This window comes from Bos indicus x Bos taurus, chromosome X (genome assembly GCF_003369695.1).
Source record: "Bos indicus x Bos taurus breed Angus x Brahman F1 hybrid chromosome X, Bos_hybrid_MaternalHap_v2.0, whole genome shotgun sequence".
Taxonomy (NCBI): domain Eukaryota; kingdom Metazoa; phylum Chordata; class Mammalia; order Artiodactyla; family Bovidae; genus Bos; species Bos indicus x Bos taurus.
Window position 1 is genome coordinate 599,620 of NC_040105.1, and position 121,397 is coordinate 721,016.

At 53.7% G+C, this 121,397-nt stretch overlaps 5 protein-coding genes and 1 long non-coding RNA gene across 14 annotated transcripts in view; 3 read left to right on the top strand and 3 right to left on the bottom strand.

The window, feature by feature from the left end:
• Window positions 1-3,901, bottom strand: part of CRLF2 (cytokine receptor like factor 2) — an 18,637-nt gene extending 14,736 nt beyond the window's left edge. Inside the window, exon 1 of the mRNA XM_027535058.1 lies at window positions 3,784-3,901. Within this exon, the coding sequence (XP_027390859.1) occupies window positions 3,784-3,865 (82 nt within the window). The 5' untranslated portion in view covers window positions 3,866-3,901. The remainder of the gene's footprint in view (window positions 1-3,783) is intronic.
• A 27,371-nt stretch (window positions 3,902-31,272) lies between these two features.
• LOC113887933 (granulocyte-macrophage colony-stimulating factor receptor subunit alpha-like) lies at window positions 31,273-68,531 on the top strand. Of its 7 annotated transcripts, none has more exons than XM_027535246.1 (12): window positions 31,280-31,516; window positions 37,095-37,196; window positions 38,259-38,401; window positions 39,698-39,821; window positions 40,922-41,048; window positions 41,142-41,314; window positions 41,712-41,845; window positions 42,550-42,579; window positions 43,737-43,872; window positions 46,046-46,142; window positions 51,754-51,835; window positions 68,448-68,531. In XM_027535246.1, exons 1-12 carry the CDS (start codon window positions 31,306-31,308, stop codon window positions 68,469-68,471), a joined length of 1,383 nt encoding a protein of 460 aa, XP_027391047.1. In that variant the 5' UTR covers window positions 31,280-31,305; the 3' UTR covers window positions 68,472-68,531. The 7 variants fall into 7 exon arrangements, with proteins under 7 accessions (XP_027391053.1, XP_027391051.1, XP_027391052.1 ...); XM_027535248.1 differs by lacking the exon at window positions 68,448-68,531 and adding an exon at window positions 59,646-59,687 and having other exon boundaries at window positions 31,281-31,516; XM_027535245.1 differs by lacking the exon at window positions 68,448-68,531 and adding an exon at window positions 52,946-54,718 and having other exon boundaries at window positions 31,291-31,516.
• Window positions 59,792-86,214, top strand: LOC113887932 (granulocyte-macrophage colony-stimulating factor receptor subunit alpha-like). 2 transcript variants are annotated; one of them, XM_027535243.1, is made up of 13 exons: window positions 59,792-60,696; window positions 63,769-63,856; window positions 68,445-68,587; window positions 70,354-70,477; window positions 70,594-70,723; window positions 71,997-72,181; window positions 74,111-74,244; window positions 75,787-75,810; window positions 77,732-77,867; window positions 78,403-78,498; window positions 78,745-78,838; window positions 80,775-80,856; window positions 84,328-86,214. In XM_027535243.1, the coding sequence occupies exons 1-13, from the start codon at window positions 60,370-60,372 to the stop codon at window positions 84,499-84,501; spliced, it is 1,737 nt and encodes a 578-aa protein (XP_027391044.1). In that variant the 5' UTR covers window positions 59,792-60,369; the 3' UTR covers window positions 84,502-86,214. The 2 variants fall into 2 exon arrangements, with proteins under 2 accessions (XP_027391044.1, XP_027391045.1); XM_027535244.1 differs by having other exon boundaries at window positions 60,611-60,696; window positions 63,763-63,856.
• Window positions 86,215-90,858: 4,644 nt separating this feature from the next.
• Window positions 90,859-110,917, top strand: IL3RA (interleukin 3 receptor subunit alpha). Of its 2 annotated transcripts, none has more exons than XM_027534333.1 (13): window positions 90,859-91,140; window positions 91,960-92,081; window positions 95,979-96,077; window positions 101,447-101,574; window positions 102,111-102,225; window positions 102,936-103,065; window positions 103,447-103,625; window positions 104,365-104,483; window positions 106,221-106,247; window positions 106,835-106,955; window positions 108,515-108,614; window positions 110,181-110,262; window positions 110,575-110,917. In XM_027534333.1, the coding sequence occupies exons 3-13, from the start codon at window positions 96,014-96,016 to the stop codon at window positions 110,647-110,649; spliced, it is 1,140 nt and encodes a 379-aa protein (XP_027390134.1). In that variant the 5' UTR covers window positions 90,859-91,140; window positions 91,960-92,081; window positions 95,979-96,013; the 3' UTR covers window positions 110,650-110,917. The 2 variants fall into 2 exon arrangements, with proteins under 2 accessions (XP_027390134.1, XP_027390133.1); XM_027534332.1 differs by lacking the exon at window positions 90,859-91,140 and adding an exon at window positions 91,283-91,422.
• On the bottom strand, window positions 91,338-92,324 carry LOC113887281. Its single transcript, XR_003509693.1, has 2 exons — window positions 92,108-92,324; window positions 91,338-91,668 (listed from the first exon to the last, which is right to left on the bottom strand). It is a non-coding gene; the product is annotated as an uncharacterized LOC113887281 (long non-coding RNA).
• Window positions 110,918-113,043: 2,126 nt separating the features above from the next.
• Window positions 113,044-117,609, bottom strand: SLC25A6 (solute carrier family 25 member 6). Its single transcript, XM_027533777.1, has 4 exons — window positions 117,357-117,609; window positions 115,179-115,665; window positions 114,064-114,204; window positions 113,044-113,592 (listed from the first exon to the last, which is right to left on the bottom strand). The coding sequence occupies exons 1-4, from the start codon at window positions 117,465-117,467 to the stop codon at window positions 113,435-113,437; spliced, it is 897 nt and encodes a 298-aa protein (XP_027389578.1). The 5' UTR covers window positions 117,468-117,609; the 3' UTR covers window positions 113,044-113,434.
• Between the last annotated feature and the right edge of the window lie 3,788 nt (window positions 117,610-121,397).

Below are 121,397 nucleotides of genomic sequence, written 5' to 3' on the forward strand. Positions count from 1 at the left end.
TCCACCTTTTTTGCCTAATTTCATTTCCCCCAGATCCTCCTCACGTCTGACACAGACTTTGTCATCTAACACTGGTGAGCAGGGAGGCCCAGGAAGAGGGTCTTGAAAACGGGGGCCTCCTATCTCATAGATCCAGACGCTTCTGAAAGTTCTGGGGGCTTTTGTAAACATGACTTTGGTTCTGTAACTTCTTTTTTTTTTCAACGTTTTCTCAGAAAACCAGCAAGGTCGCGAGCAATCTGGACGTGAACAAACGTACCAGCTGCGGGTCTCCGATAGGCAGACACGTCGTGTAACTACCAAGAACTCACCGCACCCACCCGCCTCCCCAGAGGTAGAACCCGCTTCCCGATTTGGAGAGCGTATAGAAAAACATGCAGATGAATCAGAGGCATTTGTTCCTGCGAGATAGGGCGTTCAGAGGGACTTGGAGCCCGGCCTTGCTGAGTATTTCCAAGGGGGTGTGAGTAAGGTCATCCAGGGCGGCAGGTCATGGGGGCAATCAGCACGTCATCTGTTACATTGTTTGTTAACATTGGTTACATCGTTTGACATAGAGTCCTGCGGTCTTTTTCCATCCTGGAAGGTTGGGGCAGTTCAAGCAGGTTTGGCTATTACAGATACAAAAAGGGTTTTACATGTATACACGCTGCTGCTGCTGCTGCTGCTGTTATGCTTCAATCGGGTCCGACTCTGTGCAACCCCATAGACGGCAGCCCACCATGCTCCCCTGTCCCTGGGATTCTCCAGGCAAGAATACTGGAGTGGGTTGCCATTTCCTTCTCCCAGTCATGAAAATGAAAAGTGAAAGTGAAGTCGCTCAGTTGTGTCCAACCCTCAGTGACCCAATGGACTGCAGCCTTCCAGGCTCCTCCGTCCATGGGATTTTCCAGGCAAGAGTACTGGAGTGGGGTGCCATTGCCTTCTCCGACATTTGTCTGTATCTACATATATATGTAATCTCATCTCCCTAGCTTCCCAGGTGGCGCTAGTGGTAAAGAATCCACCTGCCAATACCAGAGACGTAAGAGATATGGATTCGATCTCTGGGTGGGGAAGATCCCCTGGAGGAGGGCATGGCAACCCCTTCCAGTGTTCTCGCCTGGAGAATCTCATGGACAGAGGAGCCCGGCGGGCTACAGTCCACGGGGTCGCAGAGAGTCGGACACGACTGAGTGACTGAGCACTCATGCACACACGTGCTTGCTCACACACACTCCGTCTCTTGCCCACACCACCTTCTTACTTCTAGAGCAGCTCGTGAACTCAAGGGCACAGCAGCGAAGACCCAGCAACGGCCGAAAGTAAAAACACAGATAAGATAAAACACAGCATCTCGAGAGCCGTTCCTTTGTCCTGCGTCTCTGCCACAGACTCAGACTGGCCACCGGGTCATCTGCTTCAACGACCTCCCTCCCCTTACGACGACAGCAAGACCTGTCAAAGCAGAAAAGGACCCCCATCTCTCTCAAATGCTAGCATCCCCTGAATAGATCCTGTAGGGCTTGGACTGTGGCTCTGCAAATGGCCTGCCTACGTGCTAACCCCAGAACCTGGGAACAGGACCTCATTAAGAGATGGCGTCTTTGCAGGTGTGCTGAAGGGAAGGGTCTGAGATGAGGTCCTCCTGGATGGGGGTGGCCCTGAACCCCATGACAGGGTCCTTATAAAACACAGAAGAGGGGAGACACGGATACAGAGGAGAAGCCATGTGGAGACGGAGGCAGAGACGGGAGGGAGGTGGCCCAGGAATGGATGCCTGGAGCCCCCAGAAGCTGGAAGAGGCAGGAAGGACCCTCCCCTGGAGCCTCTGCAGGGAGCTCAATTCTGGGACACCTTGAGCCCAGACATCTGGTCCCCAGGGCTGGGGGTGCGTGCGTTTTCCTTGTAAGTTCAAGGGCATTTCTGAGAGGGGCAAAGGGGCCCCATCAGTAGCCTAGTAGCCCTGCCACCAACGCATGATGGCCTCGGATGGAAATACTGACAGTTCACTGCAGCCACGAAGTTGGACTCTGTTCATTAAAAATGGATCGACTGAGTGGAAACGGCCCCTGAGGGGTCTCTCGACACAACTCTGGGACCTTGGGTGGGAAGAGGGGCTGCTTTATTAAGACCATGCCTGGTGGGTTCTTAGGGTCTCACACCCGTAATGACCTCAGGCAAACAAAGGCCATTCATAAAGTGAGCCCTGCGTTTTCCAGGAAGTTCCTACGAAGGTTCTGACCGAGCCCAGCTTCACAGGGGGATGAGCCCTCCGCCCTTCCAAGCCCTCTCCCGTGTCCTTGAAAGAAAAGCTACGACAAACCTAGACAGCGTATTAAAAAGCAGAGACATCACTTTGCCAACAAAGGTCTGTCTAGTCAAGGCTATGGTTTTCCCAGTAGTCAGGTATGGATGGGAGAGTTGGACCATAAAGAAAGCTGAGCACCGAAGAATGGATGCTTTTGAACTGTGGTGTTGGAGAAGACTCTTGGGAGTCCCTTGGACGGCAAGGAGATCCAACCAGTCCATCCTAAAGGAAATCAGTCCTGAGTGTTCATTGGAAGGACTGAGGCTGAAGCTGAAGCTCCAATCCTTTGGCCACCTGATGCAAAGAACTGACTCATTTGAAAAGACCTTGATGCTGGGAAAGATTGAAGGCAGGAGGAGAAGGGGGACGACAGAGGATGAGATGGTTGGATGGCATCACCGACTTGATGGACATGAGTTTGAGAAAACTCCAGGAGTTGGTGATGGACAGGGAAGCCTGGCGTGCTGCAGTCCATGGGGTCGCAGAGTCGGACACGACTGATCAACTGAACGACAACAAAATCTTACTATTGTATTTGTGCTTCAAGTGGTTCAGATTCCAGAGCTGGTCTAAACTGCACTTTTCCACCCAAACTCCAAGTGTAGGAGTACCCCCCCTCCACCGATCCCCGCCAGGGCTTCAGCCCGGAAGGTCCCCGAGGACCCATCCAAACCAGCTGGGCAAGAAGCCATCTCAGACAGCGAAGGTCTAGTGTAGGGTGATGCCCGAGGACAGTTCAGAAAAAGAACATCAGGAACGTGCCATCGCCAGCTCCCACCTGGGCCACCCTCAGCGTGAAAGTATTAGTCACTCAGTTGTGTCCAACTCTTTGCAACCCCACGGGCTGTAGCCCACCAGGCTTCCTCTGTCCATGGGGATTCTCCAGGCCAGAATCCTGGAGTGGGTAGCCATTCCCTTCTCCAGGGCATCTTCCCAACCCAGAGATCGAATCTGGGTCTCCTGCATTGGCAGGTGGGTTCTTTACTGTCTGAACCGTCAGGGAAGCCCCACCACAGAAAGGTAAGTATTAATTTAAGCAAAAGGCTTGCAACCTCTTTGCAGGCAGGCAGCACAGTGAAACCACCCAGATTCTCAGTTTTCTAGACACAGGCTCTTACATTTTTCTTTTTCCCATCTGGACCTAATCCTGAAGGCAATGAAGAAGAGGGTCCTTTACAACAGGCAGACCCAGGTTTGTAGAGACTTCAGTCGTAACCTATTCTTTGCGACCCCCATGGACTGTAGCCCTTCAGGCTCCTCTGTCCATGGGGATTCTCCAGGCTAGAAGACTGAAGTGGATTGCTGTGTCCTCCTCCAGGGGATCTTCCCAACTCAGGGAGGGGAACCTGTGAAAGCTCTTCTCAGTTTCACAAAGAAAACCGTGAGTTTGCAAAAGACATCGTAAAAAGAAAAATGAAAAAAAAAAAAGCAGAGATGTTGAAAGCAAGGGCATTTCAGGCAGACAGGCGGCTACAGCTGTAAGCAGGACTTACCCGGTTTGGTTTTCCCTGAAGCGTTCGCGCGTCCCAGCAAGAGGACAGCGGCGGCCGCCCAGGGCAGAAAGACATGCCTCATGGTGGAGGTGGAGGCGTCGAGCCGCAGGTCGACTCCTCCAAGAGGACTCCGGCTCATGACTAACGTATGAAGGTCACCCCTTTTTTTAAAAGGCGGAAAGGAAACTGGGGAAATGACTACAGGAAACATTCATGCTTTTATTTTAAAAGATGACTGGTCAGAAAGGGAAAAAAAAAAAATGCAGAATCATTTTTTCAGCCTCGGCGATCATGTGTGCAGCCCCACCGGATACAACTGTCTAGAGAGGCTATTCAGATAGTGGATGTTGTCCAGATAAGGTTCCCAGCCTCCGGTGGGTCGTGATAGTCCTGTGTTTGGAGACGGAGGCCCAGACAGGTCTCATCTAGCTGATGTTTTCTGGCTGCTCATCCAGGGCCAGGGAGATTTGGTCCAGCTCCCGATGGCATCAAAGGAAGCAGGGGACAGTATGATGTCTCTGTTGGCTGGACTGCCAGGGTCTCAATGGAGAATCACTTCCCAGAGGTTATCAGGGAGATTTGTCAATGGGCTTTGTCCAGTCAGTGGGCTTTGTCCTGCAGAATAAAGCCTGGGTTGACCATCAGGAGACAACTTACTCCCACCCCTTCAGGTCACAAAAGCAGTCCATCCTAAAGAAAATCAAACCTGAATATTCATTAGAAAGACTGATGCTGCAGCTCCAATACTCTGGCCACCTGATGCAAAGAGCCGACTCATTGGAAAAGACCCTGATGCTGGGAAAGACTGAAGGCAGGAGGAGAAGGGGACGACAGAGGATGAGATGGTTGGATGGCATCACCGACTCGATGGACATGAGTCTGAGCAAGCTCTGGGAGTTGGTGAAGGACAGGGAAGCCTGGTGTGCTGCGGTCCATGGGGTCACAGAGTCAGACACGACTGAGCGATTGAACAACTCACACCTGCGTGCAAAACCACTCCTGGGAGTCAGTGTTGCTATTCAGTCCACAGGTCGTGTCTGACTCCCTTTGACTCTTACTAAATAACACCCAGCGTGATAAACGTCCTTGCAAAATCATGTTTGAAAAGCTACGAAGCTCTAGGAACTCCCTGGCAGTCCACGGGTTAAGAATCCACCTTGCTCCCAATGCAGGGGACGTGGGTTCAATCCCTGGTTGGGGAACAAAGCTCCCACGTGCCTCGGGGCAACTAAACCAATGTACCAGATAAAAACAGCGTCGGCCACAGTGAAAGACCCAGCATGTTGAAACAGACCAGACACAGCCAAAGAAATGAATTTAAGAGAAGTTAAAACACACACACACACACACACACACACAAAACGACCAACCGTTTTCACAGATATTCACTGATGGAATCTGTGAACCATGGACAAAGTGAGCATAAATTGCTCCATTTTAGAGTTAGAACCTGAGTTTTCCCAGAAGCTGACAGTGGTTGCATGCGTGCTAAATCACTCCAGTAGTGTCCGACTCTTTTGCAGCCCCATAGACTGTAGCCCACCAGGCTCCTCTGTCCATGGGATTCTCCAGGCAAGAAGACTGCAGTGGGTTGCCATGCCCTCCTCTAGGGGGTCTTCCCGACCCAGGGATCGATCCCTGGCTGATGGACCTCAAATCGTTCGTTGTGGTACAGGGTGAGATTCAGGTCTTCCTGGCCCCAGACCAGGGGTGCTTCGGCCATGACCATCCTTCTGGAGGTCTGAGGCTCAACGCTGTGGTCTCTGGGCTAAAATCCAGGTGTAGAGTAAGTAGATAGATAGATAAATAGAATAAGTATTTGGATAAATAGAGTAAGTAAGTAGATAGAACAAGTAGATAGACTAAGTAGACGGAATAAGTAGGTAGATAGATAGAATAAGTAGCTAGATAGAGTAAGTTCAGTTCAGTTCAGTTGCTCAGTCGTATCCGACTCTTTGCGACCCCATGGACTGCAGCACGCCAGACCTCCCTGTCCATCACCAACTCCTGGAGTTTACTCAAACTCATGTCCGTTGAATCAGTGATGCCATCCAACCATCTCATCCTCTGTCATCCCCTTCTCCTCCAGCCTTCAATCTTTCCCAGCATCAGAGTCTTTTCCAATGAATCAGCTCTTCGCATCAGGTGGCCAAACCATTGGAGTTTCAGCTTCAACATCCGTCCTTCCAGTGAACATTCAGGACTGATCTCCTTTAGGATGGACTGGTTGGATCTCCTCGCAGTCCAGGGGACTCTCAAGAATAAGTAGATAGAGTAAATGGATACATAGAATAAGTAGACGAACAGACAAAGTAGACAGATGGATGGGCAGAGAGGATAAATGTGTGATTAGACAGTGACGCTGGTTCAGGGTTTCTCAGCCTCGGCACTGCCGACGCCTGGGTCTGGACGGCTCTCTGAGGCGGGGCGTCCCGGGTCCCGGGCCCTGCAGGGTGTGGAGCAGCGTCCCTGGGGTCCCCCCACCGCATGCCGGGAGTTAGCCCTCCGCCACCAGCCGCGACGCTGAAACGTGCGGGATGCCTCTGCCCATCGCCCCATGCCCCACCTCCCTCCTCCCTGCCTCATGCCTCCTGCAGAGAAGCTGGAGCTTCGAGCCCTTGTTTGTCCTTTGAGGGAACTCAAGGGGCATCAAAGGAAGGTCAGAGCTCACCATGTCCTCCAGCGTCTCTTGGGAAACCATGAGAGACAGCATCCTGGACATGTTAACAGCTCCGAGAAGGAGTACCCGCTGGGCTTCTGTGGTCTTGGGGGACTACACAGGAACCTCTTAGGTTCCCCGGTCTTGCCCTTCAAGGGAACAGACACCTGGAGGAGACGGGGCCAGAAAATAAGCAAACCTCCCCAGTCCCAGCCCCGAACTTCCCCAGCTCCCTTCCAGACTCCAGCATGGAAACATTGACTGCACGCGAATTCCGAGGACCAGTGGCGTCACCTCTCCTGTGGATGACACACCGCCCCTCCCGGGAACCTCCTTCCCCACGCCCCCAGCGTGCACGCAAAACCACAAACCGAGTGCCCAGCGTGTGTTTCTTCCACCCCGTCAGGCGCAGGCACTGAGTCAGCAAGCCAAGAAAGGCAACGGGGCGGAGGTGGGAAGACGTGCTTGTCCCAGCGGAGATAGAAGCGTCAGCTGTTCTCTCTCGTGGGCATGGCTGCCCTTCTGCATGCGGGGGAATGACTTGGGTGGGCTACGGCTGCGTCTTGTGATGCCACGACGCTTGGAGGCATCCGTGAGCAGCGGCGGGTCATGTGTCCTGATTGACAGCGTGGGTGCGCCTGGGAAGCTCTGCTCAGGCTCGGGTGGGGCCACTCTCAACAGGAGGCTTGAGTGCGGGGGAATGTTTGAGCACCTTTACACACACACACGCACACACAGGGCCGCTGGGCTTGAAAAGTAACCTAACAGCTTGAGCGGTCTCTTTCCTGGCCGGGAGACTTGATTTGATGGTCAGCCTTCCCGAGGATCTGGTCACTTCGGCTATTGTCCGCTGGCCAGAGCCAGTCATGAGCCAGCCCAGACTCGAGACACACCGAGCGTCCTTGGGAGGAGCTCTGACGAATTCACAGCTGGGCTTGGTGGTCCAGTGGTTAAGAATCTGCCTTCTTGGAGGAGGCAGTGGCAACCCACTCTGGTATTCTTGCCTGCAGAATCCCATGGACAGAGGAGCCTGGTGGGGCTGCTGTCCATGGGGGTCCCAAAGAGTCGGATGCGACTGAGCGACTTTCACTTTCTTTCCCCAGTGGCACAGTGGTTAAAATAAATCCCCCTGCCAATGCAGGGGACACGGGTTCGATCCGTTCTCTGGGGGAGACTCCACCCACAGCGACTGAGCCCACGTTCCACAGCGACTGAAGCCCACACGCCCTACAGCCTGTGTTTGGAAACAAGAGAAGCTACTGCCGTGAGAAGCCCTCTCTCGCCACAGCTACAGAGTAGCCCCCCCACCCCATTCACTGCAACTAGAGAAACCCCACAAGCAGCAATGAAGGCTCAGTGCAGTCAAAAAAAAAAAAAAAGAAGAAGAAGCACATTTTAAAAAAAAGAATCCACACCTGTACGGATGTCTGTTTGATAAGACTCAGCATGCCTTCCAAAAAAAGACACTCGAGTCTTGCATAAATTCAAGATAAGACGGGCTCACGGGGACGACGCTGACGGCAAGGACAGTTCCCCCGCCTTACATGTCACAGGCTCCAGCCCGCACGTAGGTTTGTAGGAACGAGCGGCGGGCGTGACACGACCTCTTATCTCTCCTCCGGCCGGCCAGGTTGCCACGGCCAACTGTCACAGAACAGCCCCAGGCCCGCGAACCCCCCCGCGCGGTTTTGCTATCAGATCCATCTGTCGGGTTTGACACCCTGTTGAGAGCTGTTACATAAGAGAAGGGTTTCCCCTCCCCAGCAGCAAGCGGAGGACCATCTGCGGGGCGCAGAGACTGTGGGAAGCTCTCTGCTGTTTCACCTGTTTGGAGAGAGATTTGAAGACGGGCAGAGGTGATGATCAAGGACCTTGGAAAAGGAGGGATTGGCTTCAGGCGGCGCGAGAGAAGGGTCACGGGGGGTCCGTACCACGTAGACCATGGTGGTCCTTGCTTTTCAGTGGCCGAGCTGTGTCTGACTCTGTGCGACCCCGCGGACGGCAGCACACCAGGCCTCCCTGTCCATCACCAACTCCCGGAGTTCACTCAAACTCATGTCCATTGAGTCAGTGATGCCATCCAACCATCTCATCCTCTGTCGTCCCCTTCTCCTCCTGCCCCCAATCCCTCCCAGCATCAGGGTCTTTTCCAATGAGTCAGCTCTTTGCATCAGGTGGCCAGAGTATTGGAGTTTCAGCTTCAGCATCAGTCCTTCCGATGAGTATTCAGAGTTGATTTCTTCTAGGACTGACGGGTAGACCATGGCGTGTGTTACTCTCTCATTCGTGTCAAACTCTTTTGCGACCCCCTGGACTGTAGCCCACCAGGCTCCTCTGTTCATGGGATTCTCCAGGCAAGAATACTGGAGTGGGTCACCTTGCCCTTCTCCAGGGGATCTTCCCGACCCAGGGTTCGAACCTGAACCGGCGCAGAATGCCTATATCTCAAGGCAGAGAAAAGACAACCTCTTGACTGTCTCGGCCAGACAGTTGCAACGATGAGCATTGGGGCCTCCCTCCTCCGAGTACACAACCTCTTAAATGCATGGAACCCACCCTGCTGACGCTTTGATTTTGGACTCCTGGCTCCCAGAACTGCCAGATGATACATTTCTGCTGTTTTCAGCCACCCCGCCCGTGGTGCTGTGTTACGACCAAGCCCGGAAACTCACATGGGTGTCACCTAAGTCTTGTAGGGGCGGTAAGCTTGGACCTTCCGTCTGGTGTCCAAACGGCTGCAGTGGACAAAAAGTCCACCCGTTACCCCCAACCTGGCCTGTCCTCCGACCACACGGAAAAACCCATCTCCGTGGGAGCCCTGTTCAGATGGCTGAGGATGGCAAGTGCTACCTCGATTTCCACGTCAAACGAGCCTCCTTCTCTGATGAGCTCCAAGACTCTTCAGTAGCCTGATACCGTGTCAGATTCAAGATGCTGAGCGACCTTCCATCGACTTCCTTCAGGTGCCCAAACAGTAATGATGGAAAGGGTTCAAATGAGTTGGTTTCAGAGATGGAAACATCCAAGAAGGGGAAGGAAGGAAAAAAGAGAAACAAGCAAAAAAAAGTCTTTTCCGTCTATACTCTTAGGTTCTTTCCCTGTGCCCCTGCAAATTAAATTCACAGAAGATCGGTTTGTAGGAAAGAAGAAAGCAGAGTTTACATGTTCAGCATGCATACACGGGGGAGAAACTCAGTGATGAGGAATTGCAAGGAATGCTTAGAGTTTGGGGTTTATACATCTAACTTGGGCTTCCCAGGCGGCTCGGTGGCGAAGAATCCGCCTGTCAATGCAGGACATGCAGGTTTGATCCGTGTGCTGGGAAGATCCCCTGGAGAAGGAAATGGCAACCCACTCCAGTATTCTTGGCTGAGAAATCCCACGGACAGAGGAGCCTGGTGGGCTGCAGTCCATCGGGGTCGCAAAAGAGTCAGACACCACTGAGCAAATTAACAGCAACATGCCTAACTCAGTAGGTGACGGGGAGGTGGATAAAACACACTGAGGGGAAAGCAAACGGCTTTGAGACACATACGTGGGTTTTTCAGGAGAACAAACAGGAGATGAGAGAGTGGGACAGTGTTTATACAGATAAGAGTGAATTTTCCACCCCCTTCAGGGCTGCAAAATTGCCTTGGAGATGGAATTTGCGGGGTGGGGGTGGGGGTTTTTACTGTCTTCTCCCACCTGGGAGAACATACACCCCGGAGGAGTGGTATTTATGGAGCCCTATTTCTCAGAAATTGCTGCTTTTGATCAGATAGGGAAGCTCCAAAAAGACTTTTTTTTTCCCCTCCTGAATCGGTTGCAGTTCAAAGGTCTTCAGCTTAAAATAATCTTGACACAAAAACATGTCATCTTTTGCTTCTGGTGTATTCAAATCCCACAGCTGAGGAGTAGTCTGCGGAGCCCCTTTTGCCTGGGGGAAGCCGAGTACTTCATGAGGCTTCGAAGAAGCAGGTGGAAGGTGAGCGATGGATACCCAGCAAGGCATAAGGATGCACCAACCCAGTGAGCAGCCCTCAAGAGGGCTTGGCCGGCCAGCACTTTTCAATGAGAACACCCTGAAAGGGGATCTGTTATTTTCCGCCGCCCCCGCCCCAAGAAATCTGTATACTGGAATTTCCCTGGTGGTCTGGTGGTTAAGAACCCACTTTGCAATGCCAGGGATGCAGCTCACTTTCCCTGTCCCCGGCTTCCCCTTCGTGGCAGGCGTGTCTCAGGACCGGCCGTGGGGAGCTGGGCGGGGTTGCAGCTGCGGGTGTGAGTGACTGCGTCACCCGCTTTGCAGTCAGAGCGCACGTCTCACTCCAGGCTAACTCCATCCCTGGGCAGGGAACTCGGATCCCATGTGCTGGAGCAAGACAGCATGCACACCATGACGACCGAACTCCACTCGCACCGGAGTGACGAGCGTCAGTGCCGAAACTGAGCTCCAACGCAGACAAGTAAATATAAGCCCATGTTTGTTTTTTAAGACTTATTTTTTTAATTGAAGATTAACTGCTTTGGGCTTCCCTGGTGGCTCAGCTGGTAAAGAATCCGCCTGCAATGCTGGAGACCTGGGTTCCATCCCTGGGTTGGGAAGATTCCCCTGGAGAAGGGAACGGCCACCCACTCCAGTATTCTGGCCTGGAGAATTCCGTGGACTGTATAGAGTCAGACACGACTGAGTGAATTTCACTTCAGTTTTAACTGCTTTACACAATTTTGTTGCTTTCTGTCAAACATCAACAGTAAAAAAAATACTAAAAAAAAAAAAAAAAAATCAAGCCGTATTAAGCATGATCTTTAGAGTCTGGGCTTCCCTGGTGGCTCAGATGGTAAAGCGTCTGCCTGCCATGTGAGAGACCCAGGTTCAATCCCCTGGAGGAGCAGATGGCAACCCACTCCAGTATTCTTACCTGGAGAATCCCACGGACGGAGGAGCCTGCTGGGCTGCAGTCCATGGGGTCACAAAGAGTCGGACACGAGTGAGCAACTTCACTCACTTTTAGAGTTCTGGGTTAAGCAAGAGGAGAACTGGCAAAGAGAAAGAGGGGTTCCAGGTGTGGAGGGGTGGCTGACAAGATGCAGGGTCTGTTTTTTTCTGTGATGCTATCTGGATGTGGCATCCTAAGTCACCTCACGCCACCTCAATGTTGGGGTCTTTCACGTGGGCTGCAAGGAGGTCCAACCCCTCCATCCTAAAGGAGATCAGTCCTGGGTGTTCACTGGAAGAACTGATGCTGAAGCTGAAACTCCAGTACTTCGGCCACCTGATGTGAAGAACTGACTCATTAGAAAAGACCCTGATGCTGGGAAAGATGGAAGGCAGGAGGAGAAGGGGACGACAGAGGATGAGATGGCTGGATGGCATCACCGACTCGATGGACACGAGTTTGAGTGAACTCCGGGAGTTGGTGATGGACAGGGAGGCCTGGCGTGCTGCAGTCCATGGGGTTGCAGAGAATGAGATGGGAATTGGGGACTCAACAGCAAAAACAACAAACGTTCTTCCTCTGGAAGGAACCGGGCTCGCGGTTCTGCCGTCTCTCCCCGCGCCCCCGCCCCGTGCGGTAACGCGGAGGAGGAACTCTTCTGTATTCTCTGGCCACGCTGCAGACAGCCGCACCCCGGATTCACGGTCACAAGGGGAAGGGGGTGGAGGGAACCCCCAGAGGTGGCGACTTTCTCTTCAGTAGAGACTTTATTTTTAGAGCACTTTTACGTTTGCAACCAACCTGAGAGGGAAGTACAGGGAGGGTTTTCCCATATGCGTCCTTTCCCCCACACGGAGAGTTCCCCTGGTATCAACAGCTACCCTCAGCCGGGTGTGTTTTGCACAAATCATCAGCTGGAGTGCTTTGTCTGTTAGATCGGTATCAATACATGGTCATTGACACGTTGATTGCTATCAGTGTGTTATGAGAGCGATGCTGTGAGTACATGGGTGCATTTGAGCCTGGCGTGATTAATCTTGTTTAGACTCTAAGTCGTGTCCGACTCTGGGCAATCCCCTGGGCTGTAGCCCGCCAGGCTCCTCTGTCCGTGGGATGCTCCAGGCAAGGATACTGGAGTGGGTTGCCTCCCCACCCAGGGACGGACCCCACATCTCCCGCATTGGCAGGCGGGCGTCTTTACTGCTGAGCCACCTGGTAAGTCCCTGTTTCAGGCAAAGGACTCAAAAGCGGAAGGGAAGGACCAAGAGCAGGAAAAGCCAGCAAATCTAACATCTGCATAGTTTACAAAACAGCAGAAGGGTGGCCTTACATGGCGTGCTGTGGCCAAAGCTGGTCCTTTTTTTTTTTGGCATCGAGCTTACGTGGGCTTCCCAGGAGGGGCTCATGGTAAAGAACCCACCTGCTGATACAGGAGACACAGGAGATGCAGGTTCGATTCTTGGGTTGGGAAGACCCTCTGGAGGAGGAAATGGCAACCCACTCCAGTATCCTTGCGTGGAGCATCTCATGGACAAAGGAGCCTGGCGGGCTGCAGTCCACAGGGTCACAGAGAGTCGGACACGCCTGAAGTGACTCAGCACACACACGTCCTGCATCAGCCATGGGGTCTTTCCAGCTCACTGTCCGTGACCCCTGCTTCCCCTTTGCGGCAGATACGCCTCTGAGTACTGGCCGTGGGGCGTCAGGAGGGGGTGCAGCTGTGCAAATCTGTGGGTGTGTCACCTGCTCTGGAGTCATGGCCACGTGTAACTCCGTGGTCACTGACCATCCCCAGCGGTGTGTTTGGTACAAATATCCCCTGCCACCCACGGTCCTCACTCATGGGCACATGACCCAGGGCTGGGGGGGCGGGGCATTGCACCAGGAACCTTCGTGAGGTTGCAGAGACAGGAGCCCAAAGCTGGTCAGTCGGGAGGAAGATACAGCAGAGTCAAACGCAGCAGCCTGTCTGTCGGAGCTTCAGACCGCGTTCCCGGGCAGTGGGATATCTGGGAGCCCATAGGCTTTTCGAAAGGTGTCCCCGGCTGCTGCTCTGCTTCAAGCTCATGTTCACTTTTCCTGCACGATGTCCACTACTTTCCTGAAAGATACCACCTCCTTGGAAGACAGGAGAGGAAAGTGTTGACAGTTTGGGGTTGGCAGCTGCAAACCTAGGCTTCCCTGGTGGCTCAGGTGGTAAAGAATCCACCTGCAGTGCGGGAGACCTGCGTTCCATCCCTGCATCGTGAAGACGCCCTGGAGAAGGGGACGGCTCAGAATATTATATAAATATATGCCTGACCTGCCTCCTGAGAAACCTGTATGCAGGTCGGGAAGCAACAGTTAGAACTGGACATGGAACAACAGACTGGTTCCAAATAGGAAAAGGAAGACGTCAAGGCTGTATATTGTCAGCCTGCTTATTTAACTTCTATGCAGAGTACATCATGAGAAACGCTGGGCTGGAGGGAGCACAAGCTGGGATCAAGTTTGCCAGGAGAAATATCAATAACCTCAGATATGCAGATGACACCACCCTTATGGCAGAAAGTGAAGAGGAACTAAAAAGCTTGTTGACAAAAGTGAAAGTGGAGAGTGAAAAAGTTGGCTTAAACCTCAACATTCAGAAAATGAAGATAATGGCATCCGGCCCCATCACTTCATGGGAAATAGATGGGGAAACAGTGGAAACAGTGTCAGACTTTATTTTGGGTGGCTCCAAATCACTGCAGATGGTGACTGCAGCCATGAAATTAAAAGACACTTACTCCTTGGAAGGAAAGTTATGACCAACCTAGATAGCATACTGAAAAGCAGAGACATTACTTTGTCAACAAAGGTCCGTCTAGTCAAGGCTATGGTTTTTCCTGTGGTCATGTATGGATGTGAGAGTTGGACTGTGAAGAAGGCTGAGCCCCGAAGAATTGATGCTTTTGAACTGTGGTGTTGGAGAAGACTCTTGAGAGTCCCTTGGACTGCAAGGACATCCAACCAGTCCATTCTGAAGGAGATCAGCCCTGGGATTTCTTTGGAAGGAATGATGCTAAAGCTGAAACTCCAGTCTTTGGCCACCTCATGCAAAGAGTTGACTCATTGGACAAGACTCTGATGCTGGGAGGGATTGGGGGCAGGAGGAGAAGGGGACGACAGAGGATGAGATGGCTGGATGGCATCGCTGACTCGATGGACGTGAGTCTGAGTGAACTCTGGGAGTTGGTGATGGACAGGGAGGCCTGGCATGCTGTGATTCATGGGGTCGCAAAGAGTCGGACATGACTGAGCGACTGAACTGAACTGATATATATATATGGTGGAGAAAGAACAAGCTCTTACTGTAGAGCTCAGGGACCTATATTTGATATCCTATGATAAACCACAAAGCAAAAGAATATGAAACAGTATATATATGTATATATGAAGCCCTTTGTTATCCAGCAGCCATTAACACAACATTGTAAATCTAGTACATTCTCGTTGTTCAGTCGCTCAGTCGTGTCCGACTCTCTGCGACCCCATGGACCGCAGCACGCCAGGCCTCCCTGTCCATCACCCACTCCCGGAGCTTGCTCAAACTCATGTCCATCGAGTCGGTGATGCCATCCAGCCATCTCATCCTCTGTGGTCCCCTTCTCCTCCCGCCTTCAATCTTTCCCAGCATCAGGGTCTTTTCTAAGGACTCAGTTCTTCCCATCATGTGGCCAGAGTATTGGAGTTTCAGCTTCAGCATCAGTCCTTCCAATGAATATTTCTTCAGCACTACAGTCCTTCCAATGAATATTCAGGGTTGATTTCCTTCAGCACTACATGGTCTGATCTCTTTGCAGTCCAAAGGGACTCTCGACTATAATTTAAAGAAAAAAAAAAGACACCCGTCACCAAATTGTTGACATGAAGTCGGGCCTGCCGCCACAAGTGAAAAGTTTGATGGTCTAAACTGCCTGAATCTTTCACGCTCCTTTTCCCAGAAAGTCACCCTTTTTTTCCTTTGCTGTTGCTGTGATCGTGATGTATGTCTTTCCTTTTCCCTGAGCTGGCGGCTGGGACCCCCACAATATTCCTCCAACAGCAGGAAGCACGTTCCTAGCAGCTCCAGAGCCCAGTTACCTCTGCCTTCCTGCCTGCTTCATTAGCATTATAAGCACAGACCAAAAAAAAAACAAACAAACAAACAAACATAAGCCCTTCTTCACGAGATTTATACTGTGGAATACATTTCCATTTTCTTGTGTATCAGTGATTGAAATTCCAGCCCGCTGTGCGGGAACTATAAAATAAGCACCCGCCTCCTAACCCTGAATTTTATTTTTTACCCTGAAAGTGGTATTTTACCCCAGGAAATAGCCCTCCAGGGAATCGCCCCTGACTGAGGCTGACTTTTAGGGAAACCGGCTTTTGTGATCTTTAAAAGCACTCAGAGAGGGGGTTTTCAGGAATTCCCTGGGCAGCCCTTGGAACTCCAGGCTTGAAAAAAAAATTGGGTGACTGTGTCCTTCCCTTCGCCCCAAAACTCCATCATCTGCTCCCCACACTGCGGCCCCCACCCCACCTCCAACCTACACACAGCTCTGTCTGGCTTGGTCCTGGGACCCTGCAGGGCTAGTGCGCTGACAGCCCCTTTCAAGCTCCCTGCAGACGATGGTAGAAATGAAGCGGTAAGTGCTTTGGTTATTCACCGGAGTGAAGTACCTAAAACAGGGGCTTCCCTGGTGACTCAGACGGTAAAGAATCTGCCTGCAATGCAAGAAACCCGGGCTCGATTCCTGGGTTGGGAAGATGCCCTGGAGGAGGGCGTGGCAACCCACTTCTGTATCCTTGCCTGCAGAATCCCATGGACGGAGGAGCCGGGCGGGGCTACCGTCCACGGGGTCGCACAAGAGTTAGACACGTCTTAGCTACTAAACAGCAACAAAAGCCTTAGAAAGGTGTCCAAATTCACTTACGGATCAAGAGATTCCGTCACGCAGGCCCTCTACGACCTGTGTGTGTGTGTGTGTGTGTGTGTGTGGTTACACGCTCAGTCGTGTCCAACTCCTTGCATCCCCGTGGACGGTAGCGCAGCAGGCTCCTCTACAAACCCCGGGGGTGTTTAATGAAGCCCTGAGGTGGAGGCAGGTTGCTCCAGCAGACGCTGAGTTGCTGACACAGACCCCCTCCCCGTGAGGGACCCTGTCTCTCCTGCCTGGGACTCGTCATCGAGGCTCGGGGACTGTGTCTGAAGGGTGCAAAATTCGGGGGTGATTCTGGGGTCTCTGGGTGGTTGATAGAAATTGGAGATGGTCTTTCTTCCATCTTTGGACAGAGTGGGGAAAAATCTGGGGTTATCTTATGGGTCTTCAGGAATGAGGGATGGAAATTTGGGGTGACTGAGGGAGGGTCTCTGGGGGTGATGGATGGAAATTTAGGGCAAATGGGGAAGGGGTGAGTCTCTGCAATGAATGATGGACATTTGGAGTGAGTACAGGGTGTCTGGATGAAGGAATGGAGAAGGGCATGGCAATCCACTCCAGTATCCTTGCCTGGAGAATCGCATGGACACAGGAGCCTGGTTGGGCTACAGTCCATGGGGTCGCAGAGAGTCAGACACGACTTAGCAACTACACCACAGAAAGGAATTTGGAGTGAGTGGGGTGAGTGAGATTGGTATCCATCACATACCAATGCAGGGTGAATGGGGGTTTTTAGGGTGAGTGGTGGAAAATCCCACGGACGGAGGAGCCTGGTAGGCTGCAGTCCATGGGGTCGAAAAGAGTCGGACACGACTGAGCGACTTCACTTTCACTTTTCACTTTCATGCATTGGAGGAGGAAATGGCAACCCACTCCAGTGTTCTTGTCTGGAGAACGCCCAGGGACGGTGGGGCCTGGTGGGCTGCCGTCTACGGGGTCGGGACACGACTGAAGCGACTTAGCAGCGGCAGCAGGTGGAAAGCTGGGGTGAGTGGTAGGGGTGTATGTCTGGAGTGAGCCTGGGTGTCGTCAGAAATTCCGTAACCTTAAACCTGCCAGGGCACAACAGATCTGAGCAGAAAGTGCCAGAACACTGAACACGTCTCTCTTCTCCCCATCCTTGAGAGAGAGAGACACACACAGTCCAGTCACTAAGGCGTATCCGATCCCGTGGACTCTGCGACCCCATGGACCGCAGCACGCTGGGCCTCCCTGTCCATCACCAGCTCCCGGAGCTTGCTCAGACTCGTGTCCTAATCCCTGGACAAGATGCACCAACGGGAAACACACATCAAAGCCTGGAGAGATCAAGCCGGGGCCACGGGGGTCACACAGACCCCAGGCACAGCCAGGCGCTTCCAGATGCCCTCTCACCTCCTGGTGGCAGAGAGCAGTGCCCCCTCCCGCAGGCCCCTGTCTCAATCTCTCCTGCATCTAACCTCTCCGCACCAATTACCTTTTTAAAAAATTTTTTTCCAGGAACAGAAGCTCCCCTCCGAGTACAGCCCGGGGGCTGGGAGGGGGTTTCCGAAACTGCAGCAACAATAGAGATAAGCCCGGCAGATAAGCACGCTAATCTCCTGTTTAAATTAAAAAAAAAAAAAATGTGAGCGAGCTGGTTCTGCAACCACCTGGGGAAAAAGAAAAAAAAATGTGAATAGAAGCAGGAAGGGACACAGGTACACCTACGGTTGATTTCTGTTGATGTTTGACAGAAAACAGCAAAATTCTGTAAAGCCATTATCCTTCAATTAAAAAAAAATAAATATATATTCCATCCCTGGGTCGGGAAGATCCGCTGGAGGAGGGCATGGCAACCCACTCCAGTGTTCTTGCCTGAAGAATCCCGTGGACAGAGGAGCCTGGGGGTGGCTACAGTCCGTGGGGTCGCAGACAGTCAGACACGACGGCCGTACTAACACTTTCACTATCTGGTGGTCTCACACCGGTCCCTGGGGGCTGGGGGTGGTCTCTGGCTGACGTTGGAAACCCTAGGACCCAACAGCCAATGGTTTGGCTCCTGAAGTACATCCCTATTTGGGAAGAACCATTCAGTGGCTCCGACTATTTGCAACCGTGTGGACTGCAGCACACCAGGCCTCCCTGTCCATCACCAACTCTCGGAGCTTTCTCAAAGCAGGGAAGAATAACTTTTGCATTTAAAGGAGAATTTGGGGTGGGCGCTTTTGAGAACCAGCCCCCCCCCCCATTCCAGCATGACCCCTGTGCCCATGGATACCTCTCACACAAAAGCGGGAGGTGGTGATATTGCTGATTCATGTCTGACTCTTTGAGACCCCATGGACTGTAGCCCACCAGGCTCCTCTGTCCATGGGATTCTCCAGGCAAGAATGCTGGAGTAGGTTGCCATGTCCTCCTCCAGGGGATCTTCCCAACCCAGGGATCGAACCCGGGTCTCCTGCATTGACAGGCGGGTTCTTTACCTTCTGAGCTGGGTGAGTGGGCTCATAGAAACCCCACGCTCTTTCCGCCCAGCCTTAACAACACTCCTGCTTGGCCAAGGATGAGTTCCTGATACTCAATGCGGATGGGAGGCCCCTTTCAAGGGCAGCGAAACTCCTTGGACGCCAGCTGGTCTGGATCGGGCTTGCAGAGAGCGCTAGTGACCCCTACTGACGAAAACTTCCAAACCGCGCCAAGACCACCCCCCCTTCGAACCACCCCCCATCCCCCGCTCACCCAGCAGCTTAAAGAACAGACCCTGCCCAGCTCCACCCGGCGGGACCTGAGGGCACAGGCTTTCGGGGCAGCTCAGGGCTTGCTAAGTCAGAAGGTGGAGGGTGGTTTAGTCGGTGTGGGTAGAAATGTTTCTGTTCAGCCGCTCAGTCGTGTCCCACTCTTTGTGACCCCATGGACGGCAGCACGCCAGGCCTCCTGTCCATCACCATCTCCCGGAGCTTGCTCAAACTCATGTCCATCGAGTCGGTGATGCCATCCAGCCATCTCACCCTCTGTTGTCCCCTTCTCCTCCTGCCCTCAATCTTTACCAGCATCAGGGTCTCTTCCAATGAGTCAGCTCTTCGCATCAGGTGGCCAGGGTACTGGAGCTGCAGCTTCAGCATCAGTCCTTCCAATGAAGGCTGTTGCCAGGACGGAATCTGGAAGTTTCGGCCACTAGGGGTCAGAAGCGCTCCTCGCAAACCCCGCGCCGGCGCGCATGCGTGCTCCGTCGCGTCCCGCTCTTTGTGACCGCCCCCCCACCCCGGTGGACTGGGCCCGCCGGGCTCCTCTGGCCGTGGTGGGGGTTCCAGGCGGGCATACTGGGGCTTGGGGCCATTTCTTCCTCCAGGACAGCTGGACTCCACAAAGAGAAACTGAAAGTGGAGCTGGGCAGCGGGGGTGCGGGGCGCTGGGGAGACAGAGGACGCAGAGATGTGAGCCTGGGCGGCGGGGGCCCGGGACCGCGGTCTAACACCCGGGAGACCCCGGGGTGACGAGATGATGGGCCAGGACTGTCTCCCCGGGGGGGCAGCTCAGAGGTGGCCGTGCCCACGAGGAGGCTCCCGGGGAGTGATCCTCCAGCACGAGACTAAGGCCTGGCCTCTGCGTCTGCAGGAGCTGCGGGTAAGGAGGTCGCATTGTGCATTTAATCCTTTTATTTCTGTGTGTATGTTTGGCTAAGGCTGGGTCTTCCCTGCTGCACGCTGGCTTTTCTCTAGTTGAGGCGAGCAGGGTGGGGTGGTGGGGGGGGGGGTGCAGCCTCTTTGTTGGGGTGCGCGGGCTTCGCTGGGGTTCATGGAATGAGGGTTTTTTTCTTTTTGTTTCCTGAATCGGTGTCTCCTGCATCGGCAGGCGGATTCGTTACCACTGAGCCACCAGGGAAGCCCCAAGGAGGTCACGTTTTCCATTGGTTATCACTGAAGGTGCAGGTCCCAGGGGGGTTTTGTTTGGCGATTGCTTTTTCTCTCTTTTTTTTTTTTTTTTTTGGCCACTTTGCAGCCTGTGGGATCTTAGTTCCCCGACCATGGACTGAACCTGTGCCCCTCACTGCGGTGGAAGCACAAGAGTCGTAACCCCTGGACCGCCTGGGACCTGCCATTGTTTGGGGGTTTCTGACTATGTGTCCAGAGGGTTCTCAGCACAAGCTAGGCAGTGGCCCCTGTCCTGGGCATCCTTCCCCATCTTCCTTCTGCCCAGCGTTTTACTCCAGGTGATCTCTGACTCTGTCTTCTCCTGGGGGTGGCTCGCTGCGTTTTCTGTAATGTTTTTATGTCATCTTTAATGTCTGTGTAGGCTCTTCTGTTCTTCCTGCAAACTAGGGCAGAAGGTGAGGAAGCAAGACTCTTACCTATTTTTTATTTTTGCGGTATGTATTCATTTGGCTGTGCCAAGCCTTAGCTGTGGCAGGCAGGCTCTTTGCTCTTTAGTTGCCACATGTGGGGTCTAGTCCCCTGAACCATGGATGGAACCCAGGCCCCCTGCACTGGGAGCTCAGCGTTTAAGCCTCTGGACCAGCGGGGAAGTCCCCACTCTTCCCTTTCCAAGAATGGTTCTTACTTATGTCTACTGAGCTTCAACTTTCTATCGATAATGTATTTTTTTTCAAATTGTTTTCCATCATACGTTATGACAAGATGTGAACGCATTTCCCTGTATTATAAGGGTAAATCCTTCAGTCGGTAAGGAATCTGCCTGCAATGCAGGAGACCTGGTTCGATCCCTGAGTGGGGAAGATCCCCTGGAAAAGGGAGAAGCTGCCCACTCCAGTATTCTTGCCTGAAGAATCCCAGAGGAGCCTGGCGGGCTACAGTCCATGGGGTCACAAAGAGTCAGACACTCCTGAGAGACTAGACCACCACCACCACAGGAGATATTGAATAGAAGTCCCCGTACTGTGCTTGTTGGTTATCTATTTTAGGTATGGTACTGTGTACACGTCCATCCCAATCTCATCATTTACCCCATCCCCCGCCCCACACTTGCATCTGCAAATCTGCACGTCTGTGAGTCTGTTTCAGAGATAATTTTGTGTCATCGTTTAGATTTCACATCCAAGTGATATCACGTGATGGTTTTCTTTGTCTGACTCACTTCCTTTCGCGTGATCCGCTCTAGGTCCACCTCTGTAGCTACAAAGGGCATTATTTCATTCTTTTTCACGGCTGAGTAATATTCCATTGTGTGTATGGACTGCATCTTCTTTAATCCATTCCTCCGTTGATGAACACTGAGGTTGCTTCCGAGGATGGGTTGTTTTTTTTTTTTAATGCATTAGTTTAATTTTTTGACCGCGCTGGGTCTGTGTTGCAGTGTGCAGCTTCTCTCTGGGTGCAGCCCCCAGGCTCTAGAGAGCACATTCAGTACTTGGGGCATGTGTGTTTACTTGCTCTGGGGCATGTAGGATCTTCCCTGACCAGGGATTGAACCCATGTCCCCTGCTTTGGCAGGCGGTTTCTTTACCACTGAGCCACCAGGGAAGGCCTGAGTGTTAATTTTTTAAGAGTAGGTCTTACTTATGTCTTCTGACTTTAAACATTATATATATGCACATATATATATATGTATCAGAGAAGGCAATGGCACCCCACTCCTATACTCTTGCCTGGAAAATCCCATGGACGGAGGAGCCTGGTGGGCTGCAGTCCATGGGGTTTCGAAGAGTTGGACACGACTGAGCGACTTCACTTTCACTTTTCACTTTCATGCATTGGAGAAGGAAATGGCAACCCACTGCAGTGTTCTTGCCTGGAGAGTCCCAGGGTTGGGGGAGCCTGGTGGGCTGCCGTCTATGGGGTCGCACAGAGTCGGACACGACTGAAGCGACTCAGCAGCAGCAGCAGCATATATATGTATATATAAATATTCCAGATTATTTTCCATCATAGGCTTCCTTGGTGGCTCACACAGTAAAGAGTCGGCCTGCCGGGGTCCAGCCCCGGTGGATCCAGGGAATTCGCAGCGGGGATGGCGTCGGTGACCAGGAAACAATAGATCAATTAAGCGGTAATTAAAGATGTAAAGAGTGGTTAAATAAGGATAGCTCAGTAGGAAAATTCAGTGAAGAAAAGAGGCTGAATAACTTGGTTTACATGGAAAGCCAATAAAATTTCAAGACCAGAAATTTGCGTCACCTACGTATGCCGCAGGCATCCTCCCATTCTCCTGAAGGAGAGGAGACACTAAGGCCTCCCCGGTCAGATCTTAGAAGCCCAGGCATAATTAGTAGCCTTGACAAGCCTCCAGGCTCCAGATGTGAATTCACCCAGAAGGTGAGAGAAAGAACGACATAAGGAGACCAGTCTTTCCAGGAACCGATCCCATTCTTTATTTTCCAGGGTCCGCTTTTATACACAGAGATGTAATACAAAAGTCACGCGGGGTCAGCAGTCCTGACTTTTATCAAAATCAGGTGCTTCATACAAATGTATACAGAGGTCTTAGGGGTGTTACATCATCTTCTGGCCAGGGGGCCTGCTGACAGTTTATGACCCTCGGCTTGTGACAGCGGTCAGTCAACCAGAACACTTATTTCTCCAGGGGTGATTATTCTTAAAACAGACGCCACCTTCCGAAGGCGCCAGATAAAGTTACATTCTTATAGGGTGAGAGTGTAGTGGGTTTTAATTAAGGAAAGAATTTGCTTAGCCTAAGGTCTAACGTGATTAATATCAAAGGTTAATACTTATTTCTCCTATATGTAGTTATATTCATTAACGTGTATAAGGGCAGGGGATGTGGAGACTTAGCAGCAAACATTGGCTCAACAAATGAAAAAACCCTTCACCAGTACAATTTCTAATCAGCCCACTATACTATACTAATAGTTTTCTAACTTCCCTGAAGAACCTGTTTTTAGAAGGTTTAAAGCATCTCGTGCCTCTCACGGTTGGGAGGCTGTGAACAATCACATGTGGCTAGACAAACCTGTCAGGCAGGCTAGAGAACCTTCAGAGGAGTTTGTAGGTTGATACACTCCTGTCACGCCCAGGAATTATTATTAACTGGAGCTGTAAGTTAACTCTTTTTCAGAGAGAGGTGGTGGGGGACAGCCCCCCGTAAAGTCAGAGGTGTAGGTGAGAGCACAAAGCAGTAAAGTCGGCAGACTCTGGTTTTGGGGGTAGATGCTCGAGAATTTCCAGGGGGACTCCTGAGGCTCGATCCTGCCTTTACGTATGTCGAGCCTCCTTCCTCATGACCTTTGCCACGGGCGGAGTTCCTCACGCTGGCTCCCGGAATCTGCCTGCAACGTAGGAGACCCAGGTTCGATCCCTGGGTTGGGAAGATCCCCTGGAAAAGGAAATGGCAACCCACTCCAGTACTCTTGCCTAGAGAATCCCATGGATGGAGGAGCCTGGTGGGCTACATTCCATGGGGTTGCAAAGAGTCAGACACGACTGAGTGACTTCTCTTAAACGTTGTTACAAGATTTTAATATTGTTCCCTGTGCTATATAGTAAATCACTGCTTCTATATATTTTATATAAGGTATTGAGTATGGCGGAGAAGGCAATGGCACCCCACTCCAGTACTCTTGCCTGGAAAATCCCATGGACGGAGGAGCCTGGTGGGCTGCAGTCCGTGGGGTCGCTAAGAGTCGGACACGACTGAGTGACTTGCCTTTGACTTTTCACTTTCATGCATTGGAGAAGAAAATGGCAGCCCACTCCAGTGTTCTTGCCTGGAGAATCCCAGGGACGGGGGAGCCTGTTGGGCTGCCGTCTATGGGGTCGCACAGAGTCGGACACGACTGAAGCGACTTAGCAGCAGCAGCAGCAGCAGCATTGAGTATGGCTTCCTGTGCTGCACAGTAGGTCCTTCTGTTGTATCTATTTTGCATATAGCAGTGCGTATCTGTTAACTCCAGACTCCCAGTTTATCAACCCTTGGCCGACCACAAGTCTGTTCTGTATGTCTGAGTCTCTTTCTGCTTTGGAGATGAGTTCGTTTGTCTCTCACCCTCTTTTTTTATTCCGCATATAAGCTATATCATACGACATTGGTCTTCTTCTGTCTGACTTAGTCCACTACTTTCATCATGTCTGGTTACATCCGTATTGCTGCCAGTGGCATCGTTTCGTTCTTTTTCACGGCTGAGTTAATACTCCATTGTATATATGGACCACGTCTTCTGCATCTACCCATCAGTCGATGGACTCCAAGGTTGCTTCCGAGTGGTTGTCGTTCTTGTTCAGTAGCTCGGTCGTGTCCGACTCTGCAACCCCAAGGACTGCAGCCCTCCAGGCTCCTCCGTCCATGGGATTCTCCAGGCAAGAATCCTGGAGTGGGTTGCCAGTCCCTTCTCCAGGGGGGATCTTCCCAACCCAGGGATCAAACTTGGGTCTGCCACATTGGCAGGCAGATTCTTTACCGCTGAGCCACCTGGGAATACTCCTCAACCATAAAAAAGAATGGAATAGGGCCATTTTCAGCATGAGGGATGGACCTAGAGGTTATCATACCAAGTGAAGTAAGTCAAAGACAGATATCATATGCTGTTGCTTATATGTGGCATCTAAAAAAAATGATACAAATAAATTTATTTATGAAACGGAAACAGGCTCACAGACTTAAAAAAAAAACCTTATGCTTGCCAACTTAGGGCTTCCTTGGTGGCTCAGATGGTAAAGAATCTGCCTGCAATATGGGAGACCTGGGTTCCATCCCTGGGTCGGGAAGATCCCCTGGAGGAGTGCATGGCAACCCAGTCCAGGATTCTGGCCAGGAGAATCCCATGGACAGAGGAGCCCGGTGAGCTACAGTCCATGGGGTCGCAAAGGGTCAGATATGACTGAGTGGCTAACACCTTCATTTCCTGTGGTTGCCAAAAGAGAATGAAGGGAAGGGATAGATTCAGTTCAGTTGCTCAGTCGTGTCTGACTGTTTGCGACCCCATGAATCACAGCACGCCAGGCCTCCCTGTCCATCACCAACTCCCGGAGTTCACTCAGACTCACGTCCATCGAGTCAGTGATGCCATCCAGCCATCTCATCCTGTTGTCCCCTTCTCCTCCTGCCCCCAATCCCTCCCAGCATCAGAGTCTTTTCCAATGAGTCAACTCTTCGTATGAGGTGGCCAAAGTACTGGAGTTTCAGCTTCAGCATCATTCCTTCCAAAGAAATCCCAGGACTGGTCTCCTTTAGGATGGACTGGTTGAGTCTCCTTGCAGTCCAAGGGACTCGCTAGAGTCTTCTCCAACACCACAGTTCAAAAGCATCAATTCTTCGGCACTTAGCCTTCTTCACAGTCCAACTCTCACATCCATACATGACCACTGGAAAAACCATAGCCTTGACTAGACGGACCTTTGTTGGCAAAGTAATGTCTCTGCTTTTGAATATGCTATCTAGGTTGGTCATAACTTTCCTTCCAAGGAGTAAGTGTCTTTTAATTACATGGCTGCAGTCACCATCTGCAGTGATAGATTAGGAGTTGGATATTCACAGATTCACACCACTATGTATGAAATAAATAAACTATAAGGGCCTACTCTATAGCACAGGGAACTCTATTCACCATCATGTAATAACCTATAGTGGAAATGAATCTGAAAAAAATACATGTGTGTGTATATATATATGTTACTGAATCACTTTGCTGTACAGCTAAAACTAATACAGTATCAGTAGTCAACTATACTTCAGTTGGGCTTCCCTGGTAGCTCAGATGGTAAATAGTCTGCCTCCGATGCGGGAAACCCAGGTTGGATCGCTGAATCGGGAAGATCCCCTGGAGAAGGAAATGGCCACCCACTCCAGTGGACAGAGGGGCCTGGTGGGCTACAGGGCATGGGGTCGCAAAGGGTCAAACACGACTGAGTGGCTAACACCTTCACTTCCTGTGGTTGCCAAAAGAGAATGAAGGGGAAGGGATAGATTAGGAGTTGGATATTCACAGAGTCACACTGCTGCTACTGCTGCTTGGACAGAGGAGCCTGGCAGGGGCCTACAGTCCACGAGGTTGCAGAGAGTTGGACGCGACTGATATTTTCACTTCACTTTGACACTCCAATTAAAAAACACTAAAATGGGGACTTCCCTGGCGATCCACTGGTTAAGCCTACAAGCTTCCACTTTAGGGGGTGGGGGGTTACAGGTTCCATTCCTGGTCGGGGGACTAAGATCTCGCAGTCCTCCTGTATGGCCAATAATAATAATAGATAAAATGAAACTTAAAGAAAAGAAAACAATACCAGCGTGGCCTTCCTGCTGCCTGAAGATCTTTGTCCTGGAGTCTGGGAGGAAGTGAAGGCGCTCTTGCCGAACCCCGCCCGCCCCCGCCTTGAGCGTGAGGCCCGGCTCAGCCCATCAGGAAGTTGAGAAACTGTGAGTTTGTTAGGAAATGTGTCTCCTCGTATCTGGTTTCCTTTCTGGGAAAATCGATGTTTTAACTTAGTGGGCTCCACCCTCCCCCCAAACGCTGGCTCACTGAGATCCTGCGGCCCACACCTCTGTTTTTCTCTGGAAGAGGCAATGATGACCCCTCTTGCCCATGACTCCTTTTCCTCTCTGACCCGGAGGAGAGTCTGGGAAGGGCGGAAATGTGGGATTCTGGCGGGTGAGGGGGTGGGGAGGAGCCTGTGTCAGCAGAAGGGGCACAGAGATGCTGTCAGCAAGTGCCTGCACGAGCTGGTCAGCCTCAGCCGCCAGGCGTCCGGGGCTGGACGAGTCTCTGATGGGGGGCGTCCTGGGCCCTGTGTGGGGTGTGGAGGAGTGTCCCTGGGCTCCCCCCACCGCACGCCAGGGGGACCCCCTGACCCCATCACTGTTACAGCCACAATGTCTCCAGACGTTGTTATATTTCCCCTAGGAGGGTAAAGTCCTCCCAGTCCGTGAACCACAGCCAGAGGTGCATACGTGGATGGATGGGTGGATGGATGGATAGATGGATGGACGGACAGATGGATGGATAGGTGGATGGATAGATAGATGTATCAGTGGATAGATAGATGGATGGGTGGATGGATGGATAGATGGATGGATAGATGGATGGATGGATAGATGGATGGATGAGTGGGTTGATGGATGGATGGATGAGATAGATGATGATGGACGGATGGATGATGGATAGATGATGGGTGGATGGATGATGGGTGGATGGATAGATGGTTGGATGGATGGACATATGGATGATGGATGGATGGATGCATTGATGGATGGATGATGGATGGATGGATGATGGATGGATAGATGGATGGATAGATGAGACGGATGATGGATAGATGGATGGATGGGTAGATGGATCATGGATAGAGATACATGGGTGGATCGGTAGATAGATGGATGAATGAATAGATAGATGGATGGATAGTTGGATAGATGGATGGATAGATAGAAGTATGGATAGATACATGGATGGATGGATACATGTATGTATGTATGGATGGATGGATAGATTTATCAGTGGATGGATAGATGGATGGGTGGATGGATGATAGACAGATGGATGGAGGGATAGAGGGCTGGCTGGATGGGTGGATGGATGGATGGATGGGTGGATGGATTGGTAGATAGATGGATGAATGAATGGACAGATAGATACTTGTATATATGTATGGATGGATGGATGGATGGGTACATGGATGAATGGATGAGTGGATGGATGGATGGATCGGTAGGTAGATGGATGGATGGATGAATGGATACGTACATATACATGATGCATAATAGGTAGATGATAGCATAATTATGCTAATCATGGAGAATGGAGATGGATAGAAAAACAGACGGAGAAATCGTTAGACAACAGACTGTCGTGCCTGCTCAGGGATCCTCAGCCTCAGCACTGCTGACACGCAGGGCTGGACGAGTCTCTGACGTGAGGAGTCCTGTGCACTACGGGGTGTGGAGCAGAAGCCAAGGCCAGTTAGACAAAAGATGTATTACAATGTAAGCAAATTTAAAAATATAAATGGATTAAAATTTTATCGTTTTAAAAAATATGCAATAACCAACAAGGATCTACTGTGTAATACAGGGTACTGTACTTTCGTTCGGATTCACATATATATATTCTTTTTTAGATTCTTTTCCATTATAGGTCATTACAAAGTTTTGCGTGTAGTACCCAGTGCTTCCCAGGTACTTTAGTGGAAAAAAACCCACCTGCTGATACAGGAGACATAAGAGACTCGGGTTCGATCCCTGGGTGGGGAAGACCCCCTGGAGGAGGGCGTGGCAACCCACTCCAGTGTTCCTGCCTGGAGAATCCCAGGGACAGAGGAGCCTGGCAGGCTACAGTCCAGGGGGTCGCAAAGAGTCAGACACGACTGAGAAAGTTAGCGTGCTTTCACGCACACACACACACGTGTATAAGTGAATCACTTTGCCGTACACCTTAAACTAACCCAACCCTGTATATGAACTCTACTTCAATGAAAAAAAAATTTTTTTTAACATGCAGATCAGAAAAGAGAAGTAAAACCATATCCCATCTGCAGACGGCTGTTACGGAAGGAAAATCTTGATGAGAATCCACTAAAAAAAAAATCTTAGAACTAGTACCCAGATTTGGCCTGGCGGCAGGGTATAAGATTCAGGCACAAAGACCCAAGTGCGGGGAACCGTCCAAAAAAAGAAATTCAGAAAACAATTCTATCTGCAGTAGCATCTGAAAGATGGAAATATGTCCATTTTTGTTGTTGCTCTGTTACTAAGTCTTTTATTTTTTTAAATTGGAGGCTAATTACAATATTGTATTGGTTTTGCCATATATCAAAATGAATCTGCCACAGGTATACATGTGTTCCCCATCCTGAACCCTCCTCCCTCCTCCCTCCCCATACCATCCCTCTGGTCATCCCAGTGCACTAGCCCCAAGCATCCAGTATCGTGCATCGAACCTGGACTAGCAACTCGTTTCACATATGATATTATACATATTTCAATGCCATTCTCCCAAATCATCCCACCCTCTCCCTCTCCCACAGAGTCCAAAAGACTGTTCTATACATCAGTGTCTCTTTTGCTGTCTCATATACAGGGTTATTGTTACCATCTTTCTAAATTCCATATATATGCATTAGTATACTGTATTGGTGTTTTTCTTTCTGGCTTACTTCACTCTGTATAATAGGCTCCAGTTTCATCCACCTCATTAGAACTGATTCAAATGTATTCTTTTTAATGTCTGGGTAATGTTCCATTGTGTATATGTACCACTGCTTTCTTATCCATTCGTCTGCCGATGGACATCTAGGTTGCTTCCATGTCCTGGCTATTGTAAACAGTGCTGGGATGAACATTGGGGTACACGTGTCTCTTTCAATTCTGGTTTCCTCGGTGTGTATGCCGAGCAGTGGGCATGATTGCTGGGTCATATGGCAGTTCTATTTCCAGTTTTTACGGAATCTCACAGTTAACCTTTAATAAAGGGTAAAAGGTATTCTGTGTGGTGGGGAGGGAAAGAAAAAAAACCCAAGCCTCAAATAGAGACAGTGAAGATGGGAACACGCGTGGGCTGTGTTAAAGGGACCGTCCACTGGCCACCTGTAAGTCGGTGGTCCCTGTGGAGGACTCTGTCCCCCAGGCCCTCTGCCCCGCCTTGCAAGCTCTCTGCACACTGTCCTGAAGGACTCTTGGCGCCACCCAGGACCAGGCGCCATCTCCTTTACTCTTGTTCGCCTTGTCTGCACACCCTGCTGGGAGGTCTGAGCTGGTCTGGGAACACGCCAGGGCGATGAAGATGAGAAAAATCACAGAAGGTGAAAACTGGACCTAGAGGGCAGGTCTCTGTGGGACCTTCAGTCACACAGACTGAAGGAGGGAGTCAGGACGAGAAACACAACTGTCGCGTCTTGACAGGTTTATGAGGAATCTAGAAAAATGGCAGAGATGCCCGTACTTGCGAAGCAGAAATAGACGCACGGACTCTGAGCAGGGAAGGAGGGGGTGGGACGAGTTGGGAAATTGAGATTGGCACGTATACACAGTTGAGGCATGCCTGCTAAGTCGCTGCAGTCGTATCTGACTCTGTGTGACTCCACGGACTGTAGCCCGCCAGGCTCCTCTGTCCGTGGGATTCTCCCAGGCAAGAATACTGGAGTGGGTTGCCATGCCCTCCTCCAGGGCATGTTCCTGACACAGAGATCAAGCTTGTGTCTCTTAACTTCTCCTGCGTTGGCAGGCAGATTTTTTACCACTAGCGCCACCCGGGAAGCCCATCTTGATACTGATACTATGTAGCTAACAGATCCTTATACATGTTTACATATACAATAAATCGAGAGTATGCGTATTGATACTATGTGTATAGTAGATAATGAGTCAGAACCTGCTTTACAGCACAGGGGACTCTACTCAGGGCTCTGTGATAACCTAAATGGGAAGGAAATCCAATAACGAGGGGATACACGCATACTTATGCTGAAGCTCCAATCCTTTGGCCACCTGATGTGAAGTGCTGACTCGTTTGAAAAGACCCTGATGCTGGGAAAGATCGAAGGCGGGAGGAGAAGGGGACGACAGAGGATGAGATGGCTGCATGGCATCACCAACTCGATGGACGTGCGTTTGAGCAAACTCCGGGAGTTGGTGATGGACAGGGAGGCCTGGCGTGCTGCGGTCCATGGGGTCGCAAACATGACAACGACTGAACTGAACTGAGATAAGGGTACCAAGCTGGTACCGGATGTGAGTAGACTTGGGGAACCTTCTGGTCCAGTTCCTGGGAAGATGACCCTCTCCACATCTGTGATGAAAATGGTTGCTGAGGTGGGTTCAGTGGTAAAGAACCCTCCCACCAGTGCAGCAGACAGGGGTTTGATACCCCATCGGGGAAAAAAAATTCCACGTTCCATGGAGCAACTGAGCCCGTGCGTCACAGCTGCTGAAACCTGGGGGCCCTGGAGCCCACGCTGCGCAAGAGAAGCCACTGCAGTGAGAATCTTGTGTCCCACAGCTACGGAAAACAACCGCATGGTCAAAACATCAAAAAAAAGAAAAGGTCAGTGAGAACAGGCCACCTGGTCCCTGACCTGAGAAGATGTGGTGAAGCGTTTGGTCCAACTCTAAGAAGACGACCTTCTCCACGCGAGTGATGGGCGGGGGTGTGGAGACCAGAGGACCCGCCTATCCCAGTTCCTCCTCGTGGCAGGCGTGGCAAGGGGAGGGAATCGAGGAGAAGAAAACAGGAACCCAGCTGACGGCGTCTGGTCGTGCCGTCCACGGGCCATCACTGTCGGGTGAGAAAGAGAGGCGTCGGGGCGGTCAGACGTGGAAGCCTGGCAGGAGAGCGATGGGGAACGCAGGTTGGCAGACCGGAGCGTGGGGCGTGTGTGTCGGAGGGGAGGGGTGTAACCCGGTCCCCCCTGACCCCCGGGGTCCTTGAAAGTGCCACTTCTCTGCTTCTGTTGCTGCCGTTGACGGTGGGTGCTCCAGGTGGGTCAGAACAAACGTGCTACTCTATCTGCTAAGTTACTTGAGTCGTGTGTCCGACTCTGCGACCCCGTGGACTGTAGCTCCCTCCCAAGCTTCTCCAGGATTCTCCAGGGGATTCTCTGGAGTGGGTGGCCATGCCATCCTCCAGGGCATCTTCCTGACCCAGGCGTCAACCTGGGTCTCCTGCACGGGCAGGCGGAGTCTGTAATGTTTGCACCGCCTGGGAAGCCTTTCGGATGCAGGGCGCCCAGGCAGACAGGGTGATGGATGAGGGGTGGCGTGTGGGCGCAGCGTTCTCAGGTCCGAATGCGCCCCCGGGGACTTGGCCAGGTTGGGGGGAAAGATTTCGGAGTTCCCCGGGCCAGCCTGTGCCTGTCGGGATTGGAACGAGACTTGGGTTTGCGAGCTGTGTGTGCTGCAGTGATGGGGGCCCGTCGCGGTTACGGGTGCTGCCTGGGACGCTGGCATGGCGTTTTGTGTGGCTCAGTTTGTAAAGAACCTGCCTGCAATGCAGGAGACCCTGGTTCAAGTCCTGGGTCGGGACGATCCGCTGGAGAAGGGATAGGCTACCCACTCCAGTATTCTGGCCTGGAGAATCCCATGGGCTGTATATGTATAGTCCACGGGGTCGCAGAGTCAGACACGACTGAGCGACTTTCACTCACGCTCTCCCTGGCTCGCCCAAAAGCAGGGTGAGCTCCACGCGCAAGGTCGTGCAAGGGTCCCCCTTGGACTGGCCTCCCGGTTACCCAGCCCCCTCCAGGGCGTGTCCTGAATCTGAAAGACGGTGTCGGGCCCTCCTACAGGGTTGTAAAACTGAAATCTTTAAATGGGGAAAGAAAGCGCGGCCTGGTGGTTACCAAAACAAGAAGAGAAAGCGGGCATAAAAAAGCAAGGGGTGACTCGATTCCATGTACAGGAAGCAAAGCCGCACAGGCGAGTCCACGGAGGCAGAAAGTGGGTTCGTGCTTGGGGGGGCTGGGGGACCAGAGGTGGAGGCTGTCGGCTCAGGGGGACAGGTCTCCCTTGGGGAGACGGGAAGGTTCTGCAGCCAGGCTTTGTGGATGTGCTGAGTGTCTCTGAGTTGTACAAGGGGGCTTCCCTGGTGGCTCAGTGGTAAAGAATCCTTCTGCCGACGGAGGAGACACGGGTTCCCTCCCCGGTTCCGGAAGATCCCCTGGAGAAGGAAGTGGCAACCCATTCCAGTGTTCTTGCCCGGAGAATCCCCATGGACCAAGGAGCCTGTCGGGCTACAGTCCACAGGGTTGCAGAGAGTTGGACACGACTTAGCGACTGAGCGCAGAGGGTTGCACCCCGTGTGAATTTAGCCTGAATTTTTTTTTTTTTAAAAAAGGGCAAAATTAAGTGAAACAGCGATGAGATTTCTGTGGATTTCAGTCTTCTGACCACTTCTGTGAGGCTCCTGGAAGTGCCTCGTAAGATGGAAGTGACAATTAAATCAGGGATTGGCTGAATAAGATACATCATGTTGTTATTCAGTCGCTTAGTCATGTCTGACTCTTTCCGACCCCATGGACTGCAGCATGCCAGGCCTCTCTGTCCATCACCAACTCCCGCAGCTTGCTGAAACTCATGTCCACTGAGTCGGTGAGGCCATCCAACCATCTCATCCTCTCTTGCCCCCTTCCCCCTCTGCCTTCAATCTTTCCCAGCATCAGGGTCTTTTCCAATGAGTCAGTTCTTCGCATCAGGTGGCCAAAGGATTGGAGCTCCAGCTTCAGCATCAGTCCGTCCAGTGAACAGTCAGGACTGATTTCCTTTAGGATGGACTGGTTGGATCTCCTTGCAGTCCAAGGGACTCTCAAGAGCCTTTTCCAGTGCTACGATACATCACGCCCATTGCAGAGTCTCCTTTGGAGATTTTCTCACAGTCCTTGACCAAGAGCCGGGGTCTCCGACGCACTGATGATTTAAAGCGAGCAACTTTTGGGGATGGGTTTCTGTGTCCCTTTGTGGTATATGAGAACTCTTTTTTCGGTCAAGGTTACAGCAGTTTCTGGTTTTTGCTCCATCACGATGAGCAGGAAGCCGGCGGGAGTTCAGCGCACAAGTTAGTGGGGAAGTTGGGGTGAAGGGTGTTGATGAGTCTGGTGGGTTGGGGGGCACTTTGCTACCCCCTCTGCATGTCTACCCCGCACCACCACCCGGAGGCCGGCACGACGGTATGCCCCGTGGAGGAGAAAGCTGGACTCAGGGAGCTTGGTAAGACAGGTGCTGCCCTCACCGAGGAGGTGGGGAGACGGGTCAGGCTGCGGTTCCTCCCCCACCCCGCCCTGCACCCACGGCCTATCCCCCTCGTCTCCCGTTAAGCAAAGCTCAGACCGCAGACATTTCGCAAATTGCAGATGTGAAAATCCAGGCAAGGCCCCAAGAGCCGTGGGGGTGTGTGGATTGAGGAAGGTCCTCTCGGAGAGGTTCCGGGGTGCCGTGGGCAGGCAAGCACACCCCCTCCCCGCTGCAGGAAGCAGCCTCCCCCACAGGTGGGGATCAGACAGCAGGCCCCCGAGAAAGACAAAGTCTGCATGGGGCAGGGTCTCGGGGGGACGGTCCCTGGAGCAGTGGAACAGGAGATGACAGTCAGATGGGAAAGTTGGAACCGGTCTGGTGGGTTGTTTGGTTTTGGTTCCCCTCTGTGATGGCAAGTGAGGTTCCCTGAGGGGACGAGGTTGAACGTGGGTGGGCAGGAATCTGAGGCTGGGTGCTTGTCCCCGGGTGTGCTGACGGACAGGTGTCCCTGTCCTTAAGGAGGGAGGGTGTTTGTGGTCCTCCATGCTTGGCATCCGGCCAGGAGGACCTGGTGAAAATGCAGACCGTCTGAGTGAGTCTGAGAAGAGAAGGCGGAAGAGGATTAAATGTAGGAGGACCAGAGTGAGGAACGGAAGATGGAAGGAGACAGGAACGATGCAGGGATGCAGGAAGGGGAGAGAAAGAAGGGAGAGATGGAGGGAAACAGGCGAGGAGGAAAAACAAAAAACCTTGTCATTTGTCACGGCAACCGCCAGGAAAGGAACTCCCCAAGAGACAGAAGCCAGCTTGAGACCGGTAGACTCCATAAACCCAAGGACATGATGGAAAATACGACCATGCCCAGTAAAATGGAGACAGAGAGGGGGAGCCCTTGGGGAAAAGATACAGAGGTCAAAGGATGGGATTCCTGGGAGCACAAAAAGGTGAGGAGGGGGTCTGCAAGAACTCGGCTCGAGACAAATGGAGATTTGCAAAGGATGGGATTCCCGGGAGCCCAAAAAGGTGAGGAGGGAGTCTGCAAGAACTCAGCTCGAGACAAATGGAGATTTGCACTGTAGACGAATGGAAAGGCACATTACAAGTGAGAGCAATACTGGAAAGGAATCAGCACGACCCAAAGCAGCCAGGTATGATTCCTGGTGGCCCCGTGGACCGGAGCCCTGCCAGACTCCTCTGGGGTGGGTTGCCGCGCCCTCCTGCAGGGGGATCTTCGCGGCCCAGGAATCGAAATTGAGTCTTCTGCGTTGGCAGGCGGGTTGTTCACCACCTGAGCCACCAGCAAAGCACAGCCTAAAACCACTGCTGGGGAAACAGTGGGCACATCCACAGCTGCCACCCCAAACCCAGCTGGGCGATGAGGTGTTTTCCAGAGTGTGGCTTTGTGGGGGATAGAGGACGGTACCTTGGTAGTTTTTTTTGTTTTTTTTTTTTTACTTTAGTTTTTAAATTTTTATATTTTTGCCCAAATTGTGTGGCATGTGAGATCTTAGTTCCCCAACCAGCGACGGAACCCGAGCCCGCTGTGTGGGAAGCTCGCCGTCTTAACCCCTGGACTACGAGGGAAGTCCCTAAATTTTTTTGTTTAATGTTAGTCGAGTTTATTTGCTTAGGGCGTGTGTAGGTTTGTAGAAACATGAGGTTCGGAAAGTGTTGGGAATTCCTGCATACCCACTTCCTCCTACACTTAGTTCCCCAATGATGGACACGAAGCATCAGTCTGGACCGTCTCTTACAATTGATGGAGCAAGTTTGACGCAATATTCTTGACTCAAAGTCATAATTTGCATTAGGGGTCACTGTTGCTGTTGTCCAGTAGTTTGGCCACCAGATGGGAAGACCTGACTCATTGGAAAAGACTGATGCTGGGAAAGATTGAGGGCAGGAGGAGAAGGGGACGATAGAGGGTGAGATGGTTGGATGGCAGCACCGACTCGATGGACATGAGTTTGAGTAAACTCTGGGAGTTGGTGATGGACAGGGAGGCCTGGCGTGCTGCAGTGCATGGGGTCGCAAAGAGTCGGACACGACTGACCGACTGAGCTGAATTGGGCTTGCTGCTGGGTCTTCTGTGGGTTTGGACAAATGTGTAATGGCAGGTATCCATCATTAGAGCAGAATATTTCCACTGCCCTAAAATCTCCTGTCCTCCACCCACCTGTTCATCCCTCCTGTTCTCACAACCCCTGACAAGCACTGATGCTTTCTCTCTCTCCATTGCTGTTGTTCAGTCGCTCAGTCATGTCCGACTCTTTGGGACCCCATGGACTGCAGCACGCCAGGCCTCCCTGTCCTTCACCAACTCCCGGAGTTTACCCAAACCCATGTCCATGGAGTCGGTGATGCCATCCAACCATCTCATCCTCTGTCATCCCCTTCTCCTCCCGCCTTCAATCTTTCCCAGCATCAGGGTCTTTTCCAACGAGTCAGTTCTTCCCATCAGGTGGCCAAAGTATCGGAGCTTCAGCTTCAGTCCTTCCAATAAATATTCAGGATTGATTTCCTTCAGGATGGACTGGTTGGATCTCCTTGCAGTGCAACGGACTCTCAAGAGTCTTCTCTAGCACCACAGTTTGAAAGCATCATCAATCCTTTTCCACTCTGCTATAGTTTTACCTTTTCCAGAAAGTGATAGAACTGGAATCATGCACTCTGTGTGCATGCTAAGTCGCTCAGTCATGTCCGACTCTTTGGGACCCCGAGGGCTGTAGCCCGCCAGACTCCTCCGTCCATGGGATTCTCCGGGCAAGAATACTGGAGTGGGTGGCCATTCCCTCCTCCAGGGGATCTTCCCAACCCAGGGATCAAACCAGAATCTCTTAAGTCTCCTGTGTTGGCAGGCAGATTCTTTACCATTAGCGCCACTTGGGAAGCCCATGCACTTTGAACTCTTTTTCAAATTGTCTTTTTAGTTAATTAATTTATTTTTTAGCTGTACTGTGTACCATGGGGGATCTTAGTACACCGACCAGGGATTGAAACTGTGGCCCCCTGCGTTGGGAGGACAGAGTCTTAACCACTATAAGCAAGTGACCCAAGCTGCTGGCCAGGTCAGCATGCCGATGCTGACCATCACCCTGGAGAGAGTCCTGTGTTGTTGGGTTTTTTCCCCCATCTCCCTGGGGAAACATCACTGGTGTCCACATCAAGACTCCCACGCAGGCTGGTTTTTCTCATCTGCAGCGCTTCTGCGTTGTCTGGGCAGCCCTGGAAGTCTCCTGGCGACGGTGGTCCTCCTCTCTATGGTGCTTGACTCTGCATGGCTCCTCACCCAGGAGCAGCAGGGTGAGTATGTGAATGTGCCTGACCTCTTTCTGCTTCCCCCCATTCCCCTGACCCCAGCTTCTGGGATGCATTCCTATCACTTCAGTTCAGTTGCTCAGTCACATCCGACTCTTTGCGACCCTGTGGACTGCAGCACGCCAGGCCTGCCTGTCCATCACCAACTCGTAGAGCTTGCTCAGACTCATGTCCATCGAGTCGGTGATGCCATCCAACCATCTCATCCTCTGTCGTCCCCTTCTCCTCACACCTTCTGTCTTTCCCACATCAGGGTCCTTTCCAATGAGTCTATTCTGTGCATCAGGTGGCTAAAGGATTGGAGCTTCAGGTTCAGCATCAGTCCTTCCAATGAATGTTCAGGACTGATCTCCTTTAGAATGGACTGGTTGGCTCTCCTTGCAGTTCAAGGGACTCTAAGAGTCTTCTGCAACACCTCCGTTCAAAAACATCAGTTCTTCGGCGGTCAGCTTTCTTTATACTCCAGCTCTCACATCCATACATGACTCCTGGAAAAACCGTAGCTTTAACTAGACAGACCTTTGTTGGCGAGCCTATCGGCATAGCCACGCCTGATGGTGCCTGACTCTCTGCCTGTGACGAGATGGGATTAACTATCCTCTGCTCCTTGCTCGGTTGATATTCATTTATTTTCACAGTAGACGTCTCCACTGGGCCCGCCCTGGTGGCTCAGTGGTAAAGAATCCGCCTGCAGTGCAGGAGACATGGGTTCCATCCTTGGGTCAGGAAGGAGGGCATGGCAACCCACTCCAGTCTTCTTGCCTGGAGAATCCCACGGACAGAGGAGCCTGGCGGGCTACAGTCCAGAGGGTCACAAAGACTCAGACGTGGCTTAGTGACTGTATAACAACAGAGGCATCTCCGCTTGGAGAAAGGGGCAGGAGGGAGAGACGGGACAGAGGGTAGGGGACACAGAGGATTTGACAGGGGTGGTTGGCAGTGATCCCTAACGCTGATCTTTCCTTGCAAGACCTGAGGCGAATTGCTTGAGTGGGCATGGAGTTGGGAAAAGGGGCGTTTCTTGATTCCTGAGGTCACGTCTTGCAGATCTTCCAACCGTGAAGCCAAATGCCAGCCTAAATGTGAAGTTTGACCCACAGACGACGAAGCTGACTTGGGACTGCAGGGAAAACGCTAGCTCTGGGGAATGTGTGCTGATTCACAAGGAGAAGGGGCCGATTAAGAAAAAGGTAAGGTGGTTTGGGCACGCGTTTGAGCAAACTCCGGGAGATGGTGCAGGACAAGGGAAGCCCGGCGTGGCTGCAGTCCACGGGGTCACAAAGAGTTGGGCGTGACTGAGCCACTGAGCAGCAACGACAAGGTAGATTGCACAGGCCCCGTTGCGATCCTTTATCGAGCTCTCATCAAGCATGAGACAAAAACACAAGAGTGACCTGGGGATACGTCTAGGAAGTCATGGTGCGTGGTGCACCGGGGAAGTGACCCTCCTGTCCGGGATGTGTTCAGTAGGCTGACTCCCTGGGGGGGCCACGTTCTTTTCGCTCAATTGGCTCACGTGCTAGACTTGATCCTGAGCAAGAAAGAAACATTCGCTCGGCCTGTTACATGGAGCCAAACTAAACGGACTGACTTGGATACAGTGTAACCATGACACTGCTGAGACAATGATGCCTGTGGCATAAGACAAGAAAAGTCAGTCCCCTAGAAGAGGGTGTGGGGACTTCCCTGCTGGCTCAGACTTTGAGCTTCTGGCAGACGGGGGTTGTGGGTTCAGTCCCTGTCCCACGGGCTGCGTGGCGTGGCCAAAAACACAAGGTTGGGGGGAGTGTGAGGTTCCAAAAAATGGAAAGCGATGAGGGTGTAAAGAACAGTCCAAGCTGCATCCCTTGGGAGTTTGTGAGACCTAGAGGCTCCCAGACTTCAACTGGGAATCATGTAACCAGACTGTACATTTTCACAAGATCCCCGGTGAGCTCTAGGCGGGTTCGGAGGGAGGTTCAAGAGGCAGGGGACATATGTATACTTCCAGCCGATTCACATTGTTGCAGCAGAAACTAACAGACCATTGTAAAGCAATTATGTGCACATCCCTTGAGTCAAGTCTGACTCTCTGCAATCCTATGGACTGCAGCCCACCAGGCTCCTCTGTCCATGGGGTTCTCCAGGCAAGAATACTGAAGTGGGTTGCCATGCCCTCCTGCAGAGGATCTTTCTGACCCAGGGATGAAACCCATGTCTCTGGCGTCACGTGCATTGCAGGTAAATTCTTTACCCACTGAGCCACCTGGGAAGCCCAAAGCGATTATACTCCAATTAAAAATATATATATATACTTCATTCTTAAAAAGGTGAGCTCTGAACACTGACTTTCTGAACCTTGCTAGCGGGCCTCTTCTCAAAGAAGGTTACCTGGGTGAGATTTCACATAGGGAGGTGGATGTCATGACCAGTGCAGGAGCAAACGGCATGAGGATGAGAGGAAAGAAGACAGGTTCTTAACCCACGGGCCGGTTGCGTCTCTTCAGGTCAAAGACAGTGAGTGTCAGTGCACGTTTCAGGACTATTCTCTCCACGGGGGAGTCACGCTTACCGTTGAAGTACATGTCAACCAGAGACGGCTTTCAGAAATGCTGGTCTACACTAACCCAGGTAGGGAACACACGGGCGGTGACCCTTCTGCTCCCCACGAGCGTCTCGACACACAGGAATTGTGTAGATGTGAGGATTTCTTGGCTTTGTTTTGTCACTTGGGTGCTTTTGTCTTGGGCCGTTCCTTTGCGGCTTCTGGAATCGGACTTCCCTGACTGGGGAGGGAATGCGGGCCCACAGCAGTGAAAGTGTGGAGCCCTAACCAGTGGCCCGCCAGGGAGTTCCCACATTTGCTGTTTCAGTCTTCGCACGCCTTCCGAAACGATGACCACAGTCGAGCTGTTCACGTCTCTATTCTGCTGCGTGTGTTTTTTTTTTGTGGTGAGAACCCTTCAGGGATCTTCTCTCTTCAGTTCAGTTCATTCACTTAGTCGTGTCCGACTCTTTGCGACCCCATGGACTGCAGCACGCCAAGCTTCCCTGTTCATCACCAACTCCCGGAGCTTTCTCAAACTCTTGTCCATTGACTCAGTGATGCCATCCAGCCATCTCATCCTCTGCTGTCCCCTTCTCCTCCCGCCTTCGATCTTTCCCAGCATCAGGGTCTTTTCCAGTGAGTCGGCTCTTTGCATCAGGTGGCCAAAGGGTTGGAGTTTCAGCTTCAGCATCAGTCCTTCCAGTGAATATTTAGGACAGATTTCCTTTAGGATGGACTGGTTGGCTCTCCTTGCAGTCCAAGGGACTCTCAAGAGTCTTTTCCAACACCGCAGTTCATAAAGCATCAATTCTTTAGCGCTCAGCTTTCTTTATAGTCCAGCTCTCACATGCATACATGACCACTGGGAAAACCATAGCTTTGACTAGACGGACCTTTGTCGCCAAACTAATGTCTCTGCGTTTTAGTATGCTGTCTAGGTTGGTCATAGCTTTTCTTCCAAGGAGCAAGTGTCTTTTAATTTCATTTCTTTTCTCTTAGGGAATTTCAAGTGGACAATACAGTATTGTCAACTGTATCCGCCACGGTGTATGTTAGATCCCTGGAATGTATTCTTCTATTTTTTGGGAAGAGTCTGAGAAGGACTGATACTGATTCTTCTTTGAACCACGAAGCCATCGGGTCCATCCCTCTTTAAACATCGTTTTTTTCCGTACCTTCCCAGGTAGGGAGGGCACGGCTGCCCAAAACTTCTCCTGTGTTATCTACGACGCGGATTTCATGAACTGCAGCTGGGCCAAGGGCCGAGCGGCTCCCGACGACGTCCAGTACTTTCTGTACATCCGATCAAAGTAAGTGTTGACCTCACGTAGACAACCCTGACGAATGCTGCGAAGAAGTGAAAACTGCCCTGACGGTTCTCTGAACGTTTGGGGATCCGACAGGAAAAGAATCGAGAGGGAATGTCCTCGTTACCTGAAGGACTCGGGGACCCACGTGGGATGTCACCTCCAAGACCTCTCGGGATTAACGTCGTACAATTACTTCCTGGTTAACGGTACCAGCCAAGAAACCGGAATCCAGTTCTTCGACTCGGTTTTGCTGTTAAAGGAAATAGGTGAGAACGACCATCCGGAATTTAAAACCACTGCTTAGATAGATGTGACAGAATTTGTGTGGGCATTTGCATTGAGATCCCCGGAGATGCTGTAACACGTGAGCACATACTGGGAGACTTAAAACAGTGGAAATGTATTCTCCCAGCGTTTTGGAGGCCGCAAATCTTGGTCCCTTTCGGAGTATCTGAAAGAACCCGCACTCCCACATCTGTCTGTCTGCTCCTGCTGACAGCCAGCAGCCCTTGGCTTATAGATAATGATTCCAATCTCTGAAGCTGCTCCCTCCCTGGAGAACTCGGGAGCTCCTGTTTCTGTCGGGATAGCAGAAAGGGGTCTCCCGTCCGTGGAGTAGCGGAGGCATCCCGCATCACAGGTGTCTCCGGGGTCTCGTTACAGAGCAGTACAACCCACCTGACAACATCACCGTCCAGTGCAACGAGTCCCACTGCCTCATCAGGTGGGAAAAGCCCAGGACCCGACAGCCATGGCCCAACAGGGAGTTCCAGTACCAGCTGGACATCCAGAGACGGGTAAGTGGACTCGGCTCCGAGCAGGGCAGTGAGGCTCGGGGAGCCTGGCAGCCAGCCCCGCATGGAGACTGGACGACCTGGGGCACGAGAGTGGGGCGTGGAACGGGCGGGCATCCGGGGGATGCAGGGCCTAGCAGAGCAGAACGGGTGGGCGTCGGGGACAGTCCATGCTGTGCGCCAAGGCCCCTGGACCCGGAGCAGACACGGACACGCCCTCTCCTCACGTCCCCTGGACCAAGTGTAGACATAAAGACACCCTCTCCTCACGTCCCCTGGACCAAGTGTAGACACGAAGAGACCTCTCCTCACATCCCCCTGAACCCAGTGTAGACATGAAGACACCCTCTCCTCAGGTCCCCCTGGACACAGTGTAGACACCAAAGACCCTCTCCTCACGTCTCCTGGACCCGGTGCAGACACGGACGCACCCTCTCCTCCAAGCCCATGTGCATTCTTAATAGGACCCACCGACTGCTGCGTTTCTGGATGGAGCCATGAACCAGCGGCACTCTCTGTCGTGTGCATAGGTTTCCTCCTCCATGTGGAGCCAACTCCAGCTTAGGAGGAATGTAAGGAGCTCAGCTGTTTGTTGGGCACTGACTGTTTTGTCTTGACTTCATGGAAAGGGGAGATGGGATGAGATCTATTAAAAATTTCAAAATGGAGAAAAGTAAATACTCTCTTTTCGTTTTTTTTTTTTCTAGCGCGATACCAGCAGCGGTAGAAGTCAACTGGTGAGTGCCAACCCTGACCCTAAATATCACCCTCGTAGTTCAATCCTACATGTGTGTGGGCATGCCCAGTCGCTTCAGTCATGTCCGACTCTTTGTGACCCCGTGGACTGTAGCCCACCAGGCTCCTCTGTCCCTGGGATTCTCCAGGCAAGAACACTGGAGGTGGTTGCCCTGCCCTCCTCCAGGGGAATCTTCCCAACCTGGGCATCGAACTTGTAACTGCCTGTGTCTCTCTCACTTCAGGTGGATTCTTTATTCACACAGCCACCAGGGAAGCTCCAGTTTAATCATACAATATCCATCAATGGACACACACCAATTGGAATTGATCCAGCAGTGGCCAGTATGGAGATGAGATAAAAGTCAGATGATGGGGTTTCCATAGAGCAGTGATCTCCAACGGTTTTGGTACCGAGGACCAGTGTGTGGGAGACAAATTTTGCATGGACAGAGAGGGATGGTTTAAGATGATTTAATAATAATAAGATGGTTTAAGGGTGATTTAAGAGTGTTGCATTTATTGTCTACTTTATTTCTATTGTTACATCAGCTGTACCTCAGGTCATCAGGCCTTAGGTCCCAGAGGTTGAGGACCCCTGCCTTCGCATATCATCTAGGCAGTGATACACCCCTAGTTACCACTGGGGTGGGGTCTCCCTCTTCTATGCATGTTGCTCCAGGAAATACTTGAAGTGTCACAGAGATGATTGCGTCCCTCAAAACTCCTCTCGAGGGTGATCATCAAAGTACTTTTTGTTGATTTTTTCCAAGCTTCACCACCACTGTGACCTCGGTATCGTCCTCTATCCGATGAGGAACTTGAACTTGGTCCTCTGCACATCCTTCGCGGGGCCATGATCCGTCTATGGGTCTGTCCACATCCTCTGCAGTTCCTGAACCTTTGCTGCATCTGTACTGAACCGTCCCGGAAGCCCCAGGAGTAGTCACTCAGAAAATGCAGGACAATCACCCATTCGCTTTATTTATCTAAGCATCTCTCTGGAGTACTCAGGACGCAAATTACAACATTCATGCCCAGGCTGGGAGGGTGTGGGCTTAAATTTTTCACTTCGGTTGGGCAGACACACACACACACACACCCCCCCACTCTTTTTCTCAATACGGGGGACAGCTCTAACTTCCTGCTTTCCCCAAAGATTGTAGTATTTGGTGATTCCGGGAATAGATACAACTTTCCGAAACCGGGATCCAAAGTGAAACATACTGTGAAGATCAGGACAGCGGACGCCCGGAAAGCCCACTGGGGAGCCTGGAGCCAGCCCGTTGAGTTCGGTAGGTGTCCCGAGACCATCCCCGGACAGGTCCTGGCATTCCGAGGCCTTCTCTGAGCCATTCTGGGAAGCGTTCCCGTCCACGAGCCCCTGGTGACACTGTCCCCCTGGCAACGCCTGGTGAGTGAATGTGAGTTACCCAGGCGTGTCTGACTCTCGGCGACCCCGTGGACTGTAGCCCACCAGGCTCCTCTGTCCATGGGGTTCCCCAGGCAAGAATGCTGGAGTGGGTTGCCATGCCCACCTTCAGGGGATCTTCCCGACCTAGGGATGGAACCCGGGTCTTCTGCATTGCAGGCAGATTCTTTACTGTCTGAGCCACCAGGGAAAGATTAATTTAAACTATGGGCGGGGAAAAAAAAAAAAAAGTTGACTTTTCCCAGAATACGACTTTTCCTAGAATACAGTTCTAAACAGACTTGGCTCACCTCCACACGGCCTTTTTTTTTGTTTTGTTTCGCCTGCCATCCGGAACATGCAGTTTTGACAATTGACGTATCGCTTAAAAGATAACTGCTGTGTTGAACAGGTCACATTTTATCTGTGTATACTGAGAAATGTTGCAACCGTCCCATCGGGATATAATCACTATGATAGACTGAGAGTTTGTCATTGTATTTTTGACTATTCACAGATGAAAAATGTGCCCTTGATAGGAAAAAATAATTTTGCAGAAGGAAATGACAACCCACTCCAGTATTCTTGCCTGTGAAATCCCATGGACAGAGGAACCTGGCGGGCTACATCCATGGGGTCGCAAAGAGTCGGACGCGACTGAGCGACTCAGACAGACAAAGGAAAACAGTTTATTGTAAAGAGCACTTATTCTAAATGACTCGTGAAATTAAAGCTTAAGGATGGATGGGAGGGGACTTCTCCGGTGCTCCAGCAGTTAAGATCTGCCTGCCACTGCAGGGGACGTGTATTTGATCCCTGGTCGGGGAGCTAAGACCTCACATGCCTTCAGGCGGAAAGCCCAAAGCATAAAACAGAGGCCATAGGGAATTCCCTGGCAGTCCAGTGGCCAAGAGGCTTCGCTCCCAATGTTCAGTCCCTGGAACTGGATCCCTCGTGCTGCAGCTAAGCCCCAGCTATAGTCAAATAAAGGAATAAACATTAAAAAAATTACTATTGTAATAAATTCCCCAAATGGGAGGGAATGAAGTTTACAACTGTTTGCCTGGTACTCTTCATCCTATTCAGCTATTGATCCTTTTTTCTGTCCATTTTTAAGTCGAATGGTCTTTAGGTTGCTATGTTCTGAGAGTGCTCTAGGGGTTTTGAACGTGGTCTTGGGTTCATCTCTCATCTCTTGTTCAGTCGCTCAGTTATTTCCGACTCTTTGCGACCCCATGGACCACAGCACGCCAGGCCTCCCTTTCCATCACTGTCTGCTGGAGTTTGCTTAAACTCATGTCCATCGAGTCGGTGATACCACCCCACCATCTCATCCTCTGTCGTCCCCTTCTCCTCCCGCCTTCAATAGCATTAGGGTCTTTTCCAATGAGTCAGCTCTTTTCATCAGAAGGCCAAACAAAGTATTGGAGTTTCAACTTCAGCATCAGTCCTTCCAATGAATGTTCAGGACTGACTTCCTTTAGGATGGACTGGTTGGATCTCCTTGCAGTCCGAGGGGCTCTCAAGAGTATTCTCCAGCCTCACAGTTTGAAAGAATCAATTCTTCGGCACTCAGCCTTCTTTATGGTCCAACTCTCAGATCCGTACATGACTTCTGGAAAAAACCGTAGCTTTGACTAGACGGACCTTTGTCGGCAAAGTGCAGTCTATTGTCTCACAAACATTTTCTGTGAAAGCTCCGGGTTAGGGTACTCTGGTAGATTTCCCTTCTTATGAGGCTTCTCTGGTGGCTCAGACGGTAAAGAATCCACCTCCGATTCAGGAGACACAGGTTTGGTCCCTGCTTGGGGAAGATCCTCTGAAGGAGGAAACGGCAACCACTCCAGTATTCTTGCCTGGAGAATCCCTTGGACAGAGGAGCCTGGCAGGCTACAGTCCGTGGGCTCGCAAAGGGTGAGACGTGGCAGAGGGACTAATGCTTTCAGTGTCACTGGCCGTGTTTCCTCGTCCGTGAGCCCGTGAGCTGGCTGCGTGACGACAGCTGCTGCCCCTCCCCTTCGGGGTCCCTGGCATGTCCCCCCGCTCTGTCTTCCCAGGCTCCGAAGAAACGGAGTCCAGCCTGGTGCACATCTACGTTCTGGTGGTCCTGGGGACTCTCGTCTGTGGCCTGACCCTCGGCTGCCTTTTCAAAAGGTAACCCCAGGTAGTCCCGGGTCGGCTAACCCCCGTGGTCAGTGGAGGGGCCAGGGCTTGTTCTAAAGTCATCCCGCCCCGATCGGCTTACAAAGATGAGAAGGCAGCCTGCAAACACCCCAGGCGGTCCAAGCCGCCGTGTAGATTTTCCATAACAAAATTTGTCTGGGGAAAACAGTGTTGACTTAAAAAAAAATTGCACAATGTGAATGTCGCGACTTTATGTTTTATTTGGGGCAAAATTAGGACCACGGGCTTCCCTGGGGGCTCAGATGGTAAAGAATCCATCTGCAATGCGGGAGACCTGGGTTCGACCCCCGGGGTTGGGAAGATCCCCTGGAGGAGAGCACGGCAACCCACTCCAGTATTCTTGCCTGGAGAGTCACATGCACAGAGCAGCCTGGAGGGCTACAGGCCACAGGGTCGCAGAGAGTCGGCCACGACTGAGCGACTGAATAAACAACGGAACGAATGAAGGATCGCAGCCCAGGACACAGCGCCTCGGATAGCTCTGAGGAGCTGCTGCAAAGAGGCAGGGAAGGCAGATTGGGGTATATGTGATTTCGCTGAAGGGGGAGTTCACACAATCAAGCATATATATATTTTTTTGCAGAAGGTCTCTGCTAGTCACAGGGAGCAGACATGACCATGAAGCGTTTCAGTGCTTGTCTAGCTATGAGGAGATGCAAAAGTTGCCCTCATAAACTGGGTTCCTGAGAATATCTATTTGAAGACCTTTCCTGCCAGTTTTTTTTTTTTTTTTCTCCAGAGCACAGAGTGTCTCATGTCTGCTTTCCACCCTGAACTTCTTTCAGGAGATGACTGCAGGTCAGCAGCTGCAGAAGCAGCTGGTTTAATCCTTGTAGAGGTAGATGAAGTTTTCAAAGAGTGAGTCGCTCAGTCGTGCCCGACTGTTTCCAACCCCGTGGACCGTAGCCCGCCAGGCTCCTCCGTCCGTGGGATTCTCCAGGCAGGAATCCTGGAGTGGGTTGCCATGCCCTCCTCCAGGGAATCTTCCCGAACCAAGGGTCAAACCCAGCTGTCCTGTACTGCAGGCAGATTCTTCAGCGTGTGAGTCATCAGGAAAGCCCCCTTACAGCTCAGCTGTGCTCCAAGTCCCGCCTTCCGTGTTTTTCGGAGCATCTGAAATCCTTGGAATGTCCCTCCTCGACAGACTTCTGTTGTCCAACAGTGTGTTACTCAGCCCCGGCTCCCAGGCGTCTCCCCACACACACAGGGACCCCTGCCAGAGTCTTTCCTGTCATACAAGCTCAGCAATCACGCAGGCTCTCTCAAGATGCCCCAGAAGGAAGCCCAGCACATGCAGAATAAAGCTTGCGAGCTCTGCAAAGCCACGGGGAGATTTGGCTCACGGGGAGACCCTCCTGCAGGGCTTGTGGGTCCCATGGGCGTCCACCTGAGGCGTCTTTGTCACCAGGCACCCCCCGCCCCCGCCCTGGTTGGGTGGCCTGTGTCTCCCCAGAGACAAGGGAGACCCTGAGTGCCTGCTGCAAGAAGCTGCAAGGCATCCCGGTTTTTGGGACACGAGGAAGACTGTGGACAGCCTGACCGCAGACGGTGGGGACAGGAACACATGTCATGCTTTAACACCGAAGACTCATCTTAATCAAAAGCTATGTGACTTCCTGTGGTTGCCGGAACCAGTGACCACAAGCTGGGGGGCTTAAAACCACAGACATCCAGGGTGTCCCAGGGCTGAGTTCCCTTCAGAGGCTCCAAGGGAGGGTCCTCTTGGCCTCTCCCAGCTTCTGCGGGCTCCAGGCGTCTGTCCCTGGGCTGGTGGCTGCCTCCCTCCCGTCTCCACCTCTGTCTCCACGTGGCTTCTCCTCTGTGTCCGTGTCTCTCCTCTTCTGTGTCTTATAAGGACCCTGTCCCTGGGTTTAGGGCCACCCCCATCCAGGAGGACCTCATCTCAGACCCTTCACTGCACCACAACTACAGAGACCCTATTTCAAAACAAGCTCCCTTTCCCAGGCTTCAGGACCCAAGTGGATCTTTGGGGCCAACGTTCAGCTCAGCACAGCATCTGATGAGGTCACACGGTTGCCCCCTTGTCGTGAGAACGAAAATAAGTGCCCGTGTGTTCATTCAGCACCACTGGGACGCTGGGGCACCGTGGTATAGCCCTTAAAATATGTGCCATCCACAGCAAACTGGTCAGTCTGGAACCGTGGTCTTCAAGGCTGGATATCTCTCCCGGCCTTTTAACACCAGAGACTGTGGATTCCTCCAAGCTGCTCAAGACTGGGCACATACCACCACTGCTGTCTATGCACCCAAGACAGTGAATGTTCAGTTAAGTCGCTCAGTCGTGTCTGACTCTTTGCGACCCCATGGACTGCAGCACGCCAGGCTTCTCCGTCCTTCACCAACTCCTGGAGTTTACTCAAATTCATGTGCATCACGTCGGTGATGCCATCCAACCATCTCATCCTCTGTCGTCCACTTCTCCTCCCTTTCTCAATACTCTGGTTTCTCTTCAAAGACAGTGAATGAAGGTTCTGGAAAGACCTTCCTAGGCATTTCTTAAGTACATCCGCACAGTCTATTATATTCTCCGGAGGCTGTCCGTCTGTGATTTTTTTTAAGATTTATTTTTTTTGGTGGATCATTATTTTTTTTAAAAAATGTCTCTCCTTTTCTTTCTTTTTTTTTTCGGACTTTGAAGTTTTTATTTTGTAAATTGAAAAAAGTAGGGAAAACCACTAGGCCATTCAGGTATGACCTAAATCAAATTCCTTACGATTATACAGTGGAAGTGAGAAAAATAGATTTAAGGGACTAGATCTGATAGATAGAGTGCCTGATGAACTATGGAATGAGGTTCGTGACATTGTACAGGAGACAGGGATCAAGACCATCACCATGGTAAAGAAACGCAAAAAAGCAAAATGGCTGTCTGGGGAGGCCTTCCAAATAGCTATGAAAAGAAGAGAAGTGAAGAGCAAAGGAGAAAAGGAAAGATATAAGCATCTGAATGCACAGTTCCAAAGAATAGCAAGAAGAGATAAGAAAGCCTTCCTCAGAGATCAGTGCAAAGAAATAGAGGAAAACAACAGAATGGGAAAGACGAGGGATCTCTTCAAGAAAATCAGAGATACCAAAGGAACATTTTATGCAAAGATGGGCTCGATAAAGTACAGAAATGGTAGGGACCTAACAGAAGCAGAAGATATTAAGAAGAGGTGGCAAGAATACACAGAACAACTGTACAAAAAAGATCTTCACGACCCAGATAATCACGATGGTGTGATCACTGACCTAGAGCCAGACATCCTGGAATGTGAAGTCAAGTGGGCCTTAGAAAGCATCACTATGAACAAAGCTAGTGGAGGTGATGGAATTCCAGTTGAGCTATTTCAAATCCTGAAAGATGATGCTGTGAAAGTGCTGCACTCAATACGCCAGCAAATTTGGAAAACTCAGTAGTGGCCACAGGACTGGAAAAGGTCAGTTTTCATTCCAATCCCAAAGAAAGGCAATGCCAAAGAATGCTCAAACTACCGCACAATTGCACTCATCTCACACGCTAGTAAAGTAATGCTCAAAATTATCCAAGCCAGGCTTCAGCAATATGTGAACCGTGAACTTCCTGATGTTCAAGCTGGTTTTAGAAAAGGCAGAGGAACCAGAGATCAAATTGCCAACATCCGCTGGATCATGGAAAAAGCAAGAGAGTTCCAGAAAAACATCTATTTCTGCTTTATTGACTATGTCAAAGCCTTTGACTGTGTGGATCACAATAAACTGTGGCAAATTCTTCAAGAGATGGGAATACCAGACCACCTGACCTGCCTCCTGAGAAACATGCATGCAGGTCAGGAAGCAACAGTTAGAACTGGACATGGAACAACAGACTGATTCCAAATAGGAAAAGGAGTATGTCAAGGCTGTATATTTTCACCCTGCTTATTTAACTCATATGCAGAGTACATCATGAGAAACTCTGGACTGGAAGAAACACAAGCTGGAATCAAGATTGCCAGGAGAAATATCAATAACCTCAGATATGCAGATGACACCACCCTTATGGCAGAAAATGAAGAGGAACTAAAAAGCTTCTTGATGAAAGTGAAAGAGGAGAGTGAAAAAGTTGGCTTAAAGCTCAACATTCAGAAAACAAAGATCATGGCATTTGGTCCCATCACTTCATGGGAAATAGATGGGGAAACAGTGGAAACCATGTCAGACTTTATTTTGGGGGGCTCCAAAATCACTGCAGATGGTGATTGCAGCCATGAAATTAAAAGACGCTTACTCCTTGGAAGGAAAAGCAGAGACGTTACTTTGCCAACAAAGGTCCATCTAGTCAAGGCTATGGTTTTTCCAGTGGTCATGTATGGATATGAGAGTTGGACTATAAAGAAAGCTGAGCACCGAAGAATTGATGCTTTTGAACTGTGGTGTTGGAGAAGACTCTTGAGAGTCCCTTGGACTGCAAGGAGATCCAACCAGTCCATTCTAAAGGAGATCAGTCCTGGGTGTTCGTTGGAAGGACTGATGCTAAAGCTGAAACTCCAGTACTTTGGCCACCTCATGCGAAGAGTTAACTCATTGGAAAAGACTGTGATGCTGGGAGGGATTGGGGGCAGGAGGAGAAGGGGATGACAGAGGATGAGATGGCTGGATGGCATCACCAACTCAATGGACATGAGTTTTGGTGAACTCCAGGAGTTGGTGATGGACACGGAGGCCTGGCATGCTGCAGTTCATGGGGTCGCAGAGAGTCGGACACGACTGAGCGACTGAACTGAACTGAACTGATAGCCCATAAAGAATGTTGCGATAGTTTTGGGTGGACAGCAAAGGGACTCAGCCATACATACATACACATGTATCCATTCTCCCCCAAACTCCCTTCCCATCCAGGCTACCATGTGACACTGAGCAGAGTTCCCTGTGCTGTCCAGCAGGTCCTTGGTGGTTCTCCACGTTAAACACATCAGTGTGTCCATGCCCATCCCAGACTCCCTGACTATCCCTTCTCCCCATCTTCCCACTCCCTTGTAACGATAAGTTGGTTTTCCAAGTCTGTGAATCTCTTTCTGTTCTGTAAGTAAGTTTGCATCATTTCTTTTTAGATTCCACATGTAAGGGAAGCCACAGGATATTTCTCCTCTGTCTGACTGACTTCACTCAGTACGACAATCTCTAGGTACATCCATGTTGCTGCGGATGGCATTGCTTCATTCTTTTTAACGGTTGCGTAATATTCCATTGTGTATATGTACCATGATGTCGATCATTTTTAAAGTTTTTACTGAATTGGTTACAACAGTGCTTCCTTTTATGGTGTTTTTTTGTTGTTTTTTTTTTTGTCTGCGAGGCATGTGGGATAGTAGCTTCCTGACCAGGGATCGAACTGGCACCCCAGGGCCCGAACTCACACCCCCTGCCTTGGAAGGTGACGTCTTACCTCCTGGACCTCCAGGGGAAGTCTCCCCTTCTATGATTCTTAAAGGAAAGTGTTCTGAAGATGTGAATCCAGAGGGCGTGTTTGCACTTAACATGAGGGTGCCTCTCCTCCGGGAGCCAGGACAAAAATGTGGGCCTGTCCGTCTTCTCTTCATCTCGTTTTTTATCTCCCCAGATTCCTCAAGAGCCACAGGTTATTCCCTCCGGTTCCACAGATCAAAGATAAATTGAATGATAACCATCAAGTTGACCACGAGGTATGTCCGGGATGAGTGAGGGGGCAGCCAGGATGGACAGGTGGGGAACGGTGAGCCCAGAAGCTCGTCTGTGCTCACCCAAAGCTGAGGTCCACAGGAGGAGGCTGGAATCCCGTGTCCTGCTCGCTGGCTTTCTCCGGGGCGGAGTGGGGAGGGGGTTGGGGGTTTTGTCTGCAAGCTGTGTCCGGGGAAATTAGCCAGGTCGTGGAGAAGGACGAGAGAAGGGGAAGATAGGGATGGCAGAGAGACACAGAGACAGACTGAACGGGGTCCAGCCAGATCTCTAGCACACAGGATGAAAAACGATAAGGAACAGGAGACGAGAGACAGACTGAACGAGGTCCAGCCAGATCTCCAGGGGGCAGCACACAGGATGAAAAAGGACACGGGACGAGACAAACAACCCCGCCCCCGATATGTAGGGCTTCCCTGGTGGCTCAGATAGTGAAGAACCTTCCCGCAATGTGGGACACCCTGGTTCGGTCCCTGGGTTGGGAAGATCCCCTGGAGAAGGGGAATGGCAACCCACTCCAGTATTCTTGGGCTTCCCTTGTGGCTCAGATGGTAAAATAAAATTTAAAAAAAATCCGCATGCTATGAGGGAGACCTGGGTTCGATTCCCTGGGTCGGGAAGATCCCCTGGAGGAGGGGATGGCAACCCACTTCAGTATTCTTGCCTGGAGAATCCTCATGGGTAGAGGAGAGCCTGGTGGGTTATATACTCCATGGGCTCATGAACAGTTGGACACAGCTGAGCGAATAACAGTTTCACTTTCAAATGTGGGAAGCCCTCCCCTGCACATGCGTTCACCTGTCGAGCCCGTCTTCCCGAGGCAGGGACTGTGTCCTCCTCTTCCACGTTCTGCCGTCATGCCCTGGTGGGTTCCCCGGGGAGGTCTAGGGTCCCGCGACACTCTCCTTCCAAGCTCTGAGCTCCGTGCGGTCCCAGTGAGTGTGGTACGCGAGTCTCAGATGTCCCTCCCCTGGCTCATCCGCCGCCGCCGAGCTCCCACCCGGAGACCAGGCTCCCGTTTCTGTCTAAACCCTCCACCTCCGTGGCTCCTCCGGGGGCTCCTGGGGAGTTGACTCCCTGCCTTTCTCCCCCATCAGATGCTATGGGAGAAGTTTACACACGAAACGGGAAAAAGTGACAAGGAAGAGGTCTTAACCGTGGAGACAGTCTCAGAAGCCCCAGCGAAACTGTGACTTCCAGGCATCTCCATACCCGGGACTTTCTAGAAGCTGTTGACTTTTTTTTTTTTTAATATTTTTTTTTAACATTTCTTAAATGTTTTATTTACGGTTTTCGAATGAAGCTTTTTTAAATTGTTGTGTTTGTGTAGCTTTCTATCTTTTTGTTCTTTTAACGAGGCTTCCCAGGGAGTCAGTGGTAAAGCAGGCGCCTGCGAATCTAAGAGACTCGGGTTCAATGCCTTGGTCGGAAAGAACCCCTGGAGAAGGAAATGTCAGCTCACTCCAGTATTCTTGCCTGGAGAATCCCATGGACACAGGATCCTGGGATCCTTATGGGGCCATGAAGAGCCGAACATGAATGAGCAACTAAAAAACAATTTTTTTTACTCTAAAAGATAATGTCATGTTTCTCAAAGGTGCTTTTGTAGCTGGAGAGATGTTTGCATGCCTTTCAAATCTGAACAACTTAATGCACCTCTCAGCGCCTCCTGGAACCCCATCCCTTCATCACACACAGGTGTCCAGACTGCCAGCGGCTGCTGGGGCGGGAACGCCATCTCCCCTGCCTCTGCTTCTACTGGCGGACAGAATTCATCCTCCTGTTTTGGTTTCTTTCTTTTTTTTTTTTTTCTGTATCAGCTACAGTTTAGAAAGAAATGAGTTTCCAGAGGCTACTGTCACGGGACCTCCATGATGGACTTGGCGTGGCAGAAATCTATCCGTTAACAGTTCGTACGGTCTCCTGTGTAATTCTTTTAACAGTATCTGTGATGACCTGACCCCCGGGCGGGCGGTCCATGACCCAGTCTCCATCTCTGGATCCTGGCATTCGTCACCGCTGTTAACTTTAACTTCCTTGTGTCAGAAGGCAACCTGTTTGTGGGTTCCAGGATTTAGGATATCACTGGGGATGTTATTCTGTCCACCACACGGGGAGGGGATGCAGACATCCTTGGGCACATTTTTCTGTCCACCGCACGGGGTCCCAAAGAGGGGAGCTTCGCTGAGCGGCCGTGATGGCTGAGCCGGGAGCCATCCCCAGACCTGCAGATTTAAACATCACGCTCTGGGCATGGAGGCCCCTTTTTCCCCCGACCCTCCCACCCCCTCATAACATGTGCTGTGCATCTCTCCCATTCCCCTGGAATCCTCCACCAAAACCAGCTGAGTCGTATACTATTTGCACAATCCGGCAAAGCCTTTTTTTTTTTTTTTTTTTTTAACTCTGGTCTTTTTGTGAGCTTTGTCAGCCATTTTAGCCAATTACCAAGCCCCACGGAGGGGGTCTTGGGAAGCCTGACTTATAAGCTGGTTGGTCAGAAGTCTGGGCTGCCTGGGACCCCCCTTCCCAGGAGGGGTCTGAAGAGACTGGGATCAGAAGCCTTGAGGAGCCGATTTTTCATGCTGGAAAGTGACCTGGAAGCTGACACACAGCCAGGTGAAAACCCACCGGGGCTAGAAATGATCTGGACACAACAGCTGTGCCATTTTAACACGTGGATGTTCCAGAACTCGGGAAACATGAGCTATTTGCGTCTGTTGGTCTGCTTCTGTTTGTACACAAGTTCCTTGTATTTTATTTTTTTAGATCCCAAAAGGATGGTTGCCAATGGGGAAAGGAAGGTAGGGTTCGTGGAGGGGAGGGGCGGGGTAATTTAGATGTTTGGGGTTAAAAGTGTGAAATGCAAATTGATTAACGGATGTAAGGTGTTACACGTAAAATAGATAGGCAACAGAGATTTATGGTATACCTCAGGGAATCAGATAATCATGTTCCATATCATGTCAGACAGTATAATGAAAAGGGGTCTGAAAAAATGTATGTCTCCATAAGGGAATCAGTTTTCTGTACCCCTGAAACGAATGCAGTGTTGTAAGCCAGCCATGTGCTCAGTCGCTCAGTCGTATCCGAGTCTCTGCAACCCCATGGGCCGTAGCCCGCCAGCCTCCTCTGTCCATGGGACTCTCCAGGCAAGAATACTGGAGTGGGCTGCCATGCTCTCCACCAGGGGATCTTCCCAAGCATCATACCTCTGTCTCCTGCCTTGGCAGGCGGATTCTTTACCACTGAGCTACCAGGGAAACTATACTTTAAAATTTAAAAGAAATGTAATGTAAAGTCACTCTAGAGGCTTCCCAGGTGACTCCCTGGCCAAGAATGTGCCTGCCAATGCAGGACACATGGGTTCGATCCCTGGGTCAGGAAGATCCCCTGGAGGAGGAAATGGCTGCCCACTCTGGTATTCTTGCCTGGAGAATCCCATGGACAGAGGAGCCTGGGGGGCTACAGTCCGTGGGGTCTCGGAGAGTCAGACACAAGTGAAGGACTGAATGACAGCAAGAAGGTTATTCTAGTAAGAAAAAGAAAACAGTTCTTCAACCGGACGCCCTTGGCACGGAGGATCTGATGCCCCCAACCCCCCTCCCCATCCTGTCCCCCCAGAAGGCCTCCTCCCAGGCTCCCGCTTGGCACTGAGGCTGCCAGCCCAGCTGTTCCGTCTCTGCCGCCCAGGAGGCAGCTGTGTACCCTCCCAGACCTGTGGTTTGCACCACGATGTCCCTGCAGGAACCAGCGACCGTGGAGTTGAGAGTCTCGGGAACTGGTGTCTAACAGTGGTGCCCGGGAGGATGAGGAAGCTGGCGCAGCTGGGCTGGTGGGGTCGGTCCTGGCGACCCCAGCCACCACCTGGGTCCTCTCCGTGCGGGAGGGCTCAGAGCAAGCATGTGCTTCCTGGGGGCCCCTCTCGGGGAGGCTCTGCAGCCGGCTGAGTTGTGTCCTTAAATAGACAGCTGATGCGCTCATTTAGGATCGAGTTACCTGGCATGGATGCATGGAGCAGGGTCCGTTTCTGCATCATGGGATCCTTGGGGGCTGGGGGGGAGTGGGCGCTGGGAGGGGAGTGTGTGTGCATTAGTCACTCAGTCGCGTCAGACTCTCTGCGACCCCATGGACTGTGGCCCACCAGGCTCCTCTGTCCATGGGATTCTCCAGGCAGGAACACTGCAGTGGGTTGCTGTTCCAGTATTCTTGTCTGGGAAATGTCATGGACGGAGGAGCCTGGTGGGCTGTTACAGTCCAGGAGAGGGAGGGAGGCAGAGAATAGTTCCCACCCCGAGGGAGCCACCTCCCAGGGAAGAAGCTGAGAACATGTCACGTGGAGGAGGAGGAAGTGGATTGCGTGTGAGTGACATTGGTCTTTGAATTTGAAGTTCCCTCCAACTTGCAGCTTCTTCCTTGTTATTCAGTTGCTGAGTCGTGTTTGACTCTTCTCGAGCCCATGGATCACAGCACGCCAGGCCTCCCTGTCCATCACCAACTCCCGGAATTTACTCAAACTCATGTCCATAGAGTCGGTGATGCCATCCAGCCATCTCATCTTCTGTTGTCCCCTTCTCTTCAATCTTTCCCAGCAAAAGGGTCTTTTCAAATGAGTCAGCTCTTCGCATCAGGTGGCCAAAGTATTGGAGTTTCAGCTTCAGCATCAGTCCTAGCAATGAATATTCAGGACTGATCTCCCACCTGCAGACCACTGAAGGCTCAGCCACACCCTTGCTGGTGGGTCAGCTCCGCTCACAGTGGCAGGGAAACTGTAGCAGTCAGAGTTTGCTAGAGAAATAAGATGAACAGGATGGAGATTTGTGATAGATGGGTGGACAGATGGGATAGACAGATTGGTAGGGAGACGGATAGAGAGAGATGGTAGAGAGAGATGATAGATAGACAGACAGGTAGGTAGAGATGGTAGATAAGTAGGTAGACAGATAGGCAAATAGAGATGATAAATGTATAGGTAGAAAGTGAAAGTGAAGTCGCTCAGTCGTGTCCGACTCTGCGACCCCGTGGACTGTAGCCTATCAGGCTCCTCCGTCCGTGGGATTTTCCAGGCAAGAGTGCTGGAGTGGATTGCCATTTCCTTAGATGATAAATAGGTAGACAGATAGGTAGGTAGAGATGATAGATAGGCAAATAGTTAATAGAGATGATAGATAAATAAGTAGGCAAATAGACGTGATAGGCACAAGGTAGATATAGATGACGGATACAGATGGTAGATGGACAGATAGACAAACAGGTACACAGACAGATAATCGGGAGGTAGACCCAGATGATAGATGGACCAATGGGGAGACAGATAGATGGACAGGTAGACAGAGACGATAGATGGGTAAGTAGACTGTAGGTAGGTAGATGGTAGATATAGATGGCAATGGCACCCCACTCCAGTACTCTTGCCTGGAAAATCCCATGGATGGAGGAGCCTGGTGGGCTGCAGTCCATGGGGTCACTAAGAGTAGGACATGACTGAGCGACTTGACTTTCACTTTTCACTTTTATGCATTGGAGAAGGAAATGGCCACCCACTCCAGTGTTCTTGTCTAGAGAATCCCAGGGACGGGGAGGCCTGGCGGGCTGCCGTCTATGGGGTCGCACGGAGTCAGACACGACTGAAGTGACTTAGCATTAGCATATAGATGTATATAGGGAGAGAGAGAATCTTATATAGCTGGCCCTCCACACCCACAAGTGCAGAACCCAGGGCCATGGAGGGCCAACTGTATATACACGGAGATAGATATACAGATATCTATCTATATATAGAAAGAGATACAGCTACACCTATCTATCTGGAGAAAGGTAGACACATGTGGTGATAGATATGCATAAGGATGGAGAGACACTGATTTCAAGGAATTGGCTTGTGTGATTGTGGGGCTGGTGACTCTGAAGTCCGCAGGTCAGGGGTCCAGGCTGGACACCCAGGAGTTGACACTGCGGTCTGGAGACAGAATTTCATCTTCTCTGGGAAACCCTCAGTGTCGGCTTTTAAGAGTTTAGCTGGAATTCTCCAGTGGTCCCGTGGTTATGACTCACTGCTTTGAAACGTGCAAGGGGCGACATTTCGATCCCCAGTCAGGGAACTAAGATCCCAAATGGTGTGCAGTGCGGCCAAATTAAAAAAAAAAAAAAAAAGGTCTCTTCACCTGATTAGACGAGGCCCACCACCACATGGAGCTTCTTCTCTGTGCTTCAAACCCCCCATTTTAAAAAACCCCTTCACCTGATTAGATGAGGCCCACCACTACATGGAGTGTTTTCTTTGCTCCTGATTAGACAAGGCCCATCACCCCTGGAGCCTCTTTTCTTTGCTTCAAGCCAGCTGCCTGTGAACTTGAGTCACACGTACAAAATCTGTTCCCAGCCACCCCCTGGGGGAAGTGTGTGAATGAATGGGGCTGTCACCTGGACAGATGGACGCATGAACGGACCACCCCAGGAATATGTACGGCACATCCCACTGATAGCAGTGTCTCCCTATCCACGTGTCCACGGGAACAGATGCACCTCTTGCCTGCTGCAGGATGTTCATAGTAGGGGGCTCACGGGAAAATAGGGGAGGTGGAGGAGAGGTCTACGGGCACTCTGTGCCTCCGGCTAGGTGTATCTGAAAAGCCAAAAATGTGAAAAAATAAAACGCATTAGTAATAATCCACCTGCCAATGCAGGAGACACAGGAGAGGGAAGATCACCCAGAGGAGCGCATGGCAACCCACTCCCGTGTTCTTACCTAGAGAATCCCGGGGATAGAGGAGCCCGGCGGGCTGCAGTCCACGGGGCGGCGGCGCGTCAGACACGGCTGAGCGAATGCGCACACGGCGGTCATAGGATATCATTACTGAAGCCAGGAGGGAGAAAACAAACAGCCGATATCTACAAAGCGTTATCAGGGTCTTCTGCAGCAAAAGCCGCAGAGTTCTGCAGCAGAGTCGGTCTTTTAGGTGATGAAACCCAGAAGTTAAGACGGAAAAGTGAGACTTCAGGAAATGGCGTGTGTGGGCGTTTGTGGGCGGAACCGCAGTACAAACCGAGCCGCCGCCAGCTGGCACAGTTTACGGCTGTGTCTCTCTGTCTCTCTCTCTCTCCCAGACGAGCCCGCCGTGGCAGTGGCTGGCTGGTTAGGGCCTCAGGGTCCCGGAGAGCCCCGTCTGTCTGTCTGTCTGAGACACAAGGGGATGGCCTCTGCGGTGGGTGGTGCCTGCTGGCTCTGGGGGCCACGTTAGGCATCCCTGGTACTTCTGTGGGTGCTTGTGCCGCGTCAGAGCTGGAAGAAGCACATGGACTCACAGATCCACGGCCTCCGCGCCTCCTCTGTCTCCTCCCCTGAGTCAGGTCCCACACATAATCCTGCAGGCCTAGGGCAGGTCGCACCGTTGCTGCTGCTGCTGCTGCTAAGTTGCTTCAGTCGTGTCCGACTCTGTGCGACCCCATAGATGGCAGCCCACCAGGCTCAGCCGTCCCTGGGATTCTCCAGGCAAGAACACTGGAGTGGGTTGCCATTTCCCCCGGAGCCTCTGGGCCAGAGCAGACGTTTTCCAATCACATCTTCATCTACTTCTGCCTCATTGACTATACCTTTGATGGTGTGGCTCCCAACAAACTGGAGAATTCTTAAAGGGATGGGAATGCCAGATCACCTGACCTGCGTCCTGAGAAACCTGTATGCAGGTCAGGAAGCAACAGTTAGAACTGGACATGGAACAACAGACTGGTTCCAAATAGGAAAAGGAGTTCGTCAAGGCTGTATATTGTCACCCTGCTTATTTAACTTATATGCAGAGTACATCATGAGAAATGCTGGACTGGAAGAAGCACAAGCTGGAATCAAGATTGCCGGGAAAATTATCAATCACCTCCGATATGCAGATGACCCCACCCTTATGGCAGAAAACGAAGAACTAAAGAGCCTCTTAATGACAGTGAAACAGGAGAGTGAAAAAGCTCGCTTAAAACTCAGCATTCAGAAAACGAAGGTCATGGCATCTGGTCCCATCACTTCATGGGAAACAGATGGGGAAACACTGGACACAGTCTGGTGGGCTTCAGTCCGTGGGGTCGCAGAGAGTCGGTCTCGACTGAGTGACTAACACTTCATAGCAAACGGGTGTGAGTCCTTCCTTAGGGAGAGATGGACTGAAAGTCAGCTCAGTTCATCCCTCCCTCTGCCCCCAGGCCCCTGGGGGACACAGACCCGGGCAAGAGCCAGTCACAGCCTCTGGCAGAGCTTCCGAGCTGAAAGGGAACCAGCTCCCAGTGGATGTAGACAATGCTCTACGGAGATGCCAGTTTCCCAAACACGGGAACACCGAGCCAACACCCCAGTGACCCCCGCCACCCCGCCACCCCTGACCAGAAGATGCAGGAAAGCCAAGTGGCCATCTAGTCCCCTGCTGCTAAAAGAGGAACCTTGGGAGGTCGATTAAACAAAACAAAAAAACTGAGGGTCAGGCTACATGCTTGAGAGAGAACACGGACTGTGTTATGATACTTCCTGTTCCCTGAGATGATAAACGCGGGCTGGTCACTCAGTGACGATGAAGGCTCTGCTGATAAGAGATTATTTCTGCAATTGCTGACCTGGGGAGGCGCCATTAAAGACAGAAGGAGAGAGCGTGCTCGTGGGGAGGACCAGACTCAGGCTCTTTGTCATACCTGCCCCCCAAATCCTACATCAGAAGGGAATTGGGGGCCTCCCCCCACCCAGGGAACCTGCTACCAAGGCGTCCAGGAGTGCCCACCCGCCACGTACCCCGGGCGGGCAGGACAGTGGCTTCAAGGAGCCCCAGATTCGGACAGTTGGGGAAGAACGATTCAGAAAGCAGACGGACCGGTAAGTGGACACTTCCTCCATCTTTAGTGGGGTTTGCTCTGGCTGGTAGGATCCTCTGACCGCATGGGTTTGTGATGGGACGGGAGATCGGAGTCCGGGAGAGACGGCCTCATCCCGGGGGAGGCTGGAGAAAGGAGCTACCGGGGTGAAGGTCAGGCCACCCCGAGCTTCGGGAAGGGAAGGGTGGACACTGAGTCTTCTGCATTTCCGACTGACGTGGCGGGGAGTCACCAGCTGGTGGGGTCTGACTACTGTGCATGCCACATTATCTGTGTGTGTGCTTAGTCACCCAGTCGCGTCTGACTCTTTGCAGCCCCATGGACTGTAACCCCGCCAGGCTCCTCTGTCCATGGGATTCTCCAGGCAAGAAGACTGCAGTGGGTTGCCATGCCCTCCTCCAGGGGATCTTCCCGACCCAGGGATCGAACCTGGGTCTCCCCCATTGGAGGTGAATTCTACCCCACACTATCTACCTGTGAAATATTTCCTTTGCGGGTGTCTTTAAGCTATGAAGTCCTCGATGGTTTTGTTCTCACAGGACAAGACGCACGGGACTGATTTCCACTCCCATCCCCTTTGGTCTCGCTGGGGACACAGACCCTCGGTGGGGACACAGCTCCCTCTGACCCAGCTCCTGGTGATGCCCAGTGAGGGTATGGGGGGCGTCTCTCCCCCAGGAAGCACAGAAGTGAGATCACCTTCACTCTGTCCTCATGAAAGTTAACAGAAGTGGCGGGGAATGTCAGCCTGTGCTCAGAAGCAAGCGAAGCTTTTTTTTTTTTTTAACCTCCTAATCGCTCGGCTCGTCGGATCTCAGATCGAACCCAGATGCTCCACAGTACGTGTGCGGAGTCGTCATCGCTGGACCACCGTCAGATTCCCCCAGGAAGCCTTTCCATGCCTTGCGCTGAGAAGCATCTGGGAGCCATCTGGGTCCCCATCAGTGGGGACTTTTAGGTTCCTTGGGTGGAGAAGCAAATGGCAAGCCACTCTGGTATTCTCGCCTGGAAAATTCCCTGGACGGAGGAGCCTGGCAGACTACAATCCACGTGGTCGCAAAGAGTCGGATACAGCTGAGCATCCACACACACGCGGGAACCACAGGAAGAAAGTGGATGGGCTCCAGACTGAGTCCATCTTCAGAACTCACTTTATGACATTTCCTTGTTTGGGGGGAGGTCAAGATGCCGGGGTTATTTTTCAAAGCGTCCCCATCACGACTTAGAAATACAGATGAAAAAAAAAATACAGATGGAGATGTTTTTCCACGGATAAGAAGTGAGGGGCTTCCCCGATGGTTCTGTGAGTGAAGAATCTGCCTGCCAACACAGGAGACACAGGAAGTGTGGGTTCGATGCCTGGGTCGGGAAGATCCCTTGGGGTAGAAAATGTCAGCCCTCCCACCTCCAGTAGTCTTGTCTTGGAAATCCCATGGACGGAGGAGCCCGGTGGGGCTACAGTCCATGGAGTTGCAAAGAGTCGGACACGACTGAGTGACTACGCAGAAGAGGTGAGGGTCTGGGACTTCGCTGGTGGCCAAGTGTCTGAGATTCCGCATTCCCAATGCAGGGGCCGTGGGTTCCATCCATGGTCAGGGGACTAGACCCCATGTGTGGCAACTAACACCCAGCTCAGCCAAATAAGGAAGGAAAGAAAGAAGGAAGAAAGGAAAGAAATGAGCGTTTGTGGCAAAAATGGCCCAGGAGGCAGTTGACTTCATGGAGATGTTCAGGAAACAGGTGGCGGGTGAGGTGATGATAGTCAGAGACGTTTCAGGGAACTTCCGCACACACGGAGATGAATTTGTCTCCAAAGGAGGTTGGCAGCTGTCCCCGAGAGGAAGGCGAAATGCCAAGGGTCCTTGCGCCCCATGCGGTTGGTGGCCTCCTGGCTGCTATCAGCTCCTCCTGCAAAGATGTTTCATTGTCCGGCAGGTCGACTGCAGCTTCCCTCCTGATCACCTCTGTGCAACCAGCAAGGGCGTGCCCCTCTCTTTGTGTTCATAGAGTCATGAAGACATCAGAGGGAAAAAAAAAAAATTCTACTCAAATGCACAAAACCCAGCCCTGTAATCACCAAACATAAAAAGAACCTCCATCAGAATATTCTAGGACTTCTTAGAGACTTTTTTTTTTTTTTTTCTTGCTGCCCTGGTGAAAGGAACAGTTTTCTCAAAGGGGAGGTGTTTAGTAGCAATGAGCTGATCTTCCTAAGGCATGGTTTATCCCTTAGGTTGTTGCTGGGAGTGTTCCTACCTGCAGGGGCCTTTGCAAGCAGAAGAAAATGGAAGAAACAGGGTGTCTGACTCAGGGACAGACAGTTGCCTCATGCCCCAAAGTGGTTGCTGTGGACCCAGCATCCTCATCATACATCCCTTCTTTTCACTGGGGGTGTCACCTCTCCAGACCCTCACTGACCACTTAGGAGAGGATCAGCTTAAAATAATATTGATTAGCCACTCCCGAGTATACCTCTCAGCAGCAGTAATGTGGACCAGTGGTAGTGGGCTGAGGGGAGAAAAACAGGTTGGGTAGAGCCCATTAAATGTTTCTTTAATCCCAGTTTGCTGAGACTTGTCATCATGAATATGCGTTAAATTTTTTGATGCTTTCGATAGAGTTTCAAACAGAAGTTAAAAGGGACTCTCACGTTGATGTATGGCAGAAGCTAGCACAGAATTTTGCAAAGCAATTATCTTCCAGTAAAAAACTTTAGAAAAATGGAATCTGATCATGCCAGCTAACCCAGAGGTGTACAAGCAGGATGATAACCTCACACTGTGCTCTGATGGAATATTGCTGACCACATAGGGACATATGAACAAACCAAAAACCCTTTAGAGAGGTGGAAGAGGTGAGGCCACCAGTGAACAGAAGAAGGGATGTGTAATGAGAATGCAGGCCTATGGCAGCCACTTTGGGATATGAGGCAACATTGTCTGTTTACTCACAAAGGCTCTGGCAGCCAGGTTCTGGTTCCCAACAACTGCCTGGAGGTTGTGCTAAGAAGGAAGTCCTCCTGCCTCGACTGCAATCCGTTTTCTGAACTGCTGTCTCCTGTCTGGAGGTTTAGGTCCAGCTTCAGATCTGCAGCATGGTGGTCCTGCTGGATTTCGTAATCCTCCTGGTACTCCTGAACTCAGCACGCTCCACGGTCCTGGGTAAGTGCCAGCTAGGCTTCCAACGCTGGGGAGTCCGTGATGTGGTGAGGGCTGCCGCCCTCCTAACCCCTGAAAGGACAAAATCTCTCATGACCTGAGTACCTCCCACTGCTGCTAGCTGAAGGGGGTCTTCTTACAAATCATTCTAGAGGTGGGTACCTTTATCATTCAGCAGAATCAGGGACTCAAAGGTGAGGGAGAGTCCTACAGCTCCAGCCCCAAATCCTAAAGTCAGCTGGAATGTCAGATTTGCTGCCTATACTAGGGTTGTTGTTCAGTCACTCAGTTCAGTCACTCGGTTATGACCCCATGGACTGCAGCACACCAGGCTTCCCTGTCTTTCAATATTTCCCAGAGCTTGCTCAAACTCATGTGCATTGAGTCAGTGATCCCATCCAACCATCTCATCCTCTGTCGTCCCCTTCTCCTCCCGCCTTCTATCTTTCCCAGCATCAGGGTCTTTTCTAATGAGTCAGCTCTTCCCATTAGATGGCCAAAGGATTGGAGTTTCAGCTTCAGCATCAGTCCTTCCAATGAACACCCAGGGCTGATCCTTTAGGATGGAGTGGTTGGATCTCCTTGCAGTCCAAGGGACTCTCAAGAGTCTTCTCCAGCACCACAATTAGAAAGCATCAATTCTTTGGCACTCAGCTTTCTTTACAGTCCAACTCTCACATCCATGCATGACCACTGGAAAAACCATAGCCTTGACTAGACGGACCTTTGTTGGCAAAGTAATGTTTCTGCTTTTAAAGATGCTGTCTAGTTTTGTCGTAGCTTTCCTTCCAAGGAGCAAGCATCTTTTCATTTCACTCCTGCAGTCGCGGTCCGCTGTGGTTTTGGTGCCCAAGAAAATAAAGTCTGTTACTGTTTCCATTTTTTCCCCATCTATTTGCCATGAAGTGATGGGACCGGATGTCATGATCCTAGTTTTTTGAATGTTGAGTTTTAAGCCAGCTTTCCATCATTGAAAATGAAATCCCCCGAAAATCCCTGGGAAGCCTCTCTGTGAAGCAGGCAGAGAAAGAAAACAGTCTTCTTGTGAAATAAGCCTGGAACCAAAATGGATTGTGCATTGCAGGCAGCTCGCTAAAGAGGTCCCGCAGAGGGAAAGGTACCTCACCTCATGACAGAACCACGTCCAACACGCTACCTGACGTGAGACGCTCCAGTCCTTTGCCCATCTGATGCCAAGAGCCGATTCATTGGAAAAAAACCTCTGAAACTGGGAAAGTTTGAGGACAGGAGGAGAGGGGGACGACACAGGACGAGATGGTTGGATGGCATCACAGACTCAATGGGCATGACTTTGAGTGAGCTCCAGGAGTTGGTGATGGACAGGGAGGCCTGGTGTGCTGCAGTGCGTGGGGTCACAAAGAGTTGGACATGACTGAGCGACTGAACAACCCTTCACCTTCAGAGGGTTCGCCATTTGAGCTAGGTCCCGGCTATAGCTGGGTTCTCTCCTCTTAGCAAACTGGGGAGATGGGTGCACCTTTCTTCCAGGGTCACCTCTGTCCAGAGGTTTTATTTAGCCAGTTAAAAGATTTATATGCATTCGAAAAGGTCAAGCAGAGAAAAGAGAAGGTGAGGTGGATGGTGAGAATGTCTTTGTTCAGGGCAGGCTTGTCCTGACAGGTGGTACCTGTCCAGCACCACCTCCTTCACTCCAGTCCCCAGCTCAAAGGGGACTCTCCCGGACACTTTGTGGTGGCACCCCCAGACACACACACAACTCACCCATCCCCTCCTCCATCCTGAATGCCCAGAAAGGGGAAGCCGCTCAGTTAAACCAACACATCATGCCCTGCCTTTGCATCCTCGCCCACAGCATGGAGGTGTCCGGCTCCTACGCATCCTCTGCAACAATTAACTTCTGGTTCTTCAGATTATCACGATAGGTAGCCATCACTGTAGCACTGCTTCTCAAGTGGCACTAAAAGAACCCGCCTGTGAATGCAGGAGACGCTGGACGCTTGGGTTCCATCCCTGGGTGGGGAAGGCCCCGTGGAGGAGGGCACGGCAACCCACTCCGGTATTCCCGCCTGGAGAATCCCATGGACAGAGGAGCCTCGAGGGCTATAGTCCACGGGTTCGCAGAGAGTCAGACACGACTGAGTGACTGAGCACAGCACACAGCTGATCTCATAGGGATAACTCGGCACTTCACCAAAGTTTGGGTTTCCATCCCTCTGATGATTCACGGTGCCCACCATCTTTCACGGGCTCCTGAGTGTCCCTGCATAAGAAAGAAAGAAAGTGAAGTCGCTCAGTCGTGTCCGACTCTTTGCGACCCCATGGACTCTGCGACCCCTCTGTCCATAGGATTTTCTAGGCAAGAGTACTGGAGTGGGTCGCCATTTCCTTCTCCAGGGAATCTTCCCGACCCAGGGATCAAACCCGAGTCTCCCACATTGCAGACAGATGTTTTACCATCTGAGCCATCAGGGAAGTCCCTGCGTTGTTTTTGTTAAAACAACTCGCTTAGGTATTTCCCTGGTGCTTCAGTGGTTTAGGTCTCCTTCTTCCAATGTGGAGGGTGTGGGTTCAATCCCTGGTTGGGGAGCTAAGACCCCCCACGTGCCCCGTGGCCAAAAAGCCAAACATAAAACACAAGCAGTGTGGTAACAGATTTGATAAAAGACAGGAAATAAAATGGTCTGCATCAGAATAAAATGGCTAATTCCAGAGAAAGGCAAGTACTGTGCGGTGTCAGTTAAATGTGGCATCTAAGAAATACAAGCGACCAGTGAATGTAACAAAAAAGAAGCCTTCTCCCAGGTGTAGCAGACAGATAAGTGATTCCCGGTGTGGAGACGGAAGTGGGGGTGGGCAAGACGTGCAGGGATTTATAAGAGGCAGGAGATGACACTATTAGGTATAAAATAGGGAAGACATGAGGATGGATTGTCAAACGCAGGGAATATGTCCCATGGTTTATAATAACTGTAAATGAATTACAACCTTTAAAAGTGGTGACTCGCTACATTGTACTTACATAGTAACATATTGAGAGGTTGTTGCTGAACCATGGAAAGACGCCGGGATTCTTGGCCTCAGGACAAGAATTCAATCTGAGGCCAGAGACAAGGCTTGATCGCTCAGAGCTTCTGTGTAATACAGTTTTATTAAAGTGTAAAAGGGATAGAGAAAGCTTCTGACATAGGCATCAGAAGGGGGCAGAAAGAATACCTCCCTGCTAGTCTTCAGCTGGATGTTATATAGTTACTGCTGCTGCTCCTGCTGCTGCTGCTGCTGCTAAGTCGCTTCAGTCGTGTCCGACTCTGTGCAACCCCATAGACGGCAGCCCACCAGGCTCCCCTGTCCCTGGGATTCTCCAGGCAAGAACACTGGAGTGGGTTGCCATTTCCTTCTGCAATGCATGAAAGTGAAAAGTGAAAGTGAAGTCTCTGAGTCGTGTCCAACTCTTAGCGACCTCATGGACTGCAGCCTACCAGGCCCCTCCGTCCACGGGATTTGCCAGGAAAGAGTACTAGCAGTCTGCTAGTTAAAGGAAGGAAATGTCTCAAGACTCAGAGAATGGCATCAGGCCCCTCACCCACAAGATGCATTTTGAGATAATCTTGGCACTAGGTGAGTCATCCCGGGCCATAAAGCAACTGATGTGAATCTTGAAGAAAGGCAGATTCCCATACAAATATATGGTTTCATTAATATAGATTAAGAGAACAATATCTGAGTCTAACATGCTGGTTTCTCAAGTCAGTTCTGAGCCATTAGGCGGAACTGACCTGAAGACAGACTCTGGGGTAAACGGATGGTACATTAACATAGCTTAAGACAAACATTTCCGTAAGAAAAATGCATCGGTTAGCTCAAGGTTTGAGAAAAGTTAAGTGCAGGTGGAACCAGGTGTCATTCTGGCAACACAGTATTTTAGGATAAACCTCTTTTTAAATTTGTATAGAGAAAGGAAAAAATATATATATCACTGGTTTTTCTCCTCCTGCCGCTTAAGAGAGAGAGAAAAAATCTCTGACACTTGCAGCCTGTTTCCTCCGATCGGAAACCCCTGGCCTTCCTGCCTATTACCCTCTCAATAATATGCACATATCTTCGATATATTGCATTCTCATATATTGTGTTATATTTACAGTTATATTTACTTGTATTTAAATCTGTGTTATATATTTGTGTTATATTTATTATATAATATATTTAACACAATAATATACAATATATGTTATATAATATAGGAAATAGAATTAATAATATAATACATAAATATAAAGATATCTATTGTTTATTTATTATGATATAAACATAATATGTTTATATACTATACATTTATTTATACATTATAATATATTCATATAATATATTTGTGGTTGCTAAGTGATGTCCGACTCTGTGACCCCATGGACTGTAGCCCGCCAGGCTCCTCTGTCCCTGGGATTCTCCAGGCAAGGATACTGGAGTGGGTTGCCACATCCTCCTCCAGGGGACCTTCCCGACCCAGGGACAGAATCTGCGTCTCCTGCATTTCAGGTGGATTCTTTACCGTCTGAGCTATCAGGGAAGCCCTGATTCTCCCTAACTGCTATTTTTGTTCTGTGTTTAATTACAGCAGGAGAGAAGGAATCTCCTATTGTAAACCTGACTCTGGATTCAAGGAAAAAAATCTTAAGCTGGAATTCCCGGAGAATTGTGACTCAGCAAACATGTGCGATAGTCACGCCTCTTGACCCCGACACCAGCCAAGAACCACAGGTAGGTGCTCATGGATCACGTCCTGTGGGTCTGTCTGCTCCCTGTCAGTCTTGAATTTCCCGGTAAAATGCCTCTTGAGCCTCTCATTCTTTAACATTCTTGGCTGGGAGGAAAACATATTTCCTCCATCTTCTTCGGTTCAGTGATGGGGGTCTGCAGATGAAGTGGACAAAAGCCAGATTACCAGGAGAAAAAGCATCCCAGTGTATTCACTTTCTCTCTTTTTTTTTTTTGTCACACGGCACCTTAACTGTCCTACTAGGAATCGAACGCACGGCCCCCCTGCACTGCAAGTGCAGAGTCTTAACCACGGATCACCAGAAAAGTCCCAACATTTCTAACTTTCACATAAACGAGGCAGAAAAGACATGAGGTGATCGGACTAGGGAGTCTGTGTGGCTTTTTAACAAAAGGTAATAAATTACAGAAATGTCAGAGGACAAAGAAAATGGGATTTGGGTTTCTGGGGCTGAAAAACTGTGGGGAAATGATTAAGAAATATGTAAGGGGACTAATGGAAGATGAAGGTGGTTTTAAGTTCCTTAAGTTAAACTTCGTTTAACTTCCCTAAGTTCCTTGCGGTTGGCTTTCACTGCTGTGTCCAATCCCTGGTGAAGGATCTGAAATCTCACAAGCTGCAATAGTGCAGTGTAAGAAAGAAACAAGTTATGTTATGAGGTCACCCTGAAGCTGCTTCCCCATCTAAGTTGGTAAAGATCAACCTCCTCAATCCCATATGGATAAGATCGGATGTGTATGCCACCTTCACAAAGGGAGATCTATGCCTGCTTTTGTGCAGATAACAACGGGTTCTGCATTTATTGATTCGTAACTGCTTTTAGCTCTGAATAATCTTTAGGCCAAAGTGGCATGTTTTGGGGATCCCCAAAGCATGAATTTGAAAAGATGCATGCACCCCAGTCTTCGCAACAGCACTGTTCACGAGAGCGAGGACACAGAAGCAAGCTAGGTGTCGACTGACAGATGAATGGATAAGGAAGATGCGGCAGGGATATGCAGTGGAATATTACTCAGCCGTGAAAAAGAACAAAGCTGCCATCTGCAGCTACATGGATGGACCTGGAGGCTATGATGCAGAGTGAAATACGTCAGGCAAAGACAAATATTTGACGATATCGTTTGTACATGAAATCTAAAACAGACCACGGACTGGTGAATATAGCAAAACAGAAGGAGACTCACAGATGCAGAGACCGAACTAGTGGTGACCAGTTGGGAGAGGGAAGTGGGAAGGGGAAGATAAGAGGAACGAACTCAGAGGAACAAACCGCTATGAGCTAATAAGGATGTAGGAGGCAACACAGGGAACTGGACCAATATTATATTGTAACTAAAAACGGAGTGTGTGCACGCACGCTAAGTTGCTGCAGCCTTAGTCAAGTCTCTGCGACCCCGTGGACGGTAGCCCCGCCAGGCTCCTCTGTCCATGAGATTCTCCAGGCAAGAAGACTGGAGTGCGGTGCCATTTCCTCCTCCAGGGGATCTTCCTCACCCTGGGAAGCCCCGAAATGTGATTTTATAACCTTTAAAAATTGTGAACTACACTGTTGTACGGCTGAAACGAATCTCACGTTGTCTGTTAACTGTACGGCGATAAAAAAAGACGGGGGTCCTCGTGAGGGTCCCCCACCCGACCCCGAGTCTCTGGAACAGTCGCGGGATTGAGTCCGCCCGCAGGATTGAGTCCGCTCGCAGGGAGCCCATAGCACAGGCTGTACGTTCAAACTCGCTTCTGCCCCCTGCAGGTCAGAAACGACACCTACTTTTGCACGTTTCCCAACGCCGTCCTGCACAGGGGCGCCACGCTGACCGTGAACGCCACCTCTGAGGGCCAGGACTTCTCGCACCAGCTGGCCTTTAGCAACCCAGGTGACGTCTCCGCGGCCGCTGGGCACGTTTCTGACGGTGCCCGGCGTCCGCGTGGCCGGCGGGGCGCCGGTGATGACTCGGCCGGCAGTGAGGATCCGGCTGTCTTGTCTTCCCAGGCAAGGAGGGCTCCGGAGCCCAGGACCTCTCGTGCATCATCTACAACGTCCGACTCATGAACTGCAGCTGGACGCGGGGCCCGGCCGCCCCTGCAGACGTGCAGTATCAGCTGTACTCCTGGACTTCTCTGTAAGCCTGGCTGGGGTCCTGATGCTGAATGCTGGGTGAGCCGTGGGCTTGTCCCATGGTCCAGGGACTCACAGGGGTCCTGATGATGAATGCTGGGTGAGCTGTGGGCCCCATGGTCCAGGGACTCACAGGGTCCTGATGCTGAATGCTGGGTGAGCCACGGGCTTGTCCCACGGTCCAGGGACTCACAGGGTCCTGATGCTGAATGCTGGGTGAGACATGGGCCCCCATGGAGCAGGGACTCACAGGGATCCTGATGCTGAATGCTGGGTAAGCCGAGGGTCCCCCCATGGAGCAGGGACTCACAGCGTCCTGATGCTGAATGCTGGGTGAGCCGTGGGCTTGTCCTAAGGTGCAGGGACTCCCTGGGGTCCTGATGCTGAATGCTGGGTGAGCCATGGGCCCCCATGGTGCAGTGACTCACAGGGGTCCTGATGCTGAATGCTGGGAGAGCCGAGGGTCCCCCCCCCACCATGGAGCAGGGACTCACAGGGGTCCTGATGCTGAATGCTGGGTGAGCCGTGGGCTGGGCCATAATCTGAGACCTCAGACTGGAGCTTTGCTATGCTTCACCACTCAGTCGTGTCTGACTCTTTTTGAGCCCTCGGTCTGTGGCCCACCCAGGCTCCTCTGTCCTTGGGATTCGCCAGGCAAGAATCCTGGAGTGGGTCGCCATGGCCTCCTGCTGGGGATCGGATGCTAAATGCTGAGCCCGTCCCATAGTCCAGAAATGTTTCTTCTAAGACTGGAGGACATCAGTCTACAATGTCCAAACATCCAGAGAGGAGAACACCCGTCTCCCTTTCTTCTTCATGCTGCCTATTGATCCATGTTGTGAATCCCGCTGTGGTCCCAGAGTGTCAGGAAATTAGCAATTTTGTATTATTTTTTAACAGTTGAAGTATAGTTGAAGCTGAAGTAGAATAGTTTCGAGGTCACAGCATGCACACACACACAGACACAACATGTAGGTATATATATACACACATATGTGAGCTTCCCAGGTGGCGCCAGTGGTAAAGAACTCTCCAGCCAATGCAGGAGATGTAAGAGGTGCGGGTTTGATCCCTGGGTTGGGAAGATCCCCCTGGAGGAGGGCATGGCAACCCAGTCCAGTGTTCTTGCCTGGAGAATTCCACGGACAGAGGAGCCTGGCGGGCTGCAGTCCATGGGGTCTCAGAGAGTCGGACATGACTGAACCACTGATCAAGAACAATCCCAGGAGGATACACACTGCTTAGCTGCTCCTTGATGTCTTTTTTGGACGTCACAGGCATGGAAACGTGTCCGAGTGCAGCCACTACGTCCTTGACTCGGCCGGGACGCGCGTGGGCTGCCATTTCGACGAGCTCGGCGAAGGCCACACCACGGACGATTACTTCTTCCTGGTGAACGGAACCAGCAGCGACTCGGACATCCAGTTTTTGGACTCTCCTAGCGTGAACGGCCCTAGCCTGGGTAAGACGGTGAATCGCTCCCCTTGTATTCGCCTGCTCCTCTGCCAGCCGTGTGCTTCATGGCATTTGCATTTGTCCCAGGGCTCTGGAGGCTGTGTGTTCCCTCAGCAGGATCTACATTAGGGGTGAAAGCCCCTGATGCTGGGAGGGATTTAAGGCGGGAGGAGAAGGGGACGACAGAGGAGGAGATGGTTGGATGGCATCACCGACTCGATGGACATGAGTTTGAGCAAACTCTGGGAGTTGGTGATGGACAGGGAGGCCTGGCGTGCTGCAGTCCATGGGGTCGCCAAGAGTCGGACACGACTGAGCGACTGAACAAGAAGCAGAGACGCAGAGAGGGAGACAGAGGGGCGTAACTCTCCCTTGGGGCGGGATGTGTCTGCTTGCGTCGCATATGAACAAATTGCACTGACGGACGCAGCCTTGGAAAGGAATTCCTCTCTGGTGAGGGGACCGAGTGTCCTTCTGGGGGACTCTCCAACGTCACAGAGTCTGGTTCCAGACAGACCATCCGCTGGCTTAGTCGCTGTGTTTTCCTTAAGGTGGGCCCGTGGGTGACTTCAGGTGCGTGTGTTTCGTCACTCAGTCGTGTCCAACTCTCCGTGGTGTGCAAACTGCGTGGAGGTGTGGAAGTGTCTCAAAAAAAACCTGAAAACAGAACTAACTTATGACCCAGCAATTCCACTCCTGGTTATATATCTTAAAAAAATAAAACACTGAAAACACAAAACTGAAAATACTGGTTCAGAAAGATCACAGGAACCCCAATGCTCATAGCAGCGTGGTTGACGATCACCAAGATAAGGAAGCCATATAAATGCTCATTACCTGGTGAATGGATAAAGAATATATAGTGCATATATAATGAAATGCTGTGCTAACTCGCTTCCCACTGTCAGCGACCCCATGGACTGTAGACTGCCAGGCTCCTCTGTCCATGGGATTCTCCAGACAAGAACACTGGAGTGGGTTGCCATTCCCTTCTCCAGGGGACTCTTTCCAACCCGGGGATTAAACCTATGTCTCTTAACGTCTCTGCATTGGGAGGCGGGTTCTTTACCACTAGCGCCTCCTGGGGGTTCCACAATGAAATACTGCTCAGCCATAAAAAAAAAAAAAAAAAGATTTAAATTCTGCCATTTGCAACAACGTGGATGGGCTTGGAGGGTATCATGCTAACTGAAATAATTCAGACACATAAAGACGTGTGGTTTAATCACTGAGTCGTGTCCAGCTTTTTGTGATCCCATGGACTGTAGCCTGCCAGGCTCCTCTCTGTGGGATTCTCCAGGCAACAATACTGGAGTGGGTTGCCATGCCCTTCTCCAGGGGATCTTCCCGACCCAGGGATCGAACCCAAGTCTCCTGCATTGGCAGGTGGATTTTTTACCACTGAACCCCCTGGGAAACCCAAGTGACTTCAAGAATTGACACCAAGTCTGGCTGCTTGGGTGGTCCATGTAGATGCTGGGTGAGTCTGCTTCCCGCTTGTAGGGTGTCCCGGAAAAGGCGAGGGATGTGCCCAGAGAACATTCTCCTAATGGCAACCCACTCCGCTGTTCTTGCCTGGAGAATCTCCCTGGACCAAGGAGCCTGGCGGGGCTATAGTCCACGGGGTCACAAAGGGTCGGACCCCACTGAAGCGACTTAGCTCGCATGGCAGCATCTCTTCCTGGGGCTCCAGCGAGTCTGCAAGGCAGAGGCAGAGGGCGGGGGTCGGGACCCGGCCAGGAGCGGACAAGCCCAGAATGCGCGCTCAGCCGGCCTGAGGTTTTGCTTCCTCAAGAGCAGGGTTTCTCCGGGTTTTACGCAACAGCACAGGAATGGGCCCAGGTTAGCGGGGGATGTCCCTCCGCTGCCTCTCACCCACTCAACTCCTGCGGGTTGCAGGTTTGTGACCCTGCTTCCTGTTTGGGTCTGTTCTCAGAAAAGTATAACCCGCCGGCGAACGTCACCGTCCAGGACAACGTATCGCATTTCGTGATTCGCTGGGATGCCCCCGCCATGAGGTACAGCCTGTCCAATAGCGTCTTGCGCTATGCACTGGACATCCAGAAGATGGTGAGGACCTGACGCTTCGTGGAGGAACACGGACTGCCTCGCCTCTGCTCCTCTCGCTTTGGGGTGCACCCCCCACACACACACACACCCGGACGTCACTCTTTGCCTCAAGAGTCTCTTCTCTGCTTTCTCCCTTACTGTCTCTTTGTCCTAAAAGTGCCGCTCATTCCTCTTAAAATTTTTTGATTTCTTTGATTTTTGGCTGCGCTGAGCCTTCGTCGCTGCACGTGGACCTTTTTCTCTAGTTGCAGACAGCGGAGGCTGCTCTCTAGGGTCGGCAGTTTCAAAGCGCGGGCTTACTTGCTGCACGATACGCGGGATCTTCCTGGACCAGGAATCGAACCCATGTCTCCTGCATCGGCAGGCTGAGCGTTAACCACGGACCCCCACCCTCACTGCAGGGAAGTCCGTGTGCATTCATTTTTGCCGACGTTCACTTACGAACTGTTTTTTTTTTCTGCCGTCGATGTTCTTGGTGGTCGTACCTAGGAAACCGGTTAGCGTCGCCCGAGGTCATAAAGATGGTGCTTGTGTTTGAGTCTCAGGGTTTCGTGGTTCTAGCAGTTCCGTTTAGGGCTTTCATCCACCTCTGCTGTCTGCCTCTCTCCACCCCGTGGAAGGCAAGTTCCCTCAGAGCAGGGGCTGCAACAACAAAAAATAAATCAACGTTCATTCATTCCCGCACGGAGCTCACATACTGAAAGGTAGCATCTTTCCTTCCCAAGTGGATAGAGGAAAGGCAAAAACAGGAGAGAAAACCTTCTCGAGGGGGAAAAAATGTGTTCCTTCTTTTTCGTTTTGGCTACACATTTTTTGCAGTCTTTGTTCCCGATCAGGGATAGAACCCTTGCCCTCAGCCGTGAAAACACATAGAGTCCTAACCGCCAGAACACCGGGGTTGCTGTGGTTCAGTCGATCATAGGGTCAGGGAGACCCCCTGGAGAACTGCATGCACAGACGAGCCTGGGGGGCTGCAGTCCACGGGGTCACAAAGAGTCAGACACGAAACAGGGACAAAGACAGCACTAACTTTGCAGGGGATACAGGAGATGTGTGTTCGATCCCTGGATGAGGAAGATCCCCTGGAGAAGGAAATGGCAACCCACTCCAGTATTCTTGCCTGGAGAATCCCATGGATTAGGTGACTCAGACGGTAAGGAATCTGCTTGCAATGCAGGAGACCCAGGTTCAGTCTCTGGGTCAGGAAGATCCCCTGGAGAAGGAAACGGCAACCCACTCCAGCATTCCTGCCTGGAGAATCCCATGGACAGAGGAGCCTGGTGAGGCTACAGTCCATGGGGGTCGCAAAGAGTCAGACACATGTGAGCAACTTACCACTGACTCCCAGAAGCTTTTTGCTTTCAGCTTGATAAGAGAAACTCCGAGAAGCCTCTTTTAAATCCCTGCATCTGTGGAAACTCGATTATCTCCAGCTTAAAATAATCGTCACAGCTCTCCTGGGATTCCCAGGGGGTTCTTGCGTTTGCAGACAAAACCAAAAGGCCAGGCACTTAGCATGTCTCCTTTGCTCTCTCTTTACAGGGCAGCTTTTCTAAGAGAGAACCCGTAAGTATGCCTTCCTTTCTCCGCTGCATCCGTGCTTGGGTCATAGATGCTCAGAGTCCCTCCCTCAGCAGGCAGGGCGCTCAGCTCAGCCTCGGGTCCCTCTGTGCCCCTGTTTAGGGGTCACCAGGCTCTGGTGACCGATGGAGAATTTGTGGTCTCTCAGACGCCTCTGACTCAGCTCAGGCAGCCTGGTGTCATCCTCCTTGTGGACACAATAACATGGTGGTCCCGAATGGGCCTCCTTGCACCTTCTGAGCCCCACACTAGTGAGCTGAAAGGGTCCCTGTAGAAGTCAGGTCCACCGAGAACCACACAGCACGACTTTATTCGGAAACGGGGTCTCTGCAGAGGTGATGAAGTGAGGGGTCTGAGATGAGGTCCTCCTGGATGGGGGTGGCCCTAAACCCAGGGACAGGGTCCTTATAAGACACAGAAGAGGAGAGACACGGACACAGAGGAGAAGCCACGTGGAGACGGAGGCAGAGATGAGAGGGAGGCGGCCACCAGCCCAGGGACGGACGCCTGGAGCCCGCAGAAGCTGGAAGAGGCGGGAAGACCCTCCCCTGGAGACTCTGAACAGAGCTCATTCCCAGATCCGTGGGGCCACCGGACACCCCCAGGCCACACCCCCCTTTCCTCCCTGACCACCCAGCCTCTCCCGACTCACAGGTCCCAGAAGAGCCCCAGGGGCGACCAAGGGCTGCCATGCTCTGACCCCAGCTGGAGGAAAAGGCCTGTCTATTGTGTGCGTGTGGGAGAGGCGTCCCTGGGCTCAGAGCCTGGCTGTGCCCTGCATGTCCCTGCCCTACCCTGAGTTCTGTGTGTAGAATCCTTTTGCTTTTTATTCTTTCAACAATTTCTTTAAAGGACTTTTATTTTACTTCTTTATCTTGGCTGTGCTACAAGGCACACGGGATCTTAGTTCCCAGGCCAGGGATCGAACCTGCATCCCCAGCAGTGGAAGTGCAGAGTCCTAACGACTGGACCAGCAGGGAAGTCACCCCTCTGTGTACCCCTCAGAATAACCGCAAGCCCGCGTCCCAAGGGCATGCGGCCCCTGCAGGAGGCCCGGACGCGGACGGACAGCTGAGAGTCCTGATTGTTGGTGTTCAGTCGCTCAGTTGTGTCCAGCTCTTTGAGACCCCACGGACTGCAGCACACCAGGCACCGCTGTCCCGTTATCTCCCAGAGTTGGCTCAGATTTGTGTCCATCGAACCGGTGATGCCATCCAGCCAACTCATCCACTGTCGTCCCCTTTTCCTCCTGCCCTCAATCCCTCCCAGCATCAGGGTCTTTTCCAATGAGTCAACTCTTCACATGAAGTGGCCAAAGTACTGGAGTTTCAGCTTTAGCATCAGTCCTTCCAATGAACACCCAGCACTGATCTCCTTTAGAATGGACTGGTTGGATCTCCTTGCAGTCCGAGGGACTCTCAAGAGTCTTCTCCAACACCACAGTTCAAAATTATCAGTTCTTTGGTGCTCAGCCTTCTTTATGGTCCAACTCTCACATCCATACCTGACTACTGGGAAAACCATAGCCTCCACTAGACGGGCCTTTTGTTGGCAGCGCGATGTCTCCGCTTTTTAATTCGCTGTCTAGGTTGGTCAGAGCTTTTCTCCCAAGGAGCAAGCATCTTTTAATTTCATGGCTGCAGTCACCGTCTGCAGTGATTTTGGAGCCCAGAAAAATAAAGTCTGCCACAGTTTCCATTTTCTATGCACCTGTTTGCCATGAAGTGATGGGAGCCCCAGATGAGAGACGGCAAAGCCCCTTCGGGCTCCCACAGTGGGCTGGGAGGGATGGATCAGAGGCGGCAGGTCCACTGTGCTCCCAGCTGTCAGGGGGCACACCCTCCGCCTTCTCCGTGTTTCCCGTCTGGTATCCGTGGCTGTCACAAGGTCCTTTTTTCTTTCAAAGGTTTTTCTAAGCAGACAATATAAAAACAAGTACAGACTGCCCCGCGCTGACGTGACAGGAGAGCACACCGTCCGCATGAGGGTGCAACATGTGCTGTTTCAAATCTGGAGTGAGTGGAGCTCCACACACCATTTCGGTGAGTCTCCCAGAAACACCCGTAGATGCTGACATGTGCCTGGTGGGGGATAGGAATGACCTTTCCTTTGAATCTTGCTGTCCAATCCTCCTTTTTTTTTTTTTTTTTTACAGTTTCTCTTTTATTTCAAACCAGCTCACCTTCATTTCTGTTGTTCAGTTGCTCGTACACACCTCTTTCTCTCACCCTTGACATTTCACAATTACGCATTCATTCCTTTGGCTATGCAGTGCAGAACCGAAAGTTAATATTCACTGACAAGGAAGGCATTGTGCAGTATTAATTGTGCCTTTGTAGAAAAGTAATTGCTGTATCATCTTTTGAGAGTGGCAAGGGGGGAGGTGGGGAGATTTGTTATTTAGTTGCTCAGTTGTGCCTGACTCTTTGCGACCCCATGCACTGCGGCACGCCAGGCTTCCCTGTCCTTCACTATCTCCCAGAGCTTACTCAAACTCATGTCCATCGAGTCGGTGATGCCATCCAACCGTCTCATCCTCTGTCGCCCCCTTCTCCTCCCGCCTTCAATCTTTCCCAGCATCAGGGTCTTTTCCAATGAGTCAGTTCTTCGCATCAGCTGGCCAAAGGATTGGAGCTTCAGCTTCAGCATCCGTCCTTCCAGTGAACATTCAGAGTTGAGTTCCTCTAGGATGGACTGGTTGGGGACAGTGACATACAGTGGGCTGTGGTGGGTGCGGGATCCCAGAAGAATAGATTCTTTGGTGCCATCCTTCTCAAATCCCTGGGATCCCTCTGTATGGAAATTCCCCCCTCCTCCTCTCCAGCCCTGCTTCTGCCCCCACATCTCCCGCCCTGTCATCCAATACCAGGGATGGGCAGGCAGGAGTCACTCCTGACCCTCTGCTTGTCTGCCCACCAGGTGTCCCAGAGGAGAATTTCCTGGTGGTCTTGATCGGGCTGGTGGTGGGGGCCACGGTTTTGTTTGGCATGGCCCTGATGTTCCTCTGTAAAAGGTAAGACACACACACACACCCCAAATAAACTCGGAAACGGCAGGTCAGAACCCACACACAAAAGGGCCCACGCTTGTCACTGCCTCCCCACGGAGTGGCCAGAATCCCAGACTTGGAATGCAGCGTGGAGGTTGCTCAGGGTGGAGGGGTTGGGAACACGGAGTGGCTGTTATTAAGGGGCCCGGGTTTCGACATTGGTCTGTCATGGGACCTAGTCACGGCACAATTTAATTTTCCTGTGTTCCTAGGGGTTGCGTGGTTAGTGCCAAATGCACTCTTGATTTAGTGCCTGAAGGAGTGAACTTTAAAAAGAGGCTTCCGAGAGAGGTGAGGCCAGGGGTCTCTGCAGATAACACAAGCCTGAGCGGAAGATGGGTCCCGAGCACGTGGCTGGGCAAAGCGAGCGCCCCAGTTAGGGGGCAGTCCCTGGCGTCACAATCCAGAAATGCCTCCCAGGGGACCCTGCAGGCGCAACCGAGGGGTGGTGGAGGCCGGCTACGGCCACAGCCGCCACACGGGGGCGGCAGCGAGCTGCTTGCCTATTTCCAAGCCAAAGGCGGGAGGAGAAGGGGGCGACAGAGGATGAGAGGGCTGGATGGCATCACCGACTCCATGAACTTGAGTTTGAGCAAACTCCGGGAGGTGGTGATGGACAGGGAAGTCTGGCGTGCTGCAGTCCGTGGGGTCATGAAGAGTCGGACACGACTGAGCGACTGGACTGAACTGAGAAACACAGGGAAGGACTGTGTTCCCAGGGGAGACCCGGGCTGTGTGGCATAAACTGCAGCTGCAGACGCAGGCTCTGCCCCCTTTCCTGGCTGCCTCCTCACACCTGCGCAGGTGTATTGAAAGCCAGGGGACCCCCACCCCCACCCCCGCCCCCGCAGTGTCCGGAGAAAGGCTGCCCATTGGAGACCCAAGGCAGGGGGCTGCCGCGGGCGTGCGGAGGGCAGTTGAGGGCGTTGTCGTATCCACGCTGGATGTGTCTGGAACGTTTCATTCACGAGGACCAGAATCAGTGATGGGGTGTCTAGGGGCTCTCATATAGAAGGCATTCTGTGAGGGCACACGGGGGCTTCCCCGGTGGCCCTAGTGGTAAAGAACCCACCTGCCACGGTAGGAGATGTAAGAGATGCAGGGCCGATCCCTGGGTGGGGAAGATCCCCTGGAGGAGGGCGTGGCAACCCACTCCAGTATTCTTGCCTGTAGAGCCCCATGGACAGAGCGGCCTGGCGGGCTACAGTCCACGGGGTTGCAAAGAGTCGGATATGACTGAGCGACTTAGAGTACGCACACGCGCACACACGCACACGAGGACGGGGGGCGGCCTGGCGGTGTTTGTATGGCATCCAGGAGGCTTTGGGGCCTGGAGAGGGGACACTTGAGGGTGCTCAGAGGGGCTCCGGTCCCTGGAGGGTCTTGAGGTCACATGCTCGCCGAGTTTGCGCGGACAGGCTGGTGGAGTGGCTGGAGCCGGTCCCGAGGCCACCTGCCTCTGGGTTTCTGCTCTGGTTGCAGCGTGGGGCCTGGGGTCCAGGGCTCCTCGCTCGCAGGGGACAGGGTCTCCTGTCTCAGCTGTCTGTCCTCGCGGGCCCGCCCCGCAGTCGGGGCTGAGGCGGGCAGCTCCGTCAGGCGCTGAGCGGTCCCCAGGACGCCCGGCCTCCCTGCCCAGACCCCTGGGGGCGCCCTAGCACCGACCTGCCAGCTCGGGACGGTGGCCAGGGCCAGCCACGTGGGCACCTGGTCCTCACCGCGCCCCGGGCGAGGAGAGAGAGCTCTTCGGGCAGCGCTGTCCGCCCCGGCCCGCGTTCACCCCTGAGGCCGGCCGCGCCGCATGAAGAGCCGGCCTCGCCACGGGGCTGTGGGCACTCGGACAGGACAGGGCCCCTCGCAGCTCTGAGGCTGGGCCGCAAGCGTCTCTGTCTCTTCCCGCCAGGTTCTCCCTGAAGAAGAAGCTCTTTCCGCCCATCCCGCGGGTGAAGCAGGAACTCGCCGGTGCGTTCCTGGCCAGCCTGGAGGTGAGCGAGGCCGCCTCCCGGGCGCCGCCTGGGCTGGGAGACTGGCGCTCAGAGACGCGGGGGGCGGGCGCGAGTGTGCTCGGTGTGGAAGGCTGGCTTGGGGCCGTCAGTGCCCGAGGAGGGCAGGGCAGGGGAGGGGAGGGGCGTGTGGAGGGAGGGCAGGGGGATGGGAGGGGCGTGGAGGGAGGGAGCGGCCTAGGGGAGAGGCGGGGCCTAGGGCAGGGGAGGGGAGGGCAGGGGAGTGTTGAGGGGAGGGCAGGGGAGAGGCGAGGAGGGGACTAGGAGGGGCGTGGAGGGGCCTAGGGTGGGGAGGGCCTGGAGGGGAGTGTGGAGGGGAGGGACCTAGGGGAGGGGAGAGGCCTAAGGTGGGGGAGGGGCATGGAGGGCCGTGGGGAGGGGAGGGGAATCCTAGGGCAGGGGAGGGGTATGGAGGGGAGGAGCCTAGGGTAGGGAAGGAATGTGGAGGGTAGGGGCCTTGGGCAAGGGAGGGGAATGGAGGGGAAGGGAAGGGAATGGAGGGGAGGGGAGGGGCCGAGGGGAGGGAGGGTCTTAGGGCGGGGGAGGGAGCTAGGGAAGGGGAGGGCCTAGGGCGGGGAGGGCGTGGAAGGGAGTGTGGAGGGGAGGGACCTAGGGGAGGAGAGAGGCCTAGGGGAAGGGAGGGGCCTACGGTGGGGGAGGGGCATGGAGGGCCCGTGGGGAGGGGGAGGGCCTAGGGCAGGAGAGGGGCGTGGAGGGCAGTGGGGAGGGGAGGGGAATCCTAGGGCAGGGGAGGGGTATGGAGGGGAGGAGCCTAGGGTAGGGAAGGAATGTGGAGGGGAGGGGCCTTGGGCAAGGGAGGGGAATGGAGGGGAGGGGAGGGGCCGAGGGGAGGGAGGGTCTTAGGGCAGGAGAGGGAGCTAGGGAAGGGAGGGGCCTAGGGCGGGGAGGGGCCTAGGGCGGGGAGGGCGTGGAAGGGAGTGTGGAGGGGAGGGACCTAGGGGAGGGGAGAGGCCTAGGGGAAGGGAGGGGCCTAGGGCAGGGAAGGGGTGTGCAGGGCAGGGCCGAGGGCTCATGCGGTGGCGGGGACACGGGTGTCCAGCTGCCTGCACCCACAGCTGCTTCTGCAGCGAAGTAGAGAAAGCGACACAAGGCGACTTATCTCCACGTGGGAAACTGCAGAGCTTGGGTTTTGTGCCTTTCTGGGGTCGCCATGGAAACCGCGGTACGCTCACCTTGGGATTTTCGAGGAGTGGCATCTGTAAAGACCGCATTTCCGATCCAGGCGCCCCGTGTGCGCTCCTGGGTGGATGCTGAATTTTGGCAGGAGGGCGTCCGTGTGACTCACCAGCTCCCGCCCACCCCCCACCCCGCGGTGGCTGGAGGCAGGGACCCTCCCGGGAGCAGCTCTGCGCCCCTGACTACATCTCCCCATCCGCCACACGTGTCTCCGTCCCCGTGAGAAAGCAGAGATGCCCCTAAAGCACAACCTGCGTTCTGAACCCTAAACCGTTTCCCCAGGAAGCCCCCTCCCCTGCTTCCAGTGCCCCTGGGTTTCTTCGGTGGAGCCCGTTGACTCCAAGGCAAAAGTTTTGCGTTTCTTGATCTGTGCGTGACCAAAGCGACCGTGGTGCTTAGCGCTGTTGAGATAACAGATAAAACCACACACAGATTGTCAACGACCTGAACCTTCCAGAGGTCCTGTGCTGACCTCACCCCTCTGCCCTGCACCTGCGTGCGTGCGTGCTAAGTCGCTTCAGTCGTGTCCAGCTCTGTGCAACCCTGTGAAACGCAGCCGGCCAGGCTCTTCTGTCCATGGGACTCTCCAGGCAAGGATACTGGAGTGGGTTACCATGCCCTCCTCCAGGGGATCTTCCCCACCCAGGGATCGAACCCAGGTCTCCTGCATTGAAAGGTGGGTTCTTTACCACTAGCGCCGCCTGGAAAGTCTCCTGCCCTGCACAGGCAAATCCCAGGTCCTTCAAATGTGTGGTCTTGTATGTGGGACTCAGTGGCTTGACATCAACGGTCCTTATTTCCTGGAGGGTGAAGTTGTGAACTTACCACCCCCAGCCCTGACTCTCAGCCTTAGGCCAGCCAGGATCACCCCCTACCTAAACTAGGGAGTGAGGCTCCCCACATTTTCAGTCAGCCACCCCCCTGGCTCCCCAGGCCACTGATCCCTCTGGTCACCTCCGTCCTTGGGGTCTAGACACACCAACCTGGTGGGGCTGTGGCGTCCACCAGAGGTCACGCCAAGACAGGGGAGGGTCTGTTCAAAATCGGGAACTGTCTCTCTGTGATTTTCCCGGGAGATGGCAAAGACCCATCCCTCCACCTGGATTGCAGCATCTCAGAGATGACTGTACCCATGATGTGTTCATTCTTTATTTAAAAAATAAAAACACAGCATTATCAAGATTTCACTCACATGTCGTAGAATCCACCCTTTAAAGTAACAGTTTGGGGCATTTAGCAAGTTCCCAACACTGCAGCCATCAGCTCTGTCTAGATCCAGAACATGCTCATCGCCCCCAAGGACACCCTAGCTACATCACCAGTCACTTCTCCCCTGCCTGCCGCAGTCCCTGGCAACCACAAGCCCACTTGCTGTCTCTGTGGACTTGCCTGTTCTGGGCGTTTCCTATCAGTGGAGTCACACACTGTGTCCTTCTGTGTCTGCCTCTCTCACTGAGCGGCGTGTGTTCAGGGTCCATCCCTGTTGTAGCCTGTGTCAGATTTTCTCTCCTTTTCTTGGTTCTGTAATATTCCACTGTGTGGAAGGACCCCATGCTGTTTATCCACTCATCTATCCATCCATCCATCGTCCATCCATCATCCATCCATCCATCCATCATCCATCCACCCATCATCCATCCATCCATTCACCCATCCATCCATCATCCATCCATCCATCATCCATCCATCTATCCATCCATCCATCCACCCATCCATCCATCATCCATCCATCCATCATCCATCCATCTATCCATCCATCCATCCACCCACCATCCACATCCATCCATCCATTCACCCATCCATCCATCATCCATCCATCCATCCATCATCCATCCATCATCCATCCATCCATCCATCATCCATCCATCCATCATCCATCCATCCATCATCCATCCATCCATTCACCCATCCATCCATCATCCATCCATCCATCCATCATCCACCGATCTATCCATCCATCCATTATCCATCATCATCCGTGCATCCATCATCCATCCATTATCCATCATCATCCGTCCATCCATCTATCATCTGTCTATCCATCATCCGTCCATCCATCATCCATCCATCCATCCATCCATCATCTGTCCATCCATCATCCATCCATCTATCCATCCATCCATCCACCCACCATCCATCATCCATCCGTGGATACATGAGCCCTTTCCACCTTCTGGCCGTCATGAGTACCACTGATTGGGAGGACCAGGGACTCCAGAGCGTGGCCTCACCTGTGTGCTGTGTCCTTTCTTCTAGGAGACAGCCTCCTGTGGAGGCCATCCGCCATCAGCCTCCCAGGACCCTGAGGACATCTTCACCGTGGAGGAAACCCTGTCACTGGCGAGTGCACCAGCAAAGATGGGAGGTCCAGCCCCAGCCCCCAACCCTTACGAAAACATCCCTTCTGCGGGTCCTCTGCTCAACCACTAAGAGGACTCTGGTTCGACTTGCCCACCGCCTGCCACCCGATCCCACTGCCTCAGCCTCTGCTATACCGTCCCCCGCTTCCCCGCCCACTGGCCACCGCTGCACACACCTTTCCCAGTTGCAGGAGGGACCAGCCGCCAGCCTGTCGCCCAGATGTGCCCTGTAGGTGGGTGAGGATATTGGCAGAGTCCGGCTCACACTCTGGTCCAGGCTGTCCCTGTGAAGATGGGCACCAAACTTGCCCGTAACAGCACAGACTTGGAGACGAAGAAATAACGGGGTGTCCGGTCTCCATGGGTTCAGGAAGATCCCCTGGAGGAGGGCACGGCAACCCACTCCAGGATTCTTGCCTGGAGAATCCCATGGATGGATGGACTATAAAGAAAGCTGAGCACCGAAGAATTGATGCTTTTGAACCATGGTGCTGGAGAAGACTCTTGAGAGTCCCTTGGACTGCAAGGAGATCCAACCAGTCCATCGTAAAGAAGATCAGTCCCGGGTGTTCATTGGAAGGACCGATGTTGAAGGTGAAACTCTAATACTTTGGTTACCTAATGTGAAGAGTTGACTCATTGGAAAAGACCCTGATGCTGGGAAAGATTGAGGGCAGGAGGAAAAGGGGACGACAGAGGATGAGACGGCTGGATGGCATCACTGACTCGATGGACATGAGTTTGAGTAAATTCCGGGGGTTGGGGATGGACAGGGAAGCCTGGTGTGCTGCGCTCCATGGGGTCACAAAGAGTCAGACACGACTGAGCGACTGAACCAACTGAACTGAAGGGTGCCAGCGAAGCAGATAACCTCGGAAAGGATGGAGGCTTTAGGAGAAAGTGAGCAAGTTTCTCCCAGTGAATGACCGGCCTCTGTCCGTTTTGGGGGCGCAGGGAGCACACGCAGAATGAGCACGGAAGACGCCCGGTGGAGCGCGAGTCTCTTCCGCGGCGTCTCTGGACAACCACACGTGAAGCATCTCGCTGGGTTCCAGCCACGTCCAGGAGGGACCCGTCTCCCGGGCACAGCTCTCTCACGCTCGGGCTGCCGGCTAGCGATGCTAGAAGCAGAGACACCCAGCTCCGACGGCGGGAGCTCCTGGCTTCGGTTTCCCGGGAACACCATGCGCCGGTCCCAAGTCCACGCTACAGAGAAACAGGTGTTTCTCAAGAGACGGCGGCCGCTGCTAAGATTTCATTGCGAAACTTCCGCGTTTGGCGCGGTGCGCAGGAAGAGCGTCTTGGGAAATGCTTGCGGTGTTTCGAGAAAATAGAGAAAGATGAGGTCGTGGAATCAGAGAAGGTGCCCGCTATCGCTGTGGCCACAGAGCCTGCGGCCCCGAGATACGCCGTGCGGTCACTCCAGCGCGTCTCTGGGGTGCGGTGCTGCCTGTGATCAGCGGGCGGGAGTGACCGGAGGTGCCCCAGCTCCGGCCCGGACTCGGAAAGACCGGCTTCTCTTCCGGCTTCAGCTCCGGCTGAAGATGGGCTTGCACCCTGGAACACGCTGATTGACAGGGATGAGTTTATGAGTAAGTTAAACGTCAGAACCCAGGGACTTTCTTGGCTGTCCGATGGTGAAGACTTCGCCTTCCAGTGTGGGGGGGTGTGGGTTTGATTTCTGGTGGGGAACCTAAGATCCCGCATGCTTCGACGCCAATAAACCAGAACATAAAACAGAGCGATATTGTAACAAACTGAATACAGGCTTTAAAAATTGTTATTGTTGAGTCTCTCAGTTGTGTCCAATTCTTTGCGACCCTATGGACTGCAGCATGCCAGACTTCCCTGTTCCTCACTCTCTCCTGGAGCTTGCTCAAACTCACATTTATTGTCAGTGATGCCATCCAACCATCTCATCCTCTGTCGTCCACTTCTCCTCCTGCCTTCAATCTTTCCCAGCATCAGGGTCTTTTCCAAAGAGTCAGTTCTTTGCATCAGGTGGCCAAAGGATTGGAGCTTCAGCTTCAACATCAGTCCTCCAGTGCAGCAGCAATAGGGTTTGCTGTAATGGGATTCATTGGCTTGGCTTTTTTTTCCTGTGAAACTGATCCATATCCCTATGAATACCATCATTGTTGGTGGCCGAGTACCTTTTTAGAAAAGTTATCTTAAAAAAAAGAAAAGAAAAGAAGAGGTATCTTTGATCTTGCAGACTGGTGAACAAGTGAGGATTTGAGAAGCTCGGGGAGCAAAAACTGGTTGATGTGTTTTCTGTTTGTCTTTGTTTTATTTTATTTTATTTGGTCTTCCAAGATGTTTTCTATTTGTAAATGAAAATAATTTCACAGTAGGGTTGGGGGAAAAATGCAGCAAAAATCTACCTCCTCAGACAGGGAGCTGGGGAATCATAAGTGCCTCGTGCCCAGAAGCCAGGCTTGGAGCCACTCTGGGGGTGGGGATGGGGGGGATAGGTATGCAAGTTCCCGGAGGTCACAGAGGGCAAACCTGGGGGACCTTAGAGCAAGGAGCGCCCCCTGCCACCCCCCCACCAACACACATGAGGAAGATGGCTTGGCCACTGTGGCGGGAAGTGTTATTTGCTGGATAATCAGGGAAGCCCCTTGTCTCGGGGGAACCCCACGGGCGACGGTTGGGGAGATACAAAATGAGAGTATCTCCTGCCATCTCGGTAAACAAGAAACGTCTCAGCCAGCAGCGAGTTCTGGGCTCCAGATGTGAAGGCGGGCTCCTGAAACTTTGGTCCGCCGCTCCCAGTGGTGATGGCCCTGGGGGCTGTGGGGCAGGGAATGCAAGAATCAGACATCTGTCACTCCTGAAGGCGAACAAGGGAACAGCCTTGGCCCCAGAGAGCTGAGATGCATGTGAAAGGAATGACCTCCGTGAGCCCAGAGGCCCGCACCTTCCCGAACGCAGAACCATCAGTTCTTCAAAGACATCTCATCTTGCATGTCTATGCTGCCTGCCCCCCAAACTTGGGTATCGCTTGGCTCCCCTCCCGCCTCCTCGGAGCAGTTTTCTCAGAGCTAAGTTTTCTAAGAGCGAAGTCTCAGAGCTAAGACTAAGATGCTGTCTTCCGGAGCTCCGAGTCCTAAACATGCCCAAATAGAAAGTACTGGCTACTTGCAGGTCGCGGCTGTATTATTATTATTATTATTTTTTCAGTTGACAGAGAGCAGGCTGGCCTGACTCCCAAGGGCAAGGCCAGGGAGTGTCCTCTGGTCTGCGTTCTGGGCACGTCGTCCCCACCTGAGGCTGAGTGGAAGGGGGTTTTAGGGGCTGTGCTTCTGGGAATACAGAGGGAGACCCCTCCCCACCTCCCGCCTTGGAAACTGACCCACCAGTCCAGCATCTGCATGGACGCTCAGAACCGCCCGTCTGGCTGGGATCCCAGAGAGACAGCGAGCTGTCGTCCAGCCCCCGATGGACATGTGGCCTTGGGATGATGTCCGTCAGCCGTGGGGTCACGGGCTTCCCAGGATCCGCCCATTAGAGGAAACACTCGAGCGAAACCTCGGGCCCTGACCGGGGCACCCTGGTGACCGTGCGCGTGCGTTATTTTTGTACGACAAGAGATCCTGAGAAGGGACACGGAACTGACGGGCCACCACCCACTGGAAGAGTTCAAGAAAGGTCTCCTTCAGCCTTTCGGTATCTCGCGGGCACCCTTCTGGGCTGCACAATGGGAAGGACCCCGATTCAGAGCGATTGGCCGGAGGTAACCTGCAAACGCGCGCTCTCGGTGGCTGCCCTCCCCGACGCGACGGACGCGAGTCTGAGAAAGCGCCGGGAGTCAGTGATGGACAGGGAGGCCCGGCGTGCTGCGCGGTCCACGGGCCGCAGAGAGTCGGACACGCCCGCGCGGCCGAACCACAAAGCTCATCTGCATGAAAGCCGGGAGCGTGAGCCACGGCGCAGAGCAGTCGTCCTGGGTTCCCTTACCCCCGTGTTCCCCGCCCGGGGGACCCCCACCCTGGACCAGTGAAACCTCTTGCTTTCTCAGCACGCGTGTCTCCTCGGACGGTTCGTTCCTGAGCGTCGGAGGAGAGCCCGCTCTCGGCCCCGGGCAAGGCGTCCCCCCGCTCCCCACACCTGCTTCCTGTACCGTGGCTGCTCCGCCGTGCTGGCTGCACCCTCGGGAGGCAGGGGGTGAGGGGGAGGCAGGGGCACAGCTGCCCAGCGCCGGGGCTTGAGAAGCCGCGATTCTGGCCTCCCTCCCGGCCCAGCTGCTTGGAGCCCCGGGCTCGCCCAGTCGCACTCGCGGTTCCCCGTTTCTGTTCCCTGCGGACCCCGCCCCACCTCGAGGGCCGGATCCCGGCCGCACGGTGAACAAGCGCGTCCTTCTCTGGCACTCCTGGTTCTGTGCCGGCTGTTTTGAAGGTGAGGATGGAGCCAGGGTCCCCGGAGTTGGGGACCAACAGGTCTGCGATGCCGGGGAGGCTCAGGGCTCAGCGCACACGTGCCCACAGGCCTCTGTGCCGCAGACCCAGATGCTGAACCTCAGCACCCCCCACTTTGTGGGGACCTGGCGGGGCTGTGAGCAGATCTGGGTGTACAGTTCCTGAAACAGGCCTGGCACTGGCAGCTCCCAGCTCAGCACGTCCAGGCTTCGCTGGTGGCTCAGACGGTAAAGAATCTGCCTGCCATGCGGGAGACCCGGGGTCGATCCCTGGGTGGGGAAGATCCCCTGGAGCGGGGCATGGCAACCCACTCCAGTGTTCTTGCCTGGAGAATCCCCATGGACAGAGGAGCCTGGTGGGCTACAGTCCACGGGAAAACAAAGAGTCGGACACGACTGAGTGACTGAACAAGAATGCCAACACGGGGACTGTGCCCCCATCACATTGTCCAAATAAAACATGTCTTATTTAAAAAAAGAAGAAGAAAAGAAAAAGGGAAAGAAAGAAAACAAATGAAAAAAATAAAGAAAAGACAGAATATAAAGATGGAAGGACAGAAAGGAAGAAAAAAGAAAGGGGAAAAAGAAAAAAGAAAGAAAGGGTGGAAAATAAAGAGAAATAGAAAAGAAAGATGGAAAGCCAGAAAGGAAGAAAGAAACGAATGTGGGAAAAAGAAAGGGGAAAAAACAGATTAAAAGAAATAAGACAGAAAAGAAAGAGAAATAAGACAGAAAAGAAAGAGAAATAAGACAGAAAAGAAAGAGAAATAAGACAGAAAAGAAAGAGAAATAAGACAGAAAAGAAAGAGAAATAAGACAGAAAAGAAAGTTGGAAAGACAGGAAATGAGAGACAGAAATAAAGGAAGAAAGAAAAGAAAGGGGGAAAGAAAAAAGAGAGGGAAAAAGAAATAAAGATAGATAAGACAGAAGAGAAAGAACGGAAAGCCAGAAAGGAAGAAAGAAACGAATGTGGAAAAAAGAAAGAGAAATAAGAAAGATGGAAAGACAGAAAAGAAGCAAGAAAGAAAAGCAAAATAAAAAGAAAGCAAAGAGAAGGAAAGGAAAGAGGAAAAAAGGGGAAGGAAAAGAGGGTGAAGGTCGAAGCCGGGCAGTCCCCGCGAGGCCCTTCCCTTGGCCCCCTCAGTGGAGCTGACGCTGCAACTCGGGAACGTCCGCGTCTGCACGTCCAGCGCTCACCCCTGCTCCATGGCGGCCGCACCTCCTTGTCAGAGCCCTGGACGGTGGGAGGGCCAGCTGGCGTGTGTCATAACCGCGGGGCCAGCACAGAGGTCAGCGTGGCCTCCTTATCTCCGTGGGCCCCTGCTGCCCCTGCTTCTGCAGAAACCACCGGGTTCCTCCCCCTGCCCCAGCTCTGTGTCGGGGCGCAGAGCAGACACGCTGCCCGGAAAGGGGTCCACTCGGGGCTCAGCGCCGTGCGGGCCATGTCTGCTCTGGACTGACTGCGATCCCCTCACTTGGGTCATCTGTCCCCCTCCTCCGTCTCCCTGGAAGCCCCCCTCGCAGCTCCCCTTCATCCTACTTCCATCCTAGACCACGTGGGACCTGAGACAAGAGGCGTGCACCCCAGGTGGTCATTGTCCATCAGGCATTCTGGAATCGCCCTGTGCTTAGCAAGACGGTCATCATCCCTGAGGGGGACGAAGGGACCAAGGATCTGACCTTTTCCCTTGGGGTGGGGGACAGTGGCTTTTGGATACTCGGGAACCAAGACTCCTGCTCTGTGGCAGGCAGGCGGCCGTCACAGAGGACTCCACGCTGGACAGCTGCAATCCACAGGAAACCATCCTCTCCCGCAGTCCTGGGGATCACATGTCTGAGGTCCTCGGGTCCCAGGACGGTTCAAGGGGTCCCAGGACTGAGATCCCTCCAAAAAGTCTCCTGGGGAGGGTCCTCCCTGCCTCTTCCAGCTCCTGGGGGCTCCAAGCATCTGTCCCTGGGCGGGGGGCCGCCCCGCTCCCATCTCTGCCTCTATCTACAAGCGGCCGTGTCCTATCTACAGGCCCATGTACGAGCAGCCGTCTGCTCAGGACGGCGGCCCCATGGGACGTGGGGACTGCCCTGTCCGAGCTGGACTGTGTGTTACCCTCATCCTTAGCCCTGCGAGAGAGCCCCGCTTCCACAGGAGGTCAGGCTCTGAGATTCCAGGTGGACGTGCAAGGCCTAGGTGGGAGGAAAGGAGACAGGGAGGCAGACGGGAGGACCCGGCCCACGACGCCAGACCCCGTCTGATGGGGTGGAGGCCCGTCAGACTCTGCTCTGCACCCCGGGTAAGACCCCCACGCACAGCCCCACCCAAGAGGTGGGGAAGGCAGACGGCTGCCCCTGGAGACGCAGTCCTGAGCAGCACCTCCTGGGGGACTCCGGGATTTGGCACGCATCTCCTGGCCGCTGAGATGTGTCGTCCGGGGTCCATCATGAGGAGGAACAAGCGAGTGGGGCTGGAACCCAGAAGCTGTGACAGACACACAGGCGAGTGACCCGTGTTGAGCGGGGCCATGGAGGAGGCCCCGGGCACGGGGAAGTCAGAGACGGCGCCTGGGAGCATCTTGGTGGGTGTTCTCGGCTGAAAGGTAGACGTGGGGGACAGAGACTCAGGCATTCAGCGCGTGGGGGGACCCAGGGGCACCTCCTTGTCCCCGCGGGCACGAGCAGTCACTCCCACAGGGACCTTGACAAAGGGGGGTGGCATCCAGGCGACCAGGGCCCCCCAGACATTCGTTCTGGCCGGCTCCAGGAAATTGCCCAAGACTGAGGTGGAGCGGTGGGCAGCCACTGGGGTCCTGACAAAGCAGAAGCTGCAAACGAGAAGTGAGAACAGGAAAAGAAATACTTTGAAAGAGAAAGTGTTTCTTCCAGGAAAAACCCAGGGCTGTTGCCAGGGTCCTGACCCCCAGATTCTAATTCTGACTCGAGGGCAGGGGAGGAGGGGCCAGATGCCAGACTCGGTCACTCATGGGGTTGATGATTCTTATTTTTTTTTCCTGATGAGGTGGAGCCGCCCCCTGCCCCACCCGGAGACTATAAAAAACACTGAATGGGGGAGAAAATACACACCCACACCCATAGAAGTTTTGTTTCTCCTTCAGGAAGCAGACCGCAGCACACGGCCGGGAAATCAAGCCCAGGGTCCACCCCCATGCCAGCAGGACAGGCACGAAGGAGCTGCTGCCTGTCTCCCACTGACGTCAGACTCTGCTCTGCATCCCAGGTAAGACCCCCACACACACTCCTCACCCAGGAGGTGGGGAAGGCAGACAGCTGCCCCTGGAGACTCAGTCCTGAGCAGCACCTCCTGGGGGACACCGGGATTCGGAACGCATCTTGTGGCCGCTGAGATATGTCGTCTGAGGTCCATGGCAGGCTGGATCCAAAGGCTTTATGCCTGAGAAACAATGATAGAGGGTCTATCTAACCAACCCAAGTGATGCAGGTTCGATCCCTGGGTCAGGGAAGATCCCCTGGAGGGGCGCATGGCAACCCACTCCAGTATCCTTGCCTGGAGAATCCCATGGACGGAGGAGCCTGGTGGGGCTACAGTCCAGGGGGTCGCAGAGAGTCGGACATGACTGAGCGCAGGACAGGACGCTGGTTTCAGCCTTGTACGAGCCTGGATGTGTGGTGTATTTTCACCGGTTCTGTGTTTCGTGCTGGGTCTTACGGTTGAACGAATGAGCTGGTCGGAGTGGCCTTCCCAGGACGAGAGGTGCCCGGTAATCACAGTGCCCACCAACGCTTTCTGGCTCAAATTCCTGCCACCTCCAACCCAAGCAAGGTGGGCTGCTAATGTCGAGAGCTCCACCGTCTCCCTCTTCCAATTCTGCGGACCCCAGCCCCCAGCCTCTGGGGGCCCAGGTCTGTCCAGACAGGCCCCGTCCCTTCGTTCTTTGGGGTCACCAGCATACGATGACCACGTTCATGCCGTTTGGGTCTTTAAAGATGTGAGCGCCTCCAAGTGAGGGTGGAAGCCTGTGGGTGGATACGAATGTCACGGGACTGGAGCCCGGTATATGCTGCAGCAGGGTGGGAAGGGGGGAGCAGGGAGCTTGGCTTACCTGAGCAGAAGCCAGGAGCCCACCGCCGTCCTTCCAGGGACATCCCCGAGGGCTGTCTGCATGGATGAAGACGAGCCCCACGGCCTCCTCGTCGGATCGTGATGAGTGAGAGTTGCCCAGTCGTGTCCGACTCTTTGTGGACCATACAGCCCATGGGATTCTCCAGGCCAGAATACTGGAGTGGGTTGCCGTTCCCTTCTCCAGGGCATCTTCCTGACCCAGGGATGGAACCCAGGTCTCCCGCATTGCAGGCGGATTCTTTACCAGCTGAGCCATCAGGCAAGCCCAAGAATACTGGAGTGGATAGCCGTTCCCTTCTCCAGGGCATCTTTCCGACCCAGAGATCAAACCCAGGTCTCCCGCATTGCAGGCGGATTCTTTACCAGCTGAGCCACCAGGGAAGCCCCCTCATCTGATACTTGTTCAGTGTTCGGAATTTTTTTTCTCCCCGTGAGCTTGCTACCTGAACCACTCGTCGCTCAGTCGTGTCCCACTCTTTGCGGTCCCATGGACCGTAGCCCCCCAGGCTCCTCTGTCCATGGGGATTCTCCCAGGCAAGAAGACTGGAGTGGGTTGCCGTTTTGTCCTCCAGGGGACTCTTCCCTACCCAGGGATTGAGCCTGCCTCTCCTACACGGGCAGGCGGACTCTCTGTCACTGAGCCACCCGGGAAGCCAGAACTCTCGTGGGCAGGGCGTGGATTGTGACGCTGGGCTTATAGGCAGCCTCCTCTCAAACCTGGTGCCTCATGCCTCACTCTCCACACCCTGATCCTTGTTCTTTAACTGGATTGCCAAGCGTCCGTCCCTGTATACCTCCCTGTGATACCGAGTCTTGGGTCTTCCCTGTTGACCTGTCCTGAGAAGGAGTCTCTCCCGGCTTCACCCCGAGTTCAGGGAGAACCACAAGAGTCAGACTCTGGGATCGAATGTGTGTGAAAGCTGGCACTTTGTGGGGGGGGCACAGATCAGTCCTAGGGAGTCTCATGGGAGTCTCGGACCAGGCTGGGGGAGCAGGCAAGGTCCTGGATGGCTGGAGTCTGGGCTGGGTGTCGTGATGGAGAAGCTGAGAAGGCCCTGAAGGATGTGGGGGAGAGTCCTCACCCCTCCTCATCAGTTCCCAGGCTAGATTCTCAAGGTGAGGTGCCCTGGGAGGGGGGCACATTGGGGGAGCAATCCTGAGGCCCTGGGGAGTGGCGGACCCCAGGCAGGGGAGCGTCTGAGGCTCTGAGGCCCTGGGGAGGGGCGGCCCCCAGGCAGGGGAGCATCCGAGGCTCCATCTATGTGGCCGCCGCCCACTGGCCTACAGGGACCGATGGCGGTTGCGTGAATGACATAAGCAGGTGGGGAGGGGAGGGGTGGGTGGGCTCCACCAGGAGACCCCACGGCTGGGACCTGGGAGGTGCGGAATGCAGAGCCCCCGGGGAAGGTTCAGGAGAGCCAGCCTGCTGAAGTGGGGGGTGCTTCCTGGGGACTCCGGGGCAGAATTCTGGTGGGGGTGGTGAGACAGCATGGATTGCGTTACCGTAACTCATTCTGAGCAGGAAACTGAGTCAATGTGATTTCATGCGTTTAACTGCACTTCCTTCCACTGTTTGTGAGTCCAGCATTTCCCGGCGCTGCCTGGAAGGTGCTTTCTGGGCTCCTGTATGGGGTGGTGCCAAGGGCGAGTGATAACCCAGGGCGGGAGTGCCGTAGAGACAGGCTGATACACACGCAGGCACACAGACATACAGGTGCACACATGTGGACATGTATGCAGACATGCACACAGACATGCAAACACATGTGTGCACACAGATGCACCGACACATGAATAAGATGCTCACACAGATACATGTGTGTGCATGCAAGGCCCACAGAGAATGTTTATGCACACATGCACACCTGCATGTACACAGGCACACACAGTGTGCACACAGACGCAGACAGATACACACAGATACACACACGCCATGCACGCACATAAACACAGGTGATGTGTGCTCACATGTGTGCATATACAGAGACATGCAGTTTGCACAGATGCACACACAAGACACATACACAGATGCACACAGGCACCAGACACATAAACACAAGTAGTGTGTGTACACATGCGTACACAGGCACACACGTACAGTGCACACAGATGCACGTATAAGACATGCACACACGTGCACTCATGCAGACGCACACATGCACACAGATATGCACAGACACACACGGGCACATGTACGCACGCTCAGTGCACAAACACGTGAACGCATGCATGCACACATGCACACAGGCATGCACATACACACGTGCGTATAGACAGATACACACATGTGACATATATGTATACACACTCTGCACAGACACATGAACACATGCACACACACAGACATGCGGAGCACACAGGTGCATGTATGTGACACATGTACACATGTGCACTCACACATATACACACTTGCACACAGAAATATACACAGATACACACGTGCACATATATGCACACTCAGTGCACAGACATAAACACATACATGCATACACGTGTGCACACAGACATATTCACAGAGATACACCCATGCACATATATGCATGCAGAGCCACATAAACACAAGTAATGGGTACACACATCCATACACATGCACAGACATATACACAGATATCCATCCATGCCACACACACACATAGACACAGGTAATGTGTGGTCACATGTCTGGATATACATATAAAGAGACGTGTAGTTTTCACAGATGCATATACAAGACACATACACACATGTGCGCACACAGACATATACACACATGTACACAGACATACACACGCACTTATAGGCGCAGTGAGCACATAAACACATGGATGCACATGCACACACAGGCATGTGGTATACACAGATACACACAGGTACACACGTACACGCACATGCATACACACACATGTGCACACATGCACACACATGGGAGGCTCCCCTCCCGAAGCGGCTCCTTGCCCTTCCACCAGGACACCCCCGGGGGGTTCAGTCCCCTCCTGCCCCCTCCCCCAGCTGTCCCCGCAGCCACCCCACTGGTCACTGTATCTTCTCCTGCAGCTGACAACCGCCGTCCTGTGGGAACTGCCTGGCCCATGGCCCTCCCCTGGCTGGCCGTGCTCCTGACACTCATCTGCTGCTCGATGACCACGGACCACGGTAGGAAAAGCCGGAGGGAAAACGGCCCCGTGCGGTGTGCCGGGGTCCCTGGGGCTGTGCTGCTTTTCAGTTAAACGGCCGTCGCTGGGGTCACGGCCGCGCCACTGGGCCGCCGTACGAGATAATCAGCCGCTTCCCGTTGTAGCCCTCTTCTCAGCCGCCTTGGCGGGTACATCTTGCAAGACTCGGACCTCAGAGCCAAGATGTTCATACTGATACGGTCACGAGGCTACGGCCAGAGCTGCTGGTGTAGCTGGGGCGCTGGGATCCGTCTCTTATCTTTGATTTCCTGTCATCCTCTTCCTGGGTCGGGAGATCTCCATGGGAAAATGAGGGTGACGGGCTGAACCCTGTCCTCAGCAAGTCCATGGGCTCAAGTCGTAACCAACAGAACCCCAGAACGGGAGTTGTTTGGAAATACAGTCTTGACACGCGCTCTTTTTTAAATATAATATTATGTATACATATTGGCTGTTTGGGGTCTTTGTTTCAGCATGCAGGCTTTTCTCTAATTTCGGTGAGCGGGGGGCCTTCTCTGTAGTTGCCGTGTGCAGGCTTCTCATTGCCGTGGCTTCTCTTCTTGTGGATCACGGGCTCTAGGGCGTGGGTTAAAGGACAGAGTTTGGGACTTCCCTGGCCATCCAGTGGTTAAGGCTTTGCCTTCTGATGCAGAGGACGCGGGTTCCATCCCTGGTCGGGGAGGTAAGATTTTTGGCCTTTGTAGCCAAAAATCCGAAAAGTAAAACGGACACAATATTGTAACAAATTCAATAAAGACTTGAAAACTGGTCCACATGAAAAAAGAAAATGATAAAAAAAAAATGATGCTTTGGGGGTAACTCCATCCTGTTCTTCTGATGTTCCTCCTGGAGATTTAAGGGAGGTAGGGGGCAGACCAGGGTCAGTTCCCAGGATCCACTGATGGTGGATAGTGAGCAATTTACGAAACCATCGTAAGACTCCTCGGGGGTAACAGCTGATCAAGACGTGAGAAAGGGTGACGGAGATTGTCACGCTGCGTGCCCATCTCTGACAGTCTGGCTGATTTTGGGTGGTGGTTGTGGCTGAAGAGAACATTCAGAGTGGGGATTAGGGGGGCTAGCCAGATGCTGCAGGAGAGGTTCCCCTGGGGGACGCCCCCACCCTCAGCTTCCCCAGGTACAGAAATCGTACGTTGCTTCGTCACCCCGCAGTAAGCGCACCCGGCTCCAGCTGCAAACCCGGGGATGCTGGTGGAATTCAAGGACACATGGAGCCCACCAGGCAGGCGTGTGCCCTGGTGAGGGTCTGCACTGGAAGCCCCGCCCATGCGGACTTCTCTGGCTGACCAGCGGACCCCACACAGGGGCCAAGGGGGCGATGTACTCCTCGGGTTCCTGTCCGACTCCCCCTGCATGCAGATGGGGACCAGGCTTTGGGCGACAGAAGGGCGCGGAGCCGGGCCAGCTGCTCACCACAGACGCTCTGTGATTGCGTCAGACAGGGTGACCTGCCTGCGGTGACAGCCACAATGTTGCGTAACTGAGAGAGGTTTGTTCCTTCCGCAAAGGGTGGTGGAATGGAGGTGTGCGTGTGGCTGTGCATATGTGTGTGTGTGTCTCTGTGTGTTTGCACATATATGTATGTGTGTATACGTGTGTCTGTATCTGAGTATATGTGTGTGTACATATACACCCACCCCACGCGTGCATGTGTATGTCGTGTGTATACATGTGTGTATGTGTACATGCCTGTGTATATGGATGTGTGTATATGCGTGTATACGCATGTTCACCTACCCCCATACACGCATGTGTGTATTGTGTGCATACATGTGTGGACATGCATGCACGTGTGTGTATATACCTATACACTCACCCCCATACATGTATGTGCATGTTTTGAGTGTATGTGTCTCTATGGGTACATGCATGTATGGGTCTGTGTGTGTGTGTTAAGGTGTTCGTGTGTGTGTGTGTGCATGCATGTATGTATGGATGAGTGCATGTGTTTATGTGAGTCTCTGTGTGTGTATCTGCATGTGTGTATGTGTGTATGTACATATACACTCACCCCCATACATGCATGTGTGTGTTGTGTGTGTGTGTGTCTCTATGGGTATTGTGTGTATGGCTGTGTGTGCATGTGTTAAGGTGTTCGTGTGTGTGTGTGCCTGCATGCATGTATGTGTATAGGTGTATCCGTGTGCATCTGTGTATTGTATGTGTGTGTGCATATGTGCATATGTGTCCATGTGCCTTTGTGTGTACATGTGTATGTGTGTGTGTATATGTGTATATGTGTGTTGGGGGCATATGTCTCCCTGGGGCCTACTGGCTTACGCAGCTTTGCATTGAGTTAATAAAATACCATAGTCTCGGGGATTAAGTGACAGATTGATTTATCATAGCCCTGGAGACCAGACATCTGAGGTCAAGGTGTCCCAGGGCTGAGCTCCCTGCAGAGTCTCCAGGGGAGGGTCCTTCCCGCCTCTTCCAGCTTCTGGGGGCTCCAGGCGTCCATCCCTGGGCTGATGGCCACCTCCCTCCCGTCTCTGCCTCCATGTGGCTTCTCCTCTGTGTCCGTGTCTCTGCTTTTCTGTCTCTTACAAGGACCCTGTCCTTGGGTTTAGGGCCACCCCCATCCAGGAGGACCTTAATTCAGACCCTTCACTCCATCACGTCTGCAAAGAACCTTGTTTCCAGAGAAGGTCCAATTCTCCGGTCCTCTGATGGTTTGTCGGGGAGGCTGGAGAGAGACCAGCGTTCATTCCACGCCAGCTGGCTCCATCATCTCCTCGGAGCAGTGTGTAGAGGCCTCCCAGGGCGTTTTTCAGGGGCCGCAACTGCAAGGACCACAGGTTGCTTCCGTCCGTCTCTCCGTGTCGGTATCAGTCCCATGACCACAGCTGGTGACCAGAGGGGCTGGGAGATGCGGGAGCTCTAGAAGGGGAGGGGGCTTCCTTCACATCTCAGGATGCTACCCCGCCCCCCACGTCCTGCCTCTTGTCTGCCCCCACTGTCCTGGGGCCCAGGCTGCTGCCCACTCTGGGATCACATCAGGCCCTTTGTAAGGAGGGGTCACTGACCACAGGCAGGAAGTGACCTCCTCTCTAGGAGACACAGTGAAGGAAGCGGGCTGCAAGCTGCAACATTGTAACATGACCCACCCTTCAAGCCCTCCTAAAAATACAACCTCGGTGGAACTGCATCGGAGGGGCTTGTGGGTACAGGAGACAGTGGAAGAGAAGGAAGCACCAAGGCATATGGAGAAGTGGTTAGTCTTTCACCACTGAGTCTTAATTAGCGCATGGATTTTTCATAGCTTTATCAGGGGAAGGACGTGTTCTTCTATTTCTAGTTAGCTGAGAGCTGTTAATCTCCAGGGGTGTTAAAACGCTGTCAAAATATTCAGAAAGGAAAAACAAAGGCTGTGACTTCCCTGGGGGTCCACTGGTTAAGACTCCGTGTTTTCAGTGTAGGAGACACGGGTTTGATCCCTGCTCTGGGTCCGAACATCCCGCATGCCATGTGGTATGCCCAGAAGAGAAAAAAGTAAATGAAACAAGGGGCAAAATATTTCCTGCTTCTGTTGAGGAGATCATCAGTTTTCTGTTTAAAAAGGGTGAATCAAAAAAATTAAAAATAAAAGGGTGAATCATAGTGATGGTTAAAATAACCTTGCCTTCTTAGAGTAAGTGTCTGGGATCAAGAGGTATTACCAGCTTTATATGTTGCCCTATTTTATGTACTCACATTGTGTAAAGGAATTTTGTATCTATGTGATATTGGTCTCTAGTTTAAGTTCAGTTTAGTTGCTCAGTGGTGTCTGACTCTTTGCAACCCCATGGACTGCAGCACACCAGGCTTCCCTGTCCATCACCAACTCCCGGAGCTTGCTCAATCTCATGATCATTAAGTTGGTGATGCCATCCAACCATCTCCTCCTCTGTCGTCCCCTTCTCCTCCCACCTTCAGTCTTTCCCAGAATCAAGGTCTTTTTCCAGTGAGTCAGCTCTTCGCATCAAGTGGCCAAAGGATTGGAGCCTGAGCTTCAGCTTCAGTCCTTCCAATGAATATTTGGGACTGATCTCCTTTAGGATGGACTGGTTGGATCTCCTTGCAGTCCAAGGGACTCTCAAGAGTCTTCTCCAACACCACAGTTCAAAAGCATCAATTCTTCAGCGCTCAGCTTTCTTCATAGCCCAACTCTCACATCCATACATGACTACTGGAAAAACCATAGCTTTGACTAGAGGGTCTCTAGTTTACTTATATTATTTATTTTGGGCTTCCTTGGTGGCTCAGACAGTAAAGAATCTGCCTGCAATACAGAAGACCTGGGTTCAATCCCTGGGTCAGTAAGATTTCCTGGAAAAGGGAACGGCAACCCGCTCCAGTATCCTTGCCTGGAGTATCCCATGGACAGAGACAGGAGCCTGGCGGGCTACAGTCTATGGGGTCACAAAGATTCGGACACGACTGAGTGACTGAACCGAACTGACTGCCCTGAACGGCTGTTTTAACAGACTTCTCTATTACTTTCATCGTCTGCCATTTATGGCGCGACTTTTTTCTTTAACATTTATTTGGGTCTTGGTTGTGGCACTCGGGTTTCTCTCTAGTTGTGCTGTGCGGGCTCCGTTGCCCCGAAGCATGTGAGATCTTAGTTCCGTGACCAGGGATAGAACTCACGTCTGCTGTACTGGAAGGTGGATTCTTAACCACTGGGCCACCAGGGAGGTCCCAACGGGACGGTTTCTAAGCCCTGATACTTCTGTTCAGAGACAACATATTCCCGCTTCTCTTGTGTGTCTAGGAACATTTTATCCAGTGCCATCCTGTAAACCCATCCTGTAAACCCATCCCATAAACCCATCCCGTAAACCCATCCTGTAAACCCGTCAAAGCTGGAGATGTAAGAGACGTGGGTCCCATCCCTGGGGAAGGGCCCTGGAGGAGGGTATGGCAGCCCACTCTAGTACTCTGGCCTGGAGAATCCCATGGACAGAGGAACCTGGCAGGCTGCAGTCCACGGGGTCGCTAAGAGCCGGACACGACTGAAGCGACTTAGCATGCACGCGTGCGGTGTTGCTTTCAGCTGTAGAGCAAAGTGGATCAGCCATATGAACACAGCTTTCTTCAACACGTGTGGCTGACAAAGGTACATTTCCTAACCACAAGGATGGGAGAGGTGACCTGCTTTCCTGATGTTTCCCCCCATATCATTGGTGAGAAGCTGGGATCACTAAGATGCTACAAATTCCTGATTTTGAATTTGTACAAATTCGTGGTTGCTCCTGGCAATCACGTCTCCGCCTAGAACTCAGCTTCCCAAAGGCTGACTCCCCACACGCAGTTTATGCCTTGTGTGTCTCTCCCACTCTGTAGCCATCTCTGATCCAGACCCACCGATTAAGAACTTAAGGATAGATCCAGAAAGAAAAAGATTGGCCTGGGACCAGCACGGAAATGTTTCTGAAATTGGGTGTTACGTCAATTCGAAAATTTTAAAAAAGGTAAGCCGTCTTCCCTGTACTTAGCCTCACAGAGACATGGGTTCCACCCTTGGGCCCAGGGGTCATTTATGGGCACCACGGCTCAAGACATCCACAGTGGTACCTACTGGACAGGATTGGTGTGAAAAGGAGCTGAGATATTGCAGCTGGACAGACAAGCCCAGTTGAAAGTGGTGTTGTTGTTCAGTCGCTCAGTCGTGTCTGAGTCTTTGCAGCCCCGTGGACTGCGTCACGCCAGGCTTCCCTGCCCATCACCAACCCCTGGGGCTTGCTCAAACTCATGTCCATCGAGGCAGTGATGCCATCCAACCATCTCATCCTCTGTCGTCCCCTTCTCCTCCTGCCCGCAACCTTTCCCAGCATCAGGGTCTTTGCCAATAAGTCAGTTCTTCACATCAGGTGGCCAAAGGATTGGAGTTTCAGCTTCAGCCTCAGTCCTTCCAGTGAAAGTTCGGGGTTGATTTCCTTTAGGATGGACTGGTTGGATGTCCAGGTGACTTGATTTTATTGTGAATAAGTGGCTTCATCTCTCTCAGGCAATAGAGAAGCCCTATTGCAGTCTTGGCGACTTGTCGTGCGAAGTGAAAAACTATACTGTGAAGGTGATAAAAGGTCAACCGTTCTCTGCTTGGATTCAGTATCCAAAGCAAGGTGAGGGGTAGATGCTCTCTTGGGGTTCCGTTTGCTTTTGATCACCCGTTAGCATTCTGAATACCGAGGTAATGACTTTTAACTTGGATGGATGGGTCTGCAGTGATGTAGCTTTGTGGGAAAAAGGCCATTTCTTGAGAGTCCCTTGCACAGCAAGGAGATCCAACCAGTCCATCCTAAAGGAAATCAGTCCCCAGTGTTCACTGGAAGGACTGATGTTGAAGCTGAAGCTCCAATACTTTGACCACTTGATGCAAAGAACTGACTCATTTGAAACGACCCTGATGCTGGGAACGACTGAAGGCGGGAGGAGTAGGGAACGACAGAGGATGAGATGGTTGGATGGCATCACCAACTCGATGGACATGAGTTTATGATGGACAGGGAGCTGGTGATGGACAGGGAGGCCTGGCGTGCTGCAGTCCATGGGGTCGCAAAGAGTCAGACGCGACTGAGTGACTGAACTGCACTGAACTGATGTTCAAATTCGTGTCCACTGAGTCCTTGAGGATTGACTGGTTATCTCTCCTTGCCGTCCAAGTTAATGTCCGCTGACAGCTCAGTGACTCCGTGGTATATACGTGTATTCTTTCTCATATCCTTTTGCATGACGGTTTTTCCCGGAAGAGAGGGTAGGTGGTCTACAGAGCCGGACCCTGTATCGAGGAGCTCACTTTCCCCACCCCTCCCTCTTCTTTGCGAACCCCAAGGCAACCCCCTGGCGGCCGCGGACAACCTGACCTGCCGGGTGCACGACGTGGATCAGCTCAGCTGCAGCTGGGCGGTGGGCGAGGAGGCCCCGGCGAACGTTCAATACCATTTCTATCTGAAGCACCCCTTGTAGGTGTGACCTCGCGCTCCGCCGGGCTCCGACCCCAAGCCCACCCCCCCAAAAACCCAGGGGCGGGCTTCAGGACGGGGCTTTAGGGGGCGGGCCTTCAGGGGCGGGGCTTCAGGGGCGAGGGTTTCGGGGCGGGGCTTCAGGGGCGGGCCTTTGGGGCGAAACTTCAGGGGCGAGGGCTTGGGGGCGGGGCTTCAAGGGCTTTGGGTTGGGGCGGGGCTTCAGGGCGGGGCGGGGCTTTGGGACGGGGTTTCAGGGGCGGGGCTTCATGATGGGGCTTTGGGGGCGGGCCTTCGGGGCGGGGCTTTGGGACGGGGCTTTAGGGGCGGGGCTTCAGGTTCGCCCCCTGACCCTGCCCCACGCGCCTGCTGCCCGGCCAGGAAGACGTGGCCATGTCCCAAGTACATGCAGAACCAGCAGGGCGTCAACGTCCAGTGCCATTTTGACAGCCTCTCCCTTCAACCTGAACGCCAAACTCTGTTCCGTTTCCTGGTGAATGGTACCAGCGGTGGCTCCAAAATCCCCTGCCGCCAAATGACCCATAGATTGGAAGAAATTGGTGAGAAAACGTGAAAACCTCCTTCACGTGCCCCCCCCCGCGAAGTTCCTTGGCTTTGCGATCCTGGCATCTTGTGGCGGAGAGTGGGGCAGGGTACCCCACCCTTGGAACCAAATGCCTCAAGCTGGGGGCTGTGTGTTACTCGCTCAGCCGTGTCCGGCTCTTTGGGACCCCATGGGCTGCAGCACGCCGGCCCTCCCTGTCCATCACCAACTCTCGAAGTTTACCCAAACTCATGTCCATTGAGTCCATGATGCCATCCAACCATCTCATCCTCTGGTGTCCCCTTCTCCTCTTGCCCTCAATCTTTCCCAGCATCAGGGTCTTTTCAAGTGAGTCAGTTCTTGGCATCAGGTGGCCCAAGGATTGGAGTTTCAGCTTCAGCATCAGTCCTACCAATGAATATTCAGGGTTGATTTCCACAGGCTGTAGAGCGCTCGGATTTCAGTCCTTGCCGCTCATGGGCTCGCTGGTTCTGGCTCCCTGGCTCCAGAGCACAGTCTCAACAATTGTAGCCCATGGGCGTAGCTGCTCCAGGGCATGTGGGATCTTCCTGGACCAGGGACTGAACTCCTGTCTTCTGCACTGGCAGATGGATTCGTATCCACTGGATGGGTCCACAGGGAAGGAAGTCCTAGGAGGCCTGTTTTAAAAGTATCTTTGGGAAACAATTTTTGTTTGTTTACTTTTCCTGTGCTTTACTCATTGAAGTGTTGTTGTTTTTTTTCCCCTCCCCTAGAAATATTAGCTGCCCCGAACATCACAAAAAAGTGGTGTAACGAAAGCTACTCATTCATGGAATGGGAAGTAAGGAGTCTCTTTACTGAAGACATCAAGTATGAACTTGAGATACAGAAGGTAAGCATGCCGCCTCCCAGGTGAGCATCTCTTGTGGTCTGATGCCCAGGACTCTGGAGTTTTCGGGGTAGTCAAAGCGTCTGAAGAAAAGAGGAACCGTAAGATAAGTGACTGTGGTGAAACCCGAAGTGATTGGTTGTTTGGGACTCCCCCGGCCGTCTGTCGGTTAAGACATCCCCTTCAGTGCTGGGGGTGTGAGTTCAATGCCTGGTTGGGGACCTAAGATCCCACGTGCCCTGAGGCCAAAAAAAAAAAAAAAAGAAAAAAACAGAACGTAAGAGAGAAGCAATATTGAAACAGATTCAATAAAGGCTTTAAGAATGGTCCACCAAAAAAAAAAAAAAAAAAATTGAGACAGCAACAACAAAAAAAGCGTTTGGGTGTTTGAAGGACAACGCTGACCTTGGAAAAGAAGTCAGAACGTGCAGGGAAGTTTTCTCTCGTGTTTGGGGCGGAGGACGCATGCTCAGCTGTCGTTCAGGAGACAAATGATGTGATAGACGAGGCTGAAACAGACACTGGAGAAACCCTCTGAGTGCATGTCACGTGCACGCATCTGGGCTAACTCCCGGCAGTCATATCCGACACTTTGCGCCCCCACGGACTGCAGCCTGCCAGGCTCCTCTGTCCATGGGATGCTCCAGGCAAGAACACTGGAGTGGGTTTGCTCGTCCTCCTGTAGGGGATCTTTCTGACCCGGGATCGAACCCGAGTGTCTTACATCCCCTGCACTGGCAAGCAGCTTCTTTACCACTAGCACCACCTGGTCGTATGTCACAGAGCTTGCAATTTCCGTGTGAGAAATGAAATCCCTCCTCCCCACCAAAGATGGTACCCAGGCGTGCATAGACCCTATGTGTAAAGTGTTCCCCAAGTTCGACACCACTTGAGGGACGGGATGACTGAAATATGGCCACAGAGTGGAATCCTATCCACCAAGAACCGGAGGGTCCTATTTTACAATAGCCTGGACATGGAAGCCACCTAGATGTCCATTGACAGAGGAATGGATAAAGAAGATGTGGTCCACATGTAGACGATGGACTGTTACTCAGTCACAAAGAGGAATGCATTTGAGTCAGGTCTAATGAGGCGCGCAAACCTAGAACTGCTCATACAGAGCAAAGTAAGTCAGAAAGAGAAAAGCAAATGTACATTAACGCCTGTGTAGGGGAGGAGTTTGTCTCAGATGGTACCGAATCAGCCTGCAATGCAGGAGACCTGGGTTCAGTCCCTGGGTCGGGAAGATCCCCTGGAGGAGGAAATGGCAACCCACTCCAGTATCCTTGCCTGGAGAATCCCACAGACAGAGGAGCCTGGTGGGCTACAGTCCATGGGGTCACAGAGTTGGACATGACCAAATGCACACACACAGCCATAGTGTGTGTATATAAATCCCAAACTCCTAATTTGTCCTTCCCCCAGGTACTTTTTCATCCATTGACACGTTATATGCAGTTACCTCTATTTATTATTTTCATGGGCTTCCCTGGTGGCTCAGATGGTAAAGAATCCGCCTGCCAGAACAGGAGACCCAGCTTCGATCCCTGGGTCGGGAAGATCCCCTGGCAACGCACTCCAGTCTTGTTGCCTGGAGCGTCTCATACGTATGACATCTGTGATTTCTGTTCAGTGAGTGATTAGTGCCGACTTTTCTGTGACTGTGAAACCGCTCGGACCAATGAGAGCCTTTCTTGGGTCTGGATCAGACTCCCACGCCCTCCTGTTCTCTTACAGGGCACGGACCTTGCCTACAAAGAGGAGGTGGGTGTCCATCCCGTGCGGCCCCCGCAATCTGCCGTCCCAAGCACAGGCTCCTTATTTCCATCAGTGTCCAGACCCTCTGAGACGAAGCTCCCCAGTGCACAGACTGGGCGTTATCACCTACATACCCCTCCTTCGCGGCTACATCCCTCAGGACTTGGTGACAGCATCCTCACGCCCAACTGACCGAATCTAACCGGCAGAGGCGGCTGTTCCCACCGGCAGTCATGAGTGCCGGTGCAGAACCCATCTCCCTTGTCTGTCTGTGTGCCTCCCTCCCATCTCTGCCTCCGTGTCCACGTGGCTTCTTCTCTGTGCCCATGTCTCCGTTCTTGTGTGTCTTGTGAGGACCCTGTCGTGGAGTTTAGGGCCACCCCCATCCAGGAGGACCTCATCTCAGACCCTTCACCCCATCACCTCTGCAGAGAGCCTGTTGCGTAATAAAGGCATCTTCTGAGACTCTGAGCGTTAGGACCCCCCACACGTGAATCTGGAGAGGCCCCGCTGCACCCCTTCCCAAGCCCCCGTTCTGCAGCCCCAGACCTGCAGGGGTCTCTCCCTTCCGTCTGCTTGATTTTCAACTGCAGACAGAGCTCAAGGTTTTGGGGCTGAGGAATCCGGGACCCTACACAGTGAAGATCAAGGCCATGGACTCCCTGTTCTTCGAGAGCAGACCGGCAGGCCAGTGGAGCGCCCCGCAGCACCTCGGTGAGGGGGACGCCCCTCGGGACTCTCCAGGGGTGGGTGTGTATTGGGGGCGGGGGTCACGGAGACATGGATCCCTGGTGGGCAGCAGCCTGCCAGACACTCTGACCATCGCTGCCCCTTCATGCACCTGCTCCAGGTAGAGGGGACCATCCACCTGCCTCAACCCGGTGCCCCAGAGAGGGCTCCGGGGACCAAGGCTGAATTGTGGAGGGCGGGAGACAGCAGATGGTCCCGGGGAAGCACCCCTGTCCCCAATCCCACTCAGCCCTGCACCGCAGCCCAGCCCATCATACGGGAGGTGTGGGCTGGTATCCGGGCCTTTGTCTCCCACCCAGAGTCCCCCTGGGGATGGGCTGGTAATGGGGTCTTTGTCTCCCATCCAAAGTCACCCTGAGGATGGGCTGGTATCGGGGCCTTTGTCTCCCACGCAGAGTCATCTCCCACCCAAAATCCCCTTGGGGATGGGCTGGTATCGGGGTCTTTGTCTCCCACCCAAAGTCGCCCTGGGGACGGGTTTTCCTCCCCAGTTAGAAGGCCCTCCCCAGGTAAGAGCTGCTGGGTGTCTGTGAGCTCTGCTCCAAAACCCCACCTCCTCTCTGGCCCCAGGCCACACAGCATTCCTGATGTGACCCAGCAGGAAACCTGGGGCTCCAGGCTGAGGCCGTGGCCTGAGTGTCCTGGCGGGAGGGGGAGTGGGGCGGCTGTAACAAATGACCACAGATGAGGGCTTAAGCAACAGACACCCACCCTCCCCGAGCCCTGGAGACCTGACGTCTGAGGTCAGGGGGTCCCAGGGCTGAGCTCCGTCCAGAGGCTCCAGGGGAGGCTCTTTCCCGCCTCTTCCAGCTTCTGGGGCCTCCTGGCGTCCATCCCTGGGCTGGTGGCCGCCTCCCTTCCATCCTTGGTAGACTTTGCGCCCAAGTTGTTCCATGGAGATACGCAAGGTGCACTGGAGACGGCCATTGCCAAAACTCTCAGAAGATAAACTTTTTAATGCATTAAAAAAAAATCCAAAGGGATGTGAAAAATCCGTGATGACCACATATTAAATTCGAAGGCTGACGCAGGGGCGCACCCAGGTCGCTGCAAGCGAAGGAGGTGGTGATGGTTCCCCTGGGAAACAGACGAGCCCACGGGATCCCATGGCGTGTGCTGTGAAAGCGATAGTCACTCAGTCGTATTCGACTCTCTGTGACCCCATGGGCCGTAGCCCGCAGGCTCCTGTGTCCATGGGATTCTCCAGGCCAGAACACTGGAGTGGGTTGCCATTCCTTTCTCCAGGGGAATCTTCCCGACCCAGGGACCCAACCCGGGTCTCCCGCATGGCAGGCACATTCTGTGCGCCAGGCTCCATCTGGTGGTCAGTGGCGGGGGCAGCGGGTGGGTACTGGTATTCTGGCGACTCGGGAAGGATTCCCGCGTGGCCCGGGCAGTGGGCGCAGGTGGCTCATGTCCACGGGGTGCATCGCGCTCTTGGGCGCGCCCCTGAGTCCCCCGCCCCGCAGGGAGGCCGCGGCCCGGCCCCGCCCGACGTTTCCGGCCCGCCCCTTCTTCCGTAGACTGCGGCCGCAAGGACGCGTCCTTCCCGATCTGGCTGGTATACCTGCTGGCCCCGCTCGGGGCGCTGCTCCTGGTGGGGCTCGTCTTCCTGTGTCGCAGGTGAGCCCCGCGCGCCCGCCCCCCCGGGTTTGCGCTCCGGAGGTTTTTTTCTGGAGCGGGGCACGGGCAACCCACCCCAGTATCCGCTGTCTGGAGAATCCCCACGGACAGAGGAGCCCCCCTGAGCGGCTGACATTTTGTGGAGCGCGACCCGTAGGCCCGGCGGCGCGCGCTCCCGCCCGGACCCGTGCGCCCTGCGTCTTGGCCGCGGGACGCGCGCCCCCGTGGTCTCCGGCCGCCGCTTCCAGTCTCCCCAGCGGTCTTTTATCAACCGGACCCTGGTTCCCCCCGGCTGTTCTCTCCCTCCTGCAGAAGCCAAGGAGCCCAAAGTCCACAGTGCACCATCCGGGGAGCGCGGGGGTGTCCTGCCTCCCCGGGCCCCCAGTGCGCGTGGGGCGCGCTGTCTGCGGCCAGGCTCTGCGGCTGGTCCCCACACGCCCCCTGCACTGTGCTCCTCACAGCTCGCCGCGACGCTCTGGGCCCCCACCCCGCCGCCACCAGCAACCTCCGCACTGGCCTCAGGGAGGCCTCCCGAGCCCAGCAGACAGGCAGCAGGCGGACGCGGCGGCGTGCTGCCCTTTCACCCCTGACCGTGCCCTCGCGGTGCCTTCCAAACGCCTGCGCCCTCAGCCTCATCCGTGCGCCGCCCTCCGTCCACCCCTGGGGCTCGGTGCGGCTCCTGCCTCGTGAAGCTTCTGGTTTCACACGCGCGCACACACACACACATGGACAGACACACATAGACACACAGACACACACGGACAGGCATACACAAACACACATAGACACACACACACAGACATACCCAGAAACACACAGACACACACACATAGACACACACACGACCCCATACATATACACATAGACACACACACATGGACACAGACGGACACACACAGATACACAGAGACGCAGACACAGAAACACACACACACAGAGACACACACGACCCCATACATAGAGACACAGACACACACAGATACACAGAAACAGAGACACACACGGACACACAGAGACACGCACATAGACACACAAGCACACAGAGACACACCCGGACAGACACACAGGCGCACACACACACACACAGACATACCCAGAAACACAGACACACATGGCCCCATATATAGACAGACAGACACACACACACACACACACACACACACACACACACACACACCGCCCAGCCAGGGGCTAGGATTGGGAGTGGATAGGCCGCAGCCCCAAAGGAGGGGGTCCACCCGCTCCCAGCAGACGCCACTGGGCGCGGGGAGGTTGCCATGGTGATGGGATGGGGCGGCCGCCATGGTGGTGGGATGGGGCGGCCTCCATCCTTACAGGATCGCGGGGGAGGTGCCGAGAGGGAGCTGACTGAGCCGCCGCCGCCCTGCTGAGGCTCTGATTTCTGTCTCCGGATGGTGTGGGGCGGGGGCTTGGGAACGAAGAGCCCCTCCCAACGGAGGGCGGAGTCCGAGTGCCTGCAGGCCTCGCTGGGGCCCTCTGGGGGGCGCCGCGGCACCGCCGTGCCGCGCGGGTTTCACACCCGCCGCGTCGCTCTTCTCCTCCGAGGTGGCCGTTGATGCAGAAGCTCTTCCCGCGTGTCCCTCACGTGAAAGACCCCGTCGGCGACAGCTTTCAGAACGAGAGGATGGTACGCGCTGCGCGGGAGCTGGGGGTCTGGGCCGCGCGCCCCGCCGGGGGGTCGGGGGCGGAGGGGGGCGCACTTCCCGCTGGCCGCGGCGGTGGCCGAGCAACGTGATGGGCAGGGGAGCTCGCCCCAGAGGCGCGGGCCTGGGAGCCCGTTCCCGAGGCGGGGGTGCACTGTCGGGGCCCCTGCGCTACCCGAGGCTTTCCGGGGTGAACGTGCCGCCCAGCGCCCCCACTCACCCCCACCCCTGCGCCCTGCAGATGGCGCCGCCCCGCGCCCCGCGCCCCGACTCACCCCCACCCCTGCGCCCTGCAGATGGCCTGGGACCCCGAGCAGCAGAGCCAGGAGGAGTGCCCGGTGGTCCGCGTGCAGGTGTTGGGGGAAACGTGAATCTCATGCAACCGGGGCTTCGTTTTTCCACCGGGAGCAGGGCGCACAGCCGGCCTGGTTGGACGCAGACGTTTGCGGCACACTTGAGGATGGGAAGGCCTGGCGCACCTGACCGGGGGTTTGCCTTCGTGCTTATTTCTCAAATAAAGGGCTTTTTGACCTGCCACGGGCACCCTGGAGGTGGGGGTCACCCCGCAATGCCGCACAGCCCCCTGGACACCCCAAATGCCCACTGTGTTGGCTGGCCTGTAAATGGTTGCATTTCCCATTTTGTGTGTGTTAGTCGCTCATTTCCCCTTTTAAGCCCTTTAAATCACTTAATTGAGCTAGGTACACACACACACGTCCCCACACCACCAGCTGCAAGGTTGAATCTGGGGGACAGGGGCAGGTAGACTTGGGTGCTGACCTGCCTCCAGAGACAGCGGGTCGTGGCCCCGTAGGAAAACACCCACCCCCTGAAAGCCCTGGTGCGCTGAGAAGGTAAGGACTCCACCTGCCTAACCCAGGGGGGGGAAGGGTCCCCTGGAGGAGGGCATAGCAACTCGTGTTCTTGCCTGCAGAATCCCATGGACAGAGGAGCCTGGTGGTCCATGGGGTTGCAGACATGACTGAAGGGACTCACACACACACAGACACTGAAAACCCAGGGGAAAGGACTCAGCCTGCCCCCTACAGGAACTCAGGGCTTCTCGGGAGGGACCTCAAACCTCTCTTGTCTTGTGTACACGCTTCAATTTCTCCTGCAAAGAATTCACCCCAACAGCAGAGGCGGGCTTGCAAGCCTGAGGGAGGGAAGCCAGCTGGGCGTGTACCTGCGGTTATCCCACTGGAGGTGCTGAAGGCACCTGGTAACACGTGTCCCGGGTCTGACCACTGGCCGTCAGTGCAGGTCTGGGCTGACAGGTTCCTGACTCAGTCCGCCCTAGCGGCCGGGTCGGAACTGAGGACACCTCTGCCTGGCGGGTGCCAGGCTCAACCCCTTTTGGCGAGTGCTGGCTGATCCTTGGTCCCTGTTCCAGGTCAGCCAGTGTGGGCGGGGCGACCTTGGGGACAGCTGGCTCCAACTTCCTGTTCCCGGACTGACCTCACCTTGATCTGCAGATTATCAAAGCCCTGCCTTTTAAGCCAGCCTGGGGGTGGGGAGCTGTGGCTCGCCTGTGACCAGCAGACCACCCCCACCAGACCTCGCCAATGTCACCGGGTGCTGGCAGCTGCAAGTGGAGCCAAGGGACACCAGTGTGCACCCTCCTGAGGGCGCAGGCTGGTGAGGACCCCACAGACATGCTCCGACCCATGACACCCTGAGGAGGCCACATCCCAGACACTGACATGGAGCCAAGGGACACCTCTGTGTGCACCCTCCTGAGGGCGCAGGCTGGTGAGGACCCCAGACACGCTCCCTGACCCCTAAGGACACCCAGAGGCCGCCTCAGATCCAATCCCACGTCCCCCACGACCCTGACATCACAGTATTAGGGCTCGGGTTTCTGGAGAAATGTTTAGCTGCGTGGGGCTGGGGGGAGGGTGTGTGTGTGTTCTATCAGTCGTGTCTGACACCCCGTGGACTGTGGCCCTCCAGGTTCCCTGCCCGTGGGACCCTCCAGGCAGGAATACTGGAGTGGGTTGCCATATTCGTCTCCATGGGCTCTTGCCCACCCAGGGATGGAACCCAGGTCTCTGACATTGCAAGGGTGATAGGTGAGAGCCTAAAAGTTGGTGAAGAATCCACCTGCAATGCAGGAGACCTGGGTTGCGGAGATCCCTTGGAGAAGGAATTGGCAACCCGCGCCAGTCTTCTTGCCTGGACTCTCAGGCACAGACGAGCTTCTCAGGCTTCAACCCACGTGGTCATACAGCTCAGCAACCACACCAGCAGCAGGGAAGCCGCAGGATGCCCACCTTAGAGGGGGATCCCCAGTGAGCCCCGGGCATGGCGGCCACACAGCTGCCACCACCCTGGGATCCTGTGTGCTTAAACCCCAGCTGCAGTTGAGAAGGCTGAGTGCCCAAGGATTGATGCTTCTGAACTGTGCTGGAGAAGACTCTTGGGAGTGCCTTGGACTGCAAGGAGACCCAACCAGGCCATCCTAAAGGAGATGAGTCCTGGGTGTTCATTGGAAGGACTGATGCTCAAGCTGCAGCTCCCATCCTTTGGCCACCTGATGCGGAGAACTGACTCTTTGGAAAAGACCCTGATGCTGGGGAAGATTGAAGGCAGGAGAAGGGGACGACAGAGATGGTTGGATGGCATCACTGACTTGATGGACCTGACTTTGAGCAAACTCTGGGAGTTGGTGATGGACAAGGAGGCCTGGTCTCCCACCTGGAGACCCCATGGTCTGCTCGCTGACCGCCCCTCAAGGCCTCTCTGCTGAGACATGAGACCAGCGCCTCTGTGTCCTGATTTTATTGTCCGCAGCGGAAATGCCCGACGGAGAAACATAATCGCGCGTATTCGGCTGTGCAAAAGAGAGGATAGTGCTTAAGTACAAATGGAGACATGATTTTCTTAAATAAATACTTAAACACGGGTCGGTCCTACAAGCACCTGGAGTCTAGGTCTGGTGTGCGGAGCTGCCTCGACTGTGGACCCATGGAGAGCCCCCCGATTGCCCTCTCCCCCCACCCCAATCAACGCGTGGACCCAGGGCCGATGGTCCGCCGGCGAGGAGCCCCCGGCGCGGGGTGGCCCGGCCCCGGCGGGGACGCTGGAATTTCTCGAAGTCGGTGGTCCGTCACAGTGAGGGATGGCGCTAGGCGGTCGCGGCGGGCGGACGGGCGCCTAGATGACCTTCTTGAGCTCGTCGTAGAGGACCAGCACGAAGGCGCCGCCCATGCCGCGCAGAACGTTGGACCAGGCGCCCTTGAAGAAGGCCTTGCCGCCCTCGTCCTTGAGGATCTTCCGCCAGCAGTCCACGGTGCCCTTGTACATGATGTCGGCTGTGGGGAGACGGCGGGGTCACGGTGCGCTCGGACACGGCCCCGGGGAGACCCGGCACAGCTGCTGAGCCCCGGGCTGCCATCTGCGCGCCAGGAGGAGGTCTGAGCCATTTAGACGTGGCTCTGGGCACGCGCTCTCGGGAGGGGATCAAGCCCAGGACGCCACCCCCACGAGGCCCAGGGACGCCAGGTCAAAGACCGAGGGAGCTGCGGGCACGGACGGGCGCCCACGGCGGACCCCCATATCAGATCACAGGGTACCGGAAGGGCCCTGTGCCTGCCCCGCCCCATCCGCCCCCATGAGGCCCGGCTGCTTCTCTCTGGGACCAGACGCTGGCCCCCGCCTCTGCAGGAAGACACATGGCCGCCCCCGGGGCCCCAGCACCTCCCTGAGCCCGTCAGCGCTACCCTGAGCGGGCCGGCATGTCCTTCGCGCACCACCCCCCACCCCGAGCCGAGCGGAGCCGATACCTCCTTTGCGCCCCGACTGCATCATCATGCGCCGCCGCACGGTGTCGAAGGGGTAGGAGACCACGCCCGCCACGGCCGTCACGGTCTGCGCGATCATCCAGCTCACCACGATGTGCGTGTTCTTGGGGTCGGGGAGCATGCCTGCGGGGGCGGGGGGACACGGGGTGAGGCCCCGGGGCCGCCCACAGCTCCACATGCAGTTCCCAGCTCCACGGGGACACTAGCCGGAACGGACTGGGGTCAGCACACGCCCCGCCAGCCGGTGGGACGGGCCCAGCCGCCACGGAGGGGACGCTCTGACACCTGCTCCCCTGCAGAGGGCACCAGGCGGCCAGGCCTCCGGGGCGGCTCCCCTACAGGGGCTGGGATCGTGGTGGAGCCCACACCCCAACCAGAGGATGGAACTGCACGTATCAACGCTACCGTCTCTAACTGTAGGTATGTACAGGAAATCAAACATTTTACACATAAAACCTAGGTCAGAGAGAAACACTCTAACTCACTACAACTGGGGTCCCTTTAAGAACAGGTCAGGGCAGAGACACACACAGGGACGGGCACGTGAGGACTCGGGGCAGGCCGTCCACACGCCCAGGAGAGGTCTCAGGAGGAACCCGCCCCGCCCACACCTGGGTCGGACTCCAGCCTCCAGGACAGGGAGCAATAAAGCTGGGCTGCTTAAGCTGCTTTCTGCGCCATCTGCCCAGGCCAACCAGGAATTCCTCCTATCAACGGTGATGAATTTACATGTTGTATTCCTAACTCTCAGGAGCTTAGAATGTAGCTGTCTTTGGAGACCCGCCCGAGGCCAGGATCTTTCAAGAGAGAATGAAGGTAAAATGAGGTCACCGGGCGTGTCCTCAGCCGCCTGGGTTCTGGGGTCAGACAGACACACCCAGAGGGAGGAGCTCAGGACTCACGGAGTCCGAAGGCCCAGGAGAGAGCCCCGCCCACACCTGGGTCTCAGCCTCCAGCTGCCAGGGCTGGGAGCCCACAGCTATCAGCAGCTGAGGTGCCTACGCCCTCCCCCAGGACTAGGCCCCTGCCCCCAGGGAGCAGAAGGCCCCGGCCCTCCCGGGTGCCACCCCCGCCGCAGCCTCCAGCAGTGAGCTCACCCTTGGCGGTGTCGTAGATGCCGAAGTAGGCGGCGCGGTAGATGATGATGCCCTGCACCGACACGTTGAAGCCCTGGTACAGCCCGCGGATGCCGTCAGACTTGGTGATCTTCACCAGACAGTCTCCCAGGCCCCTGAACTCGCGCTCACTGCCCGACTTGCCCACGTCGGCCGCCAGGCGGGTTCGGGCGAAATCCAGCGGGTAGACGAAGCACAGGGAAGTGGCCCCGGCCGCCCCGCCGGAGGCCAGGTTGCCCGCAAAGTACCTCCAGAACTGCGTGCGCTTGTCCACGCCCCCCAGGAAGATCTGCTTGTACTTGTCTTTGAAAGCGAAGTTGAGCGCTTGCGTGGGGAAATAGCGGATGACGTTGGCCAGGTTGCCCCGCCAGAAGGACAGCACGCCCTGCTCCTTGGGGATACGCACGATGCAGTCCACGATGCCCTTGTACTGCTTGTCGGCCGCGATCTGCTTGCTCGCGTGCTGCACCTGGGGGGCGGCGGAGGGAGACACAGGGCTTTACCGGGGGCCTGGGCACACCGCCAAGACTTAGAGGAGATTCTGGTGAAGCTCAGACAGCTCTGAGCCACTGCTCCAAAGAGGTGAGGGAAAGGTCGGTATGGATGAGATTCTGGTCAACAGAAGTTCACACGAGCTAGCACGTATTTTTGCAGAGCGTTTCTTAGTCTCAAGGAGCATTTGTCACCGTGAAGGCTTTTAATGCTTTTTCAAACATGACAGACAGGGAAGCTTGGCGTGCTGCAGCTTGGGGCGGGGGTGAGGGGGAACAGGGCTTCTTCACCCAGGGCCTCAAGCAGGCCTCCATGACCACTTATAAAAAATACACAACCTGAGAGCGGCGAGTTAAGATCTGGGGCAAAACGAGGACTGCACCCCCGGGGGAGAGCACTTCGGATAGCTGAGATTGCTCCAAAGAGGAGAGACTGGATGGGATTCTGGTCAATGGGAAGTTCACAGAGCAAGCACAAATTTTCGCAGAGCCTGTCTCATAGCCTCAAGGAGCATTCGTCACCGTAAAGGTTTTTAGGCTTTTCTAAACATGATGGACAGGGAAGCCTGGCGTGCTACAGTCCATGGGGTCGGCAATGATGCGACACGCCTGAGCGACTGAACTGAAACATGAGGTGGGCAAGCAAAAAGTGGGCTCACCATCAGCCACTGGAAACATCTGTCTGATGACCTGGCCTGTCACTTTTTCCCAGAACCCGCATGCCTCACTCCTGCTCTCCACCCTGAAGTCCTTTCACGGGGTTTGAAGGTCAGCAGCACCTGATTTAATACTCATAGAGACGGCTCAGACGGTCAAGAATCACCCTGCAATGCAGGAGACCCGGGTTTAATCCCCGAGTCAGCAAGATCCGCTAGAGGAGGGCATGGCAACCCACTGCAGTATCCTTGCCTGGAGAATCCCATGGACAGAGGAGCCTGGCGGGCCTACAGTCCATGGGGTCGCAAAAGTCGGCGGACACGACTGACCTAGTACCGCTTCCAAAGGTAGACAGCAGGTGCCCACAAGAGCCAATTTGCACTTGACACCTGCAGAGGTCACCAACGACAGACGTCTCCTTAACAAGACATTTACACGGGGCCTTTAAGCTATCCTAGCATCCTTCCTGAGGAATCCTATTTTCTTTAGGGGTTGCGATCACATCGCAACGCTAATTCCACTGGCTCCCCATTTGCAAACAGACCAGCGCAGTTTATTCTGCGTCAGACCCGCGCAAACAAGTGCGAACAGTGGGCAAGAGGACCAGTACGACTACGAGAACTAAAGATCTTCCCCCGTCCACGGCCCAAGGGCACGGGACCCCACCCACAGCCTCGCAGGGTCCGTCCACGCGGCTCTCCCCGCGCACATGCGCACCCCAACTCTGCAGGCCCCAGGGCGCACGCGCGGAGGCCGCCCCCGCCGGCCTCCCGACGCGCATGCGGCCCCTCGCGCCCCAATGCGGACGTACGGACATCCCCGCCGGCCGCCCCCCGCGCATGCGCTCCCTCGCGGCGGTGCCCACGTGACGCGACCCCCCGGAAGCCAGCCGGGTCGGCCGCGCGCGGACAAAGCGGCGCGGCCTCCCCGCTTCCGGTCCCGGGGTCGCGCGCGCCCCCGAGCTCCCCGGGGCCTGGCGCCGGCGGCTGCGCGCCAGCAGCCTGACACGCACCTGCAGCAGGAGCTTGACGCGCTCGATCGGGGCAACGGCAGTCTTGGAGATGGCGGCGGCGATGCCCCCGGCCAGGAAATCCTTGGCGAAGGAGATGGCCTGTTCCGTCATGGCGGCGGGCGGAGAGCGGAGCGGAGGCGCAGAAAAGCAGAGAGAGAGCCGGAGGGTGGGCACCGTTGCCTCAGCCCTGCCGCCGCCGGGACCGAAAGGACGGGGCGGCCACCGCGCAGCCGCTAAGGAGCCCGCGCCCCGCCTCGCGGCCCCCGCGCGCCGCGCCCATTGGCTGCGCCGCCGCTCGGGCCCCGCCCCCTAGACGCGCGCCCCGCCCCCGCGCGGGCTGCCGGGAGCGGCGCGGCTCCCCGCCCCGTGGGTCCGTACGGCCGTGCCCATTGGCTGCGCCGCCGCCCCGGCCCCGCCCCCTGAGCGCGCGCCGCGCCCCCCCGCGGGCTGCCGGGAACTGCGCCTCGGCCCGCCCTGCGGCCTCCCGTGCGCCTCGCCTATTGGCTGCGCCTCCACGCAGGCCCTGCCCCCTGGCCCGCGCGTCTCACCGCGGGGCATATCGGGAGCCGCGCCCCGCCCCTGCGCCAAGCGTTCCCGGGGCGGGTCGCAGTGGGGTGCGTGGCGGCCACTTTGACCTTTTCAAGGTCATGCTTGGCCTGGCGGCGGCGACGGACAACAACGTCGTAGGGGACCGGCCGGGCTTTGCGGAGCCCCGCGCCCTCTCTTCTCCCAATCGTAGCACCGTACGCTCGGGTCCCCAGGCTCGTCCAGTCTGGCCGGTCCGATCGTTGGGGCCCCGGCTCCGCGCCGCAGACCCGCGAGTCCCGCCCGCGACCCCCACCCCCCAACCCAGCCCCCCCGAGAGGCCCTGATGACCCCTGGCGGCCTCCAGGCCCCGCCTCTCCCCGAGGGACGAGCGATGCAGTCTGGGTTCTGACCCAGCGTACGAGACCGCCCCGAACCCCGGCCGGCCCGGCTTCGGAGCAGTGTTTGCCTGTGCCCAGCCCGGGAGACCCGGGTCCGCCCACAAGAGTGTCCCCGGAGGACCCAGCGCCCCTCCGTGGGGTCCCCCAACCCTGACGACTCTGGGTACATTTGGGGGTCCCGGGATGGAGGAGGTCCGGCTGTCTTTCCAGGGCCCAGTGGGGCCCAGACTCGGGGTGTCCCTGTCAAGCCGGGCACTGCGACTTGGCGGCGGGGTGGGGGGGGGGTGTCTCCTAGAAGAACAGAGGCATGTGTGCTGGTTTCACAAGCTCACTGACAGGTGCACTCACGTGTGTGAATACGTGTGTCTACAGACATGCACACGTATGCAGCCATTGCACATGCCCACGCGCAGACATGTGACATACCACACGCGGCAGTATAGGCCCCTGCCTCCAAGGGCGTGTCCGGAGACCTTGATGTTTGGAAGGCCTGAACGCCTTATGCATGTGGTGTTCGCTCAGTCGTGTCCGACCCTTTGTGACTGTGGAATAAAAAAAAAGTATAACTTGAGACTTGTGAGTTAAGTTTTATTTGGGGCAAGATGAGGACTGCAGCCCTGGGAGGCAGCATCACAGATAGCTCTGAGAGACTGCTCCAGAGCCGCAGTGGGGGAAAGTCAATATATGAGGTTTTGGTGAAGGGGGAGTTCAATGCCACGAAACAGTTTACAAACGGTTTTTGTTAGTCATGAGGATCTGATGTCACCGTGAATGGATTTAGTGCTTCTCTAGGTATGAAGGACTGATGTTGAAGCTGAAAGTCCAACCCTTTGGCCATCTGATGGGAAGAGCTGACTTCATTTGAAAAGACCCTGATGCTGGGAAAGATTGAAGGCCGGAGGAGAAGGAGACGACAAAGGATGACATGGATGGCATCACTGACTCAATGGGCATGAGTTTGAGTAAACTCCAAGACTTGGTGATGGACACGGAGGCCTGGCATGCTGCCGTCCATGGGGTCGCAAAGAGTCAGACACTGACCTGAACTGGACTAGATACGAGGAGTTGCAAGGATTGAGATCATAAAATCTGTTCCTAAAAACATCCAACTAACTAAAGACCTGTCCCACCACATTCCCTGGAGCACAGAGTGCCTCACTCCACCCTGAACTCCCTCAGGGGTTGTTGCAGGTCCACAGCGATAGCAGCATGGGGTTCGATCTCCGTAGAGGCAGATGGCAAATTGCCTTTTTTGTTCAGTTGTCAGCAATGCTGTTTAAGTGCCAATTTGTAGTTGACACGACCCCGTAGACTTTAGCCCTCCAGGTTCCTCTGTCCATGGGATTCTCCAGGCAAGAATACTGGAGTGGGTTGCCATTTCCTTCTCCAGGGGATCTTGCCCACCCAGGGAGTGAACCCAGATCTCCCGCATTGCAGGCATGTTCTTTTCCCGTCTGAACCACCAAAGGAAAACCCTGTGAGCTCTTTGAGTTCAGTTCAGTCGCTCAGTTGTGTCCGAATCTTTGCGACCCCATGAATCGCAGGACGCCAGGCCTCCCTGTCCATCATCAACCCCCAGAGTTCACCCAGACCCATGTCCATCGAGTCAGTGATGCCATCCAGCCATCTCATCCTCTGTCGTCCCCTTCTCCTCCTGCCCCCAATCCCTCCCAGCATCAGTCTTTTCCAATGAGTCAACTTTATTGAATTATAAAGAACTAAACAGCACAAATCCTAAGGGTACTGTCCTGTGAATTTTCACAAAGCGAATGCCGAGGTGTGTCAGCAGCCAGGTCCAGAAAACAAATTCTTTGTAGCAACGCAGGTGCAAGAATTATTTCTTTATTTGCCTCTCTCTGCCCTGTTGCTCTTTTCGCTTTCTATCCCCTTCCTCTTTTTCTTTATGCCCCTCCCCCGACGTTGGCTCGGATGGTCAAGAACCTGCCTGCAGCCAGGTTTCGATGGCGGGGTGGGGAAGATCCCCTGGAGGAGGGCATGGCAACCCAAGTCTGGTATTGTTGCCCCGGGAAAGCCATGGACAGAGGAGCCTGGTGGGCTACAGTCCGTGGGGTCAGCAAGAGTCGGACATGACTGAGTGGCGCTTTCTTTGCTGTTTCTGTTGCTTCTTTCTTTCTCATCCCTGCCTCTCTGTCCTTTCTGCCGCCCCGCCCTCTTTCTCATGAGGGGGGCTCCTCCAAGTGCCACTGGACGGATGGATGCTAGGACTACTGACCCACGAGAGCCGAGACACCCCCCTTCCCCCCACCCCAGCCGGTCATTCATTTCTCCAGCCCCCGGTGTCCTGGCAGGAGGGCCTTCCTGAGTCCTCTTCCTGGGAGAGGCAGGGCCCCAGAAGGGTGGGGACGGATCAGGTCGCTGTCAGCGGATGAGGATCTCAGCGCGGGGTAGGGCCTTGGTGTTCTGGCATTTTCTGAGGCTTCACTGGGGCTGGTCTGGGGCCGGTCTGGGGCCTGGAGGACGGAGCTGGCTGGTGGCCCAGCCCGGTTCCGGCCGGCCGGGACCACACGGCGCTAGAAGAGAGGGCGAGGCCGGCCCGGGTTCTGGGCGGGGACGCGTCGCTGGCTCCGGGGCACGCCGGGTGAGGGAGGCATCCCTTCCGTGTGGGCGGGGCGGGACCCGGCGATGCTCATCACTGCCCGCTGGGCCAACGAGGACTTTCCAGCCGGAGCTGGTCCTTCAGGCTGCCAGGCCCTGGCACTCCGCACTTTGCTTTCAGAACCGGCGTTGGGCACCCCAGGACGGCTCTCTGCAGCCTCGGTGGTGGAGGCGGTTAACTCTACGCCACCCTGTCCCCTCCCCTATATGACGGACCTCCCCCTCCCTGGGGCCCTGCGTACATCCCAGGGGTCACCCCACCCCCGCCCCGACTCCTTTCCCCCAAGTCAGCAGCTTGCTGCCTGCGGGAAGGACTGAATGAATATGAAATCTGTCCTCGTTGCCAACTAGGGCGCAGAACGTGTTTCTCCTTTAAAAGCACTTCACGTGGGCCTTAGATGGGTGTGTACTCCCTCTGCGTGTTCTGGGAGGACGGACGGGTGGGGGGCATCGGTGGCCCAGGCCGTGTGCTCCCCTAACGGCTGACCCGGGAGGGCGG

What these genes read in the sequence shown, in the direction of transcription:
- LOC113887933 (XM_027535245.1), top strand. Translation starts at nt 31,306, where the DNA reads ATGGGCGGGGGTGTGGAGACCAGAGGACCCGCCTATCCCAGTTCCTCC. An exon ending in AGGGGCCGATTAAGAAAAAG is followed by an intron (nt 38,402 to 39,697) that starts GTAAGGTGGTTT and finishes GCGTCTCTTCAG; the next exon opens with GTCAAAGACAGTGAGTGTCA. An exon ending in GCTGGTCTACACTAACCCAG is followed by an intron (nt 39,822 to 40,921) that starts GTAGGGAACACA and finishes GTACCTTCCCAG; the next exon opens with GTAGGGAGGGCACGGCTGCC.
- LOC113887932 (XM_027535243.1), top strand. Translation starts at nt 60,370, where the DNA reads ATGATAAACGCGGGCTGGTCACTCAGTGACGATGAAGGCTCTGCTGAT. An exon ending in CACTGGACATCCAGAAGATG is followed by an intron (nt 74,245 to 75,786) that starts GTGAGGACCTGA and finishes CTCTCTTTACAG; the next exon opens with GGCAGCTTTTCTAAGAGAGA. An exon ending in CGTTCCTGGCCAGCCTGGAG is followed by an intron (nt 80,857 to 84,327) that starts GTGAGCGAGGCC and finishes CCTTTCTTCTAG; the next exon opens with GAGACAGCCTCCTGTGGAGG.
- IL3RA (XM_027534333.1), top strand. Translation starts at nt 96,014, where the DNA reads ATGGCCCTCCCCTGGCTGGCCGTGCTCCTGACACTCATCTGCTGCTCG. An exon ending in ATGAACTTGAGATACAGAAG is followed by an intron (nt 104,484 to 106,220) that starts GTAAGCATGCCG and finishes GTTCTCTTACAG; the next exon opens with GGCACGGACCTTGCCTACAA. An exon ending in CTCGTCTTCCTGTGTCGCAG is followed by an intron (nt 108,615 to 110,180) that starts GTGAGCCCCGCG and finishes TTCTCCTCCGAG; the next exon opens with GTGGCCGTTGATGCAGAAGC.
- SLC25A6 (XM_027533777.1), bottom strand. Translation starts at nt 117,467, where the DNA reads ATGACGGAACAGGCCATCTCCTTCGCCAAGGATTTCCTGGCCGGGGGC. An exon ending in CATCTACGACACCGCCAAGG is followed by an intron (nt 114,205 to 115,178) that starts GTGAGCTCACTG and finishes CCGCCCCCGCAG; the next exon opens with GCATGCTCCCCGACCCCAAG. An exon ending in GCAGTCGGGGCGCAAAGGAG is followed by an intron (nt 113,593 to 114,063) that starts GTATCGGCTCCG and finishes GTCTCCCCACAG; the next exon opens with CCGACATCATGTACAAGGGC.